A 116,612-nucleotide genomic window follows, 5' to 3' on the forward strand; every position below is an offset into this window, starting at 1 on the left:
ACATGAACCATATAAAACAATAAATTAGTTTTAATTGATGTTTTAATAAAACGAATGCTATAGCATTTAGGAATTCAAGAGATAAATAATATGCCGCTAATCTTCAAAAAGTTCATTGTCAGAAAGAATGGGGAAGTATCAGTTTATTCGCTAATGCTGTCCGATACAATAATTGGCAAGGACTCTTTACGAAAAATAATAGTGGATGATTGATTAATAATTACTAGTATGGGATTTTTTTTTGGGAAAGCTACTAGTATGGGATTTCTAGTGATTAAAAATGCACAAAATAATTTTAATGCATTGAGATTGACAATTTGGTTTCCACAAAATAGAGAAACATGTGCTGACTCGAGCATTCATGCAGACTCATTTACCACTGCATTTATGAATTTGCGAGAATATTCAATATGCTTAAAAAAACTCGTTGGAAGAAAATAATTGTTGGTGTTCTAAAAAAGGTTGTCGTTGACGTGGTTTTGACCTCTTAAGAGAAATTTTAAGAGTACGCTACCACCTATAAACGAAGTTTTTAATAGCGATTATCACAATTACAGAAAACATTATAAATTGTTTTAAACTATTCTAGACTTCATAAATTCAAAAATTGATGTTAGTTAGGGTTACATATAGTTGTGGGAATGTAACTTTAAAAAAAAAAGAATATTTAATAAACAGTTGAAATTGAAATAACAACAATACCAATATAAAAATTATTTTAATTTATATTATAAAACTTAAAAGTATATTTTCTATAACTTTTAAAATTCAATAGTTTAATTTTATAAATATGATTTTTATACTTATTATAATATTATGATTGTTAATACTTGTATAATTATATAAAATGTAAATATTCTTAATTTACTATTTAAATATTGTTGCATTTGATAGTTAACCAGTTATAGTCCACAAACTCATTAATTTCTAACGTTGTACCACTCGTACAAATCTCTTAAAACCACAACCATGCGCATTTGCAAAAAAATTTACGATCGTTGAGGTTGAAGAAAAGAACAAAATAATAAAACCAGGAGAAAGAAGACCAAAAATTTTAATTTTATAATTTTTTTAGAACTATTAGTATATTCAAAAGACACATGTCATCATGTAAAAATAAATTAGTGCTTTTATTGGTTTAAAAAGTAAAACATGATTAACTAATTAAAATACTGTTATTTTTTCTTTTAGAAATTTTGTATTGTTTATAATCGTTGGAGTTGCTCTTAGTCAAAACATCTAAAAACCTAGCTTGACTGGTGTAACCGCAGCGGTTGCGGTTGCGGTTGCGGTTGCGGGAGTTTGCGAGTGCGGATGGTTGCGGTTTTAAACGTTTTCTAGAGATTTGTACGACTGGTACAACTGTTAGAAATTGTTGCGTTTGCGGGACTCTCATGACTGGTAAACTACCAAACGCAATATCTGTTAAATAATAATTTAACAATATTTACATTTTATGTAATTATAAAAAATATTAAAAATCATAATAATATGATAAATATAAAATTTATATTTATAAAATCATATTATTCAATTTTAAAAATTTATAGAAAATATTTTAGTTTTGAATTTTCATAATATAAATTGAAATATAATATGAATACATTTTACAATTTCTATTATTTCAATTGAAAAATTTTATCGGATATTTTTACTATTATTTTTATTTATTCTGTTTTTAAAGAAAAAAATTTACCCTCTCGCAACCGCAAACGCTAGCTGGAACCAGCTTTTGATTTTAAGAGGTTCGGAGCGGTTTGAAGCGATTTGTAGCGTTTTCTGTGAATATTTCAAAACGCCAACAACCGCTATGAACCGCAAAAGCTGCGTTTGCGGGTGGTATCGGGAAAACCAGTCAGCCCCTTAATGTAAGTCCATTTTTTATTTTTGGAAAAGAACTTAACCGTTATATATTTTTTGTTTTACTTATACAGATCTATTAGGGGAAAACGACCATAAGAGCATTAAAGTTTTATAAATAATAAAATACTAATAATCCTTAGTATAATTAATTGTATGAACCATGCCATATTTGGTCTATTTAAGATTATGTGTTTGTTTTAATGTTCGCCGAAAATTGCTTAGTTTTTTTTAAAGATTATTTTTTTTTGAAATAACATAAATTAGCTATTATTTTTCAAAACTATAGTTAATTAAAAACATAACATATGAGTTTAAATTTTGATGATTATTATTTAAATTTTAATATTTAAGGGGTGATATTGGGTTTATAAACATTTATTAATGATAATGCAACATTTATAAATAATTTAAATTTTTTAATTAGTTTTATACATAATAAATTTAGAGTATTTATGAAAATAAGCATCATTCCCTCATTTTCTACCAAAGGGTGTTGCTGAAAATTTCCACAATTATTTGTTTATTTGGTTCGTCAGTTATTTGTGAGTCTTACTTATAAGTAAACTGGTTAGAAAAAAATAAAGATAAATGTCTCTCGGAGCAACAAAACATTTCAAAAGAGAATAAAAACATTTAGAAAAAAATCAAATTAAGTTAAGTTTGGGCAAAACAAATTGAAATACATAAAGTTAGACATCAATATACTCAACTATAAATACTTTAATATCTAGGTTTAGGTTTATTGATTATTGTTTTAGGTTTTATTTAGGGGATGATGTTGGATTTATAAAGTTCTAGATTTAATTCTTAAACATTTAAAATAATTTAGAAAAGTTAATTTTGTTTGGGAAAATAGTTATCATTTTAAGGTAAATTTGAAAATAATATCAAATTTGATGTAATGTTAAAATTCCCCTATTTGATAGTCTAATAGTATAAGGAGTTTTTGTGCATAAAATTTAATTATATTTTAATACAAATATTATTATTTAAACTAGAATATCCAAAAATTGATTCTAGATGTTAGAGAAATATGGCCAAAGCACCATTATCAATGGGTTCTCACCAATAATATTATCTCACAAATTTCAATATAAAATAAAATAAATGAATATCTCAAATGTTTAGATATCATGTCAAAATATCTCAAATGTGATACTTTAAAATATTTTTGATTAGAATATCAAAACATTTGAGATACTTATTTACTTTATTTTGAATTGAGATTTGTGAGATACTAATGGTGATCAATAATGCTCTAACTTGAAAAGTTTCCGAGCTCATAACTACAACTATAGTAGTGGTGGATCTATGTGGAAAGATGGGGTGTCACACAAAACCCCTTAAAGCTGAATAAATATCTATTTGTATGGAAAAACACTGAGTTATCACGATTTTTTTTGGTAAATATCTCCATGGGACACCCCTAAACCTAGCTTCAAATCTCTCCAATGACACCTTTCAATTTTTTTTCTCCTCTTAAATTGTAGTTTGACACATGTAAAATTAGTTTATATAATACAGCACTGGGTTGTAGTGTTATATTTAATGTAACGAATTGGTTTTGTTTTTACCTTCTATCTCCTTTAGAAGAGAAAGAGATAGATTGTTTTTATGTAATATTATTGTCAACTATTGAGTTTCGAGCTTACGAAAATGTAGGGAGTTAAAAAAAAATGTAGAGAGTTTTTTTAATAAATAAAATTAAAAAAAAAATGTAGAGAGTTTAGTTTCGACCCTTATAAACTATTAAATAGAAAGAGAAAAACAAAAGTATTATATTAAGCTAAAGGGAATCTGCGTTGGTTTGTGATTCTCAGTTCGATGAAAGTACAAACCGTCAAATTCAAAATACCCGATGTGCCATACAGTATATATATACAACATTAATACATATTAATGTGTGCAAGTCTATATAAATCCAAGTGGTATGAGCATGGACGTAATGGCATGAATTGTAAATATTTACAAGAACAAATTTTCATCGTAAGAATCCCTACAGTACACGTCAATAGAGACACATGGTTGTGGTCTTTATGGAATAATTATGGTTAACGAGCTTATTAGACATGTTGTCAGTGATCTCCTATATATATACTCTTCTCTTTCTCTTAATAATTAGGCCTTCTGCTTATATTCTAACTAAATAATTTCACGAAAAAAAAGAGAGATATAAAGTTTGGAGGGAGGTGATCAAGGAGAATCAAGAAGAGTCATGACCACTTTATCAAAGATTCTATGTGTGTTGCTCGTTCTTTTCTTATGCATATCCTTTCGATATTCACTTCATGGTTCGTCTCTCTCTCTCTCTCTCTCTCTCTCTCTCTCTCTCTCTCTCTCTTCTCTCTCTCTCTTCTCTCTCTCTCTCTCTCTCTCTCTCTCTCTCTCTCTCTCTCTCTCTCTCTCTCTCTCTCTCTCTCTCTCTCTCTCTCTCTCTCTCTCTCTCTCTCTCTCTCTCTCTCTCTCTCTCTCTCTTCCTTCTTTAAGATCTTATGAAGCATATTACCTATATCTTGACAGTGATCAGTATAACTGGAAAGCACGTAAAACTTAAAATTCGAATATGCTTATTTCATGTACAATAATTTTCAATCTTTTTGTAAATAGACACTCACTTCTCTTCTTATTTTATTGAAGAAATCTTCTACAAACTATTAATTAAGTACGCAATTTTTCGGTTGAGAACTATGCATATATGATAAAGATGAGAATGAGTAAAGATGTATGCATTAATGTTTAAGGTTATATACTAACTCATCTTTTTTTTAGTCAAACTATTACTTCAAGATTTATTTTACTCTTAGTTTGCATGCATAGTTGACGCAATGACACATGATGATCTCATGCATGCATCGTATACCAATTTTTGTTGTATACCAACTTTTGTTCCTGTTTTGTTCATCACTAGAAGATGGGAATCAAGAATCAAGGCGTGATGTCGTTTCAACTCGTAAGGTATAATATATATGATCAAACTCTAGAAAATATATGATTCTAAGACTTATCTCCAACCCAATCTTATTTTTTCTTCTATAATTTCCACAAAAATATAATAACTCTATTATGGAATAAGTTTTAATCCAATTGTTTACTTTATAATAGAATTACTATTTTTTTTTTATTAACTATGTTGTATAGATAGATTTTACTTTTTCACTCTATATTTTGGAGTGAAAAAGTTAAATTTTTTTATTTTATCTTCTATAATAGAGTAACTATATCATAAAGTAAACCATTAGACCAAAACTTATATTTTTATAATATAGTTACTCTATTTTTGTGAAAATTATAGACTAAAAAATAGGTTTGAGTTGGAAATTCCCTAATACATAGCTTGGGAAATTCCGTAGTGGCAAGATCATTCAGCGCAGTTATTAAAAATCAATTATAACATTTTGTCGAGTTACGTTGATTTGTTATTAAATGATTCTTCTTTAGCAAAAAAAAAATCTTTTTTTTTTGAGAAATCATTTTTTTATCACTCCATAGTTTTGCAGTTACTAGTCTTAAATAAATTCTTCAGTATTGTACGTCCTGTATTTTGTATAATATGTGTTTTTTGTTGTTATATGGGATGGAAACATTACAGATTTTAAACAAAAAGTTATTGACTAAACCGCTTGATAAGTGCAGGTGATCGAAAATGGTGATGTGATGATACGAGGACGAAAACTGATGGTGACAAGTGGAGAAGCAGATAAAGAAACCACGATGAAGAGAAAGAGAAAATCAGGCAAAAGTGTTGACGAGGATGGACTCGTTGCTTTTACTGCTGATTATTGGAGAGCCAAGCCCAAGCATCATCCTCCCAGGAACAATTGATCATAATCCGGTTATGAGATAATATAATAAACGCTACCTTCTTATGAATATCTATATATATATATATATATATATATATATATATATATATATATATATATATATAAGTTTAACTATAACATACAGTGAAATATGTTTGTTATATTATGTGTTTCGTTTGCTTTGTAGTTTATTTTACCTTGTTTCGGCTTAATTAATGGTTTACATATAAACCAACAATTTTGAACTTTTGAAGCTTTTTGTATGTATATGAATTATGATTTTATCATATGTTTCACATCATAGCAAACCAGAAAACAAACAAAACATGAAACTGATCAATGAAACATTTTATTAATACTAAAGACTAACGCTTAAAATGAGGCAAAAAGCTGTAAAAACAAAAGTTTAAACCACCATTTTACTTGTATTTGTAAAATTTTAGGCTAAACTGAAAAGAATCCAACAAATAAGCACCATAAAAACGCATAGGTAATTTAAAATATATTTTCAATAGTATATCTATAAGAATTTGGAACAAATTTTCTTTTACATATGTTAATATGAGATCTATACGGATTCATAGATCAAGAAATTTTTGATTTCTATTACTAAAAATAATAAGAAAATTGGATCCTTATGTCCATATACAATCTCTCACAATATTCAGAACCAGCTTTTGAAAATTCTGATTAAAAATAACATTTGGTACGAAAAGAGATTATGAAAACATTATTTAACCAATTTAACCACTTAATTAAAAATTCATTTACACACGATCACAGAGGATAAAGTGCCAAAGTTTATTTTTTACTTTGACCCATTATTTAACAAATCCAATAATTTGGAACATCTTTTTTTTTTTTTTGAAACATCACTTGAATAAATACTTAAACATTCGAGTTATACTTTGAAAAGGAGAAAATTCAAACTTTTACGAGCATTACAATGAGGCAATACAACATAAATGATAGATGTAGAGAAACATCTAGGCTAAGCCGACAACAAACTCAATATAAAATTCAAATGAGTCGAAGCAAAGTTCACAGCATGCTTAATCACTTTGGATCGTTAAGTTAATAGCCAATCCACACTTCGATATATCGTCAAAATTTTCATTGCATCTTCGGACCCTGTACAAACTGCTTTACAAATCAACAAAACAACTAGGGATTTAGGCAACTTCATCTGTTTTGCAACAAGAAGGCCACACTTTTCAAGGGAAATCTGTTCAAAACAGAAAATATGACATTGTGTGCACAATAATTTGATTCAAAGCCTCGATGAGCTCTCCCAAAGTCAGTAATGAACTGTTAACTGAAACCAAACCCACAAAAGAATTTTTTTGTCAGGCCCTTTCACAATCTAATATTTTGAAAAGTGGGAAGTGGGATGATACCTTTCGAAAGCAACATGGGCCAGGCCTATATAGAAGAAGGAGTGGGGTCTGATGTCAGCACGGCCGGATCTGAGCATTGGATAAAGCATATGGCGGAGCTAAGAGGGAGCACGTTATAGCCAGAAAGAGAGATGGTGGTGATGGAGGAGAGATAGTGATGATCGGAAGGCTGGAGGTTGAGAAGCCACCTAGAAGTGTAACGGAGTCCCATTTACTGGGCCGGCTTACATTGTTAGTGATCCTAGAGAAAATTTTTTCTTACCTTTTAAAATTTATGTCTACTCAATATTTTAAATATTCTTTTTGTTAAAAAAATTAAACAGTAATATTTTGTTACGGAAATAGAACTATTTACATATAAAATATTTCTGGGCTCTTTTTAAATTCTATTTATTTAAATTTTTTAAAAAAATTATGTAAAAATTATGCATTTATAAAAAAATTGGTCAATTGCTATTAATATACGGTGGACACGGGTTTCAACTTAGGACGGTTGCACTGTTTGTCCCCCTAATTAGCCGGCCCTGCCTATATTATGAAACAAAGTTGATAAACTGAGATGGCATGAGATGCTTGTTGCGATTGAGCTTTGACATACGTGAAGTACGATGAAGTACATTGACGATCTGAGATGGGGGATCTAAAGTGCGTTGAAGGAGACTACTTCTACAGTTCTACTAGTGGCTATGGAAGAGGAGGAGAAGAAAAGGTTTATACACATATTGAATAAAAATTAATTCCGCTGCGAGGAATTGAACCAGGATTTCAAGGGTTGAAGGAGACCCTGGTAAATCCTACGTTCGTTTCTTGCATGAAATTGCCTTTGTGCTACAGCGGATATTGTTATTAAGCAGCGAAGTTCTGTTTATAATATATACAGTTCCGTTTGATCAAAATTAACTTATGTCATTTACTTTGTCTCTCTAACAAAAGTACGAAACCGAAAATAGCGACAATTACTCGACAATTAGCATTAAAGAAAATAATGATACGAAAAGGATAAAAACTAGACTAACATGTTTTAAAAGAAAAGGGAAAAGGTGCTAAAAATATTAGGATCCATTAGGGTTTGGGAATTGGACTGAATAAGAATATCCATAATTAGTTACCGTGTCTATAGATATGAGCAAGGTGAGATGAATTGAAGACACAAACGAAGGCAATATAGTAGAACTTACTTGGCCGTTGTCTCCTGATCAGAATGAGAAAGAAAAAAAAGATCGCAGCAACACAAACTTTTGCTCTAAAATTGATGAGATTGGAAGTGTCTTCGGCTTGTCAAGAAGAAGGGTAAACGTTTAGATATTTGTTGCAGAGAGATTTTTTTTACAAGTTGTTTTATCTTTCAACCACTTAGAACATTCATTCACCCTATAACAGTACCACTTAGAAAACATTAATCATAAACTAATCTCTTTGAATCAATTATCCAAAACGTTAAGATTTGATAGCAAATGTTTCTAAACATTGATGAGGAGAGTAATAAACAACAATACATTTCTAAAAGATTGCTCAGAGTAGTGTTAAATCGATCAGCTTTCAAAAAAAGAAAAATCAATCAACGCTGATAGAAGTACAAGATTTTCACATGCTAACAACACAATTCCTCTGTAATATTCAAAATATTCATCAATTTCTCGTTTTTAAATATAACTCCGTTATATACTACAAGCCGCTAATTTTCAGCATTTATGATTATTCTGCATAAACTCTATCTACTTTAATTTTTTTTACTGTTTCATCATACTTCAAATATTTTTCACTACAATACTATTCAACTGATATGCAAGTAAAATTCAATCTATGACCACATGACAAACTTCTCTCTTCTGGAAACATGAAATAGCGTACAAGAAATTCGCTATTTGTGTTGGATGGCGTGGATCGAAGAAGATATACATGTCCGGTTCCTTACACGCCTTTGAGAATGGCAAACAAGTCGTGGTTGAACCTCCATTATAAACTCTAGGACAACATGGGCTTGTAGTGTTCAATAGATTCGAACTAACTTGATTGCTCGAAGGTCCACGAAGTCCCAACATGAAGTTGAAGTAGTCGGAATATAAGAAGGAAGTGTTTGACAGTCTATGATGCATATGCGACAGGCTTTCTCTAAGCTGAACATTGAAAATGTCGATAGCAAGGTTTAAAGAGTCGTTGCAGCTTCCACGAGGTACCGTCTTAGCAATGATATTTGGGTAACAACCTAAAGGTTTAATGTTGTTGACGAAGAAATTCCGTGCTCCTAAGTTATATAATCTCTGCAAAATAAATTAAAATCTTAAGCATAACAAATACTCCGTGCTCCTATAAGATTAACACTATAAAAATCGTTCTGTTCACGGTTTTGTTTCAATGCAGTTTCATTTTCCAAAATAATCTAATGTGCATCATTAGCTGCGAGAAACTCTAATGACTATCACGCCAATAAATATATAATTATGAATTTTACTTATATAATTAAATTTGTATCATAAAACATATATTTAAACGATTGGTAAAATGTCATTTACCTTAAAAGTCTCTCAAAAAAATTGTTTGATTTTTTCATTTGAGAAAATTATTTTCTTCATTTTCATTTAATTTTATTACTTATTAGTAAAGATATCCTCAATGAAATTGTTCTAAACATAAGATTTTCCAGGAAGTACTCATTTCGTCTTAACGTAGACATTCCTAATTGAAACTTAATAACGTAATGGCCAAGTTATTTTTTTTGAAAACCCTAACATTTTTGTACCTCGAGCTGTTTCAAGAACTCATTAAGAAGCATGCTTGCAAACTCATTTGCATCGGTTGCGTTCTTTTCATATGTGAAAGCGTAATCATTGACCCCAATTGCGGTCATAAACAACGATTTACCCAAGTGGCTACTAAGCTCTAACTGCGTCTTGAACTTTTTCTTAAGATTCTTCTCAATTGTTTTATTGAGTAGATCGATTTGGACATTCATCGAGAGACATCTTCCCTGTTCATACATATTAATAAATTTCACTATAGTTTTTAGATATTGCTAAGATATTGTGGTGGAATACTGAAACATACAAATTGCTTTCCTGTGTCAGGAAAAATCCCACAGCTAGCAGAAGCATAGTTAATACCCGTTGAGAGGTTGTTTTTTTCTTTTTTAGATAATCCCATATAAGCAGGTGCTAAAGGAAGTCCATAATAAATAGCTGAAAAATTACATAAAAAGAGAGTTAATATTCTTTTCAATTTTCTATAACTCGTGTGACTAATTACACACAAAAACTAGTAAACTTACAAATAACTAAATCTGCTACAGTTTAAATTAGTATAATGTTAACCCTCTCTTTGTTTTTTTTTGTCAGCAAAAACAAAGAGGGTATTGTAGCAACTATATCAATTTAGTTATTTGTAAGTTTACTAGTTTTTGTGTGTAATTAGTCACACGAGTTATAGAAAATTGAAAAGAATATTAAAGCCTCCTAAAAGGTAAGAAACCAATACGTCAGTAATTCTTTTTCTTACCAATATAATCAGCAATTGTTTTGCCATCACTAAAACGGCCGGTAGCTTTGCCTCCTTTAAAGTTAGAACCATAAGGTTTAAAATTCGCTCTGACTAGGGTCAGAAGATAATTATTGTTTCCTGGATCAACCAATGAATCTCCAATAACATACAAAGCTGGAAAATCCCCGCCAAAAAGCACAGCCTCTTTTTTTAATGGCTTCGTTGAATTTATGGAGGTAACATTGAAAAGGCAGAAGAGGAGATAAATAAGGTATGACTTCAGATAAGAAGGCAAACCCATTTCTTGTATTTTCCGGTTTAGAGAAAAAAGAAAGAACTTAATTAACCCTCCAAACTGAAAATCGACTAAGAGAACATTAGATGAAAAACTGATGATGCGTATGAGAAGTATCTTAGTATAAGTAAGAAATATGATGTAAGAACACTTAAAAGTAAAACACAGAGAAAATGAAAATGAGAAGGAACAAGGAGAAAAAAATCAAGACCTTTGAAGGAGAAGCATATTAAAAAGATAATAAAGATGAAGCTATTTATAGCATTGAATGATAGGACAGTGAAATCGAAATTATTCATAACAATTATTTATCTGCGATGAATTTCTGCACAATGAAAGGATAAACCGAAAAGTACAAAACATTTTGATCATAAAAACGATGTGATATACAAGATATGTTACACGTGTTGTGTCAATATGTAAATGTATTCGAGTGGTTTGAGAATGAGCGTAATAGCAGCAGTGTCGTGCTCAGGCTCACCGAAACTTAAGGCAAGCAAAAAAAGTGTGATCCTTTTCATATTTAAGAAACCTAAAATAATAATGATATTGTTTTAAACAGTGTTTTTAAAACCGGACCGGCGAGCAAACCGGAAATATTTTGGGTCACGGGTCAATGTGGTTCGACCTGATTCAATTGGGTTCGACCGGGTTTGATGTACTAAACTGAATTTTATAATATTTTGTATATAATATGCATATTTTAACAAATAAATTTAGAAAATAGCAAACTGAAATGTAATAAAAGTAATAAAACAATCTAATCATTGAAATCTATATCAATAGGAAAAAATACATTTAAAATTTACATTACAGATTTTTATCACTATAAATCGTTACCATCTTTTAAAAAAATTATATACACATTATGACGGTTGTTGATTTTCTATGTTTGAATTTGATGGAAGTGGAATTTCTTGATCATTCTCTTCCATTACTTAGTAGTTAGTACACTGCAAAAGTTTGCAAAGAACATCAAAGACACAAACATAAGTCTTCAATTATTAATTTCACTCATAAAAATAATACCTTGAAAAGTATAAAATACTTTGTGAAACATCACAAACTTAAAAAGAAAAAAGATGTCAAAGACAAAAATACCTTGAGTTGTAGTGTGTCACAATTCCTATTTTTTATTTTGAAGAAAACTAATTATTTTATTAACAAAATTTTTATTTTCTATACGAATCAGGGTTTAACCGGTTCGTTGGTTCACCGGTTCCCGGATTTTTAACGGTTCAATATGAGTTTTTAACTGGTTCAACTTTGATTGGGTTTTGACATTAACTCAACCCGGCTTGGTGTCCGGTTCACGGTTGAACCCGGTCCGACCAGCGGTTCGGTCCGGATTTAAAAACACTGGTTTTAAAACATTGATACATAACAGTACCAATAAAACAAACAATATAGAAAATTAAAAGCAAGATTTTTCTTTTCTACAGTAAAAATTACTTAAGAAAAAATAATATTCAACAAACTCACATTTAAAAAAAGTAAAGTAAAAACAACAATTGTGAAGATTCAAACAATGAACTTAAACATAATAATTTGAGAAAATAACTAACCACAAAATAAACCTTTTTAGAAAAAAATATGGCCCTCTATTTTGCAAAGTTTTTGTGGCCTTAACTCTTTTCCATGTTTTAACATTCATTTGCATTCTCTCCTTCCTCTCAAGTCTCATAGGCATATTAGTTTATTTCTTTTTGTATCAAATAGTCAGGTGAAGATACTTTCTTTTGAAAAAGGGGTTAAAATCTAGGGACTCGAGCCGAGGAAATTTTGGTCCAAGATTGAACCGGGGATTCGATATAAAACCCAATTAGACCCAGTGTCTAAACCCAACCTGACACGACATCCCTTAACTAGAACTGCCAGTGAAGGTTGCTTCTTCCGACCAATGTGATATCTTTTATTTGATATATTAAAACAATTTCCGGAATAAAACCCAATTAGACCCAGTGCCTAAACCCAACCTGACACGACATCCCTCAACTAGAACTGCCAGTGAAGGTTCCTTTCTTCCTCTCTAGCTAAGCCACAAAGAGACGCTTGCTTTCTACATGATTCTCTGTTGCTGATATTCCAGTGAAAGAGGGTCGACCCGATTCGTCGTTTATCATTTTTTTTCTCTAAGCTGCCAACAACATGAACAGGTTCTCTCCCTTTCTTCCTCCATTTTGTTTTTTTTCTGATGTCTAACAAGTTCAGGTTAGCTATTTGGCTGCCTTTGCAACTTAAAGTCTCGATTTTTATTTATATTTATTATGATCCAGCTTAGTTAGATAATTAGAGAGAAGATTATGTGATGCTTGTCTTACTTATTTTTCCATGCGATCCGGTGTAATTGGACAGGGTGCTTTCAAGGACTAATGTCTCAGTAACAACAAAGATCTTCCGGAGGACTTGTTCAACACACCCAGCCTTTACTTCTGGTTCCAATGTAAGCTTCATTCTTGACCTGGATGGATCAGGAAAGAAAGACACTTTTTTTTTTTTGATATTGACATCCCCAGAGTCTTCTTTGGTCGCTCTAGTGTTGCGACAACAATACACTTATTTTTGTCTGATAAAATGTGATATCTTTTATTTGATATATTAAAACAATTTCCGGAATGGGAAGTTGAAATATGATTTTGTCTGTCAATACAAGTTAATAATAGTCACATGTGTTAAATGATTTTGCAGGAGGAGGAGAGCAATGTAAAAATTAATTCCATTGAAGATGATAGTCCACAACATGACATTGCTATTGTTGGTGGTGGAATGGTTGGAATTGCTTTTGCTGCTTCCTTGGGTACTAGTCTTTGATTTTTCTCTCGAGATTAGGCTGTAATTTATGGTCAACATTTTTATACTTGTTGATTTTTTACAAGATGTTTGTTATTCTTTCAGCTAGCAAGCCACTGACAAAGCACTTGAATGTTGCTATTATTGACAACAATCCTCTTTTCGGGACAAAAAGTACCATAGAGAAAGGTCACCCACCTCCACCTGATCCTAGAGTCAGTACTGTCACACCTGCAACAATATCCTTCCTCAAAGGTAACAAACACTACCTTGTTTCTGGACACAGTTTCTGAGTTTGAGATATGCTGGTTTAGCCACTTTGAACCCAATTTTTGAGCTACTATAGTCCATGATATTTCCTTTATAGTTATATCTTTGGAGTCATTTCTTTGGTTTTAATAATGCAGGTATTGGCGCCTGGAAATACATCGAAGAGCAGCGACATGCGTATTTTGACAAAATGCAGGTAATGATTATTAAGTTTTTTATGATTTTAGTGGAATATATATTTCTTGACTATGGCTCAACATTGGTTTGATTTTTACTGCCGTTTGGCACTTATCTATTTACATGTTAGTATAATGTGTCCCTTCCTTTATTTGAAGTTGACCTTAAAACCAAAGCTACAATCAGATCTAGGTGTAATGATCTACTCTCTGTAGGATCTGCATTATAATGATAAACAAAGTCATATTTTTTTTTTGTGTGTGGTTTTAGGTATGGGACTACACAGGTCTTGGATATACAAGATACTATGCTAAAGATGCCGATCAAGATATTTTGGGGTAAACAAAATAATATTAATATATACATATCTGCATGCATCCGTGATAATGTTAATACCTGTGTACTGACATGATCCAGGTGTGTTGTGGAGAATAAAGTTCTTCAGAGCTCTCAGCTATCTTGTGTGCAGGAATCAGATCTCCAGAAGACTATCTATCCAGCGAGGTTAAACTCAATGGATACGTTACCTAGTTCTTCCTTGACTGGTCTTGGTGAAGAACCATCCACAAGAGATTTGTTCATGCGAGGACGCCTTGCCAAGCTGGAGCTAAGCGTGTGGCTCTAGTGGGTGACTCAGCTCATACTGTTCACCCCTCTCCAGAGCTATAGCTCAAGGCATTGCTCTTGGTACTGATATTGGCGAGGTACATATGCTTGGAGTGGACTGGATTCTAAGTCTTAAACTACATGTGTATGATTGCTTGAACATTTTTTCTTGTAGGCGAATCTGCTCAAACGATATGAAGCGGAGAGAAAACCTGCAAATATAGCAATGATGGCGGTTTTAGATGGAATACAGAAGATGTACGCTGTGAATTTAGGACTCGCTGAATGCACTGAGAGCGGCTGCATTTCACGGTGCTCACTACATTTCCCCTCTTAAAAAGCGTATCATATCATATGCTTCAGGAGACCAGTCTTTGCCACTCTTTTCTTGAGCAAGCCAGTCGAGATTGGTCGCCCCTCTATCAACAGCTCTGTATCTTTGAATTTTATATTTCTGAATTAAAATCTTGCATTTAATGATAATATTAAAAATAGTTTGCATGATATTAGGTGTAGGCTACACTGTCAATGGCAAGGTAAAGACACTGTTTCGTTTCAACTGTGTTTATTATTACAGCAAGTATATGTGTTGATGGTGGGAACATATGATCTTAATCAGCTGTTGTCTATAATATATAGGACAAGACTTAGATTCACCCCCTATGGTGAACCTTTAAATTCACCATACCATTTATGACCAATGAAAATGACATGTAGATAATTAAATAAAACATTATAAATTTATTTTAAAATAGTTAAAAACGAATAATGCCAATTCTAAACCACAAATCTTAATTTTTATACCCTAAATATTAATTTCTAAATTTAAACTCTATACCCTAAACCAAAATCCTATACCCTAAACCCAAATCTTAGACCCTAAACCCAAACCATAAACCTTAAATCTAAATCTAATACCCTAAATCCAAATCCTAGACCCTAAACCCAAACCGTATACCCTAAACTCAAATCCTAGATCTTAAACCCAAACCGTAAACCCTAAAATAGAATTTGGATTTATGGTATAAGGTTTGGATTTAGGGTCTACGATTTGGGTTTAGGGTACTTGGTTTAGATTTAAGATTTATGGTTTGGGTTTAGGGTTTAGAATTTGGGTTTAGGGTATAGAATTTGGGTTTGGGGTCAGGGTATAGGATTTAGGTTTAGGGTATAGAATTTTGATTTATGGTATAGGGTTTAGATTTAGAAATTAATGTTTAGGGTTTAAAAATTAAGATTTGTGATTTAGAATTGTCATTATTCTTTTTTAACTATTTTAAAATAAATTTAATATATTTTATTTAATTATCTACATGTTATTTTCATTGGTCATAAATAGTGTGGTGAATTTAAAGGTTCACCGTAGGGGTGAACCTAAGTCTTGTCCATATATATATTGATCGGTGCTATAAATTGAACTTATAAAATGACTGCTCTTCTGATGCAGCGCATACTTTGGACCATGGGCTTACGGGTTACGGTTTCTATTTTATTTAGCCATTATATTAATTATGAGGATAAGTACAACTTGTGTAGATTAGAATATGGAGATACGGTCACAATCTCGTTAGCCTAGTATATATTGTTTGATCTGTAGCTTTGTAAAGATTAACTATTGGTATATTGAATAATAAAAACTCTAGAACTTTGTTCTTCTTCCTTGTCTTCGGTATTCTTCGGAATCAACAAACATCAAGAACCTTCGTTTGAACGGCTATTCTTCGGAATCAACGATCATCCAGTCCTCGTCGAGCGGTCATTCCTGTGGGAATCAACGATCTTCGAGCTTATCAAACTTGACGCTGCGCCAGTTTGGTATCAGAGCAAGCACGTTCTTGTCCGGATTTTTTTTTCTTTTTAATCATGGCATTTAACAATTTTCTCCGTCTCGAAGGATCAACACAGCAGCGAATCACTATCAAATCTGTTTTCTCAGACTGAAGACTACAACGAGATTGAGATTTCTAGTGAACCTGTTTTTGACGTATATGATGACGAGCTGATTTTCTGTCTTAATGATGAAGAAGTATCAGTTACGAATTATGGAGATCTGCACCGGCGGATTGGCAAGGAGCAACCATATCCCTTTTCTCAAAGAGAAAACGACTTGTTGAACATCTACAACGAAAAGGAGATCAATGATGAACCTGTTGTCAATATCTATGATGCTCTTGATGATGAACAATTATCAGATAAGAGAGATGTATTTTCGTCGGAGTACATCTGTTGTGAAGTTCCAGTACGTGGTCGTGATGTTGAATCTTATGATGATTTAACTGTTGGCGTACTAAACAGATATGACATGAATTTCATAGGAACTCTGAGTAAGACAGATAGCAATATGTATATTGTTTGGGAGGAGCAACCTATGGATTGTGTTCTATGGAAAAAGGAAGATCATCACCAAATGAACAAAGAGCCGCCAGATATTGTTCACAGGACGTATACTTCTCATCTTCCTTGCTTGTCTGAGTTGAGTTTTTTATTTCTATGTTTGATCGTTATGTGTGGAATTTTTACGACTTTAGTTAAATGTTAACATGATTTGTTTTCATACAAACATTTCAATGAATAATCTTCAAAGTTCTATTTCTAAAATGCAATGTATGTCTGATTTGTTTGTCAGCTTTGTTCCTGCAGTTGAATCAACCCAAAGAACATAAACCATTTTTACACGATACAAGTTAAGAGAAACCATCCAGTCGACGAATTCTCCTACAACTGCTCGATTCAAACTGATCTTCTGCTTCTTCATAAAAAGTTTCACCGCCACCGGCAACAACATCTAAAGCCATTCAACTCTGTCTTCTTCTTCAATATTCAATTTTTTTCTCTTTTCTCCCTTCTCTCTTCTGTTTTCCTCTTTAATTTGGGGATTTTTTTTCTCAGCTTTTGATTTATGAGTTTTTCAGGTCTGGGTTATTAATTTTTGGTTTAATAGATATAATTGACCTTAATCGGGTCACTTATTGGTCTAAAGATGGTTTCATTAACCAAAACGGTTTAAATTTACATGCTTAGACCGAGTGATTTAATTTTGTGGGTTCAGGGATTCCAAACTTTTAAATCATCGAGAGATTAGTGTTAAGCTAAAGCTTTATGGAGAAATATGTTTCGAAATTTTAAGTCGGGGATATCTACAATGATGCTATAGATTGAGAGACATATGGTGCTATACGATATTTCTCACTGGAAAATAGCTCATCGACCCATATATTAATGTTGATTTTTTACTTTTGACTTAAATTTTAAAATGATTTGGTCAAAAACAAATACACATACTTTGGACGCTAAGGTGAGTGCATAAACGCCAAAATAACTCATATTTAGAAAATTGACACCATCACCATTGACAAATATTCTAAAACGTTAAGGTTAGGTACACAAATGTTCCGAAACATATTGATCATGAGAGCAAAATAAACAACGACAGAAACAAGTAAAGTTGTAATTTTCTTAAGATTGTTGCTGAGTAAAGTTAAATTTATTTACTCACACAACTTTGCAAACTTTCTCTGCTGGAAGCATCCAATCGAGTACATGAAATTCGCCAATTGAGTCGGATGAAATGGATCGAAGAAAATATGTGTATCTGGTACTTTGCACGAGCTTGATCCTGGCGTGCAACTCGTCCTTCTACCTCCATCATAAACGCTAGGGCAACAAGGGCTTGTCGAGTTCATTAGATTCGAACTAACTTGATTGGTCGAAGGTCCTCGAAGTCCCAACATGAAATTGAAGTAATCTGAATATAAGAAAGAAGTGTCGGATAATTTCTCCTTCAAATGAGTCAGGCTTTTCCTTAGCTTGGCGTTGTAATTGGCAACCGCCAGGTTTAAACTTTCGTAGCAGCTTCCACCTGTTTTAGCTATTATGTTTGGGTAACATCCTAATGGTTTAAGGTTGTTGATGAAGAACTTTCTAGCTCCTAACCCATGCAATCTCTGCCAACAAAAATCAGCATATTTAATACAATGCATCTTGATTAACCCTGAAAAACTATTTGAGCCTAAACGCGGACTAATATATATATATATATATATATATATATATTAAATATTTGATTAATTTCAAATATTGTTGTAAATTTAAATCTATTTTCGGTTCTCAGTTTAACCAAGGGTCTAAACAGTGACCAAAGGGATGAGTAAGAATAGACTATTTCTTATCATTCCTTTTAATTTACACCATTATAAAGAATATTTGTTATTTAGGATTTTTTAACATTTCTTCATATTTAAAGAATAATAGACTAGATTTATTCCTTATCAAATTAAGAGAAGAACACATTTTACTTTTGTTATATTCCTCTTCATTCATTTTCTTCTTGTTCTTCTTATTTTTAAATGGTTACCAGTTATGTTTGGGGTGGTCTATCTCAATCAAACAAACATTACCATAAGCTTACGTAGTGGCCAATGAAAAATTGGTGGAACCCCAAACATCATTTTGTTTTACCTGAATTTGTATCAAGAAATCATTAAGAAGCTTGTCTGCGAATTCATTTGGATCGGTAGTTGTCGTATTATAGTAGAAAGCGTAATCGTTAATTCCAATGGCTGTCATGAACAACGATCTAGCCAAGTGGTTAGTGAGCTCTGACTTCGTCTTAAACATTTTGTTCAGATTATTGTCGATGGTTTCTTTGAATAGATCGACTTGGACACTCAACGAGAGACATTCTCCCTTTGTTCATAGGAAGAATCATACAAAACATCAGACAAAAAAAAGAATCATACAAAACTCATTAGTTAAATAAAAAAATTCGACTAAAATTAGTTAAACAATATTGCGAAGAAATATCTTGTAGAATATCATTGAAACTTACCAATAGCTTTCCTGTATCATTAAAAATCCCACAACTAGCAGAAGCATAATTAATACCAGTTGAGATATTGTTCTTTTGTTCTTCTGATAATCCCTTATAAGCAGGAGCCAAAGGAAGCCCATAATAAATAGCTGAAAGCATTACAATACCATTAGACAAGGTTTCAATCTCAATATAGGAACTCATATTCCTTTTCAAAAATCCCATCCTACAACAATTTATCTTTCTTAACTTTCAATATTTATTATGTTATTAGTTTCAATAAAATTTCCAATCAGAAATAATTTTCGACAGAATTGTAAAAAAATTACTGGTTAATGTTATACATCCTTTGCGTGATTAATTACACCACCTATAAAATATCTCAAACATAAAACAATCCCTAAACTAAAAGGAGAGCAAAACATATTTTGTTTGTTCTTACCAATGTAATCAGCGATCGTTTTGCCATTGCTAAAACGACCGGTGGGTCCTCCTTCAAAGTCTGAACCGTAAGGAGCAAAATTTGATTTGACAGACGTCGCAAGATTGTTATTGTTCCCTGAATCAACCAATGAATCTCCTATAACATACAAAGCCTGAAAATTCCCGCCAAAAAGCACAGATTCTCCTTTTGATGGCTTCGAGTTAATGGTGGAGACATTGAGAAGACAAAGGAAGGTCAAAAGAAGGCATGGATTTAGAGAAGAAGGCAAACCCATTTCTATCTTTCTAAAAATAGAATGTAATGTGTTGGTCTTATTAACGTACAATGCAAGGTATATATACACAAGATTTACATGAGTAGATAATGACCAAGTTATAGTCATAGTTATCTCTAATATTAACGTCATTATCTCTATACCCCCCCTCAAGTTGGAGGTGAGAGATTATGAATCTCCAACTTGGAAAGCAAATAACGAAATGTAGTAGAAGGCAACGGTTTGGTTAGAAGGTCGGCGGGCTGCTCCTTTGTAGATATGTGTTCAGTCGTGATCAGCTTTGCCTGAACAGCTTCGCGGACGGCATGACAATCGGATTCGACATGTTTGGTGCGCTCATGAAAGACCGGGTTAGCAGCAATATAAATAGCGGCCTTACTATCGCAGTACAATCGCATAGGAGTAGAATGCTTAACGCCAAATGATGTGAGAAGCTTCTTGATCCATTTGAGTTCCTTGAGTGCATACGACATGGATCTATACTCGGCTTCGGCAGAAGACATAGAGACAGTGTCTTGCTTCTTAGTCTTCCAAGATATAGGAGAATTGCCCAAAAGAACAATGTACGCACTGAGTGAACGTCTGGTGAGAGGGCAGGAGTTCCAATCAGAGTCGCAGTAAGCTGTTACCGTAAGATCAGAGTCGGACCGAAGAAGAACACCATGATCTGGAGTTCCTTTAAGATAGCGAACTGCCTGCAGAGCGGCATCCCAATGAACCTGAAGTGGCGACTGCATAAACTGAGAGAGAATGTGGACTGTATAGCTGAGATCAGGCCGTGTAAAAGACAGATAGATCAGTCTGCCCACCAACCGTCGGTATGCTGCGGGATTGGCAAAGTTTGGGCAAGCTTGAACTGCAAGTTTATGATTGAGAGCGATAGGAACCGACGCAGGTTTTGCACCCAGCAAGCCAGCCTCTGCTACAATATCTAGTGCATACTTTCGCTGAGAAAGAAAGATGCCATCACCACTACGAGCAATCTCAATACCGAGAAAATACTTAAGCTTACCAAGGTCCTTCATATGAAAGCATTTACAGAGATAGTTCTTGAAACGCTGCAGAACAGATATATCATTGCCAGCAATGACAAAGTCGTCAACATAGACGAGTATATGAAGACTCGTAGAGCCTTTAATGAAGACGAAGTGTGTGTAGTCAGAGGTGCTCTGTTCAAAGCCGTATTGTAGTAGAGCAGTCCGAAGCTTCTCAAACCAGCATCGAGGAGATTGCTTTAGACCGTAAATTGATTTTCGAAGCTTGCACACCTTAGTAGGATCCGGATTCTCAAAGCCAGGAGGGAATTTCATATAGACCTCCTCCTTTAAGTCACCATGCAAGAATGCGTTATGAACATCCATTTGATGGAGCTCCCACTTGTACGCAGCAGCTAGTTGAAGAAACAAACGGATAGTAGTTGGTTTGGCAACAGGAGCAAATGTATCTGTATAATCAAGACCTTCGCGTTGACGATTACCACATGCGACAACACGAGACTTATGGCGAATAATCTTGCCATTAGCATCATATTTGTATCGATAGACCCATTGACACTCGATCGCTTTCTTGCCTGGAGGCAGAGGTGTAACGTCCCAAGTATGTTGGTCCTCAAGAGCAGTATATTCATCAGTCATAGAATCATTCCAGACGTCATCAAGAGAAGCCTCCTTGTAGTTTCGAGGTTCAACGTTGGATGTAATAGCCGCAAGAAACGCCAAGTGGCCTGCGGAAAAGTTAGCTCGAGAGAGATATGTAGATATTGGATAAGGTGTACCTGAGACCGTAGTCGTAGAACCAGGAGAGGAAACCGATGTGTCGAGAGAGGGGGGTAGAGTAGTGCAAGTAGCGTTAACGACGTAATCTTTAAGAAGAACAGAGGGTTTTGAGACGCGCTTCCCTCGTCCAAGAAGTTGAGGAAGACCAGGAGATGTAGGAGATGTAGGAGTCGGAGCACCAGTAGTGGTGTGCGAGGGAGAGGAAGGAGGTGGAGGTGAAGATAGTGGCGATGAAGAGGATGATGGTAGTGGTGATGCAGGAGAGGATATTGGGAAAGGTGGTGATGGTAAGGGTAAAGGTAATGAGGGAGTAGTATCAGGTGAAGGAAGAGATGATGATAAGGGTAACGAAGTAGTAGCATCATTAGGTGGCAATGTAGGCGGGGTATTAGTTGTAGTAGAGGGAGGATCATGTAATAAATCTATATCATCGAAAGCAAGCTCAGGAGGAGATATAGAAGTAGGGGAAACAAAAGTATCTGCAGGGATACCAGGGAACTGATCTTCGATGAAGATAACATCGCGACTAGAGAAGAAGACGTTGTCGTCAATGTCATAGAGGCGCCATGCCTTTTTGCCATAAGGATAGCCAACGAACAGACATTTGCGACTTCGTGAAGAAAACTTATCTTTCGTACGATCCTTCTTGTGAGCGTAAGCCAAACAACCGAAGGTACGGAGAGAGTCATATGATGGAGCCGAACCGTAGAGAAGACTGTATGGCGTTTGTCCCTTAAGGAGAGGCGTTGGAGTACGATTGATCAAGTAAGCAGCCGTGAGAATACTCTCGCCCCAGAATGTAGTAGGTAGATTAGCCTGAAACAAAAGTGCTCGGGCAACATTAAGGATATGACGATGCTTGCGTTCGACGCGACCGTTTTGTTGTGGTGTATCAACGCAAGATGTTTGATGCTGGATTCCTTGTTGGTTAAGAAACGATTTGAGCACCATAAACTCAGTACCGTTGTCTGAGCGGATAGCTTTAACAACGTGACCGAATTGTTTCTCAGACATGGCGCAAAAATTTTTAATCAAGCCTTGAACTTCTGATTTCTCCAACATCAGATAAGTCCAGACGGCGCGAGAGTAATCGTCCACTATGGTCAGGAAATAAGCGGCACCGCAAGATGCAGGAGTGCGATAAGGACCCCAGACATCGACATGAATTAAAGCAAAAGGTGCCGAAGCTTTATTACTACTTTCGGGAAAAACAGATCGAGTTTGTTTAGAACGAAAACAAATGTCACACGAGTGTGTATCATCTAAAACAACTTTAGTATCAGAAAACGCAGGCAATGTAGAAAGCACTTTAGGAGACGGATGTCCAAGTCGTCGATGCCATAAAACAGTAGGTGAAAGGTTATCGCCGCGTGTTTGACTTGATCGAGCAACTGAGACTCCTTTATAGTAGTAGACCCCCTCTCTCTCTTCACCGGCTCCAATCAGGGTCCTCGTAAAACGGTCCTGCAGTAAACACAATGTGTCAGTGAATATGGCAATACATCCAGTTTGTTTAAGAAGACGGGATACAGAGATTAGTGTGCAAGTAAAGTTCGGAACGTATAACACATTGATTAGGAAATAATCCTTGCTCAATGGTAGAGTTCCGATCATTGTAGCCCGAGAAGCTGTTCCATCGGGAAAAGTAACCGGAGAGGGAGTAATAGGTATAACATCTCGTAGAAGAGAAAGATCTCCGGTCATATGGTGCGATGCACCTGTATCCAAAATAACGTCAGAAGTATTTGTAATACCAGAGAGACGATCGACTGAGAGTTGGTTTTGTTGAGTTTGAAGTAGGTTGATCAGTGCTGATATCTGATCGGAAGTAGTAGTAGAGGTAGGAGCAGTATTAACAGCTGCTGCAGAAGTGGCACGACCGCGACCACGTCCGCCGGAAGTAGAGAGACGACCGCCGCGACCTCTGTTGCTTGGACCCGAAGTACCCCGCGAACGTTGTTGTTCGAGAAACCATTCCGGATAACCATGTAGGAGAAAGCACTCAGAGGCTTCATGTCCGGTACGCTTGCAGTGTGTACAAGAACGGTTGGCGTCTCTGTTACGGTATGGAGTTGCAGAAACAGAGGGCGATGAAGCTGGAACCGTAGAATCTGATTTAACCGAGAAACCGATAGCATCTTGTTTAACATCAACGGATCGCATATTGTTGAGATGTTGCTCAGCTCTTATGACCCGTGAGTAAACAATATTAAGGTCAGGTAAGGGATCTTCATCAATGATGAGAGATCTGATAGAGCCAAAACGAACTCCATCGAGACCAAACAAAAATTTATGAATTTTAGCATCCTCACGTTCCTTATCAAGATCAGTAGCAGCGTCGCAAGTGCAAGGAGTAATGGACCTGAAGGTTTGTTGCTCTTCCCAGAGTTTAGAGAGCCGTCCAAAATATTCAAGAACGGTTTGACCATTCTGCTTGCAGTTAGTAATCTCGTCTTCGACTAGGTGCTTACGGACACTGTTCTTGACTGAGAATCGTTGCTTAAGTGACTCCCATAGCTTTGAGGCATCTGCAACATGAGAGACAGTAGAGCGAACTTGTGGATCAATAGATGTACGCATCCATCCAACAATCATAGAATTGGTAGACGTCCATCGAGCAAGATCAGGGTTAGTCGTCGGTTTTTGAATAGTTCCGTCGAGAAACCCTATCTTTTGTTTAGCTTGGAGAGAATTCCAAAACTCAACTGCCCATTCAGAGTAGTTATCACCACGAAGTAACACCGGTGTAATTAGGGCTCCCGGATTATCGGAAGGATGCAAATAGTAGGGATTAGTAGAAGCCAGATTCCCAGAAGTAATAGAACCGGCAGTATCCGTAGTAGTAGAAGCAGAAGATGCAGCCATGATTATCAAGGAGACAACCACGAAAAATAGAAGTAGAATAAGGAATTAGGTTTGCGGAAACGAAAAAATAGGTTTCAGAAATCGTATAGCTCTGATACCATAAAAATAGAATGTAATGTGTTGGTCTTATTAACGTACAATGCAAGGTATATATACACAAGATTTACATGAGTAGATAATGACCAAGTTATAGTCATAGTTATCTCTAATATTAACGTCATTATCTCTATACTTTCTCTCGTATTTAGAGAAAGAAAAGAAATAAACTTGCAAATTGGAAAGAACGAAGATGAAAGTTAATTATAAACGATTTGGAAAGCATCATACAGCTTTCAGACATGGTAAAAGCTATAATTAACCATTGTTAAGTGTTACTAATCCTATATACGATCTGGAAAATAAACAATATCAAAATTTAACCCTCCAATCACAACGAACGGTGTACCCAAGCTTTTGCCATAGATATCTTATCTAGGACAGCTGAATATACTTAAATTATTGGGTTGTAAATTCTCTGTCGATACCTATAAATTATATGCTGGTAGTAATTATTGAAGAGAACAATATACACGAAAGTTTTATTTATATAGTAGCTCCCCGCCCCCCATCATATTATAGCTAGAATTTTATGGTAAAAATGTTATATTAACTAAGAGTAAAAATACAAAATTTAATCGTTTGAAAGGGTATAAACAAATGATTAAATCGATTGTTAAATACTCTCTCCGTTTCAGAAAGATCCATATTTTAGAAAAACAAATTGTTTTAAAAATATACATTTTTACTTTTTAATGTATTATTCAATAAAAACTGTAAATTAAAAAAACATTAATGGTGTTTATTGAATTTTTATTAGCTAAAATGTTTAGAAAATTGTTACAAAAAATAATGCATTTACAATCAAATTTTAATGTATTTACTTAACAAATGTGAAAAATCTGAAATATAGGTATATGACCTTAATTGGTGTATGTAGGATTTTTGATATTCATTTATTCAACAAGATTGTCTTTTCTAGCTTTTTACTTAAGTCTTTACATTTTTTACGCAACAAAAAAAAAGTCATTGAAAAAAGTTTAGTTCTAGTTTTTGCGTTGGAGGAAAAAATGGAGTTTTACATTGGAGATGCTTTTAAGAAATGTTCTTTTTTGTGTGGAATCTTAAGGTTACGAAGTTAGCTGCCTAAACTAGTTTTAACTGATTAGTAAACTTTGAACGTTTTGTATGTATTGAAAGGATAAGTTAGGGGAATTTGTCACTGGATTTATAATATTTAGTTTGTATGTTGTAGTGGTGTGTAATCATTAAGGTGGATGCAGGTTGTGGAGAGGCTACTAGTAAGTGATAATGTATATATTGTCAACCACAAAGATAAGGAATGATATACTGATCTTCACCTTGCAACTAGCAACGGGTCTCTGGAGATCTGTAAGTTGTTGAAGACTCATGGAGCAACGCTAGACATCAATGACAAGGCTTGTACCTGATTTGAAAGGGATACATCTGATGTGGCTAGTAGCTTCAACACGCTCCTTATGAATATGTTTAATTTCTTAAAGTGGATTTCATTGTCATTATGCTCAAATAAATTTCTTTGTTGAAAACAATTTAACATTGTCCTATTATATCATTACAATTATATCATTGCAAGTTCCACTTGATTTGGATTATTTACCAATTTATTCGTTTTGTCTTGAAAAGTAGACCACTCTTGTTGTCTCTTTAAATTTATATTCTTCATTCTACATAGTCCTTTTTATCCATCTCCTTATTGCTTTGATTTTAGACGCCTCGATAATTATTGTTGGATATGTTGCTATATAGATCATAGTTCAACTCTTGTTCTGCTATATTATTTCTTGTTTCTTTATTATCTTTAAGTTCAACATTCAGTTCATATCATTGGTTAATCCATGGACGGAGGGAGCTCTAGATTTACTAACGAGACAGATAAGACAGTAAGCGTTTGCTTATATAATTGTCTCTCTAATTTATCTTCCGCGTTACCTTTTTGTTATGTTATCTTTGCACTAACAGCCTCTTTGCTTAAATTTATATTCTTTATAATCCTTTTTATCCATCTCCTTATTGCTTTGATTTTGGATGCTTAGATAACTATTGTTGGATATGTTGCATTATTATTATTATTATTGTTATTATTATTATTATTATTATAGTTCAACACTTGTTCTGCTATATTATTTTCTTGTTTCTTTATTACCATTAAGTTCAACATTCAGTTCATGTCATTGGTTGATCCATGGACGGAAGGAGCTGTGGATTTTACTAACAAGACAGATAAGACAATTCGTTATAGTAAAGATAAAACAAAAACAAAAAGACTACGTTGTTATTTATAAGACAAGGCTCAGCCGCAAGGACATACCAAAGAAAAAGAATACAAAGAGAGAACAAATAATTACAAAACAGTAAAAAAAAAAAAAAACAAACAACAGTCATCGCTTGTCAAAAACCAAACCTCCCCAAGGTGCATATCGTTTTGTCTCACAAACTGTAGAAGCCTCCAGTTTCAAACTCCAAACTGTAGATTCTGTCTTTTTAACTCACTAGAGTTTTACTGTTTTACTATATGGTTCTCAAAATCAGCATGAGGTGCCAAGTCTCTGTCGCTTACTCAGTGTTATGGTTTTGGGTTTTACACACGCAGGGTCCAAGTAACTCTTGGAACCTCTCCAAGAACAGGACCTACTCATCTTATTTCATGTCTGCACTCACTGTTAGCTGCTCGTTTTGTGACCAGACGATGTGTTTTCAGATTTGCCATGGTGATCATTGGGACAACGTCTACTCATCATCGTCACATCAATCTCCGCAAGACACACAGCCCATAAGAAGCAGCTTCTTTAAGAAAAACATTGCAGAGAACAAGAACTCGTAGACAAGCTTCTCTGATCAGTGGAAGCTCTCATCTAAGCATTTCACAGTCCTTCAAACGGATGAATCTTCTGTATATAACTCAAGCTCTTCATCAGAGAAATACAATGATGCCTGAGGCCAATGAATCCACTCCAAGTAAGGATCCTCTAACGTCTCTGGCAAGCAGAGACCATGGTCTATTAGAATATCAAACACCCCAACCTTTTTCACCAAAAGGTTCCCACCATAACGGTCCGTGGGGGAAGAAGTTAAGAGCGATCTGAAGCCTTTCAATGCTTCAACACTTAAATTTTCAAGTCTCTTTTTCTATATTCAAGTCATGATGTTTTGATATTGGTGGTATATGTCAAGCAGTAACGCAAGAAGAGCCTATGATGTTTAAATAGGTATATTAAAACAAAACTGTTGTCAACATCATAACAGATACTCAGATACACAATGCTCACTAAAGCCCAAAGTTGAACTAATAAAGATAGACAGACATAATCTTTTGGAAAGAAACTCATTAGACAGCCTCTGGTTGACCGAACGGGTTAGCAATTTCTTCAGTTCCATCAGTTGGTGAGACGAGCATCACCGCAGTTCCACTACAAACCTGAAACCATAGACAAGACTTAGTAGATCAGAATCAATGGGGCTTTAACTACAAAACATCATGACAAGTGCTTCATACAACTAAACCAAGAAGTCTCTTCTGGTCAGTAGTCTTCAATGGATCATCATGATCTGGTCAAACATTAAAAAAAAAATATTATAATACAACTCTAGTTTCAACTTGGTTATAATATAGACAAGAGCATAATAGTGTCCCAATTATATCATAGCAAACATAATTAAGAGATAAGAACAAGATCCTCTTTTCTCATCTCACCTATCTAATCAAAATCTCATATGAAGTTAAACATGGGGTCTACATTACATGACATAAAACAAATCATCTCATGTTGTTGCAGTAATTCAAATAAATAAAGATAATGTAAGGAAAGAGATACCTCGAACAGACTCAACCGCCCCATCTAGAACAAGGTTCAGCAAATAATAATGAAACACACACACACACACATGATGAAACAAGCAAGCATCAAAACTCAAAGCTCTGTTCTTTCTTTACCTTGTCTACCACCAGTCAGCTTAACTTGAACACCCTTATCCACAAACTTAGCCAAATCCAACACTGTTTCCTTTCTTCCTGACTGTAAATGAAAAAACAGAGCAAATCAAAACACTTAGCTGAATCATCATAAAAATGAAAACTTTACATCAATGGTTGATTCCTTACCATGTTAGAGCACAGCCCTCGATGAAGTACACTCACCGGGGAGATGAAGATCTCTGAATGTCGGAGCGAAACAGAGAAGACCCAGGCGCTTTATAACTCGTTTAGACTCCGGTTTAAAATCTCTAACCATGGTTTGAAGATTGGTTTCTCAGTTTCAATTTCGGTTCGATATAATATTGCTCAACCGGGTTGGATATCTCCAATTCTCCATGATAATTATTATCAGAAAGTGATTTCACGATCCAGTTTTTTTTTTCATATAAAAATTCGGTTTCCTGGCAAAAATAAATGATTTTAAAAATATATGTGGTTGACAAAATGATTTGTAAAATGTTGTAAATAAAGAAGAGAAGAGAAGAGAAGAGAGGAATTGGTGTGTCTTATTCATTGAGTAATGTATCCTTTATATAGGTATACAATAGCTTGGAGACCAAGTAGAACTTGGTGAGCAAGTAAACTTAGGAATCAAGTAAATCTAGAACATTCCATAATAGACATCACACAATATTCATAACACTTCCCCTTGATGTCCATTATGCGTGTAAGATGCTATCTCGTTAAAAACCGAGATTGTTATCCGTCTAGAGTTTGTAATGCGTTTGGAATACTGCCTCGTTAAAACCTTTCCATGGTAAACCCAAAAACCCAATGTGGTAAAAACGGGAAGCCATGGATAGGAAAAAGAGTACAGCCGCATTACTTCCCCTGAAGTGAACATCACTGAAGGCTTCTCAGTGATCGCATACCAATCTGCTGCATAAGCTTCTTGAGCGTGCATGTTGGTAATGCCTTAGTGAAGAGGTCGGCTGAGTTCTCGCTGGATCTGACTTGGAGTACCTTGACCTCTCCTTCTTTCTGAAGATCGTGGGTGAAGAAGAACTTGGGGAGAACATGCTTAGTCTTGTCACCCTTGATGTAACCATCTTTGAGCTGAGCTATGCAGGCCGCATTGTCTTCGTAAAGAACGGTCGGCTCGTCTTTACCATCCGTGATCCCACATGCTGTCCGAATATGGTGTGTCATGAGTCTCAATCAGACACACTCTCTGCTTGCTTCATGGATCGCCAATATATCCGAGTGATTGGATGATGTGGCTGATATAGTCTGCTTGACTGATCTCCATGAAATGGTCGTGCCTCCATATGTGAAAACATAGCCGGTTTGGGACTTAGCACTGTGTGGATCGGACTGGTAACCTGCATCAACAAAATGCTTTCATGATATTCATGGTCCATTAGGATCATATGGTTTATCTCTCTTAGATAAATTCGACCATGAATGTCTTTGTATGTCCATGATCTGTCCGGATCATGACATCATTCATAATCCATCCGGATTATGTTCTTGTCCACTATATATCTTATTCATATCCTTTGACCAAAACTCTTTATGAATTTTTAGTATATGTCCACGGCCTGTTCATGAAGTGGCTATTGTGTTATAGTTTGAAGTTTAATCAAAACTAAGCCACTTTTTGGTCAATAGGACGTTCCTCTCACTTGGATGGTTTAGGTCGGATTTAAGACCTAGAGGAACTGATCGGAACAAGCTGGACGGGATGGATTGGTCGGGACCAATGATGATTAAGGTCGAACTAGGTCGGACATGATCCTAGTCGGTATGGTTCCCTTTGGTCGTGAATCTGATGGATTCTCAGACCATTTGATCAATCTATTCTTGGTACGTTGGATCATAGATTCCAACATTCATATACGGCTAATGGTCTCTACTATAGATCATCGTAGTCTCTTCATAGCCTTTCCAAGAATCAATCATCTTAATCATCCTTTCTTTAAGTATAAACACAAGGAATATATTGACTACTATATGGACTGATCAGAAACGTTCTTATAGAACTTTCTACTAAGCATCACTTAGTCTTATCATATCGTGTGTACATACACGCATGCAGCTGCATTTCAGTCCATGAACAACGCAGGAACGATGTTGTTCTATGAGAACTTCTTTCTCATCTTTCAAGGTATCTTATATTACCTTTATATCCAGTGAGATATCCAATGTCTACTACATCTTTCTTAGATGTCCAGATTTCGATATTGGGTAGTAGCATTCACCACATTAGGAATTTATTTCCTTGTTCCTTAGTCCCTGTGAGTATCCTTGTGTGATCAAGCCATTCCATTGAATGCTTTATGTAGCAACATGTACGACCACTTGTCTGTACTTTCATGTTCTACTGCTCACGATTTTCTTTTCCTCACAAGACTCATCTGTTCACTGGTTAGATGGCGTCTCACTTATGTATTTGGCCAATACGCCCATCTCATACATTCTTTGGGTTTAACTCCACGTCTCATTCTATGAGTACTCTTACGTGGGTTAGTGATCCTCGCATATCTCTTATGCTCAAGTGCTTTCTCTTTATCATTTATGAGTGTGTGTATGTGTCGACACCTTATATAATGTTCCATCGCGTTCTATCGCGTTCTAGACATGATACAATCGATTGAGATTTTATTATTATCAGGATCATTGAATACTTTGTAGTTTGCAAGGCTACATTGTATGATACCTGTACCTTAGGACCGGCCGGTCTTATCTCATTGTCTAGTATAGTTTCTCTTTCATGAACCCGAATCTATCATTATGAGCACCTTAACTTTTCTATTCGAGGTTCCTTATATATGGAACATACTTGTCTATCTTGTATAGACTTCTACAGCAACTTGATTATGTCTCTACTAGGACATTTATATAGTGGTGCTAAGCTGGTATGACTTAGTCATTCTTTCGGGTCTGTCTGGCTATCATTCTTTCTTTGTTTATGGACGTCCAGTACATATATATCTGGTCCGAGGATCTTTGCCAAGACTTGGATGGTTAAAACCATTCCACTTTCACTTTCTATTTACCAGCTTATAGCTTTCTCCATGATGTTGGATAGTCGGATTCATCTTGTATGTAATCCGTGTACCTTGGCCACAATATGATCACCTTTGTTTGGCTCATGGTCTCACTGAATTTGTGGGAGAAAGATCATGTTCTCTTATCCAACATATATTCCCGATTTTCATCTCATCCTTAGATGAGGTATTCCATCTTAGATGGCACATAGGTATGTGGTGGTTTATTCATAGACTCTTAGGATGGTCTATATCTGGATTATGACCCTTTATCATCTTTAGACGGGAATATCTATGCTCACTTTATATGGCCTGATGTATCTTATCTTTCATACATGTATTCTTGTGGTGTACCCAAGCTTATAGACTTTTGAAGTCTCAACCTTATAGGTTATGCCTTATACGGCCAAGCTATAATGCCTTATGGCCTTCAGCCAGGCTTATCATGTTCGGGTTTAAAGTATGGTCATGGACCACACGGAGTGTTTATTCTCTCCCTCATGAACATGCTATAAAGTACGTTTGTTTGTCCTCACTTAAACGTAATGCTTGGACGGTCAGCATGGTTTTAGACCATGATACACGAATTTGTGGTCTGGTCATGATCACGGGTTTTGTTCTCACTATCCTCGTGATCAGATTATACTTTCGTGTTGCTTGGAACAATGAAGCCTACTGAGTTTCCCTTGTGTACATGTTTCACAACGTGAGATCTTATGGGATAACTCTTTGTGCCTTATTAATCAAGTTCAGACCAGGATGGCTAATCCGGTCATGCCATAAAGTGTATAAATTCGTTGGTGAACCTTACTGGTTACCTAGGCTTTTATGCCTTATCACACTGATCCTTAGCATAGTATTAGATCAGTAGGGAGAATGTAGTCTCGACCTCTTTTATATGTATGCCTTTGGCGATTTTCATTAGCTAAAGGAACATTTCCTTTTTCTTTACTTTGCCCATTGGTTTATTATTGAAACCATTTTGATGTGGCTTGTAATGCCATTTCGACCTTTACTCCCTCCTCGACCATGATTGGATCTACAACCACGGTTATTGTGGTATCCTTGTCCACGGCCAGTGGGGATTTTGGGTCTCTCTCAATGGGTCTTAGGTGATAAATTTCATGCCTCTTAAGGCCATGCCTTAGGCGTGGTGGTCTAGACATACTCTTCTCGAGTTTTCATTCTCATTTGTCAATCAAAAATATTTTTCAAGCAAATCAATCAAGATAAAAGAAAAACTTTTATTAATGCTATGAAATTTGAATGACAAATTATATTTAAAACAAAACACCAAATCATAAGTATGAAATCAGAATGTCAAAAGGCTTAAACAATAGCCGGCCAGTCCATAATAACATCTTGGACGTGGCTCACATTTGGTTCTCTATTCAATGAATAAACCAATCTCATCATCTATATGAGTCCACCCGAATTTTCTTTTCTTAGCTTCTTCAGCATCACCGTATATCATCTCACATTGATACTCGGCACTTATCTCCATAACATAGTCGAGTTTGTCGAGGTTGACTTTCCTTTTCTGCTTCTTTTCCTCAAGAGCTGAAAGGTATGAGAGAAGGTCGTAATAGGTTGTGAAACCTTTAGCCTTCTGTGATAACAACACTTCCTTTGAATGGATCGTGTCACGAGTCTTGCTTAACAAGTCATAGTTTGTTATCACTTCACCACATAGTTTAAGACTATAGGTGATTCTCATAAGATCAAAGTGATAGTCATCCACGGATTCATAATCCTGGAACCTCAGAGCCTTCCATTCTTTCATGGACTCATCTAGTAATGGCTCCAAGAACATGGTGTTCAATCTCGACCAGAGATCGTAAGGATCGTTGATGTAACTGCACTCATCATACAGATCCTTCACGAGATGCTTTCTCATTATCAAAACAGCTCTACGCCTTTCATATGCAAGGGTATCATTTCCGTATTTGATACACTTCCCAAGTCCTTTAGACTTTAAATCAGCTGAAGTGTTCATTGCCCAATCAAGGTAATTGTCTCCATTGAGATCAAGGGCTGGGTAATCCGAGTGATGGAGTCTCGACATCTGAATCATATCAAAATGATTTGTGTTAGTACATACAATTTCTGATGCCATTGGCTATCCAAGAAATAAAAGGCAATCGGCCAGTATGTAAACAATAAAGCCATATGGCTTGTGTGACCAATGTCATTCGGCTATTACATAATTAAATCACATTGCCAGCAAACAAATAAGAGGGGCATACGGCCAGTTTGCATTCTCTTTAGAAATTTACTTTCTCATAACTCATCCATCACTTAATCAACTTATTTGATTTATAAATCCCTTGAAAATAGTGGGATGGAAGAGTGCATGGTTTAGCCATACCATATGGTATGCTACATCGACCCATGCGGTTTAATGGTCTAGTAGTACCATTCGGTACACATCCTCGACCAAATAAAACGGATCGTGATTTAGCTGCACTGTGGTGCGCATCATTCATCACCGGTGATTGTGGATCACCGTGGATCATCGAGGATCACCGTGGATCACCTTGGATCACTGATCATCGTAGATCATCGCGGATCATCATGAATCATAGATCAACGTGGATCATCGTGGATGATCACCGTGAATCACGGGTGAAAAATCTAGTTGCACCTGAGGGTGAACATCATCGACCATTGATTTTATTTTATGGTCTAATCGTACTTAAGAGTACGTATCATCGACCTTTACTTCATATGGTCTAGTCATACCTATTGGTATGCATCATTGACTTAAAAGAAAATCATGGTCTAGCCACACTATGGTGTGCATCATCGACCAAAAGATGTGGAAAACATTAACCTTATGTTTTGTTTGGACATATAGCGTGTCATCCTTAAAGGGGTATCACTTGTTGTCCATTCAAAACAAAAGTCATGTAATCACATGCTTTATATTTTAGGGTTTTGATTTTAAAATAAACAAAAACTAAAATCAACCAAATCAAATCGCAAAATTTTTAAATCGGAATTTAGATGAAGAGAAGTTTGAAATCCGAATTGCTTGAACCACAAGTAAAGATTAGGGTTCTTGAGATCTTACCTTAATCTTTGCCGATCTTTTCTCCTTGGTTCCTCTTTTAGAAACCTTAAATAATCAACAATGAAAGTTTCAAAGTTGGATTAGTATGAGATCTAAGAACAATAGAAATCGAAATTAAGAGAGATAAGGAGTTGGCGGCTATTAGGGTTTTGGATGATCTTTGACGGCGCGGCTTGCACTGGGAGGTGACGGCGCGTCTGGAGTCGGATTGATGCGTGGTCTGCGGCGCTGGATTCGTCTCGTCAAGAGCTTCAATTTGATATATTACTCGCCGTCTGGATCCTTACGGTTAGGGAGATATGACGGTTTAAAGTTGCGGCTGAAATTAGGGATTTTGTGCTCGCTGGATTTTAGCTAGGGTTTAGAGTCTCGTGCTGATAACGTGTTGTAAATAAAGAAGAGAAGAGAAGAGAAGAGAGGAATTGGTGTGTCTTATTCATTGAGTAATGTATCCTTTATATAGGTATACAATAGCTTGGAGACCAAGTAGAACTTGGTGAGCAAGTAAACTTAGGAATCAAGTAAATCTAGAACATTCCATAATAGACATCACACAATATTCATAACATAAAATATATTTTTAGTCAGTTTATTTTCTTGTTGAGTTTGGTTCGGTTTACCTATACCTTTATGAATTTGAAAACTAGCTATGCGAAATGTTCATTTTTTTGGTTTGTACGGATTGAGTAACTTTAGTTCTTTTTTTTTTTAACGTCTGAGTCGATTATTATCGATTAATTATGCTATTACAATGATGAGAATATTACAAAGATGATACTGTACCACTCTGAACCGTCCTATGAGATCCATGTTCGATGGTACGTCCTGCACCAAGCTAAAGATCTCCTGTAACCTGTTTCTCCATAATCTGTATAATGTGGTATTTTCTGAAGTTTGAACTCCAGACTTCCGGGTGTAGAAGTAATTGAACCCTTAATTAAACCATTGGACCAAAGGGGCTTCCACCTTTAGTTCCTTAAAGTATGTTTTTAATCAGTTTATATCTTTGTTGAGTTTGGTTCAGTTTAACTATAGCTTTATGAATTTGAAAACTAGCTATACGATTTGTTTTTGGTTTGTTTGGATTGAGTATTTTTACTTGAGTCAATTAGCTACATATACTAAAATAGTTTGGAAATTTGCAGCGATGAAAAGAAGTAGGTCATGCAGTGGACTTTGTAGGGTTTGTCTGTGTCAATTACCATGGTGTCCTTCTACTTACTCCATAATTATTTTTTTGATCACATAATACTTGAATTATAAAGAAACCCACATAATATTCCATAATTATCTAAAATCGTTTTTTTGCATTCTCTTTCTTTCTAACATAATCATGACTCCTTTATTTTTTTCATCCACAAAACTGAAAATATTTGTTCCACCGTCATAACCCTGAAAATATTTGTTCCACCATCATAAGCCTCTCCACATCTTGAAGAATCTAATAAAAATAAAAATTACAAACTCCTAAACTCTAAACCCAAATCATAAATTCTAAACCCTAAATCCTAAACCCTAAATTCAAACCCAAATATAAACCCTAAACCCAAATCATAAATTCTAAATCCTAAACCCAAACCAAAATCATAAATTTTAAACCTTAATTTAAGTAAACTTTAAATTTAAATCTAATTTTAAACTAAATTTTAAATTCAAATCTAAATCCCAAATCTAAACCTAGAAAAAGAAAGAGAAAGAGAATCGATATATATATATACATATATGGTATGGTGATTCTTTGGGTTTCAAAAATTGGGTAAGAGATTATTTATGTCATAGGGGTATTAATGTATTAATAAAATATGTACAGTACTAAAAGCCTAGGCTCACCTATGTTGCAAATTTAGCTATTATTCTTGTATATACACTGCAAATACTCTTTTTACTTCCTGGTGGTTTGATTGCCACAATCTCCTTACAATTTCCAATTAGGTTTTTGGTTAATCTTGATTTATATTTTTTTCCCATATTGAATCAAATTTTGATTTTATCAACTATTTAACCGGCCAAAATTCCCTAAAAATTTTCGAATAACAAGAGATTTGAATGGATTTTGAAATTCTTAAATCAATAACAATGATTTCTATTAAGATTTTTGAACTCCAACAACCAATAATAATGAAATCTCAAAATTTTTAAAATTCATGAGAATTCACTTACCAATAACCCTCCCCCCCCATATCAAGTTTTCGTAATGTTTGTTTAAAAAAAATTCTTTAATTTGGTCTTGTTTAGACAATGATTTTATTTTTAAAGTTTGGATCAATTTTTGATTCAATTTTATTTCTATGATGAAACTGCTCAGTTTGGTATTAGAACTCAATGATTCTAAACTCAAAACAAAGTTTAAATTAGTTGTAAATTTTACAGTTGTTTTATACCAAACAAAAAAAGATATTTAAATTATAACCAGGTTTTATTAGTTTTACTCATCTTACTTATTATTAATTTGTTAGATAAAAAACAATGAATAACTACAAACAAATTTTAAACTTTTTACCAATTTAATAGTTTAAAGTCAAGTGTGTAACATATATACACGGGTTATGTTCATAAATATAAATTTTTATGTTAACTAAAAATTATACGAGTACCCTGCCCGGGAAAATCCCTAGTAATACTGAAAGGACAAAAACTAGAATATTCTGTTACAAAAAAAAAAGAAAAAACTATTAAAAATTGAGATCCATTAGGGCTGTGGATTTGGATTGCCGTGTCTATAAATAAGAGCAAGATGATGAGATGAACTGAAGACACAAACGAAGGCAATATAGTAGTACTTGGTCGCTGTCCTGATCAAAAAAGAAAGCAAAAAGTAGAAGACAAATCGTTTATATACCATTGATAGATCGATGGAGGAGCAGCAAGGCCACGAAAAGGATAAAATTGCTTCATCGTTTTCCTCAGAAAGAGGAAGAAGAGAGGTGACTGAGATAATAATCAACGATGATGCGTTGGAAGAGATAATGCTGAGGCTTCCGGTAAAATCCCTTATAAAGTTATAAGTTTCCAAGCCGTGTCTAAACACTGGAGACGTATGATAACGCATAAGTCGTTCAGGGAGAGATACATGTTGCATCAGAAAACCCTAGAACCAAAATTGATCTGTGTCTACAATGATATAGACTGTTATAAGGCAAACTATGCTCTAAAAGAGACGAGGTTGGAGTGGTCTTCGGCATGTCTAGTTGCAGTGGAAGAAGAAGAAGAAGTTTATCATATTAGTAATGATGAACAAGAAGATGTGATGGTTTCCAAGAGTCTAGATGGTCTTTTCTGCTTCTATGGACGTACAAACTTTAAAACCCCAATTAAAGTGATGAACCCATCCACTAGATGGTCCTTCACGCTCCCTCTGGCCAGTATTCAGCTAGTGCATTTAGACAGCAATGTAGAGTTTTCTCTACCGGGATTTGGAAAAGACTATGTCACAGGAGCATACAAACTAGTTTGGTTACATAACATTATAGACAAGAACATCTCATCATGTGAGGTTTTCGATTTTGGAGTCAAGCAATGGAGGCAGGTGATTTCTCCTCAGGGTCATTGGATAGATGACAAACAAGAACCAACTTTTGCAAACGGATGGCTTTATTGGTTCACCCATGAAAAGTCGAAGTTGATTGCTTTTGATCTTCACATTGAGATGTTTCAAGTCGTACCAAACCCAATTATTGAGGCTTCATCGTCATCATCATCTATTACTATGCATATGTGCAGCCTAGACGATGACCGTTGTCTTGTGTGTATTTCAGTGGAGACTGGAGATGGCATGCAACACGTTTGGAGGCTCACTAACCACAACACAGGAGGGGCATTGTTGAAAACGAACAAGGTCTTCTCCTTTGACTTGAACAAGATTACCTCCAATTGGTTTGAAGAAACTCATTGTAGATCTTCGCTCCTCGGCCTTAGGGCAGTTTCGAAGAAAGGCAACAAGGTGATGCTCGCAAAATACGGTTCCGAAAAGCTCCTTCTATATCAACCTCTAACCCCTAATTCCATTATGAATCGCATCTTTTCTTATTCTCCTTCTCGTCCAAGTGACAGTGTATTTGTTCATTATTACCCAAGTTTAGCATGTCTCTTATGAATTAATTTAATTTCTTAAAGTGGATTTCATTGTCTGCTCAGATAAATCTCTCTGTTGAAATTTATTTAACATTGTCTCATTATATCATTGCATTGCAAGTTCCACTTGATATTGATTATTGATCAATCTATTCGTTTGTCCTGCAAAGTAGACCACTCTTGTTGCCTCTTTGCTTAAATTTATATTCTTTATTCTATATAATAATTCTTTTTATTCATTTCCTTATTGCTTTGATTTTAGATGCTTCGATAATTATTTTTTTTTTGCTAAATTTAAATTTTATTTTATTAATTTTTTATAGTTCTGCATTTATAAACGTGAATGGACACTAATTGCAGTTATATTAGCATTTTAAATAGTCTGCATTTTATCTGCATTTTATCTGCATTAATTCCTGCTTCGATAATTATTATTAGATATGTTGCATTATCATTATTACTATTATTATATACGTAGTTCATAGTTCAACTCTTGTTCTAGCTGCTAAATTATTTTTTCTTGTTTCATTATTACCATTGATCCATGGACAGAAGGAGCTGTGAATTTTACTAACGAGACAGATAAGACAATTAGTTATAGTAACGCTAAAACGAAAAGAAGTAAGACTAATAGTACGTTCTTATTTATAAGACAAGGCCCAGCCACAAGGACATACTAAAGCAAAAAAAAAAATACAAAAAGAGAACAAATAATTACAGAACAGTAAAAACAAACAGTCATCGCTTGTCAAAAGCCAAACCTCCCAAAGGTGCATATCGTTTTTACTACAAGAAGCTTCTGTTGATGTAAAGATGTCCGCTCTGAAGTAGTCGTTGATATAGTTGCTTAAACAGACATCATGATGAGTGGTGAAAACCATGTGGAATCAAGATTCTGAGCTGGAGTCGTGTAGACTTGGAGAGCAAGAAAGTATCTTGGAGAAAAGACAAAGAAAAATAAACTTGGGGAACAAGTTTATGACTTAAAGGAAGATGACTAAATGCATTTTAAGAAAAAAAAAGTTGCATTTATTGAGAATCGGGGTTCAAAATTGTTGTTAGTCTAATGGTTTGTTATGCACTAGCACTATGTGAGAATCGGGGTTCAAATTCTGTTATGTGCAATATTCCTTCATTAATTTTTTTCAGCCATTTTTTGTCTTTAGCTTGTGGCCTTAAATTTTTCTAAAAAACTTGAATAATATTGGTTACTTCGATCAAATTCAATTATTTTGGTTAATCTGTTTAAATTTAGGATCATTTTTTTAATAAGTAACTGCGAACCTAATATAAATATTTGCAAAAGTTTCGAACTGAACCAATTATAAACCGAAAGTTTTGTCAAATCCGCATGGCTAATGAAAACTACAACAGGCTATTTTCTCTTGCATAGTGGTAAAGAATCTAGGTTGAATAAAATTCACGAGGTAAATTAGAAGAAGAAAAAGAAGAGAAAGTTATATTTATACATACATAAGTTACAAATTCTAGCTAATTCGCAGTTTCTCGAAGGATTCTTAACCAAGCAAACCAACCAACAGTGCCAATGGAAAGACTAAAAAAGATATGAAGGATGTTAAATGTTAGTGAAAATGAAGTATGATGTAAATCTGCAATAGTCACCGCTTTACATGAATCGCAATCGAAACATAATGTGTTTGCCGAGTTGTTCCATGTCCTGCAATCATCTTCTACATTGTTATAATATCTTGAAATCGTCCAAATATTTGGTTTGACGTAAGTTAATCCACATGAAAGTGGTGGTTTGCAGCAACCCGACTGTTAAAATAAAGAATACAAAGTATATTAGAATGAAATAAAAACTATACTATAAACATATGTATGTCTTTGTGGTATAAATATTTTGATCCTAGGTGCGTACGTATTTAGTTACCTGTATAGGAGTTAAATTCTTCTGTTTAAACTCAGACGCCGACATGTTTTGGTTAGAGAATATATTGTTACAAACATTTCCCTTAACAAGACATCTTCTAGTACGATACCATTCATCGTTTTTGATGACCAATCTCCGAACCCATCCCGAGTAATCATCTAACCTAAATTCATTTATCTTCGTCCCAGGGAACAACCTAGGATTGGTCTCGTTATTGAGACGGTAAACGAAAACGGCTTTAGCCACGACCACGAACATCCACAAGAAGAAGATGAAGAAGTGGATACGGAAGAGACAATCGGATTTGTAGTAAGCGGCGTAGAATCCAGCGAGAGTCATGGAGAGCAATGAGAAGCTCACGAAGATTCCGAGAGTTGTCACGAACCGGTTACATTCATCCGTCTTGTAATGTAATGTTGAGACGGTTACGAACCAGAAAGCGGATGTGGCTAGGAAAATCGAGTTTGCGATCAAGAAAGTTGTGTTGAATGGAAATGAGATGTTCTTGAAACATGATAATGTCGAAGGCTTTTCTTCGTTTTGTTCTTCTTTATCTTTCGCCATTATGTGGTGTTATTGTTGGGGAAAAAAGTGGAGAGACAGGGTTGAAGTCAATTAATTACGGAGTAGATTAAATAAAGAATGATGGAAGAGTTCGATATTGGTGAATTGCACAAGATAAGTTAGGTTTTGTAGCTTTTAATCTTAAAAACACATGAAAACAGAAAGAAAAAAACTAACATAGAGTTTTTCTGTTTTCTGATTTGTTTGTGTTTGTTGTTGACAGGTTTTGGTCAAATGGTCCATGAAATTTTCTAACATCTAATAAAACAACCAAACTGTTTTCTATATTTATCGCGTAAAATTTCATCCCGATTTATCACAGTGGCTACAACTAGAGTATCATAATAGTTTTTTTTTTAACGCTGATTTATTATGACATTGCAATTATGAGAAAGATTACAAAAACGATTCGACAACCGACAAACTATCTGCCTTATGAAATGTACGCCTTTTTTCTGTTGTCTGCATTAATAAACTGTTCTCTCCGGGACTTGAAACCTGGATTTCTTAAAATATGCAAGAAATTGCATAGTCTAGGGTTCGAACCCCAGACCTGGGTGTAGAAGCCTTTAAATCTTAACCACTAGGTTACGGTGCTTCCACGGTATCATAATAGTTTAGAATGTTTTTTTATTTTATTTTATTTCATCAGTTCCATCAATTTTACAAAATGCTCTTTCCATCAATTTTACGAAAAAAAAAACAGAAGAAACTATTCCACTACAAATTTGAAAAATGTTGAGTTATTCCATTTTTTCTATATTTCATTCATCTTATTCTATTTTTATCCCATTAATTTCATTATAGATTTAGCATGCACAGCCAGTATTTACTATAATAAACGAACAATGTAGAAAAACTGGCTGAGACATTAAATCTTGTACATGTTTATGGTCTAGATGGATTACAGGAAGCAAACATACCAATATACAAAACATATATGTGAACAATAAAAAACATATATGTGAACAATAAAAAAAAAAAAAAAAAAAAAAAACGATGAAAAATTTTAAGGTCATAAGATCGGGTACCATAAGGCGTGGAAGTAAGATTGTTTAGAAACTAAAACAAGTAGAAGGATTAGCATAAACAACACTCCCCAGGGAAAGTGGCCTCCTCCGAAAAGAGACGCGGCATGGTTTCCTCTGACGTAGTAAGAGGAGCTGAAGAGAGCTCGATGAACGAATTGTAGAGAGACCAACAAAAAGACAAAGAGAATCGGGAGGAACAGTAAGACGAGTTTGAGATTTGTGGTGGTTTTCTCAACCTCGTACCTGTAACGTGGGTAGGAAGATAGAAAGAGGAGTAGAGATATGATGGCAAAGAGAGTTAGTAGTTTAAGTGGAGGTGTTGATGACGTCATCCTCACTCCGATGCACCTCCTCTTCTTTCCTTAACATACCAATTCATTTACCTTTCTTTCAATGCCTACTTTGAAATGCATTGGAAGACTACACACGCAGAGCATCAAGATATATATACAGAGACAGAAAAAAAAAAAAGAGAGAAACCAAGATTTTTATACAATATATATATGCTCTTCTAAATTGTTCCATATTGTTGACAAAGTGTAGTGTTATTTCTAATTTGAAAACGAATATGTAATTAATTAAATTTTATTCATATTTCTAGTACAACCGCATAAGTTCTCTAGGAAACATTAAGCCGTCCAACACTCAATACCAATCTTTTTCTTTATTCTAGATTACAAGGTCTTTGTTACCTTCCTCTGTCCACCTCCTTTCGAAAGTTCTATTATAATCTAGCCAATACTTTAGTACTTTTTAGCTAATTGGGATTATATTTTGGCTATAACTAAAATGAATTAAGAAAGGTAAACCGTACCTAATAAATCGTTGAAATTTTTTTCACCCGTTGTATTTGAGATATAGAAGAAACCAAAGGAATAAATTCCTTTTGGAAAAACGACCGAATTGCTATTACTTTACAACCTGCTTTAAAAAAGATACACAAATGGGTATCACGTCCACAAGAATATATACACCTGCATGCTTGCAAATGGAAAAAAAAAAGAGGCATCGAAGAAAAAGGGAACCTAGTGGAGGAACTTGTTGAACTAATAAGACAGTGACACATGGAAGAAGCATCTCGTTGCAACTTTGTATGAGCAACAAGACAGAATATATATGGTGTCCTCCGGAAAAGATAGTACGTACTACCTAGGCAACAAATACCAACGACGGTTTGACATACATGAATGTGTGTGTGAATCAGTTCTCGGTTTTTCTTGTCCTCATAGGATACATATAAGGAATTAACAGCCTATAGTTTGTTTTGTTATCGGTTGCTGAAAGGCTCTGAATAAAGAAATCAAATCAAATAAAGTGAAGCGGATCAAGCGGATCAAATTAAACAAGAGTTAGCGAATCAAATAGTATAAGCGTGGATCTAACGGATCTAACGATTAAAAACAACATATGTTTCAACGATGAAAAAAGATAAAAATGGTTCAAAGTAAGGTATTAATTTAAAATAATCTCTTAAAATATTATAATACTATTTATTTTCAAAATTACAAAGAGTCGTTTTAAAAATAATTTATGAGTGAAAATATAAAAGTTGGTGTGAATTTGATTTTAAATTTAATGTATCTGATTTTGTATGATTTGCTCAATGTTTGTCGGCCATTATCATTAATTTAAACTATATTATAAAAAGAATTAACACGAACATATTCCGCGCGCTAATTACAGTTGTATAGCCAAAACTTGTTACTCAATGTTTCCAAAGAAACTAACTACGTTATACCAACCACTTATTCCTAACTGATCTTAATTAATTGATTAACCTATAGCTAAAATTAATTGTTCTATTAAAATAAAAATTGCATTTTTCATGGACTCCGAGGCATATTGTTGTGAACTGGTCGTCTTCTTCTAAACTTTGGATAATCCATCGATAGATACTTCGATAGAGCATTCTCCTCTTCTTTTTCACTTAATCTCTTCTCTTCATTCTTAGATTTTCCTGAGAATAAAATATACAAGATTTAATACAAATTCTTAGTTTGGAAATTTCAAAGAGATGACGAATAATTGTGCGTTTTTCTTTTATAATTAAATTTAGATGCTCCTGCAAATTATTGATTTGTATATCTCTGCAACTAAAATCGAAAGCTGGAAAAGTATTATAACTTAACATTTTCTACTGACATGGTCAAAGATTCACATGTTTGACTATAGAACTGTGCCTATGAGTTCTGCTACTTATTAACCATTTCTTTATAAGAAAAGAAATGTCTGACTAATTTATTTATCTAAGTTTTCATTTCCTAATGATTGACTTACCAGAAGAAGTGACCGAAAGTTGCTCACTTGAACCTTCATGAGCACCTGATGTCATCACCTGTTATTTTGCAAATGAAATGAAGGATATTATGAGATTTCAAAACTTTCCATATAACTTAATCTGAAAGATTTAGGAGATAATAAATAGATGTACCAATCTCTTACATTATCATGTTCACTAGAGATGATCATGAGTTTCCGTGGCGCCATTTTACTCATAATATTTTCGGTTACACCTGCTGAAGTTGAAGTAATAAGGAATAAAAAGGTCAATGCACAAAGCAAGAAGGTGACTCTAATTAGCTTCATTGTCTTCAAGTGATTTTAGTTACGAGAACTTTTATTTGGGTGATATCTTTCTTTTTCTTCTTCTGCTCTTGTTTTATATCAACCAAAAGGAACTTACACACACATATATATATGTATAAGTATAATATTAATATATGTAGGTGAGAAAGAAAGTTCACGAAAGACAAGCGAGAGTTCCAATAAAAGTTAAACAAACTATTTTAAAAAGCATACTGTATAAGTTTATTATGTCAAGGTTTAAAAAGGTTAAATAAACTATTTTAAAAAGCATAGTGTATAAGTTTATTATGTCAAGGTTTGAAAAGTGGTTCACGCCACTGAGGCTCGTTCTCGGGGTTGTCTGTCTTGGGACAAACACAAGTTTGGCCTCACACTTCATCGAACCCAATTTGTCGAGTCTTTGCCTTTCTGTCCTTTTTTGTCTCTCTTCTCTGGTTGTATCCCATATCTAATTATCTAACATTATCCATTCACATTTCAAGTGTATTATCATATTACAATATATATACATACATATATATATGTGTGTCTATAAAAAGCAAATAGTGAGTTATCGTTGAGAACCCTTCATTGTTCATGTAAAGAAAATTATCTTCATGTATTCAATATGTCAACGCTCAGACGACGAGCACATCCTATTAAACTGCTAGATAACCATCGCAATCATTTTTGTTAGGATATATACCAAATTACCAATAAAAGTTAGAAGAAACATATGGTTTGAATCGTTAGATCATGAAACTTTTTTTTTTTTGAGAAACTTAACAATATAAAATCAATGTTACAAAGTGTATACATTGTTTATACAGGTGTATAAGTTGTTTGAAAAACATGTTTATACAAATTAGTTTAGGCTTCAAAAGTTAAAATATGTAAATCATATCTATGGTTTATACTTGATTTTATTTATGCGTGCTTCTCTTTGAGAATTGGTATAAACAAAGTTGTTGAGAGTATCACATCGTATTTGCGTAAAGCCTTTGCTCTTTCTCACACATTCACACGCCTAAGTCATTTACTTAAAAGCTCGACCCAAATGAGTGAAGATGAGGCCATCACTTTCTAGCATCTCCAACCCATTGCTATTTTCATTTCTATAATAGCATTTAGAGGTGAAATTGCTTTAAACCACCTCTATTTCTTCCTCTATAATAGAGATCTCTATTTTTTTCCTCTATTTATAGAGGAAGAAATAGCATTTCTCTATTTTTTACTCTATAAAATAGAGATTGCTATTATAGAGAAATACTTTGGAGCATATCTCACTTCTATTATATAGTTCTTCTATTTTAAAGGTGAAAATAGCAAAATACATTGGAGATGGTCTTACAACACTTTTGATAGTATCATTCATCTTATCACGTTTTGAAAGCGTTCCAACTCAAAAACTAGTCAATAACAATAAATACAATGGTAAATCAATTTAGCATTGTCCGTACCGGATCACTTTTTATAATTTGAAAAAGAAAACAAATCAATATCAGATTAGCTCTGATATTTTGGATAGGACTAAAATATGTCATCACTAGAACAGATCACGTAAAACCTGTTAAACTTGTTAATTTGCGTTTTTGATTTTGTGATTAAAAATGAGCTGGCTAGCATGACGAGCAGTGGCGGAACTAGTTAACACCATGTGGGTCAATTGACCCATATCAATTTTGAAAATGAATCAAATTTAGACATAAATTTGTAATATATCTTGCTTAATTGGTTGATCTTCGGTAGTTTGACCCCCTTAATAACTTAGCTAATTTCATATATATAAACTTTTGACCCCATTGATTTGTTTTTCTAGCTCCGCCACTAATGACGAGTCTACCTACAACGTTCAGCTTGTATTTTAATATTAGTGTCAATCTAATATGCATTTTCCATCAAGACACTTCTAGTTATAATCATCATCCTCGTGCACGTATATCATAATATATTCAATAATCTGACCAACGAGAGAAAAACAACTAATTCAAATTCTGTGACATAATTAACCAATAACTCAAATTCAAGCAGATCCCAAGAATACCGTAATGACTATGTCAAGACGATTGTGCTGATCTGATTAAAATTTCGCTCAATAATCATGGAACGTTACAGATTTGTTTGTTGTGGATTAATATTATTTCCAACAGTTATCTATAACAAAATCATTTCCAAACACAAAACGTTAAAACTTGATTAAAAACACTAGAAAATATATTTCATCCATATTTAAAAGACTATTTTTGAACTTTCAACAAATATTAAAAATAGTAAATATTCTTTTATAAACTAGTTTTGATTTTGTAGTTGATTCACTATCATATTTACATTTTAGTTTATATTTTAATTAAGAAATTAAATAAACCTAAGATTTTTTTTTCAAAACAGGGTAAAGCATCATTCGTACATATATAAAATGAATATAACTTAATTATATTTTCAAAACATGAATACAAATCTTAATATATAAAACATTGGTCAACGAAATAGCAACAACAGAGCGAAGACAATGGTCTTGGAATCGCTGAGAATAGAGACATATACATTGGAAGCATGAAGAAAGCAGATTGACCTTAGTCGCTGATACGCTTGACAAAGGCCATTGAAATGTGGAAACCTGGAGACTCTAGAAAAGAACAGATAAACTTCAAAACTGACTGTAATATAACTTTTTTTAGTAACCCAAGCTAAACCAAAATCATGTACATGTCAATGAAAAATTCCCAAGTGTTAACCCAAAATAATACTACCAAAATGCCAATTAGACACACCATTGCACTATAAATCACCAAAAAGTAGAAAAATAATAATATAAATTTCATAAACCTCTCTTCTTCCTTTGTGGTTCAAAGTGAAAAGCTTTTCGAACAAGTTGATCAAGAGAATCTACAGAAGATAAGAATGTCTCTCCAACCTTTTTGTCTTTTGTTGTCCGCTTTTGCCATTCGTACAGGACTACTGTTCCATTCTGACTGCAATCTGCACATTTAAAAAAAAAAAATTCAGATGTCTCTCTTTAATGTCTCACTACTCTTTGTTGTGCTCGCATCAGAACGAACTGATAGGCTTCCAGGAATACAATGTTTCCTGAGTATGTTATATGACCTGAAACTGGTTCCGCTGCAGAGAAACTCGTCTCTCCAAATAGGTCTTGAGAGGTTGTTGTAGAAACAGAGGAAAGCCTCTCCGCTGTTTTCTTTGCCTCCTCTGCTTCTTCAAGCTCTGTTTCTTTAAGCTCTGTTTCGAGAGCTGTGGTTTCTAAGCTTCTCTTCCCCTTATCCTGTAGTCACATACATAACTAATTTAAAAACTTTTAGATTGAAAAACTGAAAATTTATTTCATGGTATTAGATTTAATGCAATTTATATTGCCTGTAGCTGAGGTGGAGATTGTTCTTCATGTCTAACGCTATTGTTGCTATTGTTGCTATTGTTGCTGTTGTTAAGTGGTTTTTGTTCATCTTCTAAAGTTAAAGATTCCTTCAAGACCTTATCCGATGTGGCCACTTCATCTCTTGAAAATTCTGCAACATCTTGGTTTTCCTTGGGATCATTACAAATCTCACAATCATCAAGCTTACAGTTTCTGTCTTCCAGGAACTTTGTTTTTAAAGGATTTGCTTTCACCAAATCCTCTGACTCACACTGGTTTGAGATTGAGTCTGAGTTACACCTCACCGAAATCATGGACCAGCACGCCTTCATGGACACATATATCCTTCCCGACATGATAAGTTGTCTCCTTGTAACAAACTACAATCTCACGCAAGTCAAAGGCCGTAATGTTCTTGTCCACATAAAACACTGGATCAACTTTCTCAAGAGAATCACTTATAGCAGCAATATCATGACTATCCACAAGAATGGTTTTCATCGTTCTCTTTATCCCATTCGTGGCTGCTTCTAGTACCATAGAACAACTCACACACATAGTTATTGTTTTTCGAATCTTCCCACTTCTCTTCAGGGCATTTAGTAGCCTTAGACTCATCCTTGCAAGTCTCTACCGAGTTTCCAACTGTGTGAACATCATCTGAAAATTGAAAACCCACTTGATCTACTTACTGGTTTGCAAACATTCAAAGACCATCAGAAATATCTTAAAGCAAAAAATCAATAACTAAAATATTTGAAAGCTAAATAAAAATTTACCTGCTCTCATCTTTCAGGAGAGTAAAACTTGCATAGTGATAATAATTCTTCAATACCACGAGGGCTATAACTTCAAGCACAAGGAGACAAACCAAGGGTAAAATATATCAAAAACTTTCAAGCAGATTCATAGAAAAGAAACAGAGAACAAAAAATGAAGTTGCATAGGGAAAACAAGTAAAGGAAACTTCATTATAAAGAATAGAATCCGTGAAAGTTAATCTAATCTATCTATCTGTTTCTCCCAAAGTTAGATACAGAAGCAAACTCCATATGACTTAGATACAGGAGTTGTTCAACGAAGCAACGGGACAGGAAGATTGTGACAGAAACAAACCTAGCTTCGGTGGAAAATATTCTATGGATACATAACATAAATATAGTCAGACACTCTTTAAAGGCCAAAACAAATCATCACGAGGTCTAGAACAGAAAATAAACAGCAAAAAGATACAATCAATCACTAGGATGACCACTTTCCAACCTTTTGATAATGTAGAGAAAAAGACATTTAGAAAAAGCTGTAATGCCATAACAATAAGCAAGAAAGTTTCAAATGTTGCTTTGATTGTAATAAGATTTATAGGTCAATTATACTGTTGCATGAGTGTGGCAAAGTATTAACCAAAGAGTGAATAATACCTTATGTTGTCATGGACCTAATGTTTGTTTTTCCTCATTATGAGTATAAAAACATCTAATTTACCTAAAGCTCAAGATATTGGACACGATGGAGGATATGCTTGCACCAGTAAAAAGATTTGAAAATATGAAACTACAAAGGGAGTAATAAAAGAGAAAACAAGGCAAAAAAATTTAGACGGGAACAAAATTTGGAAACAATAATCAGAAATAACGGAATATGAGGGCTCGAATAGTAAGAGTTGGTAAGGAGATCAAGTATGAAGATGGTGCCAAGGTAATCACGACTTTAAAACAGCAACTTGTGCTTGTCCAGAATTGCAATATGTATGTATTTAATTATTCACATGCATATGATCCGAAAAAGATGTCAACAAGTTCCTGAGGAAGTTTTCAAAGAGGGTAAGAGTATGGTGAAGAAGAAAAAAAATAAGTTTTGACATTGTTTATGAAAACTAAACAAAAGAAATTGTTTAGTAAAATTGTTTAGTAGTTCAATTATGATTAAGCCTTCAACAATTGGAAACTATGAGGGTGATGTCAAGGAAACATGCTAATCATCTCTGCTGTGTAGGTATCTCTCTCTTTCGATCTTTTTCTCGTTATTCTTTCTATTGTAATTTTTTTGGTTTTGATATCTCCCTCTCCCTCTCCCTCTCTCCCTCTCTCCCTCTCTCCCTCTCTCTCTCAGAGCCGTGCCTAATTTGTTTCAAAAAAGGCATTTGCCACAGGCCCCTACAAATATATAAGTTTTTAGGGTCCCATAAATCACCAAAACGTAGTACATAATATAGTTTTAGAGTTAAAAGTCTTCCAACTCCCAATGATGTTGAACAAGTTCGAATCTCTTATGTGTTCTTTTGTAAATTTGTTGAACAAAAACTTATATAGAAAACGAAATGTTTCGGTAAGTAAATGTAGTGTTGTTTCCTGTATCGTTTTTGTTTATTGGAACTATCAATCTTTTTATTACCTATTGGTATTTTTTTCTCTTTTGTTAGTTTTTGAACATGTTTGACTGTTTATTAATGTTTTGTATGATTATAAACTATATTAACAATATTATGTGTTTTATTGATCTACACTAAAAAGGCCCCAATTTTAGACTCTGCCTTAGGTTTCTACATGCCTTCGCACGGCACGGCACTGCTCTCTCTCTCTCTCTCTCTCTCTCTCTCTCTCTCTCTCTCTCTCTCTCTCTCTCTCTCTCTCTCTCTCTCTCTCTCTCTCTCTCTCTCTCTCTCTCTCGAATGTTAGCATCACTCTCTTGTTGAAGAAGCAGCCAATGCTGCATTTTCTTACATATATGAGTACTCAAGAGGAGCTTACTCTTGAAGCTACTGTTGAGTATTTGACTTATTTACCCTCTATTTTTCTCTTTCAGACTGAGAGAATGTCCAAGGCTAGTTTGGTCTTCTGTAACCATGGGCAATCTGGTACATTGACTGAAATGTGGGTGAGTATGACGCCGTCAAGAAAGCCTTCAGCTCAATTGTGTTTAGGCTCAGAAGAAAACGTGTTTGAACTTTCTAGGTAAACATGTTGATTAGAGATGTGATTGATGGTTGTTTAGTTGTGATCTTTTTAGCTTCCGAGTTTAATCACTGAGTTTTTTTTTAAATAATATTTTATTTATTAAGGCAGTTAAGAATGGAAACTTTTATAAATGCAGCAGAAACCAAAAACTTATGTAGTTGAGAAAAAAACCGCTCGGTCTCTCTCTTTTTGAAGGTGACTGTAAGGGCGATGATTTCAGTTTTGTCTTTTCCCAATCTCCATCATTGATTTCTACATCAGATGTCAATTTTATCAACGCTTAATTCATTAAGCAATGGGGAAGAAGACAAAAATTGAAATTATCATGAGAGATTCACGCAAATACATACCATCATCGACTTTTTGTCGGAATCATTCTTTCGAGAACACATCAATATTCATTTTGTTGATTCTCGTAACGGTGATGATTCCGAAAATTATTTACGATCCAGTTTATCAATGGATTGTTCTCAATCTCTTCCGACTTCAAATCGGAGTTCCTAGAAGAGTGATACGTGTGAGATGCTACACAGAATGCATTCACTACGCATCCGATATCTTCGGCGTGGTCAGTATGTCCATGATTGATGATCGTTCTTTTTGGGGTTTGAAAACATGTTTTGGTTTTCATATCCCAAAATTAACGAGACGTTATCGTAATCGTTTGTTTCTCTTCCTTTTATTAATGGAACATAATACAGTAGATAGACTACGAGACGAAATCATGGTACTTACCCTTTTCTGGCCATTGAGATGTGATGGGAACTGCTTAAAGGTCATCGAAGACCATTAACAATGGTGAATGAAGAGTTTATAAACCATTATTTGATACAAAACATTTGGTATCGAATAATGGAATACTCTGTGTTTTCATTAAATTTATGGAAACCACCATGGATAAATCAATGGTTGAGGACCAAAGATGTATTCTTTTTGTTGTATGGCGATATTCGTACAGTCGCTGAAAATTGGCAATCTCAGGTTCTATTTGTATTGGATTCATATCCAAAAATATATAGTTCTAATCTGGGATTTGGTCAGAGTTATACAACAAAAGAAGAAATTGAAGTCTATCATGCGATATACATTTGAAGATCGCAAGAAGATTATGAAGACCTTCCTGGAAGCATCAGTGTTTATGTTTTCTTCGTTTTCTTTATTGTCTTTGTATTACTATGTTTGTTATTTTCTTATTCTATGTATTGTGTATGTGTTTTTTCATTGATTTGTTTCCATTGATGCCGTCTTCTATTATCAGATTTTTCAAAACGTGAATTTTTTTTTTGCATATTCCAAATTAATAAAACAAATTGGTAACACAACATGATCAATTTGGACATCTCTATCTTGGAAATAATTATTATTTGGACAAAGATTCTTGCGCTAAGAAATTTTTGCAGACACTTTTAAGTGTGTTATTTGTCTCTGTCAAAATCTCACTTCCCTAATCAACGTTTGAGAATGTAATAGATAGATCTCTCGTGCTTGTTGAACAAAAGGCTTGGATTTGTTTTACTCTATTTTTAGATACATAATTCCACTAAAATCCAAGAAAAGTGAATTCTAACAAAATCGAATATAAATTGAATAACAGGTGATTTTAGTGGATTTCAAATTCCATCTAACAAATACCTAATCCAATAACAATGGACTTCAATTAAAATTTGAATTCCATTAAATTCTATCGAAATCATTAATCCAATAACACCTCCTTAGAATTTGCTGGACAGAAGAAGAATCTCGAACTGAAATTAAATAAAACAACATTTAATGCCACCATTTATTAGATAAAATCAGCAAAATCCATTCTGCTGATTCATCATATTCTTGGTGAACTGGAAAAAGATAGGATTTTGATGTATTTTCCCAGTTAAACATAACAGCCGTTTCAGAGGGAAGAAACGGATCTATGAAACCGTGCCTTTGACTTCTAGATCTTGTGTTTGTGATGAAAAAAGACCAACAGTTCGTTCAACAGTAGCCAAACGAAAATGGTTATCTTACAAAAGTAAATTTGAAGATATATCATAACAATTGAAAATAAATCTAAAGCCGTCAAATGATATATTCTGAATCAACCAAAACTGAGATCATATGTTTTATGGTCTAACAGTTCATGTGAAATCGTTTGGCCTCCCGACATTGATGTTCTGCTCTGTCAAGAACTCTGTAATCGCCTTCTTTTGCCATCCTTTGAAGCTCCTGTAACCCACAAAAAAAAAAAAAAAACCCTTTACTTGTAATCCACGCTAGAGGAACACAAATATATAGAGGAGAACGATTTTGGACATTACTTTTGATCAAGATGAGCCAAGATCTCGCCTCCTGGGAATGATGCTTTAGTAGCTTCAAAAGCTGCTTGGATCGATTGTCTCCAAGTTCCACCAATGTGATTCTCTCCAGGCTGTGGTTCTTCCATTAGCAATGAGTAACCAGAGAGCAAATGGCCTACCCAAATATCATCTTTCCTGATGAACACAACAAAACCAACATCAGGCAGAGAACTAATTAAATATCTATACTCAATAACTTACAAAACCACATCCATGTGACGAGGAGCATAGTGTCCACCTCCAATCCCTAAAAGAACTTTCTTCTTCCCAGTTTCACTGCCCATCAAATTGATTCACATTACTTGACATGATACAACTTCTTTCTTTTTGAGATGTAACTATTAAGCAACCATCAATATCTACCTGTTCCAGTTCCCTACAGCTTCACCGCCTCCAAGCCCAAGTCCTTCCCACATTAACTGAATTGAAAAAAACACAATCTTTATTCTAAATGAAAGCAAGTTACTAGAGATGACAGTGCATACTAATGGTTAGAAGCAAACTTTAAACACAAATAAGTCTTTGATTACTAATTAAAGTAACAAACTTCTTTCACTTACAAGAGCAATGACTTGAGCAGCGTCTTGTCTCTTCCAGTATTCCTCTGTACTACCTACATATACTCAATGAACACACACAACCTAAGCAGATAAAGCAACTGAAGAGAGCTTTCAGTTAGAAAGAAACTCACCAATCTCCAAGAACATGGTTGGCTTACTAGTTATAGGTCCATGATGAGTACCTTCCAATGTTATCTACACACACAAAAAAAAAAAGCAATCTCCTTTACACTTCAACCTCTAAAAAAAAAAAAAAAAAACAATACCTCAAACTCAGGAACCAAGCTATGAGCTTCAGCCATTTTCTTCAAAAGACGCAGCCACGGACCAATCCTAGGGTTAGTCAACGCCGCCCACCCCGCCTTTCCTCCGTGCGGCGGCGATTCTCCTTCCTTTAAGTGAAGCACTCCTTCAATCAACCAACATTTTGAGGAAAATCAACACAAACCCACAAAGAAAGTTTCGATCTTTATAGCATTACTACCGATGGGGTGAACAGTGAGAGCAGGACGGTTGGAGGCGGCGGTGTGACGGCTGAGGAAGATGACTTCGTCTACAACTTCGCCGGTTGCTTCTTCCCACCGCGAATCGAGATCGTCTTCCTTGACTATGGATTTATCGTGTTGGATCAGTCTCGTCTGCTGGTTGGTGAAACTCTTTATGTCCTGCAAGGATTCCGACAAGAAGAGGATTCAGACAAGAACGGGGGAGGGGGAGGGGGAGGGGGAGGGGGAGAAGAAAAGGTTGTGATTTTTTACCGGCGGTAAGGTGGGTCCGGGGTCCATCCCGGCATGGCGAGAAGCGCCGCCGCGGGGTTGATCGATGCTGGGTCGTAGGTGGTGGCGACGATCAGTGTCACCATCTCTCTCTTTGAGAAGAGAACGCGGCGGGAAGTGGCGTTTATAAGCAGCGACTGGGGAGGAGTTGCGTTTGTTTGGAAAGTGGTGTGAGGGTGGACGAAGCGTATAAAGTTTCGGCCGCTTGTTTTGAAAACCATGTTACTACAACACTTTCAACATTTGGGAAGTAGATAAAATGATTATATTTTTGTTTGGCCAACAAGCTATAGCGCGCCGCTATTAGTTAATTCGTTTTGTAACCAAAACGTTCTTTTTTTTTTAATAAATCATTCATATTACTGAAAAAATAATATGAGCTAAGGTATACAGTATATAATAACAGATGAAAAAACTAAGCAAGAAAAAAAGAAGTTCTAATTTGTAATTTTGTAGATACAATTTTTGAACAGATGTTTTCTTTTTAACACTGCAACTTCATTCATTCAAACTTTGTGAGATACATTGGTGGAATACATTTTTGTGATGCAGGGATTGCAGCTTCTACAAATCTCCGGAGACATAGCTTCACAAAGGAGAAACAAAGCCGGACAGTCCATAAACCACAACAGAGTGAAGTTTAAAAAAAAAATAAACAAAAACAAGGAAATATAAATATAAATAACTTTGTATTATAAAATCTTAAAACAAATCATAGTAATTGATATGGCTGGATAATTGGGGTCTCGATCGGGTTCGGGTTCATCTGGACTTTGGATTTTTGAGTTCATGAACTTCAACCTCATTCAAATATTATAGACTTTGGTTTGGATTTAGTCCACGTTCTAGTTACATATCTAATATCCGGCTGAAATCCAAATAATTCCAATTTCAGATATTAATCGGACTATCGGTTTCAAAAATATTGTTTTGTACTCATTAACTCTATATTTCCAATATTTTCAATAAATTTGTGTATTTGGGTTCTTCAAACCATATTGTGGTACTTCAAAATTATTTGAAAATATTGTTTTGTACTCATTAAACTCTATATTTCCAATCTTTTCAATAAATTTGTATCTAGCCTTTTCAAATCATATTGTTGTACTTCAAAATTATTTTCGGAAACTCTTCCACCAACCATGCAAGACTCATTCATAAACTATGCATGATAACGTCAAACATATCATGACATAATAAATCTTTGTACGAACAAGAATCATACATAATGGAACATAATTAACAAATTAAAACTAACAACAATCAACTCTATAAAATATTATTTTAATTTTAAATAAAACAACATATTATTTAAATTTTAGAAGTAAAATATATTCATAACTCAACTTCAAATATAATTATCGCAACATAAAACATCAGTATTGACCGAATATCAAATATATATATATATATATATTAAGTATTTGAGTTAATTATTTTGTAATAAATAATTATTTTAGATACTAAATAATATATTAATGTATTTTGGATACATATTAAAAATTAAAATCGTGTTAACTACAAGTTCTTTTGGAATTTTATAATTTTTGGGTTTCCCGGATATCTATTTGGATTCAGGTTTGGTTCGGATAAAATCTATAACCTGAAATACCGTAGAAGTAAAGAAGATCCATTCGATATTTATATCATATACGGATCCGTTCAAATTCAACTTTATTGAACCGATTTTGGTGTGGGATTTGTTTTTTTTTTTCCAGCCCTAGTAATTGATGATAGAAAAAAAAGGTATAAAAAACGATGGTGCTGCCCAGGATCGAACTGGAGACCTTTTGCGTGTAAGGCAAACGTGATAACCACTACACCACAGCACCTAATGTTTGTATTTTCTCGTGAAGGATTATAAAACAGATTAAACATCTCTCCGCCGCTTCCGGATAAAAGTTAAAACGAAGTGTTCTGCTCTCTGGTTTGAAGCTTAGGTTTCTCTCGTTAAATTTCTATGCTTATTCACAGTGTTTTGAAATTCGACCCGGACCCGTTGTTGAACCGGTAAACCCGGTGACCCGAGATAAATCCGATTTGAGTTTTGTAAAAAATCCAAAATTTGAAAACCCGCAAAACCCCGCAAAACCTCCAAAACCCGAAACCCGGTACCGGTTGAACCATTGGTTGAACCAATAGATAACTTTTATATTTTTGTAAGTTTTTATTTCTTAGTTATGTTTTTAGATTCTGTTTTATATTCTAAATTTCTAATTAAAAATTAGGTTTCTTTCAGTTTTTTGCCGTCTTCTTCTTCATCTGTTGACCTCTACTGATTTTGTATTTCTTTTTTCTTCTTCATTTTTTTTCTTTTTGATTATTTTGTATATTATAAATCTGTAGTATTAGGTTTTTTGTGCTCTAAGTCATATGTATAGTGTTCTGGTGATAAGTTTTACAATGTAGATCAAACTTTCTGATTTTTAATCATACATAATACCAATCACACTATTTTGTACAATTATGTTTTATTTTTGGTTTATTTTGGATTTGAAGTTTAATTTTTATTCACATTGGACGTAAATATCTATTAAATTTTATTCTTAATTTTAGATGTCACAACTTCTTAACTATTTACAAATTTTTTAAATAGTCTAAATTATTTTTTGAAGTATATCAAATGAAAATAAAATATAAAAGTAAAATTAAGCATTTTCTAAATGTTTTAAAACATAAAATATATGCATATCAAAACCATTATTTTATGTTTTAATTTTTTTAGAAAATATTAACTTTAGTTTTTATACTTTTATTTTCATAGAAAATATATTATTATATAATAAAGTAATTTATTTATTAATATGTGGTTCACCCGCGGTTCATCCGCGGTCGACCCGATGACCCAGTGATCCGGTAAGTCTTCCGGTTCAGTGTCCGGATCGGTTTTCAAAACATTGCTTATTCACTATTGGAGGTTTCAAGTTCTTCATCAAAAATGCATTTGGAGTGTTGTTGTTTTTCACTTTGGAGCTTTCTTCCTTTCGTTTTGTTGGTTTTTAATTTTGCTTTAGCTTTGATCTCTTAATCGCCATGTATATTATCTTAGGTTGGTTTTTAAAAAATGTTTCCCTAGTCAAGAGCTATGTCTCTTGAGAACTTGTTTCTGCCGGCTTAATTTCCGGGGAAATCCTTTATCTCGCCCGGCTCTGTTTGTTTTCCGTCGATGTATCTCCTCTGTAAAATCTTTTGATCAATATAATCTTGTTTAGTGTTTAAAAAAAACATCTCTCGTGTAAGCATTATGGTTTCAGAAGCAATTTATATAAGAGTATACTTGTGACGAGGGTTTTGGATACTTGTGTAGTCAATGGGCAGATCTAGCACTAAACTCGGGTAGGGGACATGACACATTACATTAAATTCAACTATATATATATATATATATATATATATATATATATATATTACATCCAATTGGTTTCAAAAAATTGTTTGCAATTGTTTCACGTTACTTAAATATCATAATTACTATTATATTTTATTTTATTTTTAATCAATATGGATGTTCATATCTGTATATAAATAAAAAACTAATGCTCTGATGTTGGAACCATCAATATAAAATTTTAATATCTAAGATTCTACTTTCACGAAAATTATGTTTTTCTTTGTAAAAACATACATCCATTGTTTTTTCGTTTAGAAATTCATTCATCTTTGAACACATGAAAGAACAAATTGAATATCATAAAGTAAAGTATATAATGAAAGGAGACTTAAACGAACTTAGTTAACTAAACTGTAACTACCCTAACAAATGCGGGTTTTAGTTTTACATAAACATTTTATAAAATTACATCACGAGAAAGTACAAGCGAATGAGGCAACATTTATAACATGTAATAGAGCTAGCTAAAACTTTAATATTTTTAATATTTGTTGCTCTGTCTGAAGATATTTCAGTTTAGAATTTGGTGCATATGATTCCTACTTAGTGCTACCTTCACAAAAGAAATATCAATTATGTTATTTACAAGAAAATTTCTAAAACATTAGGTAGCTTTAATTGAATTTATGTTTATGTATAATTTTTAAATATAAGTTATATTTTTAAATGCAATTTTAAACTGATTTAATAAATATTTTCAATTTTAATTTTTTTTTATAATTGTATAAGTGATTTATGATAAAAAAAATTAAAAAAATAAAAGTTACAATTGAAATAGCCTTAAAAACAATTGAAAAAAATAACTACGCCAGATTAAAATCAAATTATAATCTGATTTAGGTTTAACTAAAATAATATAAATAACATGCTTAAAATAATATAACTAAAATCAAACTAACTATTCAGTAACTCATAAATAACATGCTTAATTAAAATAATATAAAATATAAAACAAAATTAAATATTAATAACTGCTACAATTTAGGTTTTACGTAAATATTATTCTCGTATATAAATGCGGGCGAGTAATCTAGTTATGAAAATAAAAGCAGTGACAGAATTGAGTGGTAAGCTTGAATGCTACAGTGGGATAATTAGTTGTGAAGGATACAATATCATAAGAAGTAAAACAAGACAGAAAAAAAAAAACAAATTAAACGGAAAACAAAGATTGGGAATAACAAACGGAAATAGGGGAATAGGTAGGCTTGAAGAGCAAATGATAAGAGTTGGTAAGAAGATCAAGTGTAAAGATGGCGCCACCGTAATCACCACCTTGCAGAAGCAACTTGTGCTTGTCCAGAATTGCAATTGGTGACAGAGGGAACTGTGGTTCATCAAGCAAAGAAAAAGGGTCCCCAAGCCAAGAAGAAATTTGAGTGAGATGAATGGAACACATTTTCTTCCACGTCTTGTAGTTGTTGGAATATTGGAAGGACCATAGGTCTTGGGTAGGCCAGTCTTTCTTGGAAACGCAAAGGCGATTGTCGAGGACGCAGATGGTGACGGAAAAAGGGTCAAGAACATGGGTAAAGGGAGCATTACAGATGACATGAAAAGTTTCAGTGTGAAGATCAAAAGACAAAACCTTGGGTTCTTCTTTACAATCGGTGAGCCAGTAAAGGGAGCCATCTAAATAAACGGGATCGGTGTGAGGATTAGTGGTAAAGGGAGACGCAGGGTGAACGTACCTCCAGAGTTGAGTGGTAAAATCGAAAACTTCGCAAGTGGTTACGTTGTCTAGGCCAAAACCGGATGAGTTGGTTAGAAAAACAGGCTTGTAAGTGCCGGTGAGTTTGTCTTTACCGAAACCAAGCTTAGGAGTTGGGCTGCCAAACATTCTTTTCTTCGACCTGTGGAGTAAGAGGTTTTGAATGTTGGAGGGAGGGAAAGTTCGATGCCATCTAGTGGCGGGATTCATCAGGACGCAGACACTCGATTTGTAGATAGAGTAGAGGCATAATAGACCGTCGCAAGAACTATGACAGACCGAACTTCCCACCCAATTAGTAGGCACATGGACGGTATAAGCAGATGATGATCCAAACACAAATCTTCTTCGAGCATCAACATCTCTTTTGACGAGACGCCCATCATCATCATAAACATTAGTGGCCACGAAAAGGACATCTGGACAGCCTCGTGACATATGGATCAACTGTTGTCTTTCCTGGAAACGTCTGGAATCGATTGCAGATTTCAGTTTCTTGGACACGGTTCTGAATCTAAGCAGAGATTTTATGGGAAGTCTCTCAAGTATCCGCTCTACAACATCGTCTGGCAGCAAGAGCAACTGATCTTCACGATGCCTTTTCAGTGTTCTTCTTGTTTTCAACGGAAACATCTTTTCTTTTTCTTTTTATCTCTCGTCTCTAATAATTCTTCGATCTGATCAACACATCTGATATAAATAGATACAGCAGCTAAGGAATCTGGAAAACAAAAAAGGAAAATTTCCTTTCCTCCTTTTTTTTTTTTCCTTTTCTTTGAATTTATACTGAATCAAAACATCAAGTCTTATATATAAACATATTTTACCTTAGGCAGCCTTTTTCTAATCCTCAGGAATCATCCATATCTCCCTTTTACTCGCTTACGCAGATACACACAAGACTTCTCATCCCGACACCTCTTCACAACTCCTTTGTCTTCTTTTATTTTCTTCTGGGCTTTGCCTGTGTTACTTGGGCTTTTCGAACTTGTCCACCAATATTTATTCCTTCCCTAGCATTTTCTTATAAAAATATTATCATGTCCAAGGTGGGATGGGAGATGCATCTACACTAATAAATTTCCTTTCCTCTTTTTTTTTTGAATTTATACTATTCCTTTTCTTGTGCACATTTTTTTTTTGTAAATGTGTTATTTTTTGTGGCTAAGAGTGGGTTTTTAGTTTTGACTATATTAATGTTTCTCTTTGTAGAATGGGAAACAAGGGAGAGAGAGTGGTGAAGGCAGGTCTATGAACAGTAAAAAAATTATCTTTTAGGTCTTCACAGGTAACATTAAACTTCTTGCTTTGGTTTTCATGATCGTTGCTATTAGGAAGACTTGTTATGGCTTTAACACTTGTGTTCTGTTGGTTTGGATTACAATGTTAATGTGGAGGTCAGTAAAGAAAACAAAGATGAGGTTTTTGGAAAAGATTTAGAAGCAGTGAGGGAGCAACACTTATACCCAACAGTAATTTATATACATCTTCATAATTGTTAGTAGGCAACTGTTGTTTGACTTCATTTTCCAGAATTTTGATTGCTCATCTGGACTAAAATTACTGAAAAATACACAACTTAAATAATGTTATAATATGATTTGCTCTAAATTTTAAAATAGGTCTGTGATTTTTACTCTCATTATTTCAGTTTAGCAACTCTTTTTTATCTCTTGATACTTCAATTTAGAAAAATCTCTGCTTTTCGCTAAAGAGAATAACACCGGAAACTTGAACAGAAGCTTCATGTCGTTTGACATTGGTAAGAACTGAACAACATTATGCAACTTACCGTCTTCACATAAAATTCTCATGATAATTTTGTCGTGTGTAAAGAAATGGTTAATTTATATTAGATCGATCATATTCCTAAGTACAATATTACAATATTTTAACTCGTCAAAAAATCTGCAGGTAGCGTAGACACAAATCTAACCTAGTAATTATTAGGAATTAGTTACCAATAAAATTTTATGTTACATTTCTTTTAGTCTTAAAAAAAACAAATTCTGAATTATTTGACATGAACAAAGTAAAACATGACTATGTCAGCCTTTGAGTTCTAGTTTGTTCCAAAATTATCTTTTAACTCTGAAGACACAGTAAGCAATGATTTTTTTTTAAGTTACATATTAAAAATAAGAAGAAAATATTTAAAAAGATTACTGAATTATATAAACATGAAGCTAAAAATCCATATATGGAATGAATTCTTCATTTGACTTAGGTAGGTGAAGAATACATGTTTACTCATATAAACATATATAAAGCTAGGAGATCCAGTTATTCTTCATAGTATCTGATTTGGGAACCAACAGTAAGTCAAGAGAAACTTCTTAAAATAACTTTGTCAAAAAAAAAACAGTAAGTCAAGTATTTCCTGTGTTGCAATATGCATGGTTACTTTTTGTTTAGGAAATGTCTGGAAGATAAATCCTACTTGTGTTTTTCCTTTGACTTATTTTCTTGTCCTTTTTCTGTGTCAAGAATCAGATCAATACTATTAATTCAGGAACCTTTTTATAGATTTGCCCATATTCTTACCTGGAATATTACTTTTTGTGCCATCAGATTTACCTACAAAACAAAATTTCATTAAGGGTAAAAGAGGAAACGAAAAATGAACCAACAATCTAGACGTTCTTTTTCCTCTTTTTTCTCTGGTCAAAGACGTTTTTTTTTCTACAACCTAATATCCAAGGGATTTTTATCTCCTCGATTAGTCGATTCATAGCCTCCGATGATACTCCTGGCGAGGCCTAAGCTCTGGTGATACCATGAATTCACAATTTCAGATTCAAACTCCGGCTTCATCTGTCAAACTCTCCTCTCTTCTCCTCTGTCACCAGAGAGCAAATCAGACTCGCTATCGGAGATGGCTACAAAAATCAGGTTAGGATTATCCTATCCAAGGTATCATATTGTTGTGGCGTCCCTGTTTTGATTTGTGGTGAACATGATTTAGACTCTTATTTGTTTCAGAAGAAATAAAAGTTGTGGCAGAGATGGGGATTCTTCGTTTACCAAATGCATAAGCTTTAAATATCCGAACTGGAATTGTGTATTTTGTTTGTATTTAAAGTAAAGGAGTCACCTTCAGCCTGATAGAATCTTTTGTCTGCAACAATTTCTTGAAAGACTTGCGCTGAGCGGCGGATTGGTGGTGTCTCAGGTACTAATATCTGTAAAGGGATACATTTACACCATCATATACTTCTTCTTTTATTAAGTTAAAGTATCTTGAGGTTTCATGTGAGTTTATTAGCAAACCGAACTGGTGTTTCTTGAAGTAAACGTTTGTTGTATATATAAATCTGTTGTAAGAATTAACTTGCATTATAAAAGACACGTGCTTTAGTCTTTTGTGTTTGGTTACCCTGTTTTTCTGTCGTATAATGACAATGAATTATGTTTTGAATTTTAGTAATCTGCAATATCTGATTGGTGTGTATTCATTTTGTTAGACGATTGAAGTGTGAAGACGATCCTAGAAAGACTGCAGGAACTAGAAGGATGATGTACTTCCATGGTTTTACTTCTTTTGGGTGATCTATCATGGATCAGTGATTCAGTATGCAACTGAGGTAATCTGTACTTCAGCAAGGCAGTATCTTTGAGATTGGAACACAATGAACAATGGAAGAAATGTCACAGTATCTATGAAGGCTCTCAGATTATCTATGATGATGGTTCAAAGATTCGTTCATGTAACAAGAATGAGTTGATTTTTTTATAGTGTTGTTGACATTTTTTAAACAGGAAATAGCGTTACTATTTTTATCATTGGTTGTTTTACACGAGTCTTATGTGAATAATCGCTCCGATCAATTTCAATCAAAATTGTGTCAATTTAATAGAATAGATTGGTGGAAGCACCTTAGCCTAATGGTTAAGGTCTAAAGTCTTCTACACCTAGGTCTGGGGTTCGATTCTCAGACTATGCAATTTATTGTAGATTTTTTCAAATCCAGGTTTCAAGTCCCGGAGAGAACGCGATTTATTAGGCAACTATGCAGATTATTACAGACAACTATGCGATTATAGAAAGAAGGATTGCAAGAGATTTTCAACATGTTACAAGTAAATCTGGTCAGGCGTGGATCTTCATAGGACGGCTCAGATGATGCAGTTAGGCGTAGATCTTCATAAGACAGGTAGTATTGTCGGTTGTCGAATCGTCTATGTAATGTTCCTAATAATTGTAATATCATAATAAATCAGCGTTAAAAAAAAAATAGAATAGATTGTGATAATATTTTGCAAAATTATATAAATGTATAATACAACAAAACCTAAATTATATAAATGTTTATATTTATAATGTTTATTAAATAAAATTATCAATATAATATAATTGTTTTGGATACTAAAATAGGCTCATTCAAAAAATTTATGAAAATTTATTCAAATTTTAAATTTTTACACAAACACTAAGTTTATCACTTAACAAAGCAAGTTTTGTTTTTTTGTCATCTTTTTTTTTGTCTTATTCAACATGATGTTAAATATTTATAAACTCATTTAGTTCAAGAGGCTTTAAATAGGTTATTCAATTAAAAATATTTATTAATTTAGTTTTACTTAAAATAATTGAAAACCATATTAATCAATTTACACACACATATATATATTTAACATAATAAATTATTATTTTTTTACATTTTTCAAAATTTTGTTCGGTTTTCGGTGCGGGTTGGGTTGGGTTTGATTTTGGTTTTCGGGTATAACACTTTAAAACGATTCGAGTATATAGGCCAAGTTTAATAGGTATGAGACTTTGATTTTCGTCGATTAGGAATCAGATTTTTTGGATACGAATATTTTTGACAAATTATATTAGATTACTAATAAAAAATATAATATGTTATAAACTTTAAAAAGAATTTTTAAAATGCATATGGCACAAGTGTATAATTATACAACTTGATAAATTAATATAATTACCAAAAATTAAAATAATTAATTAATATTAAATATAAATATATTGTAAAAACACAAATATAAAAATTAAATTTCTCAAAAAATTAAAACGAAAACATACCCGCCCTTTGAAAGGGCGGGTCAGAATCTAGTATTATATTAATTTATGGTTTGGGTGGAACTAGATAATCTAAAATCTAACAGGACTAGTAATATACAAAAATCGTAACGGAAATTAAAGGAGTGGTAAGCTTAGCTTCAAGGAACACATGTTACAACGGGAATATTAGTTGTGAAGGATACAAAATCTAATTTGACCGGAATGAATGTATTAAGGCATAACCGGACAACTAAAAGCATCTATCTTATTAAAACAGAAACATTCTTTTGGACCTAACATTTATTTTGTAAGTTTTTAAATTAAATACACCTTTATACTTTATAGTTAAACATACATTAAATCACTAATGTTCATTTCTTTATACTACTATCCATGTTTCCAAACAATATACTTATTTCTTTATAATACTATCAATGTCTCCAAACAATATACGTATTTCATTATACTATTATCAATGTTTCCAAACAATATATTTTTATACTACTATCAATGTTTCCAAATAATACAATAATTAATCTTAGTTATTTTATATCTATCATTTTCTCTTTAAAATTTTGTAGAAACGTCATAATTTCATAAATTGCAAAATAGTGAACTTTAAAATTTCGATTATAAGATTACAAATTATGAAACTATTACAATTTAAATCCAATTAGATTACATATCGGTCATCCATCAGTTCAATCGGTTAGTCTCGGGTTTTAGTGATTTTTTAATATGAATATTTTTAAAACATAAATTGAATTGTCAGATCTGCGGATTAACCGGTATAATCACAATCGGGTTGAATTTAAAAAATACTGATTTAAATACACACTCTTTAAAAATTACCAAAATATTTGTTAAATAATTAGTAAAAATTTTCATCGTAAAATATCCCGCGCTTCAAAAGCGCGGGTCAAAATCTAGTAGAAGATTAAAAAAAGTGAAAATTACAACTATAAAAAGGAAAACAAGACGATCAAATAAAATTACGCGGAAAACAAAGATTCGAAATAATAAACAGAAACAACGGAATAGGTAGGTTTGAAAAGTAAATCATAGGAGTTGGTACGGAGATAAGTATGACGATGGCGTCAGGGTAATCACGACCCTGAAACGGCCTTGTAAGTACAGGTGAGTTTGTCTTTACCGAAACCAAGCTTAGGAGTTGGGCTGCCAAACACTCCTTTGTTAAACCTTTTGATTAAGAGGTTTTGAATGTTGGAGAGAGGCAAAGTTTGCTACCATCTATTTGCGGGATTCATCACGACACCGAGACTCCGGACGTAGATAGAGTAGATGCATACTAGACCTTCACAAGTACCATGAGTAAAATTTCCTTTCCTCTTTTTTTTTTTTTTTTAACAACTCTTTCCTCTTTTTTTTTGAATTTAAACTATTCTTATTATTATTCTTTTTTGTAAATGTGATTTTTTTTCTGTGGCTGAGAGTGGGGTTTGAGTTTTGAGTCTTTTGACTATATAGAGAGAGAGAGAGAGAGAGAGAGAGAGAGAGAAGAGAGAGAGAGAGAGAGAGAGAGAGAGAGAGGAGAGAGAGAGAGAGAGAGAGAGAGAGAGAGAGAGAGAGAGAGAGAGAGAGAGAGAGCACTACAGTAAATATGAGTATTAATAGCATCAGACTATAGCGTTTTTGATGTTTCTGCTATTGTATATCAATACTGACTTTTTTAATAGCGTTTATAAATTGAAAACGCTATGTTTGGTATCGCGGAAAAATAATTTTTTTAGCCGCGTTAATTTGGTATGTATAAGCTCCAATAATTAGAAAAAAAAGGATGGTGTTAAAAAAAAAAAAGAAAAAAATGGCTCAAACAAATTAAATATTTCTCAGATTCTCTCTCTCTCTCTCACACACACAGACGAACTCATCGTCTCCATCTCTCCTCCATCTCTCACGAGATCATGGCTTCCACCGGACAACACTCCGATCTTAGTCACTCACGGCCAGCTGAGTTAAATCTCCTGGGTATCTCAGTTGTAATCTCTCTATCTCTCTCTTTGCCATTGTCTCTGTTTCCTTTCCGTAGTCGGCTCCATAAATCCCTCTCTGATTCGAGCAAGAACCCTAAGTCGTGATTTGATTTATGATTCATATTTGCTTCAGGGATAGTATTAAACAGAAACCTACTTCATCACCTCTCCCGTCCTCTATAGTCGTCTCCTTTTCTTCTTCATCTCAGGCACTTTCTCTGCTCGCCTCAAATCCGGGAGCCATGGCGGAAAGGTTCTCTCTTTCCCCAATCCTATTGAGAGATTCACTTTTATAATTATCTTTAGTTATCTGATATTTTTTTCAGCTCACTTATCAAAACTAATTTGATCTTTGTCGGAGTGTTGTAGAAAACGGGTTCTGTTCTTAGTAGTGTGTGCGTGTGTGACGTTGAGAAGACAAAGTTTGCAGTTTGATATATTGTGTCTCTTTGTTACATCTGAAATCCTTGGTTGGAACATTTTTCTGTTCTTAGTTAGTAGTGTGTGTGTTGTGCTATGTTGAGAAGACAAAGTTTGCAGTTGGTCCATTGTGTCTTTTCATTGCATCTGAAACTGGTTATGTTCTTAGTTAGTTGTGTGTGTGATGTGTTATGCTGAGAATGTTTCATATCGATACATTGTTTGGCTTTGTTCTTACATTCTGTATTATTGTAGAATCACACTGTATGGTGGCTTTTGTGAGATTTGGTTCAACATGGCTTCTTTGCCTTTGATTGTTCTACTTGGTGTTTCCCTTTTTGCAGGGAACAAAAGTTAAAGAGAAAACAAGCTTTACAAGTCTCACTCTAGGTTCTGGCTCTTGGCAACATGTTGTTACTCACTGTGATGCCAAACGAAGAATAACGATTTAAAAGAGATGACCCGTTGACTACTATTATTGCACATACAGATCCTGGCGAGGTTGGTCTTAATTTCCCTTGATTATCACCTCTATGCTCTATGTTACAATTTTATGTCTTTACTTGGCTATAATTATGTTTTTTACTCTGTTTCTTGTCTGTTTTATTGGCAGCATGTTAGTCTGGAAGCAGAAGACCACAAAGACATGCTTCACTTCGTTCTTATGCTTTGATTCGAGAGGGAGAGAGTTTTTATTTTTTATTTTCTAAATGTTGAGACTTGTTAGTGTTTTGTACATTAATGATAAATTGAGGCCAAAAATAAATTGGAGCTAAAACTCAAAATATTATTGGAGCCAATTTTTGGAGCCAAATATTATGGAGGGAAATAAAATTGGAACCGATTGTAATCTCTAAAACTATAAATTTCATATTTTATTGCAATATATATTATAATTTTTAATCAATTCTATTTATAAATTTAGGGATATATAATTTTAACAAAATGACTTGCTAGACTTATTTTTAACCCCTAATCTCCAAATATATTCTAACCCCTAAACCCTAAATATAATCCTAAAATCTAAATTTTGAACTTTTAATTTTATAAAAATAAAGTTTAATTTAAATATGCTAATGCAACCTGAATCCATCTAATGCCCTAAATCTAATACCCTAAACCATAAAATTCAAACTTAAATGATATTCTAAAATACTAAATAAAATCTCTAATTATTTTTTTTTTCAGATTTTAAAGCCAAAATTTAAATTTAAACTTTAAAACTATTTTTTTTTCAAAACTCCTTTCAAAATCTTAAATGTAAACCTTAGATCCTCCATACAATTCTATACCCTAATTCCTAACTTCAAACATAAACCATTCATCTACCAAAATATAAATTTCTAATATAAATTTTAAAAATATAACAAACTTCAAATCTAAACCTTAGTCACAAAATTTTATATAAAACTCTAACTCTTATACTTTCAAAACTCTCAACCCCTAAATCATAATGAATTAAATTTTTAATCTTACCCTATACCACAAACTTAGACTTTGCATACAAAATAATAAACTTAATCTTTACAAACATAGAATAGAGGCAATAAATTTAAACCCAAGTATATTTTAAAACTCAAGTTATACAAACTCTAAACCCTAACCCTAAACTCTAAATGTATACCATAACACAAAATCATATACTCTAAATGATATTACATATACTCTAAACTCATACTTTTTAACTCTAAATTTTAAATACAAAATAAATGTAACATAATCAGAATCTAATTTAATTTTGTATAAATAAATTTAGTTAAACAATAAATTTTAAAACAATTATTAAATAGTTTTGGACTGGTTAATTTTTGACCATTTGATTGTCTTTAATCCAATGGCTAGAAATAAATCTCAGTCAATCCTCTCACTTTCTCCTTATTGGTCAATCTATCAAAAATCAGGATTGCAATTTGTGGCCATTGATTATTTTTGATCCTATGGCTAAGATCAATCTTCACCATCTATCCTTTCAACCCCCTCTCTCTCTCTCTCTCACGATTCAGTCTTCTCCATCTTTTTTTTTGTTCAACCACAGTCTTCTCCATCTATCCTTTGAATTGTTAAACCTAAAATCACAAAGTCTTCAGCCTCTTACGATTCAACCTGTCTGGATACAAACCTGTCTCTCTATCTCTATCTCTCTCACTCGGCCATGACGAAAGCTTCGTTGACAACGTTTGACTCGAGTCAGATTCGAGCCACAAACAGAGATGGCAAGTGACAAACAGATATGGCGAGTGACAAACAGAGATGGCGGAGCAGCGCCGGTGGCAAGGTGGAAGAGGCTTCGATGGTTCAGTTCACCGGAGACGAATAAAGGGGGAAGTCTCAGCCTTTCTTTGCCATGTATATCTCTGTTCATGCTCTCTCTCTCTCTCTCTCTCTCTCTCTCTGATTTTGTTTTGATTTTGGTACACGAAATGGGTTGCGAGCAGAGTTGGTTTGATTGTTTTGTCTCTGAAGTTTAATATCATTTATAAGATTGATTAGGATGTGTTTTTTGATTTGGCAAAAGATTTCAACTTTGATTAAGAAAAGCTATCTGAGTTTCTTGCTTAATTTGCTCCTAGCTTTCATTGCAATCTGATGCGTATGGTCTTCTTTTGTTTTGATATTTTCTGCAGGTAATCTGAACAGGCTGCCAAGTCCCAAGCCGAGGAAGCTCAAGCCATGGAAGAAAGCTAGTCGGAGATGGCAGAGATCACAGAGAAAGCTAGCGGCGGTTGTGGTGTAGGTGAAGCCGAATAAGAAGAAAGAGACGTAGAGCTGTAGAAATTTTATTAGGTTTTGTTATTTTTTGGTTATATTTTTTTTGGTTTATTTAGGGTTGGTTAATTAGGTTTTGGTTCTTTTTTGGTTTGATGTATAAACTGATTTTATTGTAAAGAAATTTTAATTAATGAATAAATTTTAAATTTGAAATTTAAATTAGTTCTCTATTTAACTATATTTGTGATTTAATTTTTAATTATTGTTTTAATCATTTAAATAATTTTGTTTTATAATATGATTAATTGATTTTATTATAAAAATTCAGATTAAATATTATGTTTTTAAATAAAATAATTCATTATAATAAATATTAACAATTGCAGATACAAAAGCGCTATTCTTGTACATTTAATTATAGCACAACAGAAAACCGCTATTAAAAGGGTCGGATCTTTTATAACGGGCGATGTCAGAGCGTCCAAAGAAACGCTATTAAACAGAAATTATAGCGGTTTCCGTCCGCTATTACTACTCACATTTCCTGTAGTGGAGAGAGAGAGAGAGAGAGAGAGAGAGAGAGAGAGAGAGAGAGAGAGAGAGAGAGAGTGGTGAAGGCAAGTCTATGTGCATGTGCTAGTCGTGCAATAGATGAATGACAGTTACGACGTGAAATCCTAGATAGAAGTGACGATTCAAAGCATGATCAAAATAGAGAATGACATGCACATGTTTCGTATACGTAACTTAGCAAGTGTGTTTTCTTTTCTTTGCGTTTTAGGTATAGTTCTGCTTTATTTGTGATTCTTGTCTCGTTTGTTTTATTAGCTTGCTTTAGCGTTCACTTGCGAGGATCAGAGTATATTCCGATGCTTGGAGATGATGCACCAACATCAATACCTACTGGGAGGTGCTGTTGTCTAGTGATTAGAAAAATGAGTTTTCAGTTTCCGTCTCTCCGACACATCTTCTAGGATCTTGTTAAAGGTATATGTTTTTAGGGGTCATTGATCGCAATAAACAGGATCATTTTAATGAATTTTCTGTCTGTTTGTTGTTCATTAACATCTCGAATCAGCATTAGTTGGCTTCTCTGAACTAATCAATTAAGTCTCAGTCCGTGAAATCCTAGATAGAAGCATGATGAAAACCACGTCGTAACTGTCAAAAAACAAAAAGAAAACACATTTGCTAAGTTACGTATACGAAACATGTGCATGTGCTAGTCGTGCAATGGATGAATGACAGTTACGATGGAAATCCTAGATAGAAGTGCCGATTCAAAGCATGATCAAAATAGAGAATGACACGCACATGTTTCGTATACGTAACTTAGCAAATGTGTTTTCTTTTCTTTGCGTTTTAGGTATAGTTCTGCTTTCAACATCATCTCGTAGTCGTCTCTATTTTATTGAATTTGATCAACACATCTAACTTTTGGTTTCTTGTTCTAGTAAAAGAGTCTGGCCTTTCTTCCTTTTGTTTTTGTTCATTCTTTTATAAACGAGAAAGTACATTTCTTGGTTCTTGCTTATTTGTTCTTATTTAGGAAAGACAATAGATTTCTTTTAGTTTGGCAAGAAAATAAATGAAGGGGATAAATAGAGTTAAAAACTTTCAAATTATATATTGATGCTTTGGCGTAAGTGTTTTTAAATACATGTCAAATAAGAAAATTCAGCATTTTCTTATTTGACACTTAATCTACTTACGTGTATATAGAAGTTCATGTGGTTTATAGCATTCTGTAAGACTAAGGTGACAATCTATGTCGAAATCCGAAACCACTCTCTCAAAGTTATTGGTAGAGTCTAAATGCAGCCAAGAATGCAAAGATGACTTGCTGTCTTCTCTTCCTAGAGACAGAGGTTTTTTCGCAGAGCATCTCTATCAATACCAAGGGTTTTGGTACACACCAAACCTCTTGAAAGGTGTTTTATATAGCCAGAAGCATTTTCAGGCAAAAGATTCAGATATCATCCTGGTAAGCAATCCTAAATCAGGTACGACTTGGTTGAAATCACTCGTTTTTGCTTTGGTTTACAGACAAGAATTCAAGACTCCTCTAGAATCACATCCTCTGCTTGATAACAACCCGCATACCCTCGTGCCCTTTATCGAAGCTTTCGACTTTAACGCTCAAGATACTTCTCCTAGGATCTTCTCTACACACATCCCTCTTGGGTCGCTCCCTGAGTCCATTAAAGAGTCGTCTTGTAAAGTTGTGTACTGCTGCAGGAACCCAAAGGATGCCTTTGTCTCGCTTTGGCATTTCATGAAAAGTTTGTTTCTTAAGGATATGGTTGGGTGTACAATGGAGGAAATGGTTAGTGGGTTTTGTAGAGGTTCAAGTGTTTATGGACCCTTTTGGGATCATGCCTTAGAGTACTGGAAAGAGAGTCAAGCAAACCCGAAAAAAGGTATTCTTTGTTATGTATGAAGAGATGAGAGAGAAACCTGAGGAATGTGTTATGCGGATCGCTGAGTTTTTGGGATTACCTTTCACAGAGAGGGAGATAGAGGATGGAGTTTTGGATGGGATCATAAAGTTGTGTAGTCTTGAGAATTTGAGTAAGTTGGAGGTTAATACAACAGGGAAGTTAGTGAATGGTATGGAGACTAAGGCATTTTTTAGGAAAGGAGAGACTGGTGGATGGAGAGACACTTTGACTCCTTTACTAGCAGAGGAGATTGATAAGATGACTGAAGAGAAACTAATTGGTTCTTCCTTTAGATTCTTTTGTTAAGAATCCTGCTTAAACTTTATTCTATTTAATTTAATGAGCTTCTCTTTTTTTTTTAATGATTGTTGTGAACTTGTGATGATGGACCAACCTGGCCTGTTTTGTTTTGATTCGATTTATGTTTTGAGTTGATCTTTCATGATCCATGAGCTTTTGGCCCATCACAAGTTTTTCATGAGCATCGGCAAAACAACAAACAAGGAAAAAGCATAAGCCTACCTAAACTCATTATTCTATGCGTGTATCTTTGACTTTTAACAATATTAGAGTTGTGATTCTCTTTCTCTCTTGTCTTTTACTCTTTAGATATTATTCTACGTGCTCTTCAAGATATGTTGACTGTTCCATCAAAGGTTAGGAACAAAAGATAGTTCCAAGAACAGTATTGCTCAAGTTACTTGTTCAGCAAACATCTCATTTTTCTTATAAAAGCACTCAAGTATCAATGCAAAAAACATCTCATAGTTTATAACATTTTTCAAGATTGATCTATACTCTTAAACAATGTCTTCATCATCATCAGCTGTTCCTGATTACTTGGGAGATGAAGTTCTGACACAAGAAACAAGAGATCTGATATCTTCTCTTCCAAGCGAGAAAGGTTGGTTGGTGAGCCAAATGTATCAGTTTCAAGGACGCTGGCACACACAAGCTCTCTTACAAGGACTCTTGGAGTGTCAAAAACAATTTGAAGCCACAGATTCCGACATTATCCTCGTCACCAATCCTAAATCAGGTACCACTTGGTTAAAAGCTCTTGTCTTTGCTCTCATCAACCGACACAAGTTTCCAGTTTCTTCTGGTAATCATCCTCTTCTTGTCACCAATCCGCACCTTCTCGTGCCCTTCTTGGAAGGAGTTTACTACGAGTCACCAGATTTTGATTTCTCTAAGTTGCCTTCTCCAAGACTCATGAACACGCACATACCGCATCTATCCCTTCCCGAGTCCGTTAAGAGTTCTTCTTGTAAGATTGTGTATTGTTGTAGAAACCCTAAGGACATGTTTGTCTCCTTATGGCATTTTGGGAAGAAACTTGCTCCTGAAGAAACCGCTGATTATCCTATTGAAAAAGCGGTTGAAGCGTTTTGTCAAGGGAAGTTTATAGGTGGACCCTTTTGGGATCATGTGCTTGAGTATTGGTATGCGAGCCTCGAGAATCCAAACAAGGTCTTGTTTGTTACTTACGAGGAGCTCAAGAAGCAGAGTGGAGATACGATCAAGAGAATAGCTGAGTTCTTGGGATGTGGTTTTCTTGAAGAAGAAGAAGAAGAAGAAGTGAGAGGGATTGTGAAGTTGTGTAGCTTTGAGAGCTTAAGTAATTTGGAAGTTAATAGAGAAGGGAAGTTGCCAAATGGAATGGAGACTAAAGCTTTCTTCAGAAAAGGAGATGTTGGAGGATGGGGAGATACTTTGAGTGAGTCCTTGGCAGAGAAAATAGATAGAACCATTGAAGAGAAGTTTCAAGGTTCTGGTCTCAAATTTTCTTGTTGACATCACTCTTTGAGACTTTTTTATTATGTTATTGTTGTGCTTTAATTATTATTGTTTTCAATCTTGTGAGTTTTGTTTTTGCTGTCTATGTTTTTTTTTTTTTTTTGAAAAAAGCTGTCTATGTTTTGTTGTTTGTTGTTATATGAATAAAAGAATGATCATGGTTTGTTTAATAATAATATTTCTTTTATCAGTTGAATATTGTACGTATAGGATCGTTCACATAGCGCAGGGAAAAATAAATCGAATCCAAACTCGTCCAGGAAAAATAAATCCGAATCGGACATAAATATTGAATAGTTTTGTTCTGCAGTATTTTGTATTATGAGCTTTATCCAAACCAAACAAAATCCAAATGTATATCTGAATGACTCAAGAATTTAAAATCTCCAAAAAGTTATATATCAAACTTGATCTCAATCCCTCCTCCTATACATCTCGTATACACTGAGATATTATTGAATAACTAAAATAATTATATATTACATAAATAGTTAACTCAAATATTTAGTATAGTGTATGTTAATTATTTTTTCATTATAATGTTTTATGTTTTGATAATTGCATTTGAATTTCAATTAAGAATAAGTTTGCTTTTGAATTTTGAACAATGTTGTTTTTAAATTTAAATAGTGTCTCTTACGTTTATGGAATTGCTAATTGTTAATTTTAATTTATTTATGTTTTATTATGTACTAAGTGATTTTTCCCGTGCATATTTATAAATTAAATATACTATGATAATTGATTGTTTTTTAATTTACATTTTAAATATATTTATAATTTATATGCATAATTTATATTAATAAAATTATATTACTTTAATTAGATATATGATTTTAAATATGTTATATCTATTAGAATTTATTGTTTTACCGTCAATTTAGTTATCTGATTGCATCCATTTTTCTAAATTCAACTAATATTTTTTTTAGTATATTAAAATTATGATTAATTTTCTCATTTGCATTTAAGTTGGTTGTTGTCTTTGATATGTAAATATATTTGAGGAAGATTATGTATAACTTAAGATATATTATTCTTAAAATGAAACAAAATAAACTAATGTGTTTAATTCCAAATTATTTAAACTAATATAATGATAATATTCTACAGTCCATTCATATATATAAATTTTACAAAAGAACTAAAGTGTAAAAATTATTTAATATTTTATTTTAATTTTTAATATGTTTTGAGTCGTCCTATAATTTATATTTCTAAAATAAATTGTTATTATTAAAAAGTTATGTATTCTTATTGATATGATTTTATTATAAGTTGGATTAGTCGAATCACTCATGTTATGAGTATATTGAGTTACATATATTTTTCAAATTCAAACTAAAATATACTTATTTTTGTTGTACTTAATTAAAACCAAATTATTTTATTTATTGTCTAAATGTGCATGTATTGTCATAATATTTATCAAAATATATGTTTATTTAAAAAATATTATATAATAAAGCGATTATCAATAGAAAATCACATACATAAGTACATTTTTGGAAGCTCATGAACATATCAATATTTACAATAACCAAACTATTTTATAAATTCTAAATAATTTTATGTCTTAGATTTATTAAATGGTAAACTGAAATTAATTTTAAATAATCTTAAAAAATCAGATTTACTTTGGTATTTTTATTATGGTTATATTAACTTCCACAAACATAAAAACATAAAATTTAAAAGAAAATTCAATATTAAGAAAATAGAAAATTTTAATAGTGATAAAATATAATATATCTACCTCGTTAAAGTATATAATGTTATGTTATTTTAAAATATTTTGTAACTATTTGATCGAAAGATGTTTGTTGTTAATTTTTTAATACCTCTTGAAAATAAGCAGTCTATAATATTTTTTGTGATTGTATTTTAAAAAGCATATTATATAAATAAAATAAAATTTATAGATTTTTTTTTGCTTTAATTGAAACATATTATAGTCAACTATATATATGAAAATAAATAAAACATTTCAATAGTATAATAAACTATTTTTAGTCAATTAAACATATATCAATTTATTTTAATTAATTATTTTATGTAATCATCTCAGAAAATAGGTAGATATTTAAAAATATTTCTATTACTTTGAAAATATATATTTTTTATTTTTCCAATTATGTTTTAAAATAAATAATATTTCTTTTTCTAATATCAAGATTATATGTGTGATTTTATTTTATGAAATCACATTATATACAAATATACATTTTCATCTAAGAAAATATAGATATAAAGAAATATTTTAATTACTTCTAGTTTTATGTTACGACAAAACATATTTTATGTTATCTAAAAATATTTTTGAAATGAAATCATATTATATAAACATATATTTTCGTTTTAAAAATTGTTTTGTAAACTTTATATATCTTTCCTTTTTATCACATATGTTATTTGGAAATTTTTTAAAGGAAACTAAATAAAAAAAATTCTATAATAGTATTTAAATGTAACTTTTTTAATTCATTAACGGTATCAGCGTAATCAACCATCGTAAGAGTTAACATCATCACGACATATATGAAACTGACTTCTCAAATAATATTATAGAGATGATTTCGTTCATACAAGATTTTGGTTTTTCATGAATCATTATATGTCTGCTGTCTTGTATGGTTGAGAGACAAGTCTCTCAAATCTATTTTAAAAGATAAATATATAGTTTGATGAAGCCACATACACAAATTTATTGAAAATATTATAAATATATTAAATTTAATTAAGTACAAATTAATCTTTTCAGAACAGATGACTCGTTTTATATATAAAATCGAAACTATTTAGGGTTCAACTGGATCTTGAGCACATAACTAAATCTAAACCAAACCCGACTAAACCGAATGGAGTTTGATCCAAACTTTTATAATATTCAAATGAGGTTAATATTCATGAACCTAAAAACCTAAAATCTGAATAAATTCAAACCGAAATTCGATTGGAACCCCAATTAGCCACTTTTAAAAAACATCATTAGTTATCCAAGATTAATGTACAAAACAAATCACTTAGTCGCCTAGTTGACTCTCCTGTGAACATAAAAGAAAATAATTTTTAGTAAAATTAATGTTTATATAATTACAAAGTTAACTTTAATTTTTTATAAACTGTCATAATTGTCACTACCAAAATTATTTTTGTTACTTGGTTTGCTTAAAAAAGTTTTAGTTAGATTTTTAATTTTAATTGATCTTTTTGTCCTTTTTTTTAGTTCATTCTTTTATAAATGTGAAAGTACATTTTTGGTTCTTGTTTGTTTGTTTTTTTAATAAATCTCAGAGTATTTTGGGTCTATGGAAAGCATATTAATCCCAAAGAAAATGTGCAACTCACATATGGATTCATTTTGGATATTAAATGGACCGTAAACAATAGGTCGATATCTATATAGCCATATATAAATCTTATAATTTCGCAATAGAAAAAAATCAATTCTTAATCTGGACAAACAAGACAATTTTTCACCCAGTAGAAACTACTACACTACCGCGATGTAATTCTCTTGTATTTGTTTGTTCTTATTGAGGAAAGACAACATATTACTTTATCTTTTATAAATCAATACTGGAGGTAATCCTATTGATTACGGTGAAGAAAATTACTTGGATTAACTCTTATTAGTTAGTTAGAAAGTTTCATGCGCCATGCACAGTGATGATATATTTTTAAAATAATATAAATATTTATTGAATTAAAAGTTAATTTATATTTTAATAATTTTTAGATTCTAGTTTTATCAATATCAAACAGAAACTTAAAATAATTATTTGTAGTTTTTTATTTGGTTAAAAAAAGTTTTGTTTATATTTTCATATTTAGATAAGTTTTTATTATAAATTAAATTATTTCACTAATTGATTTTAGTTAAAAATACATTGAATTAATAAAAGTAATTTACCAATTAATTCAATGAATTGATTAACACTCGCTGAACGATATATTTTATGGCGAGATTATACACGAATAAATTTAATTATTTGAAAATATGATTAGTTGTTTTTACATCTAGTTAAAGTACAATTGAAAATTTTAATTATCTATGTAAAAAGTATAATTATCTATTAAAAATTTATTTTCAAATTCTAAAGTTGATATGAAACTTTATATATTTATAGTTATGTTATTAATTAAAACTTTTAGTAAGGAGAATACACATAAGTTAGGGTCCCCATAAGTTATTCTATATTAAAGAATCCGAGCAAGGTCTTGTTTGTTATAATAGTGGATTGACAAAGATCAAATAAACCAAGATAATTAATAATAATTACAATACTGCCATTATATAATTAATTTAAACAAATAATTAATAACAGATAAATTAAATAAAGTTATCCCATTATAAAAGGGAAAATGGCTATTTCATACCCAACATATCGCGATATGTTCAATTCATATCGATTTATACGGCGGTGTCAAAATATACCCGAACTTATATGGCTGTTCTAAAACCAAGGAAAGGAGTTTACGAAAAATCAATATTTTGTTAAAAATATTAAATATCTATCTTATTAAAATAGGAACATTACAACTTTCTCTAGGTGGATTTTTAAAAGTGGATCTCATATGTTTAAATTAAATATCTCATTCTTTATACATAATACATACTATAGTCTAACTTTACATTGATGTATTTCCTTAAATACAGTTCTTCTTTTTGTCTATATTCCATATATGATTTTTACATTTATTACATGTCGATTTAGATAAGATATATACTAAGAATACTAAAAATATTAATCGTTCTATAATTACCCTATACAATTCATTTTAAATTGATCAGTATACTTTCATTGGCCATATTAATTTTATTAGTACGAATAACATTAGGTAGATAAGTCATAGACACATACATAAAGATATGACTATTCTTATAACTACGTTGGGCCTAATCTACTTTCTAAAACAAATAACACATAGCTTCATATATTGTATAGAAAATAGTAATATTGTATAGTATTATACTTATACAATAATACTAAAAACAAACCAAACTAAAATATAATATATATCGAAAATGCTTTGAACCATTACACACAAAATATATTAGACTTTAGAGATAAAATTCACTTTGAAATTACGTAATAATTATTTTAAAAAATTAAATTTCGTAATGTACAAAAACATAAGTTTTATATAAAATTTTGTGTTAAAATAAAAAAACACAACTCACGCTTGCAAAGTGTTATTTTTACATACGAAAGACAGTTTTGATATTTTTCTTTAAACACAAAATTGAATTATACAAACTCGATACTACATAAAACTAAACAATATAGAATACATTTTAAAAATAAAACCCGTGCGGGTGTGTATATGTTTATATAATATATAAATATATTATGTTATACATATTTTCATATAAATAATACCCCAATGTAAGTTTTGTATAATAAATGTTGAAAATACAAAATATATAGCACTATATATTTTAAATAATATAAAAAAATCTACTTTACGTTATCATAAAATTTAAAAATCAGATTTAGTAATTAAACACATTGCTTATTTAAACACATTAATATACATTGTTATTAATCAAAATTTTATATTAATACACATTGCAATCATATATAACCTTTAGTAAAAATGAAGATAAAAAAAATTGACTCCCGCTCGGTCGAGCGGGTCATGATATAGTTAATATTAAAAACAGTGCGTCGACAGAACAAACAAGTTCTTAAAATATTCTGGCGCTATATGATAGTAGAGCCGTGATTATCTCTCTCTCTTGTTTTTTCTTCTTGATATATTATTCTACGTGCTCTTCAAGCATGTTGACTATTCCATCAAATAATTAAGACAAAAAGATAGATCCGAGAACAGTATTGCGATTTACTTGTAGAGCAGGATATGTTGACTATTCCATCGACGTTGCGCTTATTATTATAAATAGCACACAAGTGTTACCCTTCATGGATGCAAATAAACATCTCATATAGTTTCTAACATTTTTCAAGATTAATCTATATACTCTTCAACAATGTCATCATCATCATCTTACTTGAGAGATGAAGATCTGACACAAGAAACAAGAGATCTGACCTGGAGATACGATCAAGAAGCACACTGGAGATACGATCAAGAGAATAGCCGATTTCTTGGGATGTGGTTTTATTGAAGAAGAAGAAGTGAGAGAAATTGTGAAGTTGTGTAGTTTTGAGAGCTTGAGTAGTTTGGAAGTTAATAGAGAAGGGAAGTTGCCAAATGGAGTGGAGACTAAAGCTTTCTTCAGAAAGGGAGAGATTGGAGGATGGAGAGATACTTTGAGTGAGACCTTGGCAGAGGAAATAGATAGAACCATGGAAGAGAAGTTTCAAGGTTCTGGTCTAAAATTTTCTTGTTGAATTATTCTCTGAGAGTTTTTGTTATGCTTTGATGGTGTTTTTCTTCAATCCTGTGAGTTTTGTTTTTTCTGTCTATGTTGTTGTTCTTGTTGTTGTTGTTTGTTGCCGAATAAATTTGTATTTTTCATGTCATGATGTTTGTTACTTTAATAAAATGACTTCAGGTCAGGTCATGTTGTTTTCAATACAAGCACTGGAGGAAGAAACAAACAAAAGCATGTGTGGTGTAAGATGAATTCATCATGTGTGCATGTACTTAACACTTAGCTTGTCTATAAGCATTTTCACTTCACGTGAGTCACTTGCGTGATCAAGATGCACAAAGCAACAAAACAAAAACGTGTATGTTTTTATTCAGAAAATAACAAAACGAAAAAATCAAAGCAACTTAGGACACGAAAATATAAAAGTCCCAAATGAGTTCTTGAAAAGATAAGATGATGTTGGTTGGTTGTGTTTGTGGCTTAGGAATCACCCATGTTTGAAACACGTACAAGCCCCCCTTAACACTTGTCCTGTCTATAAAACATGTGAGACCGGATTGTCCAAAGCAGCAAATCAAAAACTCTTTTATCTCCTTACTTTGTCCACTATCCTCTCTTTGTGTATCACAATGGAGGGTCATCAAGAACCTCACCTCCCAAACTACATGAAAGATGACAAAGTTAGCCAAGAAACCAAGAACTTGATCTCTACTCTTCCTTCAGACAAAGATTTCATGGGTTACGCTATCTACAACTACAAAGGTTGTTGGTACTATCCCAACACACTCCAAGCAGTTCTTGATGTCCAAAAGCATTTCCGCCCACGAGACACCGATATAATCCTTGCTTCGTTGCCCAAAGGTGGTACCACTTGGCTCAAATCTCTTGTTTTCGCTCTTGTACATAGAGAAAAATACCAAGAAAATCCTCAAATCCATCCTTTGCTCTCAGAAAACCCTCATGACCTTGTCCCATTTCTTGAAATTGAGCTATACGCTGGTAACCAAATTCCTGATCTCACAAAGTTCCCTTCTCCTATGATCTATTCAACACACATGCACTTAAACACATTGCATGAAGCCACCAAAAAATCCTCTTCTTCACCTTGCAAAGTCGTTTATGTGTGCAGAGATATCAAGGATACGTTTGTCTCCGGTTGGCATTATAGAAACATGTTGCATCGCACCAAGATGGATCAAGCCACTTTCGAGCTCATGTTTGATGGATATTGTAAAGGAATTCTCTTATATGGACCCTATTGGGAACATGTGTTGGGATACTGGAAAGGGAGCTTGGAAGATGGAGAGAACGTTCTTTTTTTGAAGTATGAGGAGATGATTGAGGAGCCTCGTGTTCAAGTCAAGAGACTCGCTGAGTTCTTGGCTTGTCCATTCACAGAGGAAGAAGAAAAGAGTGGTTCTGTGGATGAGATCTTGAAGTTGTGTAGTCTGCGTAACTTGAGCAATTTGGATATTAATAGGAATGGGACAACGAGAATTGGTATTGATTCTAATGTGTTCTTTAGGAAAGGTGAAGTTGGTGACTGGAAGAATCATCTCACTCCTCAAATGGCGAAAAAGATTGATGAGATAGTTGAATGTAAACTACAAGGTTCTGGTTTGGTATTTCATTAAGGTTGTGTTATGTTTTTTTTTCTTTTGTACTTAACTACAGTTACAATTTCAGCAAATAAAGTTGTGTTGTGTTATGTTTGGTCAAGTCACTTTCACGTAATTCCTAAGCCCAATTGTGGTTGAACTATTGGACTATTATATGTTTAATATAATAATTGAATTTTAATTTTTCTCAATTGTTATTTTAAAGATGTACATTGTTACGGTGATGAAAGAGTAACATAAGAACTATTTATATTAAAAAATTATTTTTAAGTATAAAGTTCGCCCTAGTTTCTCTCTCTAGTTCAGTTATCGAAGCGCCGTCAGTGACTCTGGATCTCGACGCCGGCGGTGGCGTATCCCGCCGGCGTCGCTGCTGGTCTTCCTCTTCCATGCTTCTCATTCCGTTCCGCTCTTTCGTTATACTGGATCTGTTACTTTCTCCGGTGGTGTCACCCTCCATCGGCTCTGCTCTCTACACCGGAGATTCCTGGAGTTTCCGTTCGAGTCGCATTTCCTCAATCATCATTTCGAAGCGGCTCCTGGCTGCTGTTCTTCACCGGCTTTCACTCCACCATCCACCGCAAGTTCTTCCCATCTCATTAGATCCCGAAGCCTCGACGACATCTGGATGTGGGATTCCACTTTTGTCCCGTCGTTCAGGCTCGGCGCCTCAATGTATGCGAGGTACGAGCTCTTCTATTTACATATCCACCATTTCCATCCCGTCAAGACCCTGTCCTCAAGGGCTCTCTTGTGGATCCGGTAAGATCCACCACACCAACACGACGATTGCTCCATCTCTGACTAGCTTTGTCGTGAGCTAAGACTGTCCCGACGAGCACATCTTCTCTTCATCTGACGCTCAGTGCGTCTCATCCGGCGGTCTCTTCTCCAGCTCCGACGAACACCATCATCGTCGTTCTTCATGTTTCAAGCATTACGCTGTTTTAGAACCTGAAAGTGCAGGCCCATGCGCCTGGCTCTTTATTTTGGCTATCTATGGCAGCCTACAGTCCAGTCCACCAACCCTCAAACCCAAGGAGATGGTTTTTGATGGTCTGATTTTTGTGGCTATATTTAGAAGAATTTCCGGTCGATTCATTGGGGCCTTTAGTTTGTGCGTAGAGTTATATCTCTCTTGTTTGAAGAATATACTGGTGGATTCACCAGGATCGTTTATGATATCACCATTCCTTCTTTCAGTGAAAGAAGATGTTCCCTCTGTCTCATTATCGAGTATGAGGTTCAACTTTCACCGGATTGTTAGCTTACGTACCGGTCTATACGAGGCCCGAAGATGCAAGCAAGATTACTTTGGTATTTCTTGTAGGTGAAAGTTGTTTTTCAACGTCACATTCTGTGACTAATTTCCAGCTATACGACTCAATCATGAAAGCCTTATCGACGCATTTAAGCTTCGTCTTGAATTCACTGTCATCTTTGGTTGAAGAACTATCTCGTTTATCTTATATTGTTACTCTAGTTTATGCTTTCTATTCAAGAGGATGGATAATTCCCTCTTGCTGTTGTAGTGGAAAAAGTTGAGTTTTATAAATGAATTTAAGTTGTTTTTCAAAAAAAAAGAACTATTTATTAACTTTAACTGAAAAAGCTAAAAACCGTCTTTTAATTTTTACTAAAAAAACTCTAAACCGTCTCTTAAAATATTTAAGAGACGGTTTTTAGTTTTTTCAGTTAAAGTTAATAAATAGTTATTATATTACACTAAGAACTTTACCCTAAGAATCATGCAATAAACATGGTTTTAATGTTTAAAGATCGCTGTAGGTGGTTTCTTTTTGGGAGGCATGTTGTTGGTGCTTTGGTATAGTGTTGGGGTTTGTCTGACCGATCTTTTTGGATGGATCTTTAGTTGATCACTTGCTTGATTTGGATAATCTCTGGATTTTAAAGTCTCATGATATTTATATAACATCTCAATTAGGGAAAAATGTCTTTTTTCTTAAGGATGTACGAATTCTATAGACATCTTAATCAACAAACGTCTGGTCAAATTTGGACGACATAAATATCAATTGATTTGAAGTGTATTGTTAATGTTGGGTGATCAGTGGGTTCAAAAGTAGGGCTGACCCTGAAATTTTAGGGATTGTGAATGCTGTTTCTCCTACCCGTATCGAATAGAATATGCTGAGTAAAATCTTCTTCATGTAAAACCGGCTTGATTTAGATCGGGAGAATCGTACGGTTTTATGAAACCATGTGCTATGGCTCGGACAATTAAATAGAAAACTTAAAAATTTTGGAACCTAAAATATTTTTTACAAATTTAGATGTTTCTATTCATATAAAAAATTTCAAAAATTTTGAGGGTTTGAAACAAATGTTTGGTTAGGCTTGACCCAAAACCGACCAAAATTGTTGAGATTTGATGCTTACATGAAAAATGGGTGGAAATAGAAAAAGAAAATAAAAAACTAACTTGAGGAGAAGGAAAAAACTCAAATAAGATTGATGGTCAATTAATTTAACTAACTAAGAATTTTTATCCAGTGATAAAAAGTTCACAGCAGTGAGTACAATTTTGGGTTCGATTTCTTTTGGCCAACCAACGTTTAATGTTTTAAACGGTAAGAAAATGCAGATTATGCGAATTTTAGTATGATTAGCCATTAAGCCTACAAAGATTTTGGGATATCACCACGGTTATAAAAAAAAATTACAAAATTCCTTAATTTTGTTGCTTCAATATTTACTCCAAGATATATCTAGACAAACTTTAAAAAATACAAACTACCCAAACTTAAATATATCCTGATATCTACGTTTAGGATTTGTATAAATATAAAGTCAATTCTTATGATCCTTATATAATTTTTTGAACTTTTTCTTTATATTGTGCCATGTTACTCTTTTTATTTATAATGTTTTTATATTAGAAGAAATTGAGAGTAGCATGCGACCTGCATGATCCTTTTTTTGAACTGTGCATGATCCATCTTTCTAAGCATCATTTGCATTTCTCCTCTCTACCAGAAAATTGACCTTCTAAAAACACAACATTTTTCTCAGGTGCAAGCAAATACACGTGACGAAACAAAGAACTAACATAAAAGATGACACTGATTCAAATTGGTTAGAAACTAATCCACGTTAGCCTCTGAGCTTCCTTATAAAATTCTCGTTTGTCCCCATTAATAACAATTTAACTCCTCACTCACTTTAGATTCTTCTACTCTCAAAACACACAATTTCCACCTCTTAAGAGAACAAAGGTAAGAGATCCTCATGTCGATGTCTATTTCTGGAGCCATGCTTAGTGGGGTTGGCTCTTCGTTATTGATCAACGGAAGCAAGAAAAGCGACGGCGTAAGCGGTGGATCAATGAGTGTTGGCCGGAAGTATGCGACCATTACACCTCAGCGCAAGAAGTCATGGGTCCTAGCCGCCGTGAAAGGTGATGGAAAGTCAAAGAACGACCCCAAATGGCTAGATGATGCCTCGTAAGTCTATTATATTTGCTTGGAGATACTTTAGATACAAATATTATTGGATATCGAGTGTCTTGAAACTCTCGTATATATACCATAACATGAACAAATTGAAGATGATAAATATTCCGAATCATTTGGTGAATACTAATACTACTTTTTTGGTTCAAAGGTGAATAGTAATACTACTAAAAGATATTTTTACAGGAGAGAAACTACACACATTATGATGCATTTACATGCTTTCACGTCATTTTTTAGTTAGTAATTTAGAAGTCAACATATGAAGTTAAGAAAATCTCAGGGTGAAGTTTATAACCTATGATATATATATATATATATATATATATATAAAATATTTGGAATAGTGTGTGTTAAATTGTCAAACAAAAATATATTAGACAGAAAGCTGGCGAGTTCGTGAAGGACATGGGGAGCGAAGTGGGGCACGTGACTGCTCAGAAAGGACAAGAAGTTAAAGATCATATGGAGAGCGCAAGAAACTATATTGTTGAGAAAGCTGGTGAAGCGATGGACACGGTGGCTGAAACTGCTAAGAAAGCTTCGGAGTTTGTGACGGATAAAGGCAAAGAGACCAAGGAAGAAACTGTTTTAATGACTGAAAAAGCTAAAGATTTCATTGTTGAAAAAGCTGATGAAGCCAAAGATTCGGCGACTGACATGCGCAAGAAAACCGCTAAGTACGTTGGAGATAAAGCAGCACAGGCTAAAGAAGCTATATTTCCTCCAAAAAACGAAGAATAGAATATTGTATATTTAGGACACTAAACATATAAAGAACTTTGAGGCAGTAATCTCAAAAGTATATTTTTACTTTCTGAGAATATAGTATGTTTATTTTGTGAGAGAATAAACTGATACATAAATAAGTACTGATATAGTCAGTGGCTAATCTTTTTTTTGGTCATTCAAATTTGTCAGTGGCTAATCTTTTTTGGTCAAACCTTACTTGTATTAAACTTAAGAGAGTCATTACCCTAAGGGTAAGCTTGAGAGTTTACAAGAGCTGACTTCGCTAAACGATCAGCATCAACATTAAAAGCTCGAGGAACATAAAAGAAAGAGATAAATTCAAAGGCAGAACTCAACACAGTAATGTCGTGGATGATACCCTGAAGTTCCACGGAAGGAGACCTATCCGTAAGAAGAGTGATGAGGACTTTGGAGTCTAAGTAACATTCCAAGTCTTTGATACCAAGAGCAGCGGCGTCGGAGATTGCTGCCTTCATTGCAAGTGCTTCAGCCATAAGGGGGGAGGCCACAAACCGACGGTAAGTCTCGCCCTGTTTGACCATACTACCCAAAGGGTTATTGATGATCCATCCTTGTCCACTGTCACAAGTGTCCGCCATCCAGGCCGCATCAGAGTGGCATTTGGAGGCTGAGACACGGTGCATCTTTGGTGGTGCGGACTGAAGGACCGGGAGTTTAATGACAGTAACCTTTTCTTGGGCATTACTCCAAGCTTTGGCTTCTCTCACGGCATTAAGAACAATTTCCGCCTCTATCGCTCGTTTGTCTTCAAAAATGAATTTATTCCTGCCAACCCACAGATTCCATAACAGCCAGGGGTATAGGGGAGTAGAGATACCTATAGGAGGAAGATTGACGGTCTCCTTACATGCCTGAAGTAAGTGCTGGACTTCCGCAGTTGGATGTAAGACTGGTTTTATCGAAACTGGGACAAGATCCCACACGCGAGAGGCAAAGGGGCAGGAGAACAGAACGTGGACCTCGTTCTCAGCTGCACCGCATCTCTTACATAGGATGTTCGAATTAAGGCCTCGTTTAGCCAGGTTGCTTCCAACTGGGAGAGCCTGGTTTGCGACTTTCCACAAAAAGTACTTGATTTTAGGCAAACACTTAACATTCCAGATGTTCTGTTTCCATTTGATGGGCTCTCTGTTTGCTGCAGGGGTAGCGTTAAGCTTTGAAATAGCATAGCCTGACTTAGTTGAATAGGAGCCTGAATTATTAGGAAGCCAGACCAGCTTGTCTTTCATTCCCAAGGAGCTCGGGACAATGTGTCTGATCATTACCTCATATTGTGGTAGATGGAGACGAATAGCCTCCAGGCTCCAGTCACGAGTCGTGGAGTCTAAGAGGTCAGCAACCACCATATTCTTGCTGCTAAGAGGAGGGGGACCTATTGGCCTAACCGGGGATTTGGAGTAGAGCCAGTCATTGTTCCACATCGAGATGCTCTTGCCGTCCCCAACTAGCCATCCCATGCCTTGTTTTAATACTGCCCTGCCTGCTAGAACGCTCCTCCACCCATGAGAAGCGTTACTCGGAGGTGAACAATCAAGGAAATCACGTTCGAAACAGTATTTGCCTAACAGGGTTAGTCCCAGGAGCGAGTCAGGTTGCTGTAGGATTCGCCAGGCGTTCTTTGCCAACAAGGCATCGTTGAAAATCTGGATGTCTCTAAAGCCAAGTCCCCCCACAGATTTCGGAAGAGTGAGAGTATCCCATGCAACCCAACACATCTTTTTCACCTCCGGACTCGCATCCCACCAGAATCGAGTGAGAACAGACTGGATTTGTTTGCAGAGGGATTGCGGGAGTTTGAAGCACGACATAGCGTAGGATGGCATAGCCGCTAGTACCGACTTCAGGAGGACCATTTTCCCCGCCCCCGACAGGTACTTGGCTGACCAGCCATGCGCTCGTTGTCTAATACGGTCAACTAGAGCCGCAAAGATGTCCCTCTTCCTCCTCCCGAAGTGCTCCGGAAGTCCCAAGTACTTTCCAATCCCACCCTCGGAAGCTATATGGAGAGTTGTCTTAACCCGGGCTTTCACTTCCGGTTTTGTCTTCGCGGAAAAGGTGATGGCTGATTTGTTGCAGTTCTAAGACGAGTCTTGCCAATCAAAAAATAAACTTTTTTGATTGGATGGGAATGAATGAAGAAATACTAAATCATCGTATAACAAATTTTGACTTTTTTTTCTTTCCAGAATTTTTCTTATTTTCTAGTACATATAAAATGAAACCGTGGGTCATACCAATTAAATTACTTCTTTTCAATTTTAATGAAACAAAAAATGTGAATAAACAGATCACCCTAAAGAAAAAAGGTTTTATATCATCAAACGAAAACAAATTCCTTCGGTTGTTTAATCTAAATAAAGAAGAAAACGAATGGGTTGGATTGGTATTAGTCTGGATACAGCAAAATAATTCTATTAGGTCTAATGTACTTATTAGATCTAATAAGTATAAGTTCCTTGTGTCAGAATTGAGAAATTCTATGACTCGAATCTTTAGTATTATCTTATTTATTACCTGTGTCTACTATTTAGGCAGAATACCATCACCCATTTTTACTAAGAAACTAAAAGGAACCTCAGAAACGGGTGGGACTAAACAGGACCAAGAGGTATCCACCGAAGAAGCTCCTTTTCCTTCTCTTTTTTCGGAAGAAAGGGAGGATCTGGACAAAATCGATGAAATGGAAGAAATCGGAGTGAATGGAAAAGACAAAATTAATAAGGATGATGAATTCCACGTTCGAACATACTATAACTATAAAACAGTTTCTGAAAATCGAGATGGAAATAAAGAAAATTCGAATTTAGAATTTTTCAAAATAAAAAAAAAAGAGGATCATTTTTTATGGTTTGAAAAACCTTTTGTAACTCTAGTTTTCGATTATAAAAGATGGAATAGACCAAATCGATATATAAAAAATGATAAAATTGAAAATACTGTAAGAAATGAAATGTCACAATATTTTTTTTATACATGCCAAAGTGATGGAAAAGAACGAATATCTTTTACATATCCCCCCAACCTTTCAACTTTTTTTGAAATGATACAAAAAAAGATCCCTTCATTTACAACAGAAAAAACACCCTCGGATCAAGTTTATACTTGTTGGAGTTTGGTCAATGAAGAAAAAAAGGAAAATTTAAAAAACGAATTTTTAAATAGAATTGAAGCTTTAGATAAGAAATGGTCTGTTGAAAATATACTGGAAAAAACGACTCGATTTTGTCATAACGAAACTCAAAAAGAATATTTACCTAAAATTTATGACCCATTTTTACATGGGATCTCGCGCGGAAGAATCAAAAAATTATCTCCGTTCCAAATCATAACCAAAACCTATAAAAAAAAGAATATAAGAGGATCTTGGATAAACAAAATTCATGGTATACTTCTGAAGATTAATTCTCAAAAATTTGAACAAACAATAGAAAAATTTAAAAGAAAATCTTTATCAATAGAGAAAAAACTTTCTTTTTTTTCAGAACCCCATGGTATACTCTGACCCGAGGCCTGCTCATATCGAGACAAGACGGAAGCGAGGGCAGTGCAGCTCGTCGGGTTGGATTTGCAAAAGAACATAGTGTCATCCGCGAAGAGAAGGTGGTTGATTGGGGGGCAGTTGCGGGCGACCTTAACTCCTTGAAGTGTGCCGTTGTTCTGTGCTTGTTTGCAGAGACCCGATAGAACTTCTGTACACAAGATGAACAGGTAAGGAGAAAGAGGGTCGCCTTGACGTAACCCACGTGACGGGACAACCAAACCTTGCGGAGCTCCACGTGACGGGTCGCCTTGACGTAACCCAGATAAAGAGAAAGAGGGTTATGGAATGTGTCTCTTCAGTCAGTGGCTAATCTAATCATTCAAATTAAGTGCTAATCTTTAGCTTACAAACTATGATATTGTACAATGGTACATAAATAAGTACTGATTTAGTCAGTGGCTAATCTAATCATTCAAATTAAGTGCTAATCTTTAGCTTACAAACTATGATATTGTACAATGGTTTCAATCTTGCTAAGGTGCATGTGTCTTAAACCACTACTAGACCACCATAGGTTTTGAGAGTTTCAATCTTGCCATGTGTCTCAAACCACTAGACCACCATAGATTTAGAGACTAAACCAACAATGTTCTAAAGTGCTATTTTGATAATTTTTGTAACATATCACTTTAGTGGTGTAATTAACTTTCTTTGTGGTATGATACGTTCTAAACATATTCAACGACGTCGAAGAATAAAAGTTCGTTTCTGATGAGCCATACAGACACCAACAAACCAATTATGTGGGTGATTGGTTGAGCTGTAACTGTAAAAAAATTACTCTAGATTTTAGTTTGTAGAATATTTTGATTTAGCTTTAAGGGATGTTGATTTAAAATTTGCTACAGTTAAAAAGATAGAGCTTTAGAAAACAAGTTTTTAAAACTATTTTTTTTTTGCTGTAATTTTGCTTTTTAGTTGTAGTTTTAAAAACTAATATAAAGCATGATTGATAATATTTAAGATTGTAGCAAAAATTAAAGCTAAATTCATTTCCTACGACCTAACCAATCACCCCCATAAAAGGATATGGTTCAACTCAATCTGGTCTTCGATTTTCTTACTGATTCATAGATCATAAGGTGTGAAATGCCTGATTAAGAATTTCAAAATCAATGCATATGGTTTCCTTCATCTTTATTTGGTATGTACCTAGTTAAACATGGAAAAATATTTACTCCAGAAAATATCGTCCAAGAATATTAAAATTAAAGAAAAACCATAATATACCACAGAGAGATTTTAGCTCAGCAGATATCAGTACTCTTATGTTGAGTTGCTCATAAAATCAAGTTCTAAGTTCTTTTAAATATATCACACCAAAAAGGTTTTCAACGTTTTAGAACAACTAATAAGGATTCTTCAGAAAAGATTAACCCTTTAATTTAGTCTTGGGTATTGTTTCTATCTTTTCAAAAGTGCTATTCTTCTAAACTACAGCACTAAGTATATATATTTTTTATAAAATATTATTTGTTATGCTACGGAGAGAACTGAAGATAAAAGAGCATGAGCAATGGAGAATAGCATGCGGGCGGCAAGGTCCCTTCTTCTACGCATTTATTTTTTCACTAAAACTCAAACATTTGACCTGCTAAACTGCACGCTTTTCCTTTCTTTTCATATTCTATTATAACCTTTTTAATAGAAAGCACTAATCAAACTCTACTAGTGTTTTCCTGTTATAAATTCATTTCTTAAAATATTTTTATTGGAGGCATTTCAACGGATTTGCGTGTGGAACTATGATATCTCAGTCATCCAATTGTGTTGTAGATACAACTTTTCACCTTAATTTTCTTGATCTTGAACACATTCTAAAAGTTGTCTTACTATATTCTATATATAGTATATAAATGAATTAAAATATAAGAGAATTACTTAGGGAGTTCATTTATACATCAATTGATGATCTATATCAACTTAAGGTGTTCCACCAATTTAATTGAGTGTGGCATGTAAAATATCTCTCCTTGAATTCTGGTCCTTGTTAACTGCATATTTGTTCATGTTTTTTTTTTTGTTTGCCGGTATGGTTGAACCCCATTCAATTCCAAAATCTTTGGAGTGCATGACACTTATACATTCAGCCAACTCGAGATAAACCCCAGGGAAGGAGTTAATCAAAATCAATTATTTACTCTTTCCCTATTTCAAAAATTGATATTTTAGAATTTGTACACATATTAATAAAAATAAATTATATAGTTTTACTTATTATTATTTTAGGTTTTGTTTTTATTTTTATTTTTCAATAAATTGCAACCTTTAATATTTTTATATTTAAATTTTAAAGCAGAATGTACTAATAAAAACTCAAAACATCAATCTTTCAAATAGAAAAATAAAATTTAGAACATCTTTTTTTCAAATACGGAGAGAGTATAAAAGAACCACACACATGGTGCTTAAGAAGAGTGCAGGTCACTTGGATTATGTCCTAATCTTTTGGTTTTAATTTTTAAAATATGTTAATATTAATTTTTAAAGGACTATATTTGTGCCAACTTTTGGGTTTTCTATTTTACATTTTGTGATTATTTTAAACTATTTTTTTTTCTTTTGTAGTTTTTAATGTATATCAATTAAGAATTCATTTTAATGTAACAAGTTAATATTTCATTAAATCCTTGTCATGTACTACTCTCTATGTTTCATAGAGAATGTCACATGGACACTTTTCAAAAAGATTTGAAAAATGAATGAAATGCATCTATATTTTCTATTAACTTCAACTATTCGAAAATATATGATTTTAAGATTTTTCTCAGTCTAATTCAATAGTAATATTTAAAAATTATTATTTATAAGATCAGTGGAGTTTACAATTAATTTTAATTTGAAAATATGTATAAATTACATAAAGTTTAAAATTTTTAAATTATAATATTTGTAAGAAAAAAAATCGTTTAGTATTGGCACTGTTGCCACCAAAATAATCAATTTTAGTCATCATCGTTCAAAACCTAATTAATCTCTCCAAAAATGTGACTTCTCAAAATCTCATCAATACGTTTCCCAATCGAGATCCCAGGAAACAAATTGTGAGTAAATTGCTACCCAATCAAGAGAAATGTCATTATCTCGAAATCCACCACCATTAAAGAGAGAATCTCTTAAACCGACCGTTTAACTAGTGTAATCCCTCCCTGAAAACGAAGGGCGGCTGGCTAACGTACGCCAAGTGTATTTATGAGTAGAATCCTCCTCATTGCCTCCTCTTCACAATCACAACATAACAGAAAATAAATTGATATTTTTTTTGGAAGGTTTTGAGGAGAGAATCTGTGTCGGACACAGAGCACAGTGTCAAAAGTAATTTACCCCTTTTTTAGATTAAATTTAATTAATTAAATCTCTTTCTCTTCTATATCTAACAAACTCTCTCTACTCTCTGGCAATACAGTTGCGATCAATTTTCCCTCTTTTGATTCCTTCTTCTAACGAATCACCAACGAATCGGATATGGGTTCGTCTCTCCCCCTCTGTTTTTCTCCTTTTCAATTTCGATTTGATGATTGGTTGATTGTTCGATTGATTCAATTTTAGGTCTTTTCATCATGGGTTTGTTCAATTTTAGGTCTTTTCATTATGACTTTGTTAAATTTTAGGTCTTTCTATGATGGGTTTGTCTGTAATCGTGTTCTAGGGTTTAGTCTCTGTTTCGTTACAGGATCGAGGGTTTGATCGAATCTGATGGTTTTGATTATTGTTTCAGATGTTTGCTTGAGCTATTCGTATCATATGGATGATGAGATTGCTAAGTTTATCAAAAGAGTGAACCCGCCTAGGGTTGTGATCGATAACGAAGTCTGCAAGAACGTTACTGTCATTAAGGTAACTTCTCTGAGATTAGGTTTGTTAAAAAAGGTTTTAAAAAAAACACGCTTTGATTTGTGGGTTGTTATGTTAGGTGGATAGTGCGAATAAACATGGGATTCTTCTGGAAGTTGTTCAAGTCTTGACTGATCTTAACCTCACCATCAAGAAAGCTTACATCTCCTCTGATGGTGGCTGGTTCATGGATGTTTTCAACGTTACTGACCAAGATGGAAACAAAGTCACCGATGAAATAGTTCTTGATTACATCCGTAAAGTAAGTGATTGTTAGACCTCTTAGGTTTTGATGATATGGTAATTAACTCTCTTTTGTGTTTATTTTGCAGTCTCTTGGACCTGATGACTCTTCTTGCTACAGCCCTAGATCAACCATTGGTGTTAAACAATCCGTCGACTTCACCGTCATTGAGCTAACCGGAACCGACAGACCCGGTTTGTTGTCTGAGCTATGCGCTGTGCTAACGGACCTTCAGTGCAATGTGGTCAACGCTGAGATCTGGACGCATAGAGCAAAAGCAGCGGCGGTTTTGCAAGTGACGGACGAGGAAACCTGCGCTGCAGTCACTGATCCAGAGAGGTTGTCCCAGATTAGGAAGCTTCTCGGTTACGTGCTTACAGGGGGAAGCAGGAGCAGGAGGTCCCGTGAGCCCAAAACCACGGTTTCTTCTTCTCTCGACGAGACTTATGCTGATCGTAAGCTTCATCAGTTGATGTTTGCTGACAGAGATTATGATGAGTGGGAGAATAGAATTGGTGATGATGATGAGGATAAGAGCGGGAGAGTGATTCCAGATGTGGATGTCTCCAACTTGCATGATCTGGATTACTCAGTTGTGATGATCAAATGTAAAGATAGACCAAAGCTTCTGTTTGATACCGTCTTCACTTTGACTGATATGAAGTATGTGGTTTCACATGCTAGTATTGATGCTGAAGGCCCTGAAGCTTATCAGGTATGTGGTTTCACTCATTTGGCTATTATGCAAATTTAAGCTCTTTTCTTGATCATTAAATTTCTGTTTTTTTTTTGTAGGAATATTACATAAGACATACAGATGGATCTCCAGTCAAATCTGAGGCAGAAAGACAACGAGTGATCAAATGTCTTAAAGCAGCTATTCAGAGAAGAGTCTCTGAGGTAAAAAAAAATTGTCATTTGCTTGAAGAAGAGTCATAAGAATGCTGTCTGTGTTGTGCCCTAACATTTGGTTCTTGTTTCAATGTTTATAGGGCTTGAAGCTTGAGCTTTGCACTTCAGATAGAGTAGGGTTACTCTCTGATGTGACTCGGATATTCCGTGAGAACAGTCTCACAGTAACGAGAGCAGAAGTGAAAACAAAAGGAGGGAAAGCTCTCAACACATTCTATGTGAAGGATGCTTCTGGTTACCAAGTTGATGCTAAGACCATAGATGCAATTAGGCAAGTCATTGGTCAGACAATACTCCAAGTGAAAGGTGGAAACACAGAGGTGAAACCGTGTACTCAAGAATCACAGACGGGGTTTCTCTTTGGTGTTTTCAAGTCTAGATCTTTTGTCAATTTCGGGTTGATCAGATCTTGAAGTTCTTGAAGGAAGTGCGACTCTCTATCTGTAAATGACAGTGGTAGTAGTACATTGTGTGAATATGTAGATAAAGAAGCTCTTTTAAGACATCAATTTAGGACATCAATGTTTAGGGCTTTTTAGTATATATTCTTGTGTAGAATCTTTGGTTTTACATTTGTGGATGTATATAAAAAATTGGATTATTATTAATATCATTTTCCGCAAGTGCTGGTTTGGTAAATCTCATAACATTTCATCTGCCCTTGTTCATAGTTAGTAAATAATCTTTAAAGAAACAAAAATTGGTATCGAGGGCTTATTCTAATATTAAACAAAGAAAAAGTAGAAGAGAAGAATTTTTTCTTCTTTCCATAAGCTAATCTATCAGTTCATGTGCCCTTATAAACAAAGACTTCTAAAAGAAAAAAGACCGATCGGTGCTTGTGCTTCCGGCCGACGGTGAGGCTTCTCTAGCCGCCGTTGGTCTGGCCTCTGTTTATTTTCACTGCTTAGTATGTATGTTGCATTATCGGCTTCGGCGTCGCATCTATTATAAGGTGGTCGGTCGACTTTTTCGATTCCGGGATGGGACAGCTTCTTCAGAGGTTCCTTTGCCGGCTTTTTGTCTCCGGGATAAGGTGGTTTATAACCATCGATTATCGCCGGCTTTCGTCTGGGGTGATCTCATGTTCTCGTTGATCTACGAATCCGGATTGAATATGCGTCTCAGCCTCTCGTGCTTCTCGGTCACCGATGTATGGATGTCGGAGATGGAGGTTCGATGGTAGGCGAGTCATCTTTAAGCGATTTCGTCGATCAGATCAAAGTCTCTTGTATGCGTTGTTGTCTACGAGAGTGCGGATGAATGGTTGGTGGTTTGGTCTTGTTTCCCGGTGCCGTATCCGCCGTCGGTGGTGAAGCGGAGTGCTTCTGGTTCCGGAGGATGAAGGAGGGCGCTCGTCTGGACGCGTGTCCCTGATCTGCATCTCAATCGAACACGTGGTTTGTGTGTCGACGTGTGTAAAGGTCTAGTTGTGGGTTTGACCTAAATTTGATTTTTGGTAGCTTGGGCTTTTTCTAGGCCGTATGTTACAATAGTTTGGGCTTGGTTCAGTTGGGCCTCGACCCATTGATAATATTATATTAGATGGCAAAAAAATTCTAGACTTTTTGCAAAGTCAACCAAAATTGGATCATGATCCTTGTTGATTGGCGTGCCACATCTTCGACTATGACTGCCTCCACGTATCACTTGGTTGTATCCATAACATTTTAATGTTTTCTTATGAAACTAAACGAGAAAAGCTTGCATCCACCAACTTTTTTTTTTTTTCCTCGATGAACTTCATTTAAGACAACAACCATTTTTACAAAGATGGAACCAGAGCCGGTGAACGAGTTACATGTTCCCGAAAACCATTAAGAACATAATCAAGCTAAGAACTTAACAATCTAAAACCGGATCAAACAAGATAAAGTTATGAAAATAGTAAAAAAAATCAAGTAAAGGAGGAGAAGAGGAATTGCAAACATCCACTGCCAAACTTTATTGAGGAAGACCAAGAGCGTCACTCTTATTTCTGCTCTAAACCACTCAAATCCCACTACGGAGCCATGAGTACGAACCAATTGGTACAACCTAGGAAGACTCAGGGAAGAACCTGGTTGAACTGAAGACTTCCAGCGGCTGGATGAAATTGAGCCGGAGCTCCAAATCCTTTGAACATGCCGGTTAAACCAACCACCGCAATAGCCGCACCGTCGCATTGAAACAAGGATAAGCCAACCTCCTAAACCTGACAACTTCACCATCACAACAACGCTATAAAGCTGCGATGATCCACAGAAGAGAGACGCACAAACAAAGCCGGAGCCGACAAGATCCCGAGAACCACATCTAAGGTCTTAGAAACCAAATAGAGCAACAACAGCGAAGATCAAAGATCACAGGAAGAACATGCAAGCACCAAACCTCGCAGCATAACCCAATTAGAAATCATCGATCTTGATCGAGATCTGAGATTGAAAGATACGAAGCTGAAACAAAAGGATCTAAACATGCAAGATAAACAACAAACAAATCTAACAAGATCTGACCGACGCCGTGGCTGAGAAACCCACCGAAGTCGGTCAGAGAAACGTCAATGATCAGAGACGAAGAGAGAAGTTGGAGCGTTAAGCTAGAGAGAGGTGTGAAGGAAACTGAACTTTTATCTTATTACTTGAGAAAACTGTAATACTCGGATGCCTTGCAATGACGACAATCAGTCTCAATATAAAGCGCTAAGAGAAAGATCTAGACACTAGGATAACAGCTGTAAGGATAAGGTCTTGACTAGCCCACGCAAGACGTTAAGAGAGGAGTAAAGCAATTCTGGATAGGGAGCTGTGAGGAACCCGTACAAGCCTCCTCTGTTACGCAAGCCGACAAAGAGTAAAGAGGAGATGACCGTTGATGAAGAAGAGATGATCTTTGATCTTGGGCCTTGTTACTCCTCATGGGCTTCGTAACTAGATGGGCTTCACTAACACTCCCCCTCAAACTTTGCGTGGGAGATTCTTCAACGCCAAGTTTGCTTCTCAATTGCTCAAACGCCTTCCGAGCCAGGGGTTTGGTAAAAATGTCTGCAATTTGCTGCTCCGCTGGGATATGCTTAGTTTCAATGAGCCCAAGAGCCACATGTTCTCGGATATAATGCCAGTCTCTGTCAAAATGTTTAGACTTCTTGTGCAGAGCTGGATTTGTGCTTAAGTAAACTGCCGATAGGTTGTCACATAACAGCAGTGTGGCATGATCTTGCGGGATATTCAAGTCACGCAGGAGTTGAGAGATCCAGGTTATTTCTTGAGCCGTCTCCGCTAAGGCTATGTATTCTGCCTCCGTAGATGATCTTGAGACTGTGTCCTGTCTTTTTGCTGACCACGAGACTAGGTTCGAACCCAAGATAGTGCAGAAACCAGTTGTGGAACGCTTGGTCTCTCTGCATCCACCCCAATCACTGTCACAGTAAGCCATTAACGACATGTCTTTGCTCTTCTTAATGTGGAGACCATACTTCAGTGAGCCCTTTAGATATCTTAGAATCCGCTTCAGGAGAGCAAAGTCGGTAACTGTAGGAGCATGCATTCGTTGACACACCAGATTAACTGCATATTGAATGTCAGGACGAGTGATGGTGAGGTACTGCAGTTTGCCTGCAAGACTCCTAAAGTATGTAGGTTCTGAAAACAAGTTGTCATCCACCGATTCAATACGTTGAGGGAGAGGAGTGGGCATGGGATTACAGTCGGACATCGCAGCCACATGAAGAATCTCTTTGATGTAAGCTTGCTGATGCAGAAAGATGCCATCCACAAGAGTGTCCATCTCAATTCCCAAAAAATAAGATGGTCGTCCCATATCTTTTATTGAGAACCGAGAGACAACTTGTTGACTAGAGCTTGAAGCAATTTCTCATCACTACCCGTAAGAAGTATGTCATCTACATACAATAGGAGGACCATGAACTGATTGTCTCTGCAGTAAGTGAACAAAGACGGATCAGACATGCTGCAGACAAAACCAAAGTCGATCAAGAAGTTACTGAAAGTATCAAACCAGGCCCTCGGTGCCTGTTTAAGACCATATAAGGCTTTTGTGAGCTTCCCGATGTAGTCAGGTTTCTGAGGATCCACAAAGCCAGCAGGTTGAGACATGTATACAGGTTCTTTTAACTCTCCGTGAAGGAAGGCACTTGACACATCCAATTGCTTGATTGGCCAGCTGAGAGTGGTTACAATATTCAACATCAACCGTATAGTTGCAGTCCTCACCACTGGACTGAAGGTCTTCAAATAATCGATGCCTTCCTCCTGTTCATAGCCCTTTGCTACTAATCTTGATCGCAGCTTCTTTACTGTACCATCAGGATTCAGCTTCACCGTATGTACCCATTTGTTGCTCAGTATGTTCATCCCTTCTGAAGGAGGAACCAACGACCAAGTGTCAAGCATATGAATGTTATTCATCTCCAGCGAAACTGCAGCATTCCAGCCAGGATGCTTCATCGCTTCCTCAATGGTCTTTGGAATAGTTACAGAATATTGAGGAGCAAGTAAAGCATATCTGGTGTTGGGTTTGTGGATTCCAGCTTTGGCTCTAGTTTGCATAGGATGAACATTAGGAACTGGCTCTGCTTGGAGAGGAACCGGAGGGATGATAGCTTCTTGTTCATTATTATCAGCTTCATCATTGTTGTTATCTTGAAACTGTTCTGCTACTTGAGCTGGAGGTTCAGACACTGGGACTTGAGGCAAAGGGAAGATGCGAGTGATCCTGGTGTCTTCCATAGGTACAGGTTCAGTAACTGTAGCTGATTGCCAGGCCTTCAGTAGTGCAGAGTCATATTTAGGCAGCAGATGTTTGTATTGTTCTGCAAAGGGGAAGACATTTTCATCAAAGATGGCGTGCCTCGTGATATAGACCCGACCAGTAGGGGGATACAAACATCTGTAGCCCTTGTGCTGACTGATGTACCCTACAAACACACATTGAAGGGATTTGGGATCAAATTTGTGTGTCTGTAGAGGTCGTAAGCATGGATAACAAGCGGAGCCAAAAACTCTAAGCGCTTGATAACTTGGTTTCTTCTGAAACAGAGCTTCATATGGACTTTTGTTATTCAACGCTGACGAAGGCAGTAAGTTACTTAAGTAGCTGGCTGTTGCAAAGGCTTCAACCCACAGATTGAGAGGCAAATGAGATTGATACAACATCGATAAGCCTAACTCCGTGAAGTAGCGATGACGTCTCTCTGCTAACCCATTCTGTTCTAGAGTGTGAGGACAAGACAACCGGTGAACTATGCCATTAGCTTGTAAGAACTGCTTCATTTGCGTATTCACAAACTCTCCACCACCATCTGACTGAAACTCTTTAATGCACTTGTCAAATTGTTTCTCAACCAAAACCTTGAAAGCTTGAAATATTGGAAAGAAATCTGATTTATTCCGCAGAGGATTTAGCCAAGAAAAACGGGTACAATCATCGATCAAGACATCATAATAACGGAAACCCTGACTAGAAATAACTGGAGAAGGACCCCACAAATCACAATGGATCATTTCCAAAGGTTGAGAAACATGAAAATTTGACTGAAAAAACTGCAACTTATGACTCTTTCCCATTTGACAAGATTGACAAACAAGACTCTTTCTGCTCTTATTGATGTTAATCTCGTTGCCTTGTTGAAGTTGTTGAAGGACTTTGTAGTTTGCATGCCCAAGTCTTAGATGCCACAGATCTTCTGAAGCAGTAACCTGACGATCTGAGAAGAAAGCTGCAGACACTTCATCCTTCAACAAGTAGAGTCCTTTATTTCGACTTCCCTTGGCCACTACTTTCTCCTTAAGGAGGTCAATGACATATACATGATTAGCATAAAAAATACCCCACAGGGATGATCCTCACACAGACGAGAAACAGATAACAAAGACTTCTGTATATCTGGACAAACTAGAACTTCATGTAACTGTAAATTACCTGAAGCAGAAGAAATTGTGGCAGAACCTACGTGAGTGATGGGAAGATACGCACCATCTCCCACCATAACAGCATCCGTACCCTCATAAGGCTGAACTCCCTGAAGATTGGCAGAGGATGAAGTGATATGCGCGGTTGCACCTGAGTCTGGAAACCAATCTTTGTCACTAGCAACCCTGAGAGAGTTGAAAGCTGCAGCCGGTTGATAATTGTTATCAAACCGATTGTAACACTTGAGGGCAGTATGCCCCACACGACCACATATCTGACAGGTTGGTCTCTCACTCTGAGGGTTGTTGTTGTTGGATTGATGTTGAGTGAACCCACGACCACGGCTAGAGTAACCACCTCTTCCTCTGTAAGGACCAGAACGACCTCTTCTTCTGTAGTTTGGATTGTAACCCGGGTTCATGTTCTGACTTGCAAATGCCATTTGAGGATTAACCGCATGGACCTCTTCATAGGACTTGAGCTTCACATCAAATGCTTGGACCTCAGATACAACATCATTGAATGTTGGCGCAGGAAACTTGCTGAGAGAGCTTTGAATCACAGTTGTGATAGGATCAAACTCACGCCCAAGACCATTGAGAAACCCAAAGATTTTTAGAGATTCATCAATGGGCTTACCAATGTCACTGAGCGCATCACAGGTACTCTTGAACTCTCTGCAGTAAGCTGCCAAGTCTTTGTCTTTCTTGGAGAGAAGTTGAAGGCTTCTTCTAAGAGAAAACTCGCGAGAGACAGAACTTTTGTTGAAGTTGTCTGCTAAGGAGGTCCACACATCTCTGGAGTTGGTGAGGGTGTGAACCGACCCCAGTACCTCCTCTGATAAAGTACCAAACAGCCACGATCGAACAAGCTGATCTGTGCAAAACCACGACTCGAACTGAGGGTTAGGCTCCTCAACGTTCTCACCATCACGAATCACTACACGCGTAGTTGCAGGAGCCGCCGTCGCACCATTCACGAACCCTAACAACTTCTGACTCGACAACAGGGACTCGAACTGCGTCTTCCATAAGAGATAGTTGCTATCATTGAGCTTGATAGTGACACAGCTCAAGACATGGATATTTTTCGGAAATGGGTAAGGAATCACAGCATCAGCCATACCTGTTAAGGTTTATGGTGGCTCTGATACCATGTGAAGGAAACTGAACTTTTATCTTATTACTTGAGAAAACTGTAATACTTGGATGCCTTGCAATGACGACAATCAGTCTCAATATAAAGCGCTAAGAGAAAGATCTAGACACTAGGATAACAGCTGTAAGGATAAGGTCTTGACTAGCCCACGCAAGACGTTAAGAGAGGAGTAAAGCGATTCTGGATAGGGAGCTGTGAGGAACCCGTACAAGCCTCCTCTGTTACACAAGCCGACAAAGAGTAAAGAGGAGATGACCGTTGATGAAGAAGAGATGATCTTTGATCTTGGGCCTTGTTACTCCTCATGGACTTTGTAACCAGATGGGCTTCACTAACAAGAGGTTATGACGTTTTTCCACCAACTTGTTTTCAATTAAACTTTTTTTTTTTGTAGATTTTAAAAATTATTTGTTGTGAAATGTATTTGCCTTCACGACAAAGACTTCCTAGTGTTAGAGAAAGAATCGAGAGAAAAGAAAAAACAGAGAGAGGAGCCGACTGTTTTCTCCTCCGCTTCCGACCGGCGTCGGTGGGCTCTCTCAGCCAAGGCGTCGGTCGGAATCTCAGTTAAAGCTGTTTAGTTTTTTCGTTTTCGTTTTATTTAGTTCTGTATCTCGTCGTCGTTCATCCCCTATGGATGGAAATCGACTTTCGGCTCCGGGATAAGGCGGCAGTTCATCCACCGTAACTCGCCGGCTTTTGACTTTAGGGCCGAGCCGTATCTTCTACGGTAGTGGTCGCTGGCTTGCGTTTCTCATGGAAGTGATAGAGCTGTGTGAAAGGGTGTCCCTTGTTGAGGTTGGCGGCCGAGATAGGATGAGCTATTGAATCCTTCGATTGAAGCTCTCTGAAGCTCGTGCCGGTATGTGAAAGACCCTGAATCCTTTCCCTCCAATACTGTCGTTGGGGGTGGATTTCAGTGGTCATGGTTGTGTCCCGGTGTCTTTCCGGAGATGTGTGTTCTGTTTGTTTACAGCGTCGCCTTCTATTACGAGATTGGAGTTGGTGAATCACGATTCCGGTGAAGTTCCGGTCTTCGGCCCCGGCGTCGCTCTCCAAACCGTTCGAGATGACGAAGTCTCTTCAGTTGCCACGTGTCTCTGTTGGTGTTGTAGTATCAACACGTGGGGTGGTGAATCGATGAGTCTCTCTTTTTCCATTTAGGCTTGGAGTGTGCAGTTGTGTGTGGACTTTTTAGTATACCTGGGTTGGGTTTGTATTTGGGCCGCTTTTGGGCCTTTTGTAATATATTTTTATGATAAATAATACATCAAGATGGCAAAAAAAAAAGAAATGTATTTGCCTTCACAATCATCATCTACATATATATTTTGGATACATATATATTTTGGACGGCAAAAAAGAGTATTTAATAGTACGTTTCTTTGGCCTTTATTATTTTTTTTTTAACAGGAGGTTTGAAGGCGGATGCGATGGCACCTACGCCACGCTTAACTCAACCGACTAATCCCCCTGGTCCGGAACCAGCCGGCGCCAATATCCATTATCCACGGGACGCGATGGCACCAATGCCACGCTTAACTCAACTTGGGGAGGGCGTAAAACATTCCGTAGCCACAAGGGTATTTGAACCCAGGTCCTTATTGGCGTTATAATTGCCTCAAGATCACTGGCCCACCACCCCATGGTTCTTCTTTGGCCTTTAGTCCCAACAAAATACTAAAAGGGCACAATCTGAAAGGGCTCTACAAAACTGAGCCAGACTCAAAGAAACCCGGAGAGAAAAAACAAAAATAACCAAAGCAAAACAGAGAGACCAAACGGGTAAGGTAGAAATATGAAACAGAGAGACCAAACGGTGTACAAAAAAGACACACAAGGGATCAATTACATGAGAGGATAAACACAAAGAGACAAAAAGGCGTCGATACTGATACATCATACATCTATGCAAATTGGGATCGTCAAGATTTACTAAATGGAATAGGGTCTGAGTCCATATTAAGTAATGACTTTAGTCAATGGCCGAATGACGCAATGCTAAAGTCATATTCTTACTATTTAAAATTTATGTATTTTCGATATTATTAATTCAGTTATTTCGTGTAATAGTAAAAATAAGAAAGTATAAAGATGATTACTCAATTAGTGTCATGTGCCAAGCAGATAATAAATCAAATTATACCCTGTCCTATGGGTCATTTTGTGACATGGAGGAGTGTGATATTGTCTTCATGGTGAACAATTGTGTTAAGGCCCACTGAAGCGCATTTTTTACTGTGAAGTTGTGTCAACAACAACCACTCCCACTCTCAGCTTGAGCAGCTTCAGCAATCACCATTCCTACCTTCCTCTTCTTTTTAACTCCTACTATGCTTCGAAGCGTTCTTTCTAGAACCAGAAGCACTTCCTTCATCTAATGATTTTCTCGAAGATGATCCTCCTTTGAATGATGTCCTAATCTTATTTACCCAATACCCAGCTAGTTTCCCCATTTTGATATACTTCTCCCTATTTTCTGCCCTGTTCTTTGAGTTTTTGGTTGTGTGTTTTAAATACTATTTTGTTTGTTTGGTTTTAGTTGGAGCCATTTCTTGAACGTGCTTCCCATGAAAATAATAATGTTCTTACAGTTTATATATTAATGAAATTATTTAGTAGTTTTTATAGTTCATATCACACTCTTGATACAAATGGAGAGTTGTTTCGGAATGAAATTCTTGCATGCAATTTGATTAAATGAATCATATTCTGATCCTGAGAATATTTTTAAAAATTCTGTTAAAAAATTAAATAAAAAGAATGCTCCCACATATATTTGTATATTAAAGCTCAAAATATTGTTATAATAATCTGAAGTGTGACTTTACAGCCCTTGATTATATATAACCGAGTTTGTAAATCACGAACTATGTTTCTCTAACAAAAGTCAAATGACACGAGCAATGATCTCTGATCTATAAAACACACATATGTATACATATGTATTATTGTTTCAGACCATCCATCCAGGGAAGAATCCATTGATAACATTCTGTGATGTTGTTGCGGAGTTGTTTGCATTTGTCACACCAGGATTGTAATGACTGTTTGATAAAAAAAGAAACACAAATTTTAGGATATATCTTGCTGATCATAGGAAAAAGAAATCAATTTTAATGGATCAATTTTTCTATGCTGAATACCTCATCTGCAATGCTACATTTCCCTGTAAAGGCCTGAAGAAACCAGCTTCTTGACTCGGAGGGTTTGCTTGATAAGAGCTCATGCCTTGTTGTTGTTGGTGATATTGCTGTTGTTGTTGGTGGGAATGTTCTCCAGCAGAAGAAGCTCCCCATATCGATTGAGTAAGGGCTGCATCGCTTTCCTCCAACTGAGGTAGAAAGAGTGAGAGAGAGAACAATGTTAAAAGCTCAAAGGGATTGAAATTTCTTGCGCTAGAAGATTTGATGGCATTACCTTTCTCCTAAGATTCTTGTTGGTTTCCAATAACATTTCCTCCTGTAAATTAATGAATATGAGAGTGTGTTTTATTGAAATGATTGGACACTGTGACTCTTTATGTACCTTTGTTTTGAGGTCTGACAGTTGATCAAGCATCGCTCGGGCCTGGCAAAAAAACAAAGCAAAGGTTTGGTACTCTTTTAAATGCTCTTAGGACCAAACAATCAAATATAAACTTGTCGATTTGTGAAGTTGTTTTTATATACCTTTCTTGACCTTATCTGCTTCAGTGATGCATCTACTTGATGTTCTAGCTGCTCAAGCTCATTTACTCCCATCCCAGCTATCTCCTCACCTAGCAAATGCCTAGATAGAAACAAATTCCACAAGAGTTATGTGATTGAAATAAGTAACATATTTTCAGCATGTGTGATAATTCAAGCTATGTGTACCTTTGTGAATGTTGAAGGATTTCAACTCTTGATTTGAGCTTCAAGTAGTCCTGGTACTTATCCTGCCATTTAAAAGAAAATTAATTGACAATTTTACAAGTTTGGGTTCAGTCTTTTGATAATTCATATATATATAGAGAGAGAGAATATGCACCTGCAAGTCTTTAGCTGATTGATTTGGATCCATTGTTGCATAACTATGTTTTCTGTACTTCTCAACCGTCTTTGCCATACCACTAATTCATACAAACAAATTACTACTAAAATTTTTAACATATATTGATCAACCAAACTTTGATCCATTACACAAATATTCCAAAAGGGTAAACAAAAAAACCTTTAGAGCATTGAAAAATGTCATCTTAATTAAACCAAGAACATCAAGATTGGTATCAATCTCATTATGGGTTTGCAAAGAAAAAACGTTTCTAAATTGTTCCGAAAATAAAAAATTTGTTATGGACAATAGAAAATTATGAAACTGAGTTTCATCACAGTTGTCTCTTTAACTTTAATAGAACTATAAGTACTAGAGAGATAATAACTTAAAGAAATAGCCAAAGTATTTTTGTGTGTTTCTTTACAGCTTTGTGTGTATATCCAGAGGTCAATCCTCGTCTGTTTGGAAATTTGGATCAACCCCTTAAAGATTCAATTCTCATGTGTATAATAACCTTTCCCTATAAATATATTATAGTACGCATAGCTTCTACACACAGTCTAATATACTTTCTAAACAAAGTATCTAGCTTTAATCATCATCTAGACAACCTAAGCCTATGATAATATATATATTCTTTTTGATCAAATCCTATGATAATATATATGCTCATCTTTTTGTTAACTTAATCTCTCTCTACAAGCCAGATCTATACATTAAAACCAAGCAGTCACAAAAGAAATTAAACCCTAACCATCTAATTAAAAAAATCATCAAGAATGACCCAATTTTTTATATCCTCCCATATAATCCTTAAGAATCAAACCCTAAATATCTGAAAAGAGTGGATTATAGATTCTGTTACCTGGGACTGCTGCAGAACTCGTAGAGCTTACCACGGTTAGAGAATATGAGAAGAGCAATCTCAGCATCACAAAGCACAGAAAGCTCATAAGCTTTCTTAAGCAGACCATTCCTTCTCTTTGCAAAAGTTACTTGCCTGTTGATCTTGTTCTCTATCCTCTTCAACTCGACTTTCCCTCTTCCCATCCTTACAATTCTCTCTTTTCTCTAAACACACAAGTGATGAACTATAGAAGGTTTATATACACACACATAGATAAAGTGTACATATATATAAGTGAAATGCTTAGTGTAGATCTTGTCTCAAAAGAATTCTAGTTTTAAATCTAGGGCATGAATTGGTTTCCTTTCTTGTCCGGTGACTGGTGAGTGGTGGAGGAGGAGATGGTAGTGGTTGTTGTGGTGGTGGGCCACCTTGTTCAGGTTCTTCTTTTGTTGGAATGTTGTAAGAGAGTAGTGTTGTGCTGGTTTTTGCAGATGCTAAGCCATTCTTGGCCAAATAAAAGCTTACACAACTTATATCCACCCTCGTAAACTTTCCTTTTAAAAATATATTCTAAATAACATATTTCGTGTATATGAAATTATTTTATTCTTACTTCTTCATCAGTGAATATATTTTTAGTTTTATTTTTTTCTCTACATCCTTTTTGGCAGAAAATAAAAATTGATTCCTAGTACTTTTCCAAGGAGAGTTAAGACATCTCTCTCTCTTTCTTGTCCAACCATACAACTTTTTCTCTTTCAGCCTCCTCCATTCGATTTTAAGATAGATAAATTTCTGCCATATATGTATATATAGATTACTGTCATCAGATCTCGTCCCTAGTTTATTATTATGCTCAAAAAAGAAATAATTGAAAGATTCTATATATAACCTACAAAGTATGCCTGAAATAGAGCATATTGACAAGTCCAAGTCCTATTTATATATTACATATATTGTTCATCAAAAGAAATAAAGAAGTAAATTGATGTTTTTCAGGCATTGACACGTTTAGTTTTTTTTTGACCAAATGAACGTTTAGTTTATGAAAACAAATCTATAGCGTAAATAATATTTTTTCAAAAAAAAAAATATTTTCCGTGTTTGTGAATAAAACTAAGTGAATGATAGGGTATTAAAGTTTTTATTTCGCTTGGCCTCTCTTGCCGACAGGTTCTTTAGTTGACAGCTACTTCACGATCGTTACAAACAAAGTTTGTCAAGTTTAAATGGTTAGATCAGATATAGTACAATCATCATCAGTAAAATAATAATATGATATAGTACTGCAGTATTTAGTATTTTATTATTTAACATTAAGTTTAAATATTTATTTTTCTCTCATATTATTTTGAAGCTTTCTATATCTTTTATACAGAGAAATTTCTTGGATTCACGTACAGTTTCACCCAACCAATAGAATTTCTTATTTTATATTTAGTATCTTTTAAAAGGAAATAAAATATTGTTAAGTTATATTATATTTTTAAATTAAAAAATAAAAATAAATAAAAATAATATTAATTGCAAACAAAAACACATTAAAAAAATATATTTTTAATACCGTCAGCCAACATTAAACCCTAAACCCTAAAATTCTAAATCATACTATTGGGTAAACTCTAGAGTTTAGGATTTATTCGAGAATTTAGGGTTTATCCAAGTGTTTATGGTTTAGTATTTAGAGTTTAGTGTTTTGCTAACTGTATTAAAAGTATATATTTTTTTAAACTCCAAAAGTTTAAGATTTATCCAAGGTTTAAGATTTACCAAAAGTTTAGGGTTTATAATTTAGGATTTAGGGTTTAGTTTTTTGGTGACGGTATTTTAAATATAAGTTTTTTTTTGTGACTATTTTTATTTTCTATTTATTTTTTATTTTAAAAATATAATAAAACTTGATAATATTTTGTTTCATTTTTTAAAAGATACTGAATATATTATAGAATTTCCAATAAAAGTTGTTAACCGATTTACATAAAATACAGTAGAATCTAAGATAAATAAATATTATCGTTATGTGCTGAATAAATCACATACACATTTGTATATGTAACACGACTCTTGGATGCTGGAAACAAGAATATGACAAAATTTATTCTGATTTATCTTGGTTAGACAAAGTAAAACAAAAGAGAATTCTTATCAACAGTTTAGCTCTCAAATCCTAAGATTTTCAACTTCTTCGTAGGATGCTTCTTGTCTTCTTTTTTTTCCCATCAACATATTTTATTAAACCAAAGAATCAATACAACACCAACGGATAAATGGATTCTCCGTGGTTAGCTAAACCGGCAGAAGACAGAGATATCTCCGGACACTTGAACCCACTACGGGGCAGCAAACAAAAACAAAGCAAACTACACTCTTAACACAAGCAACTAAACTTCCAAACCTAAAACAAAAAGCCTAACAACAACAGCAGGGATGACTGGTTTTTAGAGAATCTATGGCAGCTGTTTAACGGGAATGCCCTCGGCCAGACCACCGCTAAACCACCTCCTCCTAGCACAACGAGGAATCACCTCAAGAACTAAGTAACAAAGCTTCATAAACCGGCAAGTTAGAATCAATCACGGATTCAGACGAGAACTCCCGGAAGCGGTTGGGTCTTCATCGACCATTGAAAGCCTAGGTATGAAGCCACAAAACAACAAATCTCCACAAGATTTGAACAAACAGCTAGGGGCGAGACCCACCTAATTCGGAAGACGAGCACGGGCCAGGAACGGCATAAGAGTGGATTAGATGGAAGCCACAGAAGATTCCACACAAACAGTCTACACCTGCAAAGAAGAGGCCATCCCAGAGGCGAAGAAGAACCACAACATCAACCAGACAAAACAGATCTAGATTGGGGTTCGAAAACAAACGCCTTTGTAGTTAAACTACACCGTAAATCGATAGATCCGGTACTTTTGTAGCAAAACCCCAACCAAATTAGAAAGCCCAAGTTGATTTGAGATGAGCGATTCTCTCCCAAAACGGAAGTGAAATTACGAACCGAAAAATCAAAGATAATGGCTACACAAACAACAATCTAAAGGAGAGAAAGCGAAATAGACCGGCGGTGGCGCTATTGGAACCACCACGCGCCGGTCAATCGGAGTAACAGAACCGCCGCGAGAGTTGGAGTCGGGAGAGAAGGTCTTTTCTTTTTGCTAGTCTCTCGTCGCGCCGTAGGATGCTTCTTGTCAGGTTAACATAAATGAATTTTGACTTAAAGAAAAAGGTCATGTGATTTTTTGCCATTACTATTTTTTTTCTCAGTTCTTCTCATGGCAGCTTATACTATACATTCATGATGATGAAGGTTGTTAATTTACTCATGTGATATGTCTCAGACAACTTTTTAACTTTGCTTGCTGACTCATATTTCACTTGGTACCCTTAGTTATCTTGTTCAACCTATACATCAATAGAACATTAATTTTGTCCTTTTGTGTCAGCTTAACGATATCTTATTTATCAGTGACAAAAAAAAAACGATATCTTATTTTTTGTATCGCTATTAATCTTCTTCATACTAACGATGTATATACATTTCTTGTACATATCATTATGTGTATTAGATTAGATCTTTATCTTTGACGATGTAGGGAAGAACAAAATATTAGTAAATTTTGATTTGATTCTTTATCTGTTTTATTCGAATTAAAAGTTTGAATATCAATAACTTTACGAATCAAATCAAAAATAATATGCAATATTCGTAAGATACAAAGAAAATAATAAATACTAATATTTTTAGAAACAGATATCCGATCCGATCTATTATATGCATATATACATATATTAAATATATGTATAAAATTATATAAAAATATATGTTATGTAAGTTTTACAATATTTTGATTTCTAAGACTAATTTAATAGTCATCAGAATTTTAAAAAGTAAATAGTTTTTTCTTCTTGTAATAAAATATTACAGTTTAATAGTATAATTTTTTATTTTATTTGGTTAAAATACAAAAATTCTAGATATTTGAATGCGGCCAGGTGGGTCAAACAGGAAGGCCCTGCTCTGTTTTCAAACACTAACTACTTCGAACCATAAAATAATGGTAGAGATTAGCGAATACCTGGAAGAAAAGGTGGACATAAATCGAATACCTAGAAGAAAAAGTGGGTATGAATGGATATATTCCTGAAGACATCATGATCCAATCTACTTTTTTTTAATATTCAAATACAAAAATTCTAGATATTCAAAACACCAAATATCGAGACAGCAACATATCAAATTTGATCAAATAATTGAATATAAAAAAAAAGTAGATCGGATCATGATATCTTCAGGAATCTGGATATTCGATTCATACCCACCTTTTCTTCCAGGTATTCGATTTATGTCCACCTTTTCTTCCAGGTATTCGCTAATCTCTACCATTATTTTATGACTCGAAGTAGTTAGTGTTTGAAAACGGAGCAGGCCCTTCCCGTTTGACCCACCTCGCCGCAAATTGAATGTTTTCTAATTTAAATTTTTTTACTCGTTTGATCTGCAAGAAAAAAATACAAAATTCGTATCCACCCCAAACTCACAGGTGATCTATTAGACTCGTGGTTAATAATAATATTAATAATAATAAATACTATTATTTAAATATTTTTAATGAAACAATGATAAAATATTTAAAATTTAATTAAATAAATATTTGTAATTTAGAAAAAAAGATTTTTAATTTATTAGTGGATTGACGGATATTTATGGTAGAAATTTGACTAATCTGCGTCCGCTTTGCATGAAAACACTCGTTTCACATCCGCACCTGCAAATATTTCTTTTTACAAATAATTTGAACCGCATATACCTCCACAGTGGATCAAACAAGGCAGAGCCAGTGGATAATGATTCAAATTTCCATCCTTATAAATGGTCACCTTACAACATGTGAGCGTAACATTACATATAGATATATATATATATATATATACATGGTTTAGTTAACGTCTAAAAAAATACTTTTGATCTAAGAAAGAAAAGAAATAGCATAATACCATAGAATACTGCAATATGATACTCCATCTTTGATATGAATAATTTAGGCAGATAATTGAGAGACCTAAAAACATTTGAGAAATTAGTTCTAATAAAATAGTTGTTAAAATAATATTTGTTACAAGAAGTCTCCAAAAATTATACATGATGTGGCAAACAAAATTAAAAGTTTCAACCATACAAATATGATCAAGCAGTACGAAAGATTTAGAAAGGTAGTAAGTATTCTTTTCTTTTTGGACAACAAAAGGTAGTAAGTATTCTAAATACAAAATCTATCGTCTCATCTCACATATATACATATACGTTTGTATAGTCAGACGACAATGTGTATTTAATTTCTATTACAAACAATCAAATCTGTCTAAAGCCGGTGGAAAGATTTCCAAAACTTTAGCCGGTTGGAGCTTACCTCCACTGAACACTTTGAATTTTCCAAATTTTTAACATTCTGTTTACGCTGGTTTTTTTTGTCAACTACGTCTGGTTACTAACTCTTGTTATATTATCAACAACCAACTAAGAAAACAAATAAAATAATATGTAGTTTCGCACCAATATTTTTTTATGATTATTAGAAACACGATTATTGTTACTGATAATTTATGTATGTATTACGAGTTGTACAATTCTCACTTTTTCTTTTTCTTATTGAACTTTTACAGTTCACTCTTCTTTTGGGAAGATAGAAAGATTGTCCCTTGTATCTATCATAAGCTTTAGTATTGTTTTGTAGACCAATATAAAAAAACCGTTGGTCCATTTAATATATTTTATCTTTCTTTGTCAGCATATATTTTATCTTAGCAATGCAGGAGATTGATATGATATTACAAACACAATGTAATAATAAAATGTAGGATTTCTGATGCTTGCAGCTTGTTCTGTATCTTTAGCCTACCAACTGGAACTAGATTAGACCCCAAGATGGGCTAAACCCTAGTTATTCCATTTGGACCATAGGCATTTTAGTTCTTTGAGATATGTTTTTAATAATTTATGCACCCAGTAGTTGGAATCTCGTTCAAAATGTAGTTTATGTTAGCTATTATTATTTTCATCAATTATTATTTAACTTCAATGAGTAGGAAGGCACCGCGGTTGCGGCAAAACTTAGGGTGTGAATCCGGACGGAACGGTCGTCGGTGCAGATCTTGGTGGTAGTAGCAAATATTCAAATGAGAATTTTGAAGGCTAAAGAAGAAAAAAGTTCCATGTAAACAGCACTTGCACATGGGTTAGTCGATTTTAAGAATCGGAAGAAACCCGTCGGATAACATTTATGCGCGAAATTTTTTGGAACCGGGACGTGGCGGTCGACGGCAATGTTAGGAAATCCAGAAATGCCGTCGGGAATTCCGGAAAGAGTTATCTTTTCTGTTTAACAATTTTTTCACTTTAGAAATGGCTCAGCCAGAGATAGGGTCCAACGGCCGGAAGAGCACCACACGTCGTGTGATGTCCGGTGTATTCCTGACGGCCTTTGAAAATCCGATGTACTCATAACCGCATCAGGTTTTCAAGGTAAACAGCCTCTGGTCGATGGAATAATGTAAGTAAGGAAAGTCGGCAAAATAGATTTGTAACTTCAGGAAAATGATTGGTTCTGAGAGCTGGTCCCAGTTTTGAACCCATCAACTGTTGGCGGACTACTCGAGCTACTAACGTGGCGAAAGCGGGTCGTTACGTGTCGTCGGCCGGATAACGGACTGGAAACGGTTTTTTCGAGAACTTTTTCCGGACGTCAAACAGCCAACCCTATAAATGATTTATTAAAAAGTTAAAAAAATGGTTAGCCGATAACATGACCTAATAATGAGATCACAGAGCAAACAAATTTAAAGCTTAACGTAGCAAAAAGTCCACAAGGATTTTATTCAAGAAGGCTAAAACCCATATTTTATGTTTTCCTTATAAATAAAATTCTGGAATGGCCGGTTTATTGATGATTGGATTCCTATATTATTGTTCTCCCAAGTAGATTTAAGACTTCTGTTAGATAAACACAAAATGTTTTTTTTTTCTTTCACCAAAATCGGTTGTTTTGTATTTTGTAGTGCAAACTGGAACTCTCTATCAGGTGAATGTGATTATACAAATACCATATTCAGCGAATTAAGTGATGTTAGTGTTTCTTAGTTACACGTATCATGATAGTCCTAATGATTTCCTAACATTGCATGCTTTGCAACAGCTTGCAAAAGAGCAGTCGTCATTCATTTTGCTACACTACATATAGAATATCAACTCTAACACTATTAAGCATCATATAGAAATAGAGAAACTAGAACGAAGAAATGTAGAATAAAAGTATGATTTGCAACAACTTGCAAAAGAGCAGTAATTCATTTTGCTACTCTACGTATAGAAATATCAATTATAAAATTATAAAGCATTATATATAGAAATATAAAAAAAACAGATTTCTAGAAAAAGTAACTTTAACGTAGTCCATAATACGAGGTAACGCGTAGTGAGTTGGCCAAAAAGTCGTAAACATTCAATAGTGAATTCTGACCAAATCAAATCTATTAATTAACGTTTATAATTGTCCTTTAAGAAAAACGCTTCAGTCTTTGGTTTTCATTTTAACAGAAAAACGTAAGATGAGGGAAGCATACGCAGGTTGAGGTCAGGACAGAGTGCGTAGGATACGTGTCGAACCGCTGTTGGGTTTAGATATTTCCCCTACTCTTTGAATGTGTTGTGATCAGACCTCGGCATTTTATCATTAAATTTGATTTGATCTGTTATATACTTCCTCCGTTTCATATTAAGTGTCGTTGTAAAATAAGTGTCGTTTTAGCATTTCAATGCAAAATTTATTAACTTTATTCTGCATTTTATTTTTTTATTGGTCGAAATGTATGGGTAATGATGTTTTTGTATAGAAAATATGTAAAATTTAAGGATTTCTTAATCCGTGTGCACAACTCTGAAATGACACTTATTCAGAAACAGAGGGAGTATTTACTTCGATTCTATTTAAAAAATTCGGATATTTGTAAAGTTTTAGTGCAACATTAATATTAAAAATCAAAATTCATTAAAAATGAATCAAATCATAAATATTAAGTTTGTTTCCATCAATGGTTGTTCATCAAAGAAGCATTTAGTGTAAAAAAAAGATTCTTTATCTAAGAAAACAACATTTTTTTCATAGGAAACTTTTGTACATTGTTTTGTTTGTTTGATTCCAAAATAACTTGTTTGAGTAATGAATGAATGACTGTTTATCATAAAAAAGATAGAATTTTTGATGTCTAAATACTAAATACTAGAGAACTATAGTATTATCAGCAGTCTTGTAAATTTATTTTATGATTTCTGAAGCTTAATAAATCACATTTCACGAATTTGGTTTTCAGGTGAGAGATAAGATAGTCTGAATTAGCCCTGCGATTTTTATCCATATCCATTTATCCGAACCGGAACCGATCCAAAATTGAACCGGTTTGGATCGGTTTAGGTAAACCAAATTTAACCGATTGACCAAATTATATTTAACCATAGATATCAGGTCGGTTTGAGTTTTTATTCGAAACCGAATGGATACCGATTTAAATCGAATTCTATGTAAAAACACATAAATATGTAGCTCATGAGAATCAAAACCGAGTTGGGAAGATGTAATAGCATGCGCAAATAAAATAGAAAAATAAATAAAATATAGTATCTTATATATTAAAACAAAAGTCATGATTTTTTTATGTGTGATTTTTTTTTAAAAAATTGACCCTTAGAGATTCATGTTTCATTTATTTCATATTAATATTTTCTTACTTGTATAACTACTTACCTACAATAATGGGTTTAGGATAATTTAATTTAAATGTTAACAACCCATTGTTTTATAATTATGATCAATATACTATGCATTAATATATTTATATTAAATTAAATTTTATAAAATAAAAAAATTAAACTATATCTTATTTTTGTTTAAAATATTAAACTAAACTAATATTTATATTAATCATAATCACTCATGTTAAAATATAAATATTATATTAAACTAAATATGATTAAATTATATTAAATTGATAATTTTGTAAATTTTATTTTCAGAAATATAAAAATCTTATTTATTAAATTGATTTTTTAAGTTGTATTATCTTTTAAATATTTACTTTAATGATTCTTTTCTTTGGGCATAATAATATCATAACAATAATTATAACTGTATATTAGTCTTTTCTTTTCTGAAACAACAAGATTATAATTGTCAAAAATTGTATATAAATATTTTCACTAATTTTGTAATTAGTAATGAAATTAATGTTATTATAAATTTATATGTATTATATGTATATATATATATACTCAGTTATTTTTTATAAAATGAAAATATTTATCATATTTATCAT

General features: G+C 34.2%; 18 protein-coding genes, 2 long non-coding RNA genes, 1 other non-coding gene and 1 pseudogene across 22 annotated transcripts; 11 read left to right on the plus strand and 11 right to left on the minus strand.

Annotated features, from left to right (window-relative positions):
• The first annotated feature begins 4,046 nt into the window (after positions 1 to 4,046).
• On the plus strand, positions 4,047 to 5,710 carry LOC108811208 (protein GOLVEN 7). The gene is made up of 3 exons (XM_018583252.2): positions 4,047 to 4,154; positions 4,772 to 4,818; positions 5,497 to 5,710. The coding sequence occupies exons 1-3, from the start codon at positions 4,079 to 4,081 to the stop codon at positions 5,683 to 5,685; spliced, it is 312 nt and encodes a 103-aa protein (XP_018438754.2). The 5' UTR covers positions 4,047 to 4,078; the 3' UTR covers positions 5,686 to 5,710.
• Positions 5,711 to 8,677: 2,967 nt separating this feature from the next.
• Positions 8,678 to 11,024, minus strand: LOC108810521 (GDSL esterase/lipase At2g03980-like). Its single transcript, XM_018582629.2, has 4 exons — positions 10,556 to 11,024; positions 10,109 to 10,239; positions 9,804 to 10,031; positions 8,678 to 9,324 (listed from the first exon to the last, which is right to left on the minus strand). The coding sequence occupies exons 1-4, from the start codon at positions 10,836 to 10,838 to the stop codon at positions 8,860 to 8,862; spliced, it is 1,107 nt and encodes a 368-aa protein (XP_018438131.2). The 5' UTR covers positions 10,839 to 11,024; the 3' UTR covers positions 8,678 to 8,859.
• A 1,705-nt stretch (positions 11,025 to 12,729) lies between these two features.
• LOC108837154 (uncharacterized) lies at positions 12,730 to 15,179 on the plus strand. The gene is given in 10 exon segments (XM_056987036.1): positions 12,730 to 12,988; positions 13,188 to 13,275; positions 13,521 to 13,629; positions 13,728 to 13,877; positions 14,030 to 14,088; positions 14,340 to 14,407; positions 14,487 to 14,690; positions 14,731 to 14,773; positions 14,851 to 14,952; positions 14,954 to 15,179. Coding segments are annotated over 10 exon segments (945 nt in total). The 5' UTR covers positions 12,730 to 12,980; the 3' UTR covers positions 15,068 to 15,179.
• A 2,844-nt stretch (positions 15,180 to 18,023) lies between these two features.
• Positions 18,024 to 20,210, minus strand: LOC108809753 (GDSL esterase/lipase At2g03980-like). The gene is made up of 4 exons (XM_018581902.2): positions 19,928 to 20,210; positions 19,504 to 19,634; positions 19,134 to 19,361; positions 18,024 to 18,619 (listed from the first exon to the last, which is right to left on the minus strand). The coding sequence occupies exons 1-4, from the start codon at positions 20,202 to 20,204 to the stop codon at positions 18,164 to 18,166; spliced, it is 1,092 nt and encodes a 363-aa protein (XP_018437404.2). The 5' UTR covers positions 20,205 to 20,210; the 3' UTR covers positions 18,024 to 18,163.
• Positions 20,211 to 22,220: 2,010 nt separating this feature from the next.
• On the minus strand, positions 22,221 to 25,071 carry LOC108834036 (uncharacterized). Its single transcript, XM_056988322.1, has 2 exons — positions 23,734 to 25,071; positions 22,221 to 23,443 (listed from the first exon to the last, which is right to left on the minus strand). Exons 1-2 carry the CDS (start codon positions 24,842 to 24,844, stop codon positions 23,409 to 23,411), a joined length of 1,146 nt encoding a protein of 381 aa, XP_056844302.1. The 5' UTR covers positions 24,845 to 25,071; the 3' UTR covers positions 22,221 to 23,408.
• A 3,043-nt stretch (positions 25,072 to 28,114) lies between these two features.
• Positions 28,115 to 29,310, minus strand: LOC108810377 (sm-like protein LSM7). Its single transcript, XM_056988237.1, has 4 exons — positions 29,022 to 29,310; positions 28,854 to 28,935; positions 28,416 to 28,468; positions 28,115 to 28,337 (listed from the first exon to the last, which is right to left on the minus strand). The coding sequence occupies exons 1-4, from the start codon at positions 29,022 to 29,024 to the stop codon at positions 28,248 to 28,250; spliced, it is 228 nt and encodes a 75-aa protein (XP_056844217.1). The 5' UTR covers positions 29,025 to 29,310; the 3' UTR covers positions 28,115 to 28,247.
• A 114-nt stretch (positions 29,311 to 29,424) lies between these two features.
• Positions 29,425 to 35,396, minus strand: LOC130495619 (uncharacterized). The gene is made up of 3 exons (XM_056987037.1): positions 34,959 to 35,396; positions 33,336 to 33,950; positions 29,425 to 29,496 (listed from the first exon to the last, which is right to left on the minus strand). Exons 2-3 carry the CDS (start codon positions 33,948 to 33,950, stop codon positions 29,425 to 29,427), a joined length of 687 nt encoding a protein of 228 aa, XP_056843017.1. The 5' UTR covers positions 34,959 to 35,396.
• A 2,331-nt stretch (positions 35,397 to 37,727) lies between these two features.
• LOC108811291 (putative F-box protein At2g02030) lies at positions 37,728 to 39,051 on the plus strand (annotated as a pseudogene).
• Positions 39,052 to 40,520: 1,469 nt separating this feature from the next.
• Positions 40,521 to 43,274, minus strand: LOC108807979 (tetraspanin-13). The gene is made up of 2 exons (XM_018580192.2): positions 40,924 to 43,274; positions 40,521 to 40,808 (listed from the first exon to the last, which is right to left on the minus strand). The coding sequence occupies exons 1-2, from the start codon at positions 41,485 to 41,487 to the stop codon at positions 40,521 to 40,523; spliced, it is 852 nt and encodes a 283-aa protein (XP_018435694.1). The 5' UTR covers positions 41,488 to 43,274.
• An 883-nt stretch (positions 43,275 to 44,157) lies between these two features.
• LOC108811105 (protein GOLVEN 6-like) lies at positions 44,158 to 45,191 on the minus strand. The gene is made up of 3 exons (XM_018583161.2): positions 44,961 to 45,191; positions 44,796 to 44,853; positions 44,158 to 44,475 (listed from the first exon to the last, which is right to left on the minus strand). Exons 1-3 carry the CDS (start codon positions 45,102 to 45,104, stop codon positions 44,342 to 44,344), a joined length of 336 nt encoding a protein of 111 aa, XP_018438663.1. The 5' UTR covers positions 45,105 to 45,191; the 3' UTR covers positions 44,158 to 44,341.
• Positions 45,192 to 53,379: 8,188 nt separating this feature from the next.
• On the minus strand, positions 53,380 to 55,330 carry LOC108813080 (D-aminoacyl-tRNA deacylase). Its single transcript, XM_018585517.2, is given in 10 exon segments — positions 53,380 to 53,615; positions 53,708 to 53,881; positions 53,948 to 54,022; positions 54,110 to 54,165; positions 54,307 to 54,359; positions 54,438 to 54,501; positions 54,573 to 54,715; positions 54,791 to 54,971; positions 55,065 to 55,084; positions 55,087 to 55,330. Coding segments are annotated over 10 exon segments (1,071 nt in total). The 5' UTR covers positions 55,304 to 55,330; the 3' UTR covers positions 53,380 to 53,527.
• A 1,511-nt stretch (positions 55,331 to 56,841) lies between these two features.
• Positions 56,842 to 56,914, minus strand: TRNAV-UAC (transfer RNA valine (anticodon UAC)). The gene has a single exon. It is a non-coding gene; the product is annotated as a tRNA-Val (tRNA).
• A 2,616-nt stretch (positions 56,915 to 59,530) lies between these two features.
• Positions 59,531 to 61,116, minus strand: LOC108813079 (F-box protein At1g11270). Of its 2 annotated transcripts, none has more exons than XM_018585515.2 (2): positions 61,012 to 61,116; positions 59,531 to 60,874 (listed from the first exon to the last, which is right to left on the minus strand). In XM_018585515.2, exon 2 carries the CDS (start codon positions 60,815 to 60,817, stop codon positions 59,627 to 59,629), a length of 1,191 nt encoding a protein of 396 aa, XP_018441017.1. In that variant the 5' UTR covers positions 60,818 to 60,874; positions 61,012 to 61,116; the 3' UTR covers positions 59,531 to 59,626. The 2 variants fall into 2 exon arrangements, with proteins under 2 accessions (XP_018441017.1, XP_018441018.1); XM_018585516.2 differs by having other exon boundaries at positions 59,531 to 60,861; positions 61,012 to 61,113.
• Positions 61,117 to 67,025: 5,909 nt separating this feature from the next.
• Positions 67,026 to 68,462, plus strand: LOC130497072 (uncharacterized). Its single transcript, XR_008936103.1, has 4 exons — positions 67,026 to 67,204; positions 67,332 to 67,451; positions 67,963 to 68,119; positions 68,232 to 68,462. It is a non-coding gene; the product is annotated as an uncharacterized LOC130497072 (long non-coding RNA).
• Positions 68,463 to 69,546: 1,084 nt separating this feature from the next.
• On the plus strand, positions 69,547 to 70,546 carry LOC130496987 (uncharacterized). The gene is made up of 2 exons (XR_008936054.1): positions 69,547 to 69,964; positions 70,243 to 70,546. It is a non-coding gene; the product is annotated as an uncharacterized LOC130496987 (long non-coding RNA).
• A 1,192-nt stretch (positions 70,547 to 71,738) lies between these two features.
• On the plus strand, positions 71,739 to 73,307 carry LOC108810550 (cytosolic sulfotransferase 13). Its single transcript, XM_018582655.2, is given in 2 exon segments — positions 71,739 to 72,740; positions 72,742 to 73,307. Coding segments are annotated over 2 exon segments (978 nt in total). The 5' UTR covers positions 71,739 to 72,095; the 3' UTR covers positions 73,075 to 73,307.
• Positions 73,308 to 73,478: 171 nt separating this feature from the next.
• Positions 73,479 to 74,696, plus strand: LOC108811837 (cytosolic sulfotransferase 12). Its single transcript, XM_018583940.2, has one exon. It carries the CDS (start codon positions 73,576 to 73,578, stop codon positions 74,563 to 74,565), a length of 990 nt encoding a protein of 329 aa, XP_018439442.1. The 5' UTR covers positions 73,479 to 73,575; the 3' UTR covers positions 74,566 to 74,696.
• A 6,765-nt stretch (positions 74,697 to 81,461) lies between these two features.
• LOC108807257 (cytosolic sulfotransferase 11) lies at positions 81,462 to 82,619 on the plus strand. The gene has a single exon (XM_018579519.2). It carries the CDS (start codon positions 81,541 to 81,543, stop codon positions 82,543 to 82,545), a length of 1,005 nt encoding a protein of 334 aa, XP_018435021.1. The 5' UTR covers positions 81,462 to 81,540; the 3' UTR covers positions 82,546 to 82,619.
• Positions 82,620 to 85,599: 2,980 nt separating this feature from the next.
• LOC108809679 (protein COLD-REGULATED 15B, chloroplastic) lies at positions 85,600 to 86,910 on the plus strand. Its single transcript, XM_018581838.2, has 2 exons — positions 85,600 to 85,994; positions 86,384 to 86,910. Exons 1-2 carry the CDS (start codon positions 85,780 to 85,782, stop codon positions 86,745 to 86,747), a joined length of 579 nt encoding a protein of 192 aa, XP_018437340.1. The 5' UTR covers positions 85,600 to 85,779; the 3' UTR covers positions 86,748 to 86,910.
• Positions 86,911 to 88,837: 1,927 nt separating this feature from the next.
• Positions 88,838 to 90,648, plus strand: LOC130496162 (protein TIC 214-like). Its single transcript, XM_056988009.1, has one exon. It carries the CDS (start codon positions 88,900 to 88,902, stop codon positions 90,277 to 90,279), a length of 1,380 nt encoding a protein of 459 aa, XP_056843989.1. The 5' UTR covers positions 88,838 to 88,899; the 3' UTR covers positions 90,280 to 90,648.
• A 2,849-nt stretch (positions 90,649 to 93,497) lies between these two features.
• LOC108807385 (ACT domain-containing protein ACR5) lies at positions 93,498 to 95,916 on the plus strand. Its single transcript, XM_018579666.2, has 7 exons — positions 93,498 to 93,633; positions 93,725 to 93,787; positions 94,037 to 94,155; positions 94,232 to 94,414; positions 94,485 to 95,111; positions 95,192 to 95,296; positions 95,389 to 95,916. Exons 2-7 carry the CDS (start codon positions 93,784 to 93,786, stop codon positions 95,719 to 95,721), a joined length of 1,371 nt encoding a protein of 456 aa, XP_018435168.1. The 5' UTR covers positions 93,498 to 93,633; positions 93,725 to 93,783; the 3' UTR covers positions 95,722 to 95,916.
• A 9,244-nt stretch (positions 95,917 to 105,160) lies between these two features.
• On the minus strand, positions 105,161 to 107,785 carry LOC108809862 (agamous-like MADS-box protein AGL3). The gene is made up of 8 exons (XM_018581997.2): positions 107,259 to 107,785; positions 106,388 to 106,469; positions 106,234 to 106,295; positions 106,048 to 106,147; positions 105,905 to 105,946; positions 105,797 to 105,838; positions 105,523 to 105,710; positions 105,161 to 105,423 (listed from the first exon to the last, which is right to left on the minus strand). The coding sequence occupies exons 1-8, from the start codon at positions 107,441 to 107,443 to the stop codon at positions 105,333 to 105,335; spliced, it is 792 nt and encodes a 263-aa protein (XP_018437499.1). The 5' UTR covers positions 107,444 to 107,785; the 3' UTR covers positions 105,161 to 105,332.
• Positions 107,786 to 116,612: the final 8,827 nt, after the last annotated feature.

This window comes from Raphanus sativus, chromosome 6 (genome assembly GCF_000801105.2).
Source record: "Raphanus sativus cultivar WK10039 chromosome 6, ASM80110v3, whole genome shotgun sequence".
NCBI lineage: Eukaryota > Viridiplantae > Streptophyta > Magnoliopsida > Brassicales > Brassicaceae > Raphanus > Raphanus sativus.

Excerpts from the sequence above, each read along its gene's own strand:
- LOC108811208 (XM_018583252.2), top strand. The coding sequence starts at position 4,079 with ATGACCACTTTATCAAAGATTCTATGTGTGTTGCTCGTTCTTTTCTTA. Across the intron at positions 4,155-4,771 it reads CTTTCGATATTCACTTCATG|AAGATGGGAATCAAGAATCA; the intron begins GTTCGTCTCTCT and ends GTTCATCACTAG. Across the intron at positions 4,819-5,496 it reads ATGTCGTTTCAACTCGTAAG|GTGATCGAAAATGGTGATGT; the intron begins GTATAATATATA and ends TGATAAGTGCAG.
- LOC108810521 (XM_018582629.2), bottom strand. The coding sequence starts at position 10,838 with ATGGGTTTGCCTTCTTATCTGAAGTCATACCTTATTTATCTCCTCTTC. Across the intron at positions 10,032-10,108 it reads CTGACACAGGAAAGCAATTT|GGAAGATGTCTCTCGATGAA; the intron begins GTATGTTTCAGT and ends ATGTATGAACAG. Across the intron at positions 9,325-9,803 it reads AGTTCTTGAAACAGCTCGAG|AGATTATATAACTTAGGAGC; the intron begins GTACAAAAATGT and ends TTTATTTTGCAG.
- LOC108809753 (XM_018581902.2), bottom strand. The coding sequence starts at position 20,204 with ATGGGTTTGCCTTCTTCTCTAAATCCATGCCTTCTTTTGACCTTCCTT. Across the intron at positions 19,362-19,503 it reads ATGATACAGGAAAGCTATTG|GGAGAATGTCTCTCGTTGAG; the intron begins GTAAGTTTCAAT and ends CTATGAACAAAG. Across the intron at positions 18,620-19,133 it reads ATTTCTTGATACAAATTCAG|AGATTGCATGGGTTAGGAGC; the intron begins GTAAAACAAAAT and ends TTTTGTTGGCAG.
- LOC108834036 (XM_056988322.1), bottom strand. The coding sequence starts at position 24,844 with ATGGCTGCATCTTCTGCTTCTACTACTACGGATACTGCCGGTTCTATT. Across the intron at positions 23,444-23,733 it reads CTCAGTCGATCGTCTCTCTG|GACCGTTTTACGAGGACCCT; the intron begins GTATTACAAATA and ends TGTTTACTGCAG.
- LOC108810377 (XM_056988237.1), bottom strand. Across the intron at positions 28,469-28,853 it reads GCTGACTGGTGGTAGACAAG|ATCATGATGATCCATTGAAG; the intron begins GTAAAGAAAGAA and ends ATGTTTGACCAG. Across the intron at positions 28,338-28,415 it reads AGAGACTTCTTGGTTTAGTT|GTTTGTAGTGGAACTGCGGT; the intron begins GTATGAAGCACT and ends CTATGGTTTCAG.
- LOC130495619 (XM_056987037.1), bottom strand. The coding sequence starts at position 33,950 with ATGTCGAGACTCCATCACTCGGATTACCCAGCCCTTGATCTCAATGGA. Across the intron at positions 29,497-33,335 it reads TATACGGTGATGCTGAAGAA|ATTTACTTGATTCCTAAGTT; the intron begins GCTAAGAAAAGA and ends GGAATGTTCTAG.
- LOC108807979 (XM_018580192.2), bottom strand. The coding sequence starts at position 41,487 with ATGGCGAAAGATAAAGAAGAACAAAACGAAGAAAAGCCTTCGACATTA. Across the intron at positions 40,809-40,923 it reads AGAATTTAACTCCTATACAG|TCGGGTTGCTGCAAACCACC; the intron begins GTAACTAAATAC and ends TTATTTTAACAG.
- LOC108811105 (XM_018583161.2), bottom strand. The coding sequence starts at position 45,104 with ATGAAGCTAATTAGAGTCACCTTCTTGCTTTGTGCATTGACCTTTTTA. Across the intron at positions 44,854-44,960 it reads TCTCTAGTGAACATGATAAT|GTGATGACATCAGGTGCTCA; the intron begins GTAAGAGATTGG and ends GCAAAATAACAG. Across the intron at positions 44,476-44,795 it reads ACTTTCGGTCACTTCTTCTG|GAAAATCTAAGAATGAAGAG; the intron begins GTAAGTCAATCA and ends TTTTATTCTCAG.
- LOC108813079 (XM_018585515.2), bottom strand. The coding sequence starts at position 60,817 with ATGTTTCCGTTGAAAACAAGAAGAACACTGAAAAGGCATCGTGAAGAT.
- LOC108811837 (XM_018583940.2), top strand. The coding sequence starts at position 73,576 with ATGTCTTCATCATCATCAGCTGTTCCTGATTACTTGGGAGATGAAGTT.
- LOC108807257 (XM_018579519.2), top strand. The coding sequence starts at position 81,541 with ATGGAGGGTCATCAAGAACCTCACCTCCCAAACTACATGAAAGATGAC.
- LOC108809679 (XM_018581838.2), top strand. The coding sequence starts at position 85,780 with ATGTCGATGTCTATTTCTGGAGCCATGCTTAGTGGGGTTGGCTCTTCG. Across the intron at positions 85,995-86,383 it reads AAATGGCTAGATGATGCCTC|ACAGAAAGCTGGCGAGTTCG; the intron begins GTAAGTCTATTA and ends AAAATATATTAG.
- LOC130496162 (XM_056988009.1), top strand. The coding sequence starts at position 88,900 with ATGGGAATGAATGAAGAAATACTAAATCATCGTATAACAAATTTTGAC.
- LOC108807385 (XM_018579666.2), top strand. Across the intron at positions 95,112-95,191 it reads AAGGCCCTGAAGCTTATCAG|GAATATTACATAAGACATAC; the intron begins GTATGTGGTTTC and ends TTTTTTTTGTAG. Across the intron at positions 95,297-95,388 it reads TTCAGAGAAGAGTCTCTGAG|GGCTTGAAGCTTGAGCTTTG; the intron begins GTAAAAAAAAAT and ends CAATGTTTATAG.
- LOC108809862 (XM_018581997.2), bottom strand. The coding sequence starts at position 107,443 with ATGGGAAGAGGGAAAGTCGAGTTGAAGAGGATAGAGAACAAGATCAAC. Across the intron at positions 106,470-107,258 it reads GAGTTCTGCAGCAGTCCCAG|TGGTATGGCAAAGACGGTTG; the intron begins GTAACAGAATCT and ends TGTATGAATTAG. Across the intron at positions 105,839-105,904 it reads TGTCAGACCTCAAAACAAAG|GAGGAAATGTTATTGGAAAC; the intron begins GTACATAAAGAG and ends ATTAATTTACAG.